Here is a 144179-nt window from a genome sequence, read left to right as displayed (position 1 = left end):
TCTGTCCCTGAAAGCTTTCTAAACAAGTTAATGGTTCAGTGCTATAGTTCTCTTTGTATATGAGTTTATTTAATTATGCTAATTATTCATAGTTTTCTTGCCCCAGTTATTACAAAACATGAGCTAATGGATGTTCCAACAGTCAGGGCATTCATGCACAGGCATCTATTTACTTCATTTGTAAGACATGTTAACATGAGGATACATCTGTTCCTGTTATTTTACTGTTTCAAAAGATACCGATTTTGAAATCGATCCGATGATTTCATCCGGAGATGATTTATTATATAATCATATTTCAGAGCAGATTTTCCTACCCTTAGTCAGACTGGGTTGTGTGCAGGCTCTCAAGGACACCCACTGAAACCAAAGAGACTGCTCCGGGAGTAACACATTGGTGCATGCGAAAAAGAGGAGCAGACTCCAGCCCACAACTGTTATTACCATTACTATTGCAGAACCTATTGTACTGAGTGACAGATGATAAAAGGGCCAGAGTTCATAGCTATGAATGGTCTTGAGAGTGAAGGCAAGTAGCTTGTGCTTAGCGTGATAAAGATACAAAAGCAAGTGAGACTGCGCAGATGAGTCAGAATGGATATAACAAAATCATTTGGGATAGAACAGTTCAAAACATCAAGACAGAGGAAAGAATACTATAGCAGCAGTGACTCAAGTCCCAGGACGGACATTTAGCCCTGTGGTTGTCATTATCACAGAGAAAGAATCTACAGGCTTTAGAGACACACATATTAATAGCATAGAAAAGAGGCAAGTCGCACATCACATGTAAAGTCCAAGTCTGAAAAACAGACCTGAGAAACACACTGAATGATTATGTTTTTCTTGGAGACTGGTAAAGACAAAAAAATAGACTTAGGGTGAAAAGAAGGAAGGCGGCGTTCAGGGAAGATAATGAAATTCAGCTGGGTGAGAGGCCTTAATGAAAAAAGGTAGATCTAGGAGATACGAGTACAGTGATTTCAATGGAAATTGTAGGGGTAAATGATGTTACTCAGAGATGATGTAAGATGAGAGGGAAGGAGATATTTACTTCCACAAATATGCTTTAAAGATATATACTGTTACTATTTTTTTCACTTATTTTACAAGGTCAGTTCTACCTGCAAGCACAATTTCCTTTGAAGCAATGGGGAGTCAGAAACATCAGGGGATCACTCGTCTCTACAGAGAGATGGGGATCTCCAGAAGAAATCTGCAATCACCTGTTAGAATAGGGTCCTTGGATTCATTCTGAATCCTCAAGTTTGTTCTTCCTTTTCTATTCAAGCTGTATGTTTAGCACCTGATTTTCTGCAATGCTCATTGTCTTGTGGTACAAACTTTATTTACACTCCACGAATCCTTTATCACACACAGGTCTTATATAGGATGCAAAGGGATGCCAGTTCTGCATTCCTGGATGTCTGATATCAGTGCTTTCAATTACAACAAATGTGCACCTAAACCACAAGTATTACGCCTACAGCATTAATTTATGTGTGTTTGCAGTGGAATGCACTGCAATGGCATTAGCATTCTGAACATCTTAACCTTGAGATAAATGTTCTAACAAACATCAGAATTCAGTATATGGTGTACGTTTCAGGACACGGGTCACAGATTTTTGTTTCGTCAGTCAAGAAAACAAAATATAACCACTCAAAAAAGGAAAGGTTGTAGCTATTCTTGCAAGAAGTTTGGCATGATGTCAAAAAAAAATTGTGTTAGGGCAGGGCCAGCTAGCAAACCCTAGGATTTATAATCTTCTTTTTTAGGCAGGTACCTAAAAGAGGAGTATGGGATGAAGGAAGCTCAGGGAAGAGGGGTAATGATGATCTGCAGCCAGGGTGCTATGCAGCAGCACCAGTTCACGGAGAGAAAGCTGCAGCGGTATCACACCCTCTGCCTTTCCCTCCTCTCCCTCACTAAATGTGTTGAGGTTCTGGTTCCCGGGAGCCCAGTGTCTGCCCATGAAGCCTGGTTTGTCTCCTCTTGCTTCAGCAAAGTGGTCTGTGTGACTCGCAGTAGCTAGGCTTCACCGCAGAGAAAGAGGTAAAGAAAGAAGCAGCGGGCTGGGACTTCTTGCAGAGTGCAGCAGTCTGATGAAGTTCAGATCAGCCTCAGAGGATTGTTGATTCCACACTGCCTCTGTCTGTATCTCAGACTTCCTTGCTCCCTTTGCTTAGGGACTGCCTCCCAGATCTGTTTTACCAATCAAAACACAGTCCAATTAGGTTTCCAGCAGTTTGCTGAAAAGTCGGTCAATGAAGCGCTTGGAAGGACCAGAGACTGTGTTTTCCAAGAGATTTAATTCCTTTAAGGCAGAGCCTTTCTTTGCTGCCTCACACCTCCCTCTTGGAAACACTGGAATATTTAGGGAACTGTCACGTTGGATTTTGTTACCATGCTCTGATGCAAGGAGACTGGAAAGTGACCCAATTCATACAAAAAAAAAAACCCAGACCAGCAACAACAAAAAGAATGTGCAGACACCAATGCAAAGACAGGAAAGCAAAAGGGACTGTGTTTACTCAGCAAGCTGATATTTTCTTTAAGGAATTAGACAATGCAAAATACTAGACAATACAAAATCCCTACAGACAAACTCACTCCATTAAGAACTAAATTTCGTCCACCCTCTCTTGGAGGAAATCTGGCTCTCAAATACAAGACATTGATCACTGAAGACAATCAAAAACCTTTCTGCTTTATTCAGTCATTCTAAGGTAAAACTGTCACTGAAACCCATGACTTACAGTCAGAACCTCTTCAAATCGACACCTTATCAGCAGTTGCTAGAACATATTTCTATTACCATATGTAATACACATAGGAACGTCCCATCTCTGGAAAAGAAACGGCTCTTGCTGTGATGTGCACAGAAGGAGAGGTGAAAACAGAGGCAATGTTACTGCCCACAGCTGACACTGCACTGAGAATAAACAGCCAGCCAGGTTTACTACTCTTCCACTAACAGGGTCAGGGAGGATGACTAGTTTCTAGCTGTCCAGGACTTAAGGCTCGAAAGTATGTCAGACTGCAACTCGCATTACTAAATCTCCTTTACCTTTTGTGCATCACTCTCTCAGCAAAAGCTTTCTGCTCAACGTGACTTAGTTCCTCAGAAACTGAAACCTGGCACAAGAAACAGTTTATGGAAACAGGAGATGACCAGTCCTTGATGCTTACACTGGAAATCTGTAATTTGTTTTTTCTTCACATTGTAAATTATTCCAATTCTAAACACGTGCTGGAAAAGCTGCTTTTCAAAATCTAAAACTGCTGCAGAGGATCATGTGACAATATTTAGACCACCCGGCTATGAAGCTGAATTTCCCATTTTCTTTTCTACTGTTTTGATGGAGCACCTTTTATACTGAAAAGTGACTCTTCTCATGGAGGGTCTCTTTTAATGAAAATGCATGGAGACTCTACTAGGAACTAAAGAATCTGACCTCAACAAAACATCAGCCTGAAGTATCTCCTTAAAACTGATTCTTCAGAATTTCAGCAACAATTTTCACTGAGGACATCAGAGAGGGCTTTCATTACCTTCATCTCCTGTTATTAAGGCTCAGAACGAGCAGAATATTGGAGCATGATGCTTCAAAATACTTGTACTTCAATGCTAAAACATGTAATGTATGCTTAAATACTCTGCTGGATCAGGATCTGAACACACTTGTACGTACTTAGTTCAGTAGTGCAAAAGAGCCAGACAAACCTCTCTGCTTTCTGTGCACCCTCATAATATCCCTGTTTATAATGGCAGTCCAGACAGGACCACTGCCCTCCTTTCTTTTATTTACTACTGAGCTACCAGGCCAAATTCTAGTTCTCTCCTTTCCAAGATTGTGTTCAGATGGACAAGAACTGGACCTGTGTTTGTGTGTCGCACTAGACTGGTGAATGCCGTGCTGGCCAACACTCATGTATTTTTACCACCACCTTGCTTAGTGGTAAAATTTCTACGACATTGCTTTTACTGCTCAACTGCCAGTTACAGTCTTGCACCAAGATGCTACGACTGTGATATACTGTAGTATCCAGCAACAGCACTCAAATTTGAAATATTCCGGTCATTTCATGGTGACTGTAGCACTTCAAACAACAAAGTGCTAAATCTCTGCCCGTAATCAACATACGAACGAGGACTCGTAAATAAGAGCTACTGACTGCACTTCACAGAATGTGATGGTGCATTGCAAAGGCCACCCTCTTAGCTCCTGACCTCAGGAGTTTTGGGATCAGTGGGTAATTGTTTTCATGCAGAATTAGATGTGGGCTAGGTGTCATGACAGAAATGCTGTGCATGGCTTGCCTCCATTAGGCAGCATCAAGACCTGTAGCTGTCTGGATCAGATGCAAACACAGCTCAATACAGCTGCATAAACCTGTTGTTCTCTCCCCGATGAGTCCAGAAGGCACTGACTCCTGTGCAGTGCAAAACCCAATTCACCGACACTAGTCAAATATCATACGATGAGCACATTTAGGGGTTCCTTACCCTTAGTAGCTCTGAGACTACTCTTGAGGACCAAGACACCACAGGGAAAATTGCACTCAGTATTTTCAGTGCATCCACCTCTGCAAGAAAACCTTTCCCACCATGGTTTGAGGAATCCGAAGTGGAAGAGACACTGGCATTTCCAAGCCATCAAAATTCAGGAATCTCTTGTCAAGAGCCCAGGATTCCAAGTACCACCTCATAAATTAACTCAAATGTTACAGTTCTCAAAGGATATGTATTCTTGTCAGGGAAAACTCATAGAACTGAAGATTTCCTTAGGAAATCAAATTCCATGGTAGAAGTGGTTTGTACTGTCGTCAACAACTCTCCAGACACAGTGATCAACCTGAAATTCACTGAAATCAGGATGATCTTTTCGGTTTTGGGTGGTTTTTTGTTCTATGTCTGATTGAGAAATCCTGAGACCTAGATGATGATTACCTTGCACACAGAATCTGTTGCTACCTCATACCATGCTTCTGCTCATGTAAATAACACATCGCTAAACACAGGTGGCCCAACCAGTCAAACAATCGTCTCATTATAAGTCAGGAATATTTCTCTTTATATGAAACACCCATTGCTGGTACAATGTCAAATGTGAATGAAGTACTTGCAATGGAAACTCACAATAGCAGGGTGAGCGCACAGCATGTTGTTACATGAGATATTTATGGAACTGATTCAGTAGACACTTGAACATGTGCTCAGGACCTAGTAAAACCTAGAAGACGTGAATACATGTTCTTGCTGTGCAGAAATAGTAATACCACTGCAAGCTGGGCTTTCATGGCCAGCAACTGACACAACAATTTAACAAACTTACATGGCAGAAGTCAAGCATCTCATCCAGAGGTAGCTGAAAGTATTGTTTCATGATGTATCATACTCAGTCCTCCTCCCACTGACTTCCATGGGAGCCAGAGCATGCAGAGCACTGGCGTTTATCCTCCAGCATAGCTCCTCTGTGTAAGGTTAATACTGTCAATTCGATTCATAAGGGCTTACGAGCCAGGCAGGCAAACTGAAGAAGAATAAACCTCTCTCACAAGGAGACAAGAACACAAAAGAGGTTGCCCAGCAAAGTCATCAGAGCAAACAGCATGAATGAGACAGTGTTGATGAAGACAGAAGTGGCATTGAAGGCCGCAATAACAAAGCGGGGCAGTGACATGAAGATAAGTGGCAAAGTAATTGTCTGGTTGAGCCAAGTGTATCCATATAGTCCGCCTGCCAGCGGCTCATGCAAATGGATACTAGGCGCTGTGGATCTAACTGTCTATTTATGCAAATATATTCGAGCTGGTGACATAAAAATGCACAGGAACAAACACTAAATACTACTAGAGGGTTCTGGGGGTATCTGAGGTAATTATTACAAACCATTTTCGCGTCCACTGCCAATGAATGAAGGGTTTTCTTCTTGAGTTTTCCGACCAATTATTCTCAAAAGCCAGAGTTGTTCCCGCTACATTTGATCCTGTGAGAGTTTTTGGTATCAAAATGACTCTTGCAGTTACACAGTTGCCATGTTTCCAGGTCTTTTTCTAGCTCCCCACACCAGCAAAAAGTAGGGTAAAGCCAACTTAAGCAGCCTGACAGATTGTCACTACATAAAGAGAATACCTAAGAAGCATAAAATCAATAAATATTACAGTGGAGTAAATAACATATCTAGAGACTGGAACTATTGTGCCTTAATTCCATCATCAGTGAACTGTACACAGTGTGGTCAGGCAGAGAATGTGCCACAGCAGGTGGAGGAAACTCCTTTCCTCATCCTTGTCTCCCAGTTCTGCAACCAATTCAAACACTGGTCTGCAAAGATCAGGAAAATAAAAGATGCTCTCTCTTGTTTTCTTTACCACCATAACTTCACATGCCCCTGATGTGAGTAGAACTCGCATTCTGGGTCACAGAAGTGCATGAGATCCCTGATGCCTGCATACTCTTGCTTTGTGAGAACAGCATCTCAGTTTATATCGGAAATGAATGCAGACATCCATTAGCATTTGAGAATTAATTGCACAGCCTTGGGGTCATGTTTGGCATAGAAAAGCTTATCAATACGCTTGTGTTACAGCAGTTTCTTCTGTAGCATCAGGTATGGATACCAACATAAAAAGTACCCACACAGGCTTAAAATAGTGGCTTAGATTACATGGCCATTATTTAGTTGCTTACAACAGCCAATTATTAACTGACAGCCAAAAGTGTTTTCCTAGAGCTTAAGTACTTCAGTTTTGGTACATAAGGTCACAGATTAGGACCTTACTGGCTGTCATGTATATCTGAAGCCACAGTAGTAGAGAGATATACATCAATTTTAGTAAAACACATGAAATTCATCATACTGAAGAGTAAAGTTTTACTGCTAGATTTGATGTATGGGTTGAAACTTTGTGCTTTCTGAAAAAAAGGTTCCAACCACATGCATGATGTTTTAAAGGGCCTTATTTCAATCCAGACAAATGAGCACCAGATGTTTCTTTTACCGTACTTGCATTTTATATAGTCATTCAGTGTTTCAGGCTCAAGTTAAAGTCTTAGAAACTCTCTCTGACCCACCTCTCAGCCCATAACAAAAACTGCAAGGGGGAACAAAATCAAGAATAAAAAATAATAATTTTGCTTAAATATAGCAAATAAATGAAGGAAGAACTGAAGTCTTTCCACAAGGAGGTAAAGAATAACAGCTGGCTTCAGTTACGTTCAAGCACAGGCCAACTGTTAGAAAATCTCTCACAGAGTACAATGCTTTTTGCTTTTTTCCCCTTATTTTATTATTCCTTTCAAACCAATTGTGATCTGAAAGGCTCCCTTTTGACCTATAAATGCCACCACCAGGAGATTAAAATGCCTGTAATTACATCTAACTATTCTGGCTTCTCTGCAGGTGACAGCAAGGATGAAGTTGCTTCCATGGAGTAGGGAGTCTAGCTCTTAGGATTTATTTGTTTAATTAACTGTTTTATTTTCTACTTTTCTTCCTAAAAGCAACTGTTCATTCACTCCAATCTCACTGCCCACCTCATCCATTCTGAAGGCAAGTGCTTTACAGGCCAAGCTTTCCTCTGATCGATACCCCACCAGGACACCGCGGGGTGGAACTGCACACTGCCAGCCAGAGAAAGATTTGTCCCTGCAAGTGCTAAGAGTTATTTTCATTCCTGTTAGGCTCAGTCTCTGGCAGTTTTGATTTTCTTTTCCATTTTTATCTACCCCAAGAACTCTTCACTGCTCACTGAACATATCGAAAGGCTTGCTTTCTTGCTAGAGAAGCAATTTAGTATTGAAGTGTAAGCTTAAAGCAATGTCAGCATGCGGGTACACACTGAGTTAGAGCACATAGCAAGAGCTTGAGAAAAGGGTTCCATTCCTCAATCCACCACCGACTAAATTTGTCACCTTGCTTCAGATTTCGCCCATCCGTGAAATGGGATAACAGTCCTTCCTTAACTCACAGGGCAAGAATATAATTGATATTTGGACTTGGTTTCAGGTTCTTGAAGAAGAACTTTTCCATTATATCATCTCCCTGTTTTGGCCAGCACTTGGACTAAAGATGTGAGTGCAGTTTCTATATCTCATGAAGTCTGATGGCTGGGTGTGCTGCCTGGAGCATGTAAATACCTCCACAATGGATGTTGTGAAAAATAAGAGATCAGTTTAATGCAAAGCCTTGATTTGAACCTCTGTGAACTTCATGAAAGTTCACACTTGACTCCACATCCCAGTTTAGCTGATTGGGATCATCAAAGACAAACCTACCAGTGAAAAACACATGAAGTTGCAAGAAAAGGGAAGAAATTGGACTGCAACTGAAAAAGACAAAGAAGTGAGCAAAGGAGAACAAAGAAAAGCTGAAAGTTTATCAAATCTGCAAGCAAACAACTGGACTAATTTCAAAAGTGGAACTGTAAGAATTTATTAAGATCTAAGGTATCTATATAAACAATACAATTCCACATTACACTCTGCCACTATCCAAAACAACAGGTGTAATGTATCCAAAGCACAGTGTAATGCTTCATGTCATTTTACACCACTTGTAACCTCACCAGCATGGTCCCTTTTTTGAGAATCTTAAATCACACCAGTAATCCAGAGATACTGGTCTACATCAACAGAGTACAAATTAAAACACCAGCTCATGAAAAATATATCATCATAGGAGTAACAATGTTTTTGACTTAGAATATGCTTTACGGCTACATTGTAAGATTACCAATTCTAGTAGGATGGAAGAATTAAGTCATATGCATCGACAGGACAATTTATCACAGGATAAATTTACCACTACACTACAATACCACACTACAGGTTTATAATTGTTCCAATTATGTTCTTTGTTCAGTCCAACCAAATGTTTCGAAATAGCCTGAAAATTTCAATGTACATTACATAATGTCGAAACGGAAGTACTGCATGATGTAAAATCTAACTGTGTGCTTTCATGTGGGGGTTTTCCAAGCTGGATGCCTGAATGAGAGTATCTAAATTCCCTGTCTTAGTTTCAGATGTGCCAAAATCTAGGAACAACAAGTACAGAGGAAAGCATACAACCATAACTATGTAACACACAACTTTCAGCTTTGATGGAGACCAGAAAGATAAGAAGTTAACAGGTGCTGACTAAATGGAACTGCTGAGGGCAGCATTTGAAAACCCATTGTCTAGATTCAGTAGAAATTTCCAGACAAATATTTAATTTAGTTATGAGAAACTTCAAATCCAGTACCAAAAGCATGTTTTAATATTACACAAAGCAAAAATGATGACTTTGTATCAAAATGATATAAAATATATCTAAATCAGAGTTGTTATACTACTATACTTTCTAAAAATAGTAATTCATGTATCCAGTCTTTTACCAGTTCCGTAGATGTTCTAAGTGAAACAGCAAAATCTCTAGTTAACAACATACTGACAAGAACTAAGATCCCTTCTGATGCCCTGAAAAGGCATTCCTCTCAAAAACCGTGTGTGTGTGTGTGTGTGTGTGTGTGTGTTAAGAATCTTGTGTTGTTCCTTGAATCAGGTGTCGGATCTTCTCAGCATCTTCCTCTATAATTTTATTATTAGGATCAATCTTGAGAGCTGCTTCATAATCCTGGAGACCTAGTACAGATATATTAATAAGAATGTCCATCAGTAAGTCAAGAGCACCCTCTTCAGCAGCTAACTGGAAATAACCCTAGTCACACGCATAAGGTATACATCTTGAGTTTTGCTATTGAGCAAGGTGGAATCAGAATGACAACAGGTATAATTTCTGTCAGTAAACAAAATTTGTTTACATTATTTTATAAAACATTTTAGTGGAAACACTACTGCATAAATGTTTTCAGGTATTGAAACATGAAAACAGCCTCTTCATTCACACACACACATATATGTGCATGCACATGCATGAGGGGAGTGTTCAAAAGTGTTCTGCAGAAGAGAAAAATGGAATGACAGAATGAAAAGTGCACCATACCAAGAAAAAAAATACATGAACTCTGAATACTAGCGCTTGGGAGGGAGGAAGTAAACCCCCAGTACAGGAAGTAAAATAAAATCTTGTTTAGTTGTCTTTTTTTGTAAGGTTTTCAAGTGCAAATGAAGCTGTAAGGGAATGACAAAGGGATTCATAGGTAGAAAAAGCTAAACAATGTGAAAAGCTTAGTATTTCAACAGTGACATTTGGAATGTTCTTTACTTTCTATTAGCAACTATCACTTGCAAATTTGCCTTAAAAAACTAAACTGATACTGTAGAGCACTCAGTAGAGGCACTGGTAATTCAGGTATTTTCACACAAATGCTACATACTTGATGAAACACTTTGCTCGTCAATATGACTTTCATACATTTTACAAAGACGTGTAACTAAGAACTTCACAAGCAAAGATTTTAGAAAAATTTCAGGTTATTTTAAGTTAATTTGTTCTATAGTTGGAAATACTGTAAATATAATCTCAAAACCAGTAAAATATTGCTTCAGGAAAAAGCAAAACCAGTGCAAACTGGTTTCATAGCAGTTTGCATCCTACATTTGAATGCATCCCAAGGCAAATACCTCATCTCTGACCACTCATTCGTTCTTTAGTATTGTCTTATACTGCCACCCAGCTGCTATGGCCAATAGTTGGCCATTATGCACAGAAAATCTGCTTACCCAATAGACCAAACAGAGGATACATAACTCACTAAAGCCTTTTCCTCATTGCAGAAACTAATTCGTAGTCCTTAAATTAGGAGTAAAATCAATTTTCTCAAAACTTGTAAAAATGTTTTGAGTGGAATTGAAATTAGCCAGGAAATTGAAAGAATAGTTATTAAGGAATGCGGCATAAAGGTTCAACACAGAGAGACATAAATTGTATAGGCCTCCTCTAATATCGCTGATGATAAAAGAAAGGTGCGAGCAGTTTCATTGAGCTAAGCAGAATTACTTGCATGTCACTATAAATCCATCAGCACATTTTCACAAAATCAAGATCTCACCTTCAATATATAATTCCAGCTGACAAAATGCTGTTCCACGTCTCACATAGGCTTTTACGCGAGCATTCTCATTATCAGGAACAGGCGGTCTCAGCAATTCTAGTGCCTTTACAAATGAAAATACCCAAAATATTTAGAGGTAGATTTTCCACAATTTGTTTTTTGTTTGTTTGGGGTTTCTTTCTTGTTTAAAGATGCCTCTCACCTAATTACTATTATTATACAGTAACAAATTAACCGTTCAAATAGAAATGGAAATAACTATTCAAATTTAATATATGAATCTAGTGATTAAGATTTGATCTCGTGAATCTAGTCATTAAGATTTGTGTCTGTCACCCCAGTTTGCTAAGCAGAGTTTCATTGCCATGGCTAATAAGAGTTAAGTACTGTATTAAATGGTTATTATATTCAAATAATGTATTCTGTTTTCATACATGATATTACATACCACACCACAAAAAAAAAATACAAAAAGCAGCCCCAGAAAAGCAGATATGCTGTGGCAGTAGTTACTAGGGAAAAAAACACCAAGCTTCAAATGCTTATTAGTTCAAAACATAATAATTCTGGGACAACTTTCTCCAATTTACTTAGGTGACATTTGAGATCATTCCCCTCTCATTGCACCAATAATTTCTGCTAAAACACTGAGATGCTACAGGCCTTCTTTAAAATTCTTGGGTTGATTTTTTTTAGGGTATTCTCATTACCACCACTTTTTTATTCCCATCACCATTTTTTTATTCCCAAAATTAAGAACACCACAACATATACCAAAGGTATATTTTCATTTTTCTCTGCTCCAAATTCTCTTTTTCTTTTTCAAGTATATATACAGGCAAGATATTGTAGCAATAAAGAAACATGTCTTGAGTCAACATATGGTCATTCAGCCCAAACGTGTCGAAGTTTTTTTGCTGTTGTTTTGTTTTATATTTCTTAAAGTTCATTAATCACAATAAAATTTTAGTATTTTACCATGGTTTCATTATATCAATTTTGAATTTAAAAATTTTGAATCACACTCATAAGTACTTATAGATCGGCTTGAAACAGAAGCAGCACAGTAAGAAATCACAATCATATATAAGATGACAGCCTGAGAACCTACAGATTTATACCTTAGAGGAATCTTCAATAGCTTTATGTAGATTTCTCAGTTTAAGGTGGCAAGCGGCACGATTCAGATACAGCAAGGGAAGCTTGTTGTTTAGCCGCACTGCGAGGTTATACGCATTTACAGCTCCAAGATAGTCTCCTGTTGCAAACATTTTGCTAAGTACAAAACAAAAAGTGAAACGTGCACTTTAAACAAAGCAATCCATCACAAAGTAAATACCTACTTATTGTTAACAATTCATTTGCAAAAATTTGCGGGTTTAGCAGCTTTTCCTTGGGAATGTCCATTTATAGCCTTTTCTGAGTACAACGTAGCTGAAGCTCAGTCAAACTGGATGCTGATGATACAGCATAAAGACACATAACAAAATTAGTCACTGCTTAAAAGCATTGAAGGACAGTAAGAGGTAGGCAAATCTATGCAGACACAAGGCTAATTTTGAAAGCTGTGAATACGACTATGATTGCCTAATCAAACCTTCCTGTATAACACAGTTACATAAACATACCAAGATTTTTAACAAATTCCTAACATTTTTTTTAGACCAATGTTTAACCTGTCAATAAAAGGTACAAATGAAAGGAATTTCACCTAGGTTCAATATTGCACTGACCTAGCTGCCCTCATAAAAGAATATGCATTACGTGGTCACAAAGATTTTGCTCATCATGAGCCTCAGCAATTGCATCTCATGACTTTATCGTATTCAAACCCCATAAACTGTCAGTAAATTCTTTACTACCCAGCCATTCACCATCTCTATCTAGGATAAAAACAAAATATCAAAACTAAGCAGATACGCTATATAACTAGTATTTCATTTGAAATAAATCTTCAAATGGAATCTTACTTTCCTTTGTCCTTTAACCAGTCTGGATTCTTCTCCTCTTCTTTCAAATCTTCCAGCTCAGACAAATCAGCACTTATTGTTCTTCGAGCTTCTGCTTGTTTACGTAGCCACTGTAAACATAAAACATGCAAGTATTTCCGAGGGGAAATTAAAATCCAAAACTGGATTTTGCTTTCATCTATTCATTCACTCCCATCAAAAGTTGGACAGAGACTCCCGCATATTTTGGGCAGAGAGAAATATTTAATAATGTTAAATATGAAAAACTTCCAAGTTTCCCCAAATATTTTATTACTATGTGAGAAACAAGGTTATTGCAACACTAATACATTTTTGTTTGCTTGTTTCTTTTGAACTTCCAAAATCACCCTTTGTATTCATTTGAAAGAGCTCAAAAGAGGTAACTGTGAGCTTCCTTTGAAGAAAGCAGAAATTAAATCCTAAGTATAGAATGCAAGTCTTAAATATAAAGGTAAAGATATTTCAAATTTTTTTACTTCAAGGAATTCAATTAATATTGCTGCTCTTTCTCCTTACCTCCCATAAAAAGAACATGCTATTGACTTATGTGCACAACCACACAATTAGTGATAAAAATTTTTATATAATAGTGCTTCTTTAAATCTTAATTTAAATAAGACTGTCTTCCTTAGAAGATAAGGATATTGCACAGGTAACATTTCTTAGCATAGGTAACATTTTTGTCAACCTACTGAATAAACAGTAAATAATTCAGTACTTGGAAGCATCATTCTAAAACAGAAATCAATCCTTACCTCCTCCTCTTCTGCAACACGAGATTCTCGTAGAGCTGTAGGAAATACTCGTGAGGTAAAGTTGATTTTAATTGTAGCAGCAGATCGAGGAGCTGGTAACTGTTCTTCCTTTAAATTTTCTGAAAACACAGTATGAGAGCCATGACCTATGAAGACAATTGGAGTACTGGAAATGAAAAATTAAGCAAAGGCGATTTTTCTGGGTTTTTTTTTTGTTATCAAAGTCCAATGTACAACTAATTTAGAAATTCTGCATATTAGAACTAAACCTCTAATAGCTTGAGAAAGGCTCAGACTTGTTCCTTTGAAGGGAAGGTTCAAAAAATGTTTTGTTCCTGCTGTATCACGCCATCTATTTACTGGCTACATGATCTGTCACATGTGAACTTAACCTCCTCTTACACTACTGTCTCCATCACTTATGCAGTTGCCACGTCAGGAAATCATAACTGCTAAAATTAACCTCACCAAAACAAACCAACCAACCAAAAATGAAATGTTTTATGTTGTTTTAGTTCCTTAAACTGGCTCTGTGGGGCCAACACATGGGACAGAGAGAGTGAAAGGAGATTGCCTGTTTCTATGAACACCAGCAGTTAGGTGACTCAGGATAACATGAACTCCACCCTCAGAAAGGCTGCATTATCCTGTCAGAAAGGCTTTCTGATTTACTTTTCTAAAGTTTAGAACAAAAAATGCCGTTGTATTTCCAAAGACTTAAACCAGACCCAAGAACTCACATGCTTTAGCTCAAAAAACTACCTGAACCTAAAGACACTAAAATAACTGCAAGCTAGAAGAATTAATCGAGGATGGTAGAAACAAAGAGAAATGATCAATTAGAAACATATAGGAATAAAATTATTTATATCCACATTTTAAAGAATGATGAAATACACTTCAATAATACAACCTCTAGCAGTTTTGAGTCTGGTCTTAGAAGTTACTTCACTAGGAATCCTAGCTTTGTCTATTTTTTCCTTTTTCTTCTCCTTTAACTGCTCTACTTGCTGATGTAGTTCCACTTCTTTTTGTGCCCTCCTTTGTTTCTCAGCATCTTGTTGCTGTTTTTTCCATAATTCCAATTCCTTAGTGACCTTCTGCCGCTCTTTCTCTTTCAGATCTTCAATTCTTTTTCTTTCTGCTTCTTCTAGCTGTTTGAATGACAAACCTTTCAGATACCTAACATCTGATAAAAGTAAGATAACCAACTAAAAATTACCATTATTTCCCCAGTTTCATATCCCATCAACATCATCGTGCAAGCAGAGACATGAAAGATGCTTAAAACTTATTGGGAGATTATTTTAGATTAGAGTCGTACCTCTTAACTATTTTACTACTACAACTTAGGTATGATCCACAAACATTCAGACTAAGTTTTACTTGTAAACAATGAAAATCCTAGCCATATTCCAATGCAGATGGAAAGTGTACAGAAATGCAAAATATATGCCTTCATTTTACCACAATATTTCTTATTTCTCCTTTTCTCTATGAGTCTACTGGTCTAAATTGCATATACAATCGTAACATTTCCTTGTATACTTTAAAACAATTCCTTTAAGCACAAATGAAGCGACCAGACTTTCGTATACATAAAATTTTTGAAGAATATATCTTAAAATATGTATAAAATGCAGAACAACAAAGACACACATACAAAAGGCAATGAACACCTAATTGGATAGAAAATATAACAATAAAAAAATAAGATTTTTTTTTCAAATCAGTATTTTTTACTGGGCTAAATGACTCTCAAGGGCCACAGAAAATTACAGTTTTTCTACATTACCACAGTCTCCTTTCAACTAACAGAAATCTGAGTTCCTCATCAAGAATTTTCATTAGTATTACTAACTATAATGGGAAATGGCAACTTATGTATTTTTTCTTATCTAGTAATAGGTATGTTTTACATGCAAAGAAATAACAAGGTTCTCCACCACTGTAATAAAAATTAGTGCTTTTCATAATTTTTTTACAGCGCATTTAACCAAGCAGCTCCCAAATTTGTTGTTAATTGTTTACATGTATATGTCTGAGAAAGTTCCTTCTAAGCTCACCTTCATCGTGGCCTCCAACGCATACTTTTTGTGTTCCTGTTTCGTAACTTTTTTTGCTTCCGTCTCTTCTTTTGCCCTTTCATGGGCTTTTAGAACAGCATTCTCTCTTAGGCATTGCAGTTTCTCCTTCGTAGCTTAAAAGAACAAATAAAAGCTATTTTAGTAATTTAGACCTGAAATTCCACTGTTACATACCATAAAAACAGCATTTTTTTGCTACTTTGACCAGAAAAATACAATCTGGTCCAAATTCCACAAAGCAGTCTCTATCAAGCCCATCTCTAAAAAAGTGAAAACTGAGGTCTGCTTATACACAAAACTTAAGTTTTACAAAAACACATATGTTAGGTTTGTGCACGCTACTGCCTGCAGATGTTCTTTGTCTGTTTTCACATACTTTCTGGTTTTAACGTTGAACAAGGTTTTACTTCGCAGCTACCTAGCAGAATAAGTTTCACATTGCTTATTATAGTTTGTAAAGTTTTGGCACAGTTTAGGTTTTGTACAGACAAATTAGAATAATTTTCATAGTTGAGAACTTACCATTTTCTAGAGTTAGGGAATCCCACATGGCTGCTTCTTTTTTATACAACGTGAAGAAAATGTTTCCATTTCCAATCTTTGCTGTGCTATTTGTGTCATCAATAGGAGCATACAAAATGGCTTCAAATAAAAAGGGAGGGATGCTTACCTATAACAATATAAATAATTTGTACTAAGAGTTAGAAATTTTAATTAAATCTCACTTATTGAAAATACTCAGCACAAGCATATAGTAAATTTCAAGAAACGCTGTTGAAAACGTTGGGTTGCATCAAAAGAAGCGTGCCCAGGAGGGCAAGGGAGGGGATTCTGCCCCTCTACCCCTCTCTTGTGAGACCTCATCTGGAATATTGTGTCCAGTTCTAGAATCCTCAAATTAAGAAGGAGCTGGAACTGTTGGAACGGGTCCAGAGGAGGCTACAAAGATGATCTGAGGGCTGGAGCACCTCCCATATGAGGACAGGCTGAGAAAGTTGGGGTTGTTCAGCCTGAAGAAGAGAAGGCTCCAAGGAGACCTTAGAGTGACCTCCCAGTAGCTGAAGGGGCTCCAGGAAAGCTGGAGAGGGAGTGTTTACAAAGGAATGGAGTGATAGGACAAGGGGCAATGGGTATAAACTGGAGAGGGGCAGATTTAGACTAGGCATAAGGAGAAAATTCTTCACAATGAGGGTGGTGAGGCCCTGGCGCAGGTTTCTCAGAGAGCTGTGGCTGCCCCATCCCTTGGGGTGTTCCAGGCCAGGCTGGATGGGGCTTTGAGCCCCTGATCCAGTGCCCATGGCAGGGGGTGGAACTGGATGATATTTGAGATCCCTTCCAACCTGAACGATTCTATGAATCTATTATTCTAATTTATTAGTATCTATTCGGGAAGTTATATGTTTTTTTAGACCATATAAAAAAGACTGAAAAAGTCGGTTCTTCTGTACTGAAACAGAAGCCATGGACCTCAAATTTAGAGTTATTATTCACTCTACAAGCAGCTGTGTATAATTCAGGCCACTGATGAGAGAAATGGCAGGCGGCACCTAGCGAGCGCAGAGGAGAAGCCGTCCCCTCTCTCGGGTATCTGAGAGCCCGCAGCACACGCAGGGAGGCTCTGAGTCACCGCTATCACCGATTATAACCGCGGCACCGCGCGGCCGCCGCACCTTTAGGTACTGTTCTGTGCAGAAGATGCTGTCGGGGGTGACCCGCAGGCCGCGCACGGGCAGCGAGAGGTACACGGCCGAGGGGCTCTGCCGCCAGCTGTACTCCCGCAGCCACACCGGCATGGCCGCCGTCGCTACGGACGCCGCTGTTGCTAGGGGCGCGGAGCTTCCGGCGCCTCCCCAAGGGAGTTTCCGGGTCCGCCCTCCCCCGCGCTGGAAGTTACTGGCGGGAGCGGCCGGGCTGGGCTCTACCCCTCCCGGAGCCCGAGAGAGTCTTATAAGTTACTGACCTGTTGTATGTTTGAATATCATGTATAGTTTTTGTGATTTTAGAACTAAAATATAGGATTAGCTTGAATAATACCTTTTAGCTAGTCTGCACCTGGATAAGGAACATGAGGAACGTCCCCCAGGGCTCAGTGCTGGGTCCTGCCCTGTTCAGCGTCTTTATCATAGAATCACCAGGTTGGAGAAGTCCAACCATCGAGTCCAACCATTCCCATCAATCACTAAACCATCTCCCTCAGCACCTCATTCACCTGTCCCTTAAACACCTGCAGGGAAGGTGACTCAACCACCTCTCTGGGCAGCCTGTTCCAGTGCCCAGTGACCCCTTCTGTGAAAAATTTTTTATCAATGACCTGGATGAGGGGACCGAATGAACCCTAAGTAAGTTTGCAGATGACGCTAAGCTGGGTGGAAGCGTGGATCTGCTGAAGGGCAGGGAGGCTCCAAAGGGATCAGAACAGGCTGGACCACTGGGCTGAGTCCAATGGCAGGAGGTTTAACAAGGCCAAATGCCAGGTCCTGCACTTGGGGCACAACAACCCTGGGCAGCTACAGACTAGGAGAAGTCTGGCTGGAAAGCTGCCTGGAGGAGAGGGACCTGGAGATGTTGGCTGACAGCAACTGAACACGAGCCAGCAGTGGCCCAGGTGGCCAAGAAGGCCAATGGCATCTGGGCTTGGATCAGAAACAGTGTGGCCAGCAGGTCCAGGGAGGTTATTCTCCCTCTGTACTCGGCACTGGTGAGAACACTCCTTGAATTCTGTGTTCAGTTCTGGGCCCCTCACCACAAGAAGGATGTTGAGGCTCTGGAGTGAGTCCAGAGAAGAGCAACAAAGCTGGTGAAGGGGCTGGAGAACAGGCCTTATGAGGAACAGCTGAGAGAGCTGGGGGTGTTTATCCTGGAGAAGAGGAAGCTGAGGGGAGACCTCATTGCTCTCTACAACTACCTGAGAGGAGGTTGTGGAGTGGAGGGAGCTGGGCTCTTCTCCCAAGTGACAGGACAAGGGGCAACAGCCTCAAGCTGCACCAGAGGAGGTTCAGACTGGAGATGAGAAAGAAATTTTTCACAGAAGGGGTCATCAGGCCCTGGCAGAGGCTGCCCAAGGAGGTGGTTGAATCTCCATCCCTCGAGGTGTTTAAAAGACGGGTAGATAAGGTGCTCAGGGACAAGGTTTAGTGGCAGATAGGAATGGTTGGACTAGATGATCCAAGAGATTTTTTCCAACCTGGCAATTCTATGATTCTATGAATTTTAATAAGGCTGCAATTAGAAAGAATGGGAAAGAATGTAACTGTATCTAATGAAGCCAGATAACAACGACTAGTGCAATGATAAGAAGAACCAGCTAGAACCAGATGCAACATTGAAGAGGTGCCCAGGGACTCTAAGAGCACACGCAAGACAGAGTTGAGTTCATTGTGAAGAAGACTGGAAGCCTTCCTCAAAAACCTGCAGCCCAAGACCCCCAGAGGGCAGAGCACGTGCGCTAAGGGGAGAAAACTTACCTAAATCAGTTCCAGGAACGGATTATAATAGACACACCTGTTCCAGGAAAAGCGATGAATACGTATGATTTGACTGCATATCACCTTTGTGAATCGTGCTAGAAGTCGCATGCACATCAGGTGGAGTGACCTCCTGCATGCCCAACTCACAATAAAAGATAATTTACTTAATAATCAAATTGGCATTGATTATTGAGTCTGGCTTTTCATGGCATCCTAAGGAAGGAACGCAGCTCCTGTTATCCAAACAACGTTTCCATAAAGAGACATGTTGCTGTTAGTGTGAGAATTTCTGGTAAAAACTTAAAAGCTGAGCGCTGATTTAGCCATACACTGAGCTTTCCCCGTGTCCTCTAACTAATGAGGGCAGCTCTGTGGAGTTGCCTCACGCTTCTGTCTGTTTTGCTCTCTTGCCAAAAGCTCTGGAGGTAATTTGTGTGGTGTTGCTCAACCTTCCACACACAAACAGGAATGCTGTACCTGCCAAAGTAAAGTCTAGTGTATGGAAAGCTGCTGGGGAGTAGGGCTGAAAGGCAAGCCAAATAGATTTGGGTAAACATTTGGGTATGCTCAAGTTCCTCAACGCTGTACAGTTACTTAGAACTATATGGAAAAAGTCCAGAATGAAAAAGTCGAGTTTTCCCTCTTTTGTTTCTTTTAAAACACACCCAGGAAAATCTGAGTTTAACTTTGCACACATTAGCTAAGATAGGAATGATTTGACTCGATGATCTAAGAGATCTTTTCTAACCTAGTGATTCTATGATTTCTGATGTGTGTCATCAAAGATTTACTTTTTATGTTCCACTACCTCAATTCCAAAGCAATGTTCAAATGGCAGTGGCTACTGTTAAGTAGTGTCAATATAAATATACACATACACACACACATAGGAAGTAGATATAGAGGTTTAAACATTTTTCCAAGTAGGAAATCCATCATAATTGATACAATGTCCAAGTTCTTCTCCACCCTCAGCTCTACCAATATCATCTAAACAAATGCTTGCACAGGCTGGAATCCGAGAACTGAATTAAATTCCTCATTCAAAAGTACAAGAGGAAAGAGATTTAACTGGAAGTCAAAATGCTTTAGGTATTTCTGGCAAGTGACGTTTGTTTTTTAAACCTTGCATGATACATACTTTCAGAGTTACAGCAGGATCTACACCGTGGCGTAAGGAGCCTTGGGTCAGCTGCAATGGGAAATGATGAGCCTTCTGTGGTTTATAGTTCTGAACCTAGACTTAGACCACGATGTCTCCATAAACTGCTGTCAGCATAAGAAACTGTAAAAGAAAATACAGAAGTAAATAAAAGCTGAGGGAAGATTCTTCCTGTGAGGACAAAGTTCCTGTTTGTTTGAAACCTGTCTTATGCTACCTTTAATATCTCTTAGTTGCCTGTATCGCAAGACAAACTTCAGGCAAGTGCAGACAAGCATGAAACAAGGAAGTTCTAAACATCCCTTCTGTACCGTTCAGACTTTTCCATACCTGCCTCCAGCTCTTAAGAGATGTTTGTTTTTCCTGACTTTTAGCTTATTTACGTTCCTTTTACATAGCTTTACCTTCCTTCTGCCCTCTGAAGCTTTCCCAGTTCTATGATATTGGAAATGGAGATGCCAAAGCTGCACGCAGTGGTCAAAAATCCTATATGACCGCTTCCTAGAGGAAGAGTTGAGGGTTTGAGGGGGTAGTTTTCTGTTTTGTTTTAAATCAAGGTGTTCCAGTAGCAGCACTGGGTGCAGTGATTATAAGGGAATAGTAACTAAAATCTCCTACTGCTGCAGACTGCAGCTGTAGTCATCCAGACTGCATCCTTCAATGTTGGAGCATTTATTAATGGACAATAAAAGTCTTGTATTTCTTGAGTGCTGGTCTTCTGCCTCGGTCATCCAGGTGTCATTTTTAGTTTAATCACAGAGAATATACTGAAATGAAGCAGCTTATTATTTCTTCCTGCCAGAAAGAAGAGAGTTGAACTATGAGTTATGCACACTTTACAAGACATAGTTATGGTTACCTGTATTTGGTGTTCTCAAGTTACACAAACATGCTCCAATACATTAACGAGAAAGTCTGTTTACTTAAAAGCTAGAACTCCAATGCAAAGCTATGTAATTCACTCACAGAAGACACAGTAAATGTCACTAACACATTTCTAAGTCAAGGTAGCAGATTTAGCTGATAAAAGACACAAAATGGACTGAGAGAGGTCTTGGATCAGACTTAAAAGTCTTGTCTTGATGTGCACTTGCAGAAACACCACTTGCACGCTTTCCACACTACTAGCTTTACTGATCATTCAAAAGTGCAAGACATTTGTAGTGAAGAGGTAAAATTTTCCCCAGAAAACTTTATTCTTAAATTCCCATCTCCTGTGTTACCAAGGATTTATATTCCAGTCAAATCTTAATAATATTACCAATACTCTGATACTCTGGAGCTTCCAGTTGCCAATATGCACACATATTTCTTCCAAAGTGGAAGCCACTTCTAGTGGCTCCAGAGGCACTCGTATATGGAATGAGAGGGGGGGAATCCGTTTATAGTTTACATTTTCTTATCTTTAATTTAATAGATAATTTTTTTCTCACATCCTTTCTAAATTCTAATTTTTCTTATCCTTGCATATTTTTATTTTTAAGAGCAGTGACATTTTATGAGATGCTGTTTATTCCAATGAACTGTTTTCCACACGTGGCTTAGAACCACACATATCAGTTGCTTTTCAAGATTATTGCTAAGGTACTAATATGGTACATGTGAGTGCTAGCATTTCAACAACCAGGAATATCCTAGTACTAATGTAATAATTTTATGAATTATGATAAATAATTCTTTGCATAATCTCTTCCCGAGTGCAGAAAGCTCTAAAAAAAGAAAAAATCTATTCAACTACACAGTGCACAAACCTTCCCTCCCATCCTGTAAAACAGAAATGGGGCCTACAGTGCTTTCTAATCTACTTTGAACTTATTTCATATTAATGCCTTTAGCAAGCAGTAGACCTCTCCAGGGGAGGCAGTAGCTGTCACTTCTGATCAATACAACCTCATACTGTTTCTCAAAGGACTATTCCTAATCCAAATGCACTCTCACAGGCAAAACATTAGGAGAGTTAAGCTAAGTATTACATCAACTTCATAAAACCAACAGGCAACTTCCCCGCAAAAACTATCTTTATTTTAAAATAAACTAAAACCAGACAATGGAAAGCAACAAAGTTACACACAATGCTGGACAAAATCTACCACATACATTTTCTAAGAACACTTGAATCAGATTCTGATGTATGTTCTTCTAAAAGTTAAAATATTACACCATTATCAACAACAACAACAACAAAAAAATGTCAACAATCTTTATCAGCTTATATTTTGCACTGTTTGGATGGCAGTAGATCAGTACCTTGCCTTTTTTAACTCATCTTTAACACTGAAAGGAAAACATGAACAAAAAAATTCCAGATGAGAAGGCCGTAAAGAACACAGTGTCTACTCTAAAGGCCATATATAAAAGCTTGGAGGAAAGACTGTCTTTCAAGTAAAAATCCCAACAACTACATATTATTTCACATTTCATAAAAAAAAAAAATTATCAAGAAAGTAGGGAAAAAAATACATTAAAAGCTTGCCCTACTTAAGGTACATGGAAGTTCAGATTTAGACCATCCTTTAGAAGATGAGTGCCTAGGAATAGACACAGTATCTCTGATGACTCCAGTCCCAAACTGTCTCCAGTACAGCAATTCCTGAATTACAGTGCACAAGCCTCCAAGTAAAAAGGTGGGGGTGGATCAAAAGTTAGTTTGAGACTGACAGTTTGTTTGAACAAGAAAAGGAAAATTAATCATGTATGGCAAACAATACAAAAATAGGTATTCCCAATGGTGTTGGAATAAGCCAATTCTGAAACTAAGGGTGACATTGAATACTTCAAGCTATAGGCAGCCCCTCGAACAGGCCGAACATCATTTGGAATTACTAACCTCAGAACTGATGACACACAACACAAGGGCACTAAAGGGCCCTTTATTTCCATATAAAGCATAAGCCAACAAGAAATCAGAGGAGTTCCATACAAATAAGTGAATGTGTATAACTCAAGATGTAGTGCAGGACAGTTATATTGCCTTTAGAGTTCTGCTAAGTACACTTAATTTTCCAATTTTAAGGAAAAGTCTATTCTAATATAGAAACCTTCAGACAAAACTTAGTAATTGCAGAATAACTTTAAAATACATCCAGTTCTACATCCTCCCGTATCTATCTAATCACATCCAATAGATAAAAAAATTACATGTTCTGTAAACCAAGAGTGCTAGAATAGAATTTTCATACCCATGAGCTTATTAACAAATGTTCTCAAATTTGTCCGTGGATAGTATTAAGAAATTCATACTAACAGTTATGACAACAAGATGACGAGGCACGTAAGTGCTGTGTGTTCTGAAAGGTAGTCAGTTTTAATTACCATGAATTGCTACCATCTATCATACCTCATTCTATGCAAGATACCATGCCAGCTACCAATCCGTGAACAATAATGTTTCACATACCTCATAGAGTAGCTTAAAACACATCGTGATATGAAATAATTTGTATTACATAGTAATTTCATCCCTGGCCACAGGGTTAATGTTGGACAAAGTCTGGAAACTTTTTTCCAATTTGAATTACATACATTAACTTTGCCACACACCACAGCACTAATGCATGTATTAATTCAGACATGCTCTAATTTAAAACCAAACCAAAAAAGTTGTTGCAAAAATACATGTCACCAATGTGGAACACATTCAAGATCGTATAAAAAGTACTGAACTGATATCCCAAAACAGGTATATTTAAGCAGTACATAAGGAAAGAGTAGTTTTAATATGAAACAGTCATTTAAGTCACATACAACATGATAAGAAGCATGACTTCCTTTTTTAAAAATGTTACACCAATACTTCTACTGCCAGGCAATGTTTATTTATAAAATGAAAGGGACATATTTAATGCAGATGTGTTATCATATTAAGTTGGAATAAAGACAAATGTTAAAAAGGTGCTATATTTGAACACCATTGATTTTGTAAAAATCTCAAACCATAAAAAGCATTTCACCTGCAACTATCAGAGGCTCTGACCTGCAAGCACTTTAAGATGTTCTCGACTGTGTGCATGCAGTTCCACCAGCTTGGTTAATGCTCATATGCTTACAGTTAAGCCCAAAATATGCGATTACAAAACTGGTTCACAGACAAAAAAATCAGAGGTCACAAAGTATATTCTTCTTCCAGCAGCCCCAAAAATTATATTTTTAAGTAGAGTAAACTTTATTACTTCTTCACTAGTCTCTTTTCACCTGAAGACCTTGAATAACAACTAGGCCTCTAAACACCCTCTGGAAGTAAAGCATTAGTCCGATCTTCTGAAAGAAGAGATTGAGGCACAAACAGTTAACCTACTCGTCTCAAGTTGTAGCAGGGATCAGTAAAATAGCCAGAAATAGGACTTTTTGATACCTACCCTCTAGCCTATACGCAGCAGCCACTTACCCTGACAGCAATAAAAAGTATTTTAAGTAGCAAATTACATATTTTCTCATTTAAAACTGGTCTCTGGAAAAAAGCCCCTAAGTATTAAGGACAGTTCAATCCAGTTTATACCTATTTATTGTAGCCGGGGTGGGGGGGGGTTGAGAACATTTTGGGCAGTATAGGCTGCATTTCTGATCATGACAAGGAGCTATTTCAAAGGGACACCAGCATTTCCCACAAAAACATTAAGGTTTGTAAGATTTACAAAATCTTAGCAATATTTTTGGTGTGCAGCACCAGTACAGTCTAAATCACTAGCAATGATAGAAGCACATGATAATTCAATACAAATTGCTTCAATGTAGAGTATTACAAAACCCCTCACCTATTCTAATCAGCCCCTTCCCACCCACCCTTCTATAACTAATTCCTAATTCTAACCAGCTGACATTTTCCTAGTACTTTACTAACAAAACATGATTTTTGTTTTTTTCCCGTGCATACTTGAACTACTACTAGTCAATACATGCAGAGAAAACCAAAGTATAACCCTCTCTCTAGATAAAGAGTCCAGGTATGCCAAGAGTGTATCAGTAGGGGAAAGATTTCATTTGGATGACTTTTGGAGATCCTAATCAGTCATATCTCTATGATGAGTGTGATGACAACCTTGGTTTTGTTGTTCACTTGTTTTTATTTGATATTTTGTTAATGGCATTTACTAATGCCTTGAAGTTGTAGGTTAATAAACACAGAAAATGTACTGGCTTACAAACCCAACATAAAACCAGTTTTTCTAACTTGAAATAATTTGTCAGAATAAGTTTCACAAATACAGAATTTAAGGCCTTATAAAGTGATACTCCAGTTGACTATAAGTTTGTAAGAACACTACGTTTAAATTCTAATGTCTTGCTAGCTAATATAGAAAAAACTTGCCTAACTTCATGTAGGGTTGAAGGAAAGATTAAGAAATGCATGGCTATTTTAAATAGAATGTATGCTGCAAAGTGTTCAAACATTAATTGGACTGCTGAGAACAAATACCCTAAACACCTTCTCCCAACAGGAATGGGGTGTGGAAGAGGGAAAGGTGAACAGCACACTTGTGTAACAACATCATCAGAGCGGTTGTTGAATTTTCACAAAGCAAAATTTTTTTATGCCACTGACATTGTGGTAGGCCTGAACCAGCTCCACTAACTTCACAGTGCAAATCGTTGCAGAAATTACATTGATTCCCAGAGGAACAGATCTATCTAAACATGCTTGGGTTTAATTTCTACTTCAGATACCAAAAGCAAATCCTAACAGTCAGTCAGTGGTTAGGAAAACTAGTAAAGAACAAGTCTCCTTAACTGAGGTTGCTGCTTGGTTGTTTTTCTGTTGTTTTTAAATGTCACACCTCTAACAAAACAAGATTAAGTTTAGTCTCTGTACTAAATAAAGCAAATAGTGATAAAAACAGAAGTCCTGTTTATCTGCCTTACGCTTTCTTTACATCTCCATACAGGAAATCCTCAAGATATTAGTAGTGTCATTTACACTTTAGACATGACTTCCTTTTTCCTGATGAAAGGTAAGACAATAAAGGAAAGCAATGCTGCAGTTCTCCAGTAAAAGAGTATATAAAAATTATCACATTAAGGATAAAATAATGACCGTTAAGTAGAACTGCACAGTATCTTCCAAGAAAGTACCACATCAGAGCCCCTTTAAAATCCAACACAACGATGAACTAGCAAACAGCCCTTACTTTTAACTCATTAGCACAGCTAACCATAAAAACTACCTGTTTATATAAATGACTGTATTCTGTATAGGCTCCTACATCACTGATCACCACAGACCTGAACACTTTATCACATTAAGAAATGTGACTGGTACTTGTAATGCTTGACATACGATTTAATTGCTGATTGTTTAATAACTAGAAGTTTCCAGCTTAGGACTGAGTACTGAGTACTACAAGCAAAGTCTGCAATTACAGTGCCACCTTTTATTCAGTTACACAACACCTCTCTACAGAAACATGAATTTTCAGTGGCATATGCAACTTACCATACTGCTAAGGCTGAAGTTTTCAAGGCTAGATGTTTCCCCGTGTTAAAAAAAAAAAAAAAAAATAAATCAGGGGAGGGAGGGATTAGCTCCAAGATCAAGAACAAGATCAAATTACCCATATTAAAATAGAATTCTTAGCATCACACATGAAGCTCTACTGCTATTCATAGTTGTCAATAGGATATCAAGTTTAGCAAAGAAGCTAAAATTCTGATTACTCGCTCCTGATGCAAGCTAAACTCACCTGAACTGAAAGCTGTATTTTTTTCTCCACCCTAGACTTCCCATTCCCTCACTGCAAGACCATCTGGGGCAGTGGTGGGAACACACTTTTAGGACTTCGCTGGCCAAATGATCCTGCAGTTCAGAGGCGGTGCTGAGCACACTCCATTGCCTTGCACCCTCCTTCATACCAAGTGGAGTGTGTAAGTTCAGGACAACCGAGCAGGCCCTTGTTGAAAGCCCTAAAAAGATGGGCCAAACTTTCCCTACACTAGTTCATTCACAATTCTCAGGGAGCAACTGAGGCACAAGATGAGAACCATCAATGAAAAAGGTTGAGAGCTGCATAACTGCACAACCATGACAGATGCAGAGAACGTATCCTAATGTATGTGCTTAGGATAAATGAATTAAGGTTACACATGCAACCTTAGTTTTGGTATTCTTTAGATTTAAAGCACTGGACTTCATGAACTTGACATATTCTTTTTCCAATGTAATCGTATTTTGTAACAATTTCCAAATATTGCAAAACATAGCAAGAGTCCTCAGTAAGTATTATTTGCCAAGAAGTCAAGAGACACCATCCCCTTTTCAGGGAAATATAAATGTGTAAGAGTTACAATGTTTCACTACGTTACTAGGCATGAAGTCATCCATTTTTTAATAGTGTGTTAAAGCTTTACTTCAAAAATAGGAAAAAGCACATACAAAAGCCTCTGCATTTACCCTAAAATAAAAACTATTAGTACTGCACATTCTTCCATGTAATCTCCACTATATTTAAAGAAAGGGTAGCAAGACTATCAGTAATAGACATTCACCTTCAAGAAGAGGAAAAAACCATAATGAGTACTTGCAAATATAGTACCATTGAAACAGAGCACTAGATGCTAGTGTTAGTTAACACCTTAACACTAGCAAGTTAGGGGTTATTCATACAGGCACATTTTTGCCTTCAATAAAATCGTCAATGCACATCTTACTTCTGAGCAGTTGTCAGTAACATTTTACAGTTTAATCAGAAACAAAAAGTATTCCATCCTGTAAAACATTTGCACATATGAAACTAAGAGTACAAAAGTTGAGATGGAAGTTCATGAATTAAAACAGATGGGGAAAAAATATGACAGCAATCAAACAACCGATTGTCTGCAGAAAGCGAAGTACCCAATTTGTACTCAAATCTTCATAGCAAGTGTTTCAACCACTACCACCAGTTCTGGTTGTTAGCCATCCACATTCAGTGCAGGTGGTCCTGCAGTCTCTCTTGTACGCATCAACTGGACATCTTTGTCAGCCATACAAGTATCACAACCCCATACTGCTGATGCTTCTGCTGTAAGAAGGCCATAAGCTGACTCAGTCATACCTGTACAGATCCGATGAAACCATTTTTGACAAGAGGCTTCGCACAGGATGGCATCCTGGTCATCATTAACTTCATGTGTACAAATTCCACATGGGTAGACGGGCTCAGAGGACGAGTGACCGTGACGATTGGGATGAAGGGGTGTTTTGCTGCTCTTTTCAGTATTGCATCCTTCAGCAGTACCTCGAGGCTGGCGGGACTTACTCTGAGTTCCATTTGAATGACCAGCATTAGTGTTATCAGCACTATTAGAATGGCTGTTATCCTGGTTTACCACATTGTTTCGAGTAACATTTTTTAGGTCACTGTTACCTTGACTCACAACGTCCTCTGTCCTGTGATGATGCTGATGAGCAGCTGCGTTCTGGCTGGATGCTTTGCTTGCACCTTGACTAAAGTCTTGCTTTTGTGCTGATGATTTTGTCTGGTTGTACGTGTTTGGTGGAGGAACAAAAGAATGGTTTGACTCTAGCTGAGAATTTGGGAAATTTGGATTATTTCCAGGACCAAAGTTAGATGGCACGTCAGGGTGTGGTATCTGACCAGAATGGCCAAAGTTCTCACCAGGATTTGGTCTGAAATGTTGACCAGGCATATTGACATTTTGATTTATCTGACCACTACTATAAGGTGGTTGATTCCCAAAGCCTGGGTTATCGTGTGGTCCGAAGCTGAAAGAGTGGGGCCGACTAAATCCCATTCCCACAGGATTTTGAGGAAGGGGATGTGGTTGGTTTCTGAGGGAGTAAGAACCACCATATGGTGAGGACACCCTGGGCAGCATGTGAGGTGGCATTCTGAAAGTGTTGTAGCCTCCAAAGCCAGGATAACCAGGATTACTAAAATATGGATTTCCTGAAGGAAGCGGCTTATAAGACACAGTATTATAGTTGTCATCAAATGGATTTGCAGCTACAAGGTGGTCAGAGCTTGGATTCGGCGGTGGAGCATATTCAGAAGGAGGAGGAAACGATGACCCCTAAAAATATTTTAAATACAACATTTAAAGTCTTTTAGTATTTCTGCAAGACAGACCAACCATAAAGGTCCTGGATTAGCGGCATTACTGACAAAAATGCTGTTCAGCTGTTGTGTAAAGCTCACCCCCTGTACCTTGCCAATGGCCTGAAATTTCAGTACAGAGGCAAGAGAGGAGTTTGGGCTCCAGATATTAAAGTGATTTATAGTTTTAAAAATTGTGCACGACCTTGATTCTGAAAAACACTACTTGACACGTGACTTGTATTTCTTAATCTTAAATACTTCAGAAAAACAACAATAAAGACAGACATGTGTCACTAACATATGCACAAAATACTTCCAAATGTTAAAAAGCAGATTTGAAATGAGATATTCTCATTCAAAGCTGAATGAACACACAAAGGAAAATTCTGCACTACAGATATCTAATTGCCTTAGATGTTTTGTATTCAAGCTTCCTTTTTTTGGAAACAGAAACTGCACAGAAATGCCAAATTGCACGGATTCACTGGAAAGGAGCTGAACCTGCCTCATGGCTTTTGCTTGAAAATCACTTGGGGAAGATGCCAGGAGTTCAGTCAGAGCATTAACAAACTGCACTGATCCATTAGCCCACAAACCCACACATATATGAATAAAAGTATGAAGAAAAGTAGCCTCATGGCACCTACTCATGCTGTACAGCTTTCCACCGATGGCTACAAAGTCATGAAAAGAAAGCCTGCTTCAAAATCAAATCTATCTGGTAAAATACGAGTTGTTGCAGTCTCTTTGTACTCCCCTCTTTATAGGTCTTTGGCAACTCACAGAAATTAAAATAGCTTCAGTGAGAATAACTGGTATTACAAAGATTTCAGCTTCACTGTACAACTGAAATATTTTGCATGAAACTGCTATTTGTGATGTTCTGAGCAATGCAAGATACATCCAAGTGCATTATTCATTACGAAATCAAAAGAACCAAAGGGAATTTACCTGTGTATTTGCTTTGCGCTTTTTCTTATCAGGGCTTCCAAGCTGTACTCCTGGTCCTCCTAACCCATCCAATCCACTGTCACCACCTACAAAATTTCAATCAGGGCAATACTGCATTAGTTTTCTTACAGATTATAGTTTGAGTTTGCCTCTGTCTGTCACAGCAACATATCTCTTACAAATACTGAACCTGCATTAATTCTGGTGCCTTACATTTCAAGCACTTAAGGAACAAACACCTGGAGGTAAAAGTCATCATACCTCATATACAACCATCTTACTCTATTACCACTTTAACATCCTATTCATGCTCATTACACTAGGAATAAACATGTCCATTTATTTTATTTTTACCTGTCCCTTGGTTCTTAACATCTCCACTTCAGCAGTTAAATATATTTCTTGTTTGCATAATGCATAAAACTTCCAAAAGCACTGCTTAAAACCATACACAAGATTCACCTTCTATTTAACTTACACAGACACAGCATTTTATCAAACTCACTGTACCATTACATAATAGTACATTACAATACGCTATAAAGGGAAAAGCAAAGAAAAGTGAATTAATGAATGAAAACCTGTCATGATTTTTAGATGGAGCCCCAGTTTATCATATACATATCTTGCTAAATGCAAGGCTTGATCAAATGAAAGGACTCCTGCCAAAAATGAGAGGGGCTCTAAGTGAACCTGCCCTGCTCTGCAGAAAACTCATGTAATAATTGAGTGTGGCTGCTGTGATACAAAAAGAAGTAAAGAATGTTCATTTTATTGATCACTTAATCAGACTTGACTGAGCAATACAAAGATATCCATACTTCACCTAGGATTCTTCCTCACCTTTCATAACAGTGGGACAAGCTCTCAAAGTTGTCTAAATTGTGGCTTTCCTTTTTACAACTCTAGTTAGACCACCAACAAAAACAAAAAAAAAAGTAAGGAGGTGTTGTTCTATTACATTCCTTATTATCCCAGCTGGCCTGCCTTGATGTGGCACAAGTGGATTTGCCATCATATGGAAATGCAAAGAAAACTCCTAGCTGAAGCATGAAAATTACTTTTGGCTAAGAAGAGAGCAACACATGCTAACATACTAACATCATTACATTAAGGAACTGTACATTACTTCATTTTTTCCTAGGTCCATTAAAATAATAGCTTATTTGTTCTTTAAAATACATACCTATAACAGTAAGAAGAGGGCAAGCCAACCTAATAAATTTACTGTTCTGTGTTTAAAACTAATATTCAGAACACAAGTCAAACTTTATCCAGATACAAGCATACAGCTGAACACGTGGGTTTCTCCTTATTATCAAAGATGACCTGAAAATAACTGTGAATTCTGAATAGTATTATACAAAGCAGCATAGCGTATGACATTAGCCCACTCTGTGTTAGACAAGTATTCCCAACAGACAGCTAAACCAGCTTTAGGACTATTCAGTAAAGTAACACAAAATCACTTCTCGCAGGGAAGAAATGGACCTACTGTATACAAACTAAACTATGCAACAATCAATTCAAACACTCCTGATCAAAGAAGGCTTGACAAATTTTCCACTCCAGGCATTACCTTCCTCCTGCCCTCCTGTTTGAGGTTTCAGGGAATTCACCAGTCTTGCCTCAAATAAGAATCCAGTTCTGCCTCTGCTTTACTAAGCTCCTTTTGGCTTTGGCTGTTACTGTTAAAATTTAATTGCGTTTTTCATTGTACATAAGGAACATAAATGGATATCCCAAATCAAGATCTATCAACTTTTAAGTCTGAATTGCAAAGACTAGGGCATGATGTCACAATTCTGTATTCAATGTAAACTCATGCTTGAGCACAGCACATCACGGTATAACCTACCAGTAGAGTAACCAGGATTTACTCTATAGCGGGAGGAGAAAAAAAAAAAAAGTCCTTTTTGCCTTGATTTGGACTGTAAAATCCAGCATTTACATAGTGTGCTCTGAAGCACTGCCACTGCATTAACTGTAGATACTAAATAATCACAGCATAAAGCTTTATATAAAGAATGATGTAAAATCTCCCTTAAATTCCAATTCTATAAATCATATTCTTCATAAACTATTTGCTGAAAACTGTCTCCGCGCTTTCCATTAGCTTCTTCTCCAGCATTCCTCCACGTTTAACAAATTCAGTGGGAGATTGTACTGTGAACACTATTCCTCACAACTGCATAAAATACACTCCTGTTCATGGTCCTGTACTCTAAATACATAAGCAACGTTAACCACTACTAGCAAAATATCAAAAATATCAAGATTTCTTTTCACAAATTCAACAACTAGCAGCACAAACATTAACAGATCTGTGATCAAGTAGAATACTGAAGATCATATGCAAGTGCTGTTTTACAGCAGTGAAATTTAAGCTTTATAAAATTACAAATCAATTCCCTCTCCAGGATCTCATTCTTCAAGAATATAAGCTTATGAATATTAGAATTTCAGTGAAAAGTTTCACCGAATTCTGCATAAATTACTTACATAGGCCATTCACATGCCTAGGTTTGTAGGATGGAGCTCTATGTCAAAGGTACAAAGCTTTTGTATTTTCAGTTGTCACTGTGTGAGGCCAATGATTTAATTTAGCCTTATGAATTTATATTTTCCCTGTGGATTTTATAATGATTTAATTTATACATGAAAGGAAACAGAATGCTAGTGCTAGCATACCTCCAGAAAAGAATGAATGGGGTCATTTTCATGCAGCCAAAATAAACTTTCCAGAAAGTCACTTTTGGTACCTACCACACAGGCTTTCATTAAAAGGCGTACCGAGCACTTTAAAACTAAGGATGCAAAAAACTTAATCGTCTGAGATCTATTTTACATGGCAAAACACAATCCTTCTGACCGACACATCATATACGTAAGGGACCTAGAGATATAAATACATATCTGATAACCATTCCCTTACTAAATAACAGATAAAATGTATTTCAGCCATTTAGAAAATGGAAGAATGGAAAAGAAGTAAGTCCCATATTCTTTTTCACTTCACACACACACACAGCATAGGCATTTTCAGTGTTAGCCAGAACTTCAATTTGTAGTTTTGTTTACACCTTAAAAGATTATGAATTTGCATGTAATTTATGCCATAGTGCATATAATTTAACATTTTTACACTCACCAACAAACCTTTGTCTAGGTTTTTACAGGACAGATGCCAGAGCCTTTTTAAACAGTGCTTTAGCTCTGTAAGAACACTTTCCCAAGAAACATAAATGGCTGAATAAAGTTTTCATTAGACAGAAAATGAAAGAGTCTGATTTCAACCAGATTTGGTGATCCTGTTACGTGGCCCTGATACTGTAAAACAGTTCTGATGTTAAGTGGTAATTGCGTGGAACTCGGTGGGCAACTCAGGCATGTGAAACCATACATGCTCAAATATCTGTAGAACGTGGGTTTGAGGGTGAAGGAGTCTAATGAATCCCAGTCTCCTTTGTAACACTGCTGCACATTTTCATTCTCTCATTTTCAATGTTGCAATCCAGCTGTTACCAGAACAGTTTCAGGAAACCAAACGGTAAATAAACGACAAGACATCTAGCAGAAAGCACACCTTTCCCCACTTAGCCAACCATAAAAAAAAAAAAAGCCTAAAACATCAAGAACAATAGAATTCCAGGGGCAAAACAGGAGACTGGGAAAGGAGAAGCAATACATTTCAGATCTTATCATTTTTATAACGATTTTCACCCAATTCACTCAGCCTATTGCCTTCCATTATTTCATTCAGAAATGCATTTCAGTTTCTTAAGGACTATAAGGACACAAGTAGGCTGATGTGCTACTACCACTGAAGTCAGTTGCACAGCCCAAGCCCACGCAGTGCATATAAACTGGAGAGGGGCAGTTTTAGACCAGACCTTAGGAGGAATTTCTTCCCGGTGAGGGTAGCGAGGTGCCGGCCCAGGCTGCCCAGGGAAGCTGTGGCTGCCCCATCCCTAGAGGTGTTCAAGGCCAGGTTGGATGGGGCTTGGAGCAAGCGGGAGGAGGTGGGCACATCCCACCAAGGCGAGAGGTGGGATTGGATGGGCTTCAAGGTCCCTTGCAACCCAAACCGTTCCATGACCGTATCGTTACACATTTCACAGAATCGCGTACTTCAAGCCTCACAGGAGCCACGCAACAGCGCTAACAATAAAGAACACCATTCCGACAATTCTTCCATTTCCCGAAAGAGAAAAACAACCCCTCCAGCCCCAAGCAAGCACGAGCTTGACGATCTTTAAGGCCCCTTCCAACCCACACTACTCTACGCTTCCACGATTTACAGGCTGCTCGCTCGGATCCCAGAAGGGTTTGGGGTGGAAGGGACCTCAACGCTCACCCTGTCCCCACCCCGGGGTGCCGGGCAGGGCCACCTCCCGCTGGAGCCGGGGGCTCGGCGGCCCCATCCAGCCCGTCCTTGGAGCCCTCGGGGCTGGGGCAGGCGGCGCCGTCTCCAGCGGGACGCCGGCTGCATACTAATGGCAGGGACCCGGCCGGGCTCTGCCCCTCGCCAGGCCCGGGGGCTGCGGGCCTCAACGGGGGCCGCCTCGGGGGCCGGGGAAGGGGTTGGGGGGGTGGGGGTCAGGCCGTACCTCGGGCTCTCTTCAGCGCGATGGGGTCCTTCTCCTGTTCCGCTGACATTACAGACGGCGGCGCATGGCTCTGCCGGCGCGGCAGGAACCGGGGCTCTTTGATGCCGCCGGACCGCCCCCTCCGCCCACGCCTCCCCCTCCTCCTCCTCCTCCCCTTCCCGCTTTGCAAAGTTTGGAGGCGGGGGGAAGGCTCTGAGGCGGCGGGGAGCGGGCTGGGACGCCGCCATCACACCCCCACGGGGCCCGGGCGAAGCTGAGGGAGGGGAGGTGGGGGGTGTCAGTTCCCGCCGTGCGAAGCTGAGCCGGGAAATAGGGCGGGGTGGGGGGGCTCTTCCCGCCTTGCGAGGCTGAGGCGAAGGGGGTGGGGGGTGGAAGTTAGACGGGATTTTCCTTGACGATGAGAACGCAGTTTCCGAGCAGGTGTCTCCTCTGGAATCCTCTCTTGTTTCACAGAATAGAAACACTAGGTTGGGAAGGACCCACTGGATCATCGAGTCCAACCATTCCTGCTAATCACTAACCCATGCCCCTCAGCACCTCACCCACCCGTCCCTTAAACACCTCCAGGGAAGGTGACTCACCCACCTCCCAGTGCCCAATGACCATTTCCGTGAAATATATTTTCCTGATGTCAAGCCTGAACCTCCCCTGGGGGAGATTGAGCCTCTCGTCCTGTCCCTCGTCACTTGGGAGAAGAGCCCAGCTCCCTCCTCTCCACAACCTCCTTTCAGGTAGTTGGAGAGAGCAAGGAGGTCTCCCCTCAGCCTCCTCTTCTCCAGGCTAAACACCCCCAGCTCTCTCAGCCGTTCCTCATAAGGCCTGTTCTCCAGCCCCCTCACCAGCTTTGTTGCTCTTCTCTGGACTCGCTCCAGAGCCTCAACATCCTTCTTGTGGTGAGGGGCCCAGAACTGAACACAGGATTCGAGGAGCGGTCTCACCAGTGCCAAGTACAGAGGGAGAATAACCTCCCTGGACCTGCTGGTCACGCCATTTCTGATCCAAGCCAAGATGCCTCTTTGCAGCCTTAAAGCCAAGGTCAAGCAGAGCTGGAGCCAGAGCTCCAAACTAGCAAGAGTTGTGGCTGTTGCAAAGCTTCGTAACGTTAAAATTAGACCTTGGAAAGTAATAGAGTATGCATAAGATTTCTGAGAAAATTTCTACATACCCATGTAAACGGGAAAAATCTTCTGTAACAGCCTTTGTCTCATTGCACACAATTAATGGAGATCATTCCCTCCTCTTGCCCAGTGCTGGTAAAGGATGCTTGCTTTCTAAAACTCCTAAATGAGTCTTGAAGAGTTTTATTTGCCAACATTTTTGGTATCGGTACTAGTGTAGTCATAGAAATCCATGCCTGATCTAGTCAGAGAAATCCATGAACAGAAAAGTTCTAGTTTTGTCATATTTAAGTAATGAAACAATGAAGGCTGCTGAAGACTGGCATCTGGCCAGCACTTCAGGAGCCAAAAAAAGATGACAGGTCAAGATAACCCTTATTTCACACCTTCTATGTGTGAGAAACACTTACTCACTGGTAACGTGTTGAAAAGGACAAAGTCTTTCAAGCAATGATAATAAAATTTATTTCACAATTGAGCACTGAATCAGATGCCCTTCTAAAAAAGGCATCCCATCTTACAAAAGCAGTAGGTGTATATATACTGGTTTTAGACAAAGAATCATGTAAATCTTAAAAGAATGTTCATTTTTTTTTAGGTTATCCAACCATGTCTGGAGACTCCCTTCAGGTAATCTCTCAGAATCATAGAATGGTTTGGGTTGGAAGGGACCTTAAAGCCCATCCAGTTCCAACCCCCCTGCCATGGGCAGGGACACCTCCCACTGGATCAGGTTGCTCCAAGGCCCCATCCAACCTGGCTTTGAACACCTCCAGGGATGGGGCAGCCACAGCGTCCCTGGGAAACCTGTGCCAAGTGCCTCACCACTCTCACTGTGAAGAAATTCCTCCTTACGTCTAGCCTAAATCTGCCCCTCTCCAGTTTATACCCATTGCCCCATGTCCTATCACACCATTCCTTTGTAAACAGTCCCTCCCCAGCTTTCTTGTAGCCCCTTTCAGGTACTGGAAGGTCACTCTAAGGTCTCCCTGGAGCCTTCTCGTCTCCAGGCTGAACAGCCCCAACTCTCTCAGCCTGTCCTTGTATGAGAGGTGCTCCAGCCCTCAGATCATCTTTGTAGACCTCCTCTGGACCTTTTCTTGACCTAAGACAACTACAACCTACAAGACAATTAAGCATAGCAATACGTTCTTGCACCTCTAAGACAGTGTTTATTCTTTCAGGTTATTTATCCATGTCTGGAGATTGTCTGCATATTATCTCTTGATACAAGACAGATTTATATTACAAGATGATTAAACATACAAACCAGCTGCAGCAAAACTTATCAATTAATCCTCACATATGGAACCTTCCAAGCGGGCCAGGTGCCGACAAAATAGAGCAGGGGCTGCTCTGCAGCCCTCAGGCTCTATAAAGGACTGTGGGAACATGCACAAAGTGGGGGGGCACCTATTGTAATTAGTATTGGGAAATGTCATTAATATGCATGATTTTTATGAGAACTATAATAAATATGCATACAATCAATGTATAAAAGCCCCTGCTACTTGTAGTCACCAGCATATACAGTAGGAGAATCGATCCCCCCATATATCTGGTATCAAATAAAAAAGAATGCCTGCTTCTTAAGACTCCTAATTGTGTTAAGAAGTTTCTTTTCCCAATTTTAGTGACATTTTCAGGGAGGGGCTACCTCCACACTGGTGTCATGTCCAGGCTGGTCCCTGGCCTGAGGGATTCACCTCCCATACGAAGACAGGCTGAGAAAGTTGGGGTTGTTCAGTCTGGAGAAGGCTCCAGGGAGACCTTAGAGCAGGTTCCAGTACGTGAAGGGGCTACAAGAAAGCTGGGGAGGGACTTTTCACAAAGGCTTGCAGCGATAGGACGAGGGGCAATGGGTATAAACTGGAGTGGGGCAGATTTAGACCAGACATAAGGAGGAATTTCTTCACCATGAGGGTGGCAAGGCACTGGCCCAGGTTTCCCAGGGAAGCTGTGGCTGCCCTATCCCTGGAGGTGTTCAAGGCCAGGTTGGATGGGGCCTTGGGCAGCCTGATCCAGTGGGAGGTGTCCCTGCCACCATTCTTGTTAGATGGATAGTTGGTACCTTGCCAGTATTTGGAACACTTTTTCTGAGGGGGCAAAAAAAGTGATCTTTGTGTAAAGGTGAAGGTACTGGTCTTACTATATTTTTGCTTTACTTTTTGCACGTCTAACTGAATAAAATGGAGAAGGTAATTAATCTCTTTGTTGATTTTTGTCCTTCCCTAGACATCATTTTTAGTTGTCCACAGTCTCTCACTTTGCAGTAGTCCCAGAATCCATGCACCTCCAAGTATAATGTATTGCCAATATTCTCGTGGGATCTGCTAGTTAATTTTGTGTAATCTTGCTGAAGAGAAGTATAGCCTGCTATTAGCAAGGTGGGTGTGAGCTAGTCTATATTTGGAGGAATGTGTGTCTTATCTGGGAAAAGATTTGCATTTTCTGTGATGGAGCTCGCTGTAGGCCTAGATTATTCTCCCAGGACTGCACGAGCTTCTGTGCAAGGCTCCCTCGTAATAGCATGTAGACTGTAATTATGGATGCGTAGATTGATGTCACTGAGTCTATAAAGGTTCCTAGGGAGAGATTATCTGCATCAGAAATGAGCAGGGAATTCAAATTTAACCCAGTGCTCCAGTTGCAAAAATTTACGTCTGTTTTACTGTTCATCCAAATTCAGCTTTAACTTGTACTCAGGTCTTCAGTGAGCAGTCTGTGAGAATCCTGTTGGTCTGGTTTCACACTTCTAACCCTGCACTGGAAATGGCTGGTGCAGTGTCTGAAGGGAAATAATTCACTTGCCCAGGTGCCTACACCAGCATCTCAAATATTCCCCAAAAGTCTAGGAAAGTTATCGCCCACCATTCACCTCGTGATAGCCTTGCTGCTCATTGGTTGTCCTTAAAATTACTCCCAATGTTTACTCCTCTCCAAATCTGGCATTAAATAAGAAAGCTTAGGGGTATCTAGTCAACCTTCCAGCGCCTAAGGGGAGGTTACCAAGAAGAGACATGTTCTTCACTGAAGAGGAAAATGAGACTCAGTGGTCATAATTTGAAATTAGGTTCCCGCTGGCTGAAGGGATGAGATGAGATTGTTCTGAGGCCAAACAAGCATTCAAACAAGAAGGCAATGAAACTGTAGAATCTCCATTGTGGGAAATTTTCAAGCCCCAGTTGGGCAAAGCCCAGAATAGCCTGGCGCAAGTTCAGCATTAACCTTGCTTTGTGCAAGAGGCTGGACTCAAAGTCAAGACCTCCTGAGCTCCCTTCAAACTGTAATGGTTCTGTGATTCTGAAGTAATTTTCTTCTTTTTAACAATAACTCCCTGCCAGAGTACTCAATAGTGAACAAATACATTTCAGTTTAATGCTTTGTAATTCAAGCTTAGGTTTGAAAAGGGTGGCTTTGGTGAGATTACAATAACTTCAATCACGGGTGACACATCAGGCCAGAAAATGTTACTAAGGGTAGAAGATCTGGTTTTGCTAACTTCTAGGTTGCTCTTCTTCTGAATTCAGGTTAAAAAGAAGGCTACTAAAAGAGCCTTTCTGTATGAATTCTGGTAAGGAAGTTTTTACTAATTGTCGTCATAGCATCTAAACAGTCAGTGTTGCATTACATCATCAGGACAGAAATATCAATGAGACACGGATTCACAAAAGAGCATTAACATTTAAAGGGTTTTTACTGCATATGTTAGGAGCAGAGAGCAGCACTGAAGCCCATGTTGATAACATACGAACGTATACAAATATGCTAATGGAAAAAATACAGACATCTAAAAGAAATACAGTGACATTTAAGGGATTCAAAAAAAAGGAAAAAAGTGAAAGATTTGTTGATTAGAGGGGGCAAGATTTCATCCCAGAGGAATAAAATTAGGAAAGAAAAAAGAAAACATGACATCAGAAGGAAAAAAGCTGGAAGTTGACTGAACTGTCCAGCTGCCATTTCCAATCCCAAGGGAAAATACAAAAGTTTTCTTTTCATGGAAGCCGTATGTGTTCTAACATAAAGTACACACAGCTTTAACCTGTCAAGTTGCTGTGATTTATCAAGTCACCACAGAAGGTTTCTTACACAGCCAGATGGAAATGGGCCCCTGTGTGATGGACACGGGCCTGGGAGTGCAGCAGGCTCGTGCAGAAGGGCTGCGTGTCCAGCCTGTGTGGGCAGTGTCACAGCATGGCACGTGCACGGTGAGAGCTGGCAGCACCCACACAGGTCGTCTAGCACGTGGACATGTCAGCCAGGCAGCCAGCAGTCTCCATTCCACCTGGCCAGAAAGTGGTGAGCTGGAAAAAAGGGACATATTTAAGGAAATTTGAATTGTAATAGCCTTAGCTCGTACCAGTCTTCCAGCATCGGTAGATTTTATTCCCCGACCTGCTGTGAGGGAAAAAAATAAAACCAATAATTAATTTTTCTAAAAGGCCCTTTTGTGTGTCATACAAATTAAAGTGCTAGTTCTACAAATTCGTACATGTTGTACAGTATTACTGTGATTAATAAGACTGTTTATCAAGGCTGGAGGGAGTTTCTGTCAGGCCTGAGACAACATTAAAGATGTGGTTTTGTTGTTACAGTAGAGTTAGACCTCCTACTCCAGACTCATTTGTTCTCCTCCTCCGCATCTCCTTTTTTCAGGGTAGTAAAACTAACCATGTGGATGTTTATAAGTTACACAGAGATGTGGTTTTATGCCTTCTTAGTGTAGTTGATTGTACAACTGGCATTGCTCCGGAAAAATGTGTTAATCGGTTCCCTTCTGGTTCTATCAGATGTAGAGCATCTCTCTGCATCTCTCTGGGATTGTAACTGAAATGGTCTGAGCACAATTCCTTGAAGCTATTTTGGTGCAAATTGCTCACCTACTGGTGAATGCTGTGTCTGTTATGGTGAGGTAAACCAGGTCTCACTTTGCTTCTGCTTTACATCAACAAAAATAAAGACTCTCTAAACTTCTGCACTAACTATTCATCCACATAATATAAAGTAAAACCCAAAATCTAACTGTCTATGTTTCAACTCTAATCTGAAATGAATACATAATTATTTGTAGGGAAAAAGCACAGAACAGATTGCTGTACAAGTTAGTCCATGAAAGAACGTAAGATTTTTTTTCTGTGGCCCACTGCCAGTTTTCTGCTAGATGATGCGTGATATATCTCAAAATCAGGTAAAAAAGCCTGAGAATGATCATGGCTTTATGTAATCACATGGCAAATCATTGGCTGATGAAACACATTTTTCTAAACTTTGCAAGACAAGTTATTAGTGGACTGATCAACAAATGTCTCAGGAATGTGTACAAAGGGCACTTTAGTGTCATGACTATACTGGAACAAGTTTTTTAAAAGTTCAAAGCAAGCTCTCAGACAGTTCTGAAACTCAGCGAGACCAATCGATTATTTTTTTTTGAGCACACATTTAGCTTTTCAACTTCCAGTAAAAATATAGCCATGCTCAAGTATTTCAGGAAAAAAAAACTTCAACACACTCAGATACTCTTGCCAACAACACCTAGGATGTATAAAGTTAAAACCTACAATTTACCAACAGTTTTAAACTATAAGAAATTATAGCAGATATGTAAAGTTAATAAGTACGGTACCTAAACATTTGAAAGTACCAAAGTAGAGAAGTTATGACAAGAAACCCAGTGGGATATGCATTGAACCCCCTCATGTGATTTTCAAATCAACGAGGAATATAAGATTTCTTTCCCCTTTACCTCTTAGGATAATTAAAAGGAAATTTTCAGTTTGTCATGTTAACATTATTGATATAATAAACTTTAAAAAGGAGCAAATACATGTTTAACAAACCTTTGTGGGCTTCTACTATCTACTCAAAGAACTGGTCACCTGTTGAGCAATGAACAGTGAAATGGGGACACTCTGTGGGGAAAGGAAAGAAATGCAGTTTCTTGTGCTTTCTGGGTTATGCTTTAATCCTTTACATTCTCCTGTTTATCATGATTTGAGAAAAAGAGAAGCAAGCATTTAATTCCTGCACTTACTCACTTTTCTCAGGAGTCCTTTCTAAGTTTTCTGCACAGGCCATGCTAATCTTTGCAATAATTGGTTATGAATCTGGTCTTGGATCCTGACACTGTTGATGAGTTTTCTGAGAGTCAAAACTATAAAGGTTGTAATTGTAAAAACCTGAGGAATCCTTGTCCCAGGCTGTCCTATGCATCAGTGCACTTGTAAGCAAGTAATTAAATTTAGGCCAAGACTCTTCCAGGATTTGCACTGCAGAATTGCTGAAGTGAACTATTTGCCATAAAACCAAAGGAGTGGTAATGCTAACTCTTGCAGGAAAAACTCTTCAGGTTTAGCAGAGTTGTGCGAATGTTCTCACATCTCAGCCCTGTGAGTCGGTAAAAGCCTTGGACAGACACTGAGCTTCCCGACCCACATGTATCTATCTGCTTGCACTAGAGGGAACCTTCCTGGAAGTGCTGCCTCTTTTCTCTTATACACCAACTTCTTTACAAAGTTTTGCAAGTTATAGTCATTTGACAGGATCTAGATATTACAAACTTCCACACACAAAAACGCATTTGTTTTGTTTTATGGTCTACTTTATATGGTTGTGTAGAGTGCAGTTCACAGGGCAGTGCCTCAAGGATGGATCAGACCCATAGAATGGGGCTGACTGAAGTCTTTGAATTTCAAGTACTAGGACTGCTTGTCCAGTCAGAGTTAAGTACGTATGGAAACTGCAGCGCAGAGTAGGATGCAGAGTCACTGAGAGAACAGCAGAGCCTCCCTCGGTACCTCTGTAGACTATTCTGGATTATCATAGAATAGTTTGGGTTGGAAGGGACCTTAAAGCCCACCCAGTTCCACCCTCTGCCATGCGCAGGGACACCTCCCACTGGATCAGGTTGCTCCAAGCCCCATCCAACCTAGCCTTGAACACCTCCAGGGATGGGGCAGCCACAACCTCCCTGGGAAACCTGGGCCAGGGCCTCACTACTCTCATTGTGAAGAAATTGTGTGATACATGCAACTTCTAGCCATGCCACAATTGCTCTAACCCTTGTTACCGCCGGGTCAGTGACAACTTTCTGCACTAAGGAAGAGAATCAGCATCTCATTGCTATGGTCAAAGAGCACAGGACAGGATACATTTAATCCATGCATTTGTGATTCACTATCTTCAATTAAAACCAATATGTATTAGTGAGACAAAATATTGATACTCAGCTCATGGCTACGAAACCTGTCAGGTTTAGAGGCCAGCTGTTTTTGACGTTACTGTACAAGTTTCTCATTGGGGAACTCTACTGGGGCTTATGGGGTATATCTGTACTCTCTAGGAAGGATATAGATAGCAAAGAATGGGGACAGTTTCTTAGCAAGAACACATCTGTCAAGGAACAATTAATCTTACATCCACCTCAGTCAAATTACATCACTTGCACTTCCCTCCATCCATATCACTAAAGCTTTTCAACTACAATTACGGTTGTTTGAAGAGCAGGACACTCAGAAGACAGGATCTCTATTAAACAACAAACAGGTCCCAGATCTTGCTACAAAAACATCATTGGCTTTTGTATCGGGTGTAGGTGGCCAGATTTTGGCAGCAGGTGGGGCGCGGGGCTAATCTCTGGGAGTACAGACTACGGGAAAGTCTGTACATGTCCCCAGGCCCAGTCTGTTCTGCCTGGAGAGTAACTGCTAAGTGATCTCCCTGTCTTTTATCTTGACTCGTGAGCATTTTCATTTTATTTTCTTCCAGTTTTGTTGGGGAGGGGGAGTGAGAGAAAGTAGGCATCTGGCAGTCAGCCAGAGTTAACCCACCATAATATTATAGATCTTCTTACAGTAAAACCTCATGTATTCGCAGTAATTACCAGGCATTTCCACAATTAGTAACCAGGAAATGCAGTTAGTAGACAATCAAGGGGACTGCTACATGTATGTGCTATGTTGTTTGGTTTTTTTCTGGCAACTATAGCTTTGTCTTAATTATTAGGGAAAATATTTACTGGAATGCAGTAAAAAAAACTTCTGGTTTGAACACGTAACTATGTCTGAGTAATAGGAGATCTGCTGGGAAGCAGAAACCAACTAGTGTCTGGATGTGGGGTTTGTAGACTACGAAAGGAAGCTAAAGCTGCAAAAATAAAAATGAATTTTAAAAAAGAAATCCAAATTAAAGAAAAGATGTTACAAACATAGCATTGTTAGAAAATGCAGTAAAAATACCCCACTATGAAGCCTCAGAATTCTGCCATCCTTTAAGAGGAGATAATGAATCAAACTTAGATATCTCTTTTGTTTATTGTGCAACAAATGTAGGGAAGAACACAAGAATAGATAACTAAATATGCTTAAGTACATTGTGACCTACTTACATAGATGCTGCACTCACCCCTTACATCTGAGAGCCGCTTTTCTAATCCCCAGGCTAAAATTCACAGGAAATCCAGGATTTCAAGAAAAGAATGTGGAACTAATTATTTAAAATATATGCACTATCTGTCTGCAAACACCAAACTGGATTAAATTGCTTGACACGTATTATGCCTAGTGGGTACGATTCAGAATCTCAAATTTGCAGGCAGATTTTTCGGGGTGCTGTATGGCTGTTCCTACTGGAATCCTGTCATTTAGTTATCTGCAGCTGCAGGGCTGGGCGGTAACATTTTCCAGAAGAGAAACATCATCACAAACTCTTAAAACCCTTGTTGAACGCTAAGGCAAGTTGTAGAGCGCTCTTACTAAAAGACTCTTTCCAGTGAACCCAACTACAAATGGTGACCTCATCTCTCAGGGCTGAGACTTCTGCTGGGCGCCAGGGTGCTTATCCCATCTCTGGTCAGTGCTCAAAAGCTAATCACAGAGGTAGTTCAGGCTCACGTAAAACTCTGAGCCTTTACGGTGGCAGAAGTGGACTTACGGGTATTGACTGTGATTCTAGGCTGTGCTACAAATAGCTTCTAATATGCAGTCCTTCTCCACTGATTTTATCTTACCCATACATAGATCACAAAGCTAGAGATGCACTATATAAAATATAAGAGGGTGCTCTCCTCTTTAAAATAGTAATTTGCCTGTAAAGCGTTGTAAAAGCCAGGATCAGAATTCTTTCCTATTATGAACTAGAGGTTGTCTTCCTTTTGATTTTGCAGTATTTTGATTGAAATGCTTGAAACTCAAGCTTGAAGTTAACGTATCCTTTGAAGCTGAAAACCTTGATCTCAAGGGATTCATTCTGCCTTGACTGTGGGTTTTGTATAAAGTAAAGCCAGATTGGTTTATTTGGTAGAGACTGAGCAAGCTGTTACTGACTTTTAAATATTCAGGATCTATTCCAAAGCATGACGGTTGCTAACATGAAGGGTATAACTTTTAATGGAAATTAATTTTTTTTTAATTGTACAGTCTGTGCCGTAAACTGTTTTACTTCCAACTTCCACTGCACGACCTAACACGGGGAAGGCTATGAGCAAGTAGTTCAGTGGGATTGTTTCAAGCTAATATGACTATAAACCGCATATATTAAGCTCTGCCACCCTGGTGATAGCTCTCAGCAAACCAGAGGGGTTCATTTCCTAGACCAGCACACCAAAATGCAAATTGTTAAAGGCAGTAGTGAGCTGTAGTGGGAGCAACACTTTTTTCCTGCTTCTATGTGATGCAACTGCCTGGCAGACTAGCATCTGCTCCTTTACTCATGAAAATCTTTTTTCCCAGTGTACTGCCATGCAGATAAAAGGAAATTCAAACCCATTCTATTAACATGATCTCTGGGGAGTCCTCAGTCTATTTCCAGCTAAAGCAGAATCCAGTGTTTTGGGCACCAATTTAAAACTTCCCATGGAGCAGTATAATAGGAAACATATCTTCAGTCACCAACAGAAATTCACTTTCATCCTTCAAGACTGCAAATAATTACAGCATATGGCATCCCCTGGACCTACCTGGAATTTTGCTCCATTTCCAGTGATGCTTGAGCCATCTCTCCAGAGAAACCTTGAAGAACTTGGATGACTTTGCAGCACTGTCAGAAAACCCTCTCAGATGGTTCTCGCAGACCAAAGGGGGATTCATGCCTCACAGTATGGGCAGAAGCCTCTTGGAGAGCTGCTGGCACCGTGGCCAGCCAAGGGAAATCCTATGGACTAGGACACGGTGTATCTTTCAGTGAACCACAGCTAGATTCTGAGTTATTTGCATTTTCCATATACCTCAACGGCACATTCCTGTGTAAACAGGATTTAGATTATGGGTTTTAAATAAAGCTTACACTCCAGTTTGTTAAAAACAACATGGTAACTCTTTGTTAAATCCCATCTGGTTTTCCTGGGGCTCCAGCATACAAATATGCGCAGAAAGGAGGGTTCAAATCCCATCCTCTTCACTTTGTGGGGAGGAAAAGGTGAGGCCAAGCCTTAATACGTTTATTATATAAAGAGTAGGATGCTGCAATGCGGACAACAGCAGCATTAGCACCTACAGCTTCTCTCTTACTGACAGAGGAAACGCTCTGCTGTCTAGCACCTATTCCAAGGCCATGAGAGCAGAGGAAGGAAAAGGGGAGGCAGGCTGGGCCGCACAGTGCCAACATGTATTGGAAATAAGATATGCACTAATCTTAGTGCTAAGAAATGCTTATGCATCCCCAAACAGAAAACCCAACTGGATTTACTTGTAAATATTCGGAGAAATAACTTAAGGAATAAAACAAAGGAAAGTCTTTTTTTCATATATAACAAAACGCAAAATCTGGCTTTAGGTGCAAAGAAGATTCTAAATCTGCAGTCAACGGAGCTTCAGATTTGGTGGAGAACTGGGCTGGTTTTTGAGATACACTTTCTCAGTTTAAACCTTGGGCCAGCCAGTTCCTTTAACCCGTGGTGCTCTGCACAGTGTTGGCAGCCAAATACAGGCACAGACTCTGCTGCTTAACAGAGATGCCAGTTTTACCTGAAAAAGTCAGGACCACGAGAGGAATTAATCCAAAAAGAACTGCTGCTCACCTGTGGTACTGCAAGGGATGTTTCACATACCGCAGCTGCAGGTAGAGTCCTTTCCCTCCCTTGCTGTGGGCCAGGCAACTTGCAAAGCATGGCAGAAAGCTGGCTTTCACGTTCCAAGGTATTGGTCCTTTTATCCAAAACACAGATAAGCAAAGACAGTAGATTGAGGTCACCGATAAACTAAACAAACAGCAATGCTGTCATTTCAATTAATGTGGCCCCCAGAGCTCACCTGGCTGAAGCTCAGACCTGAGCATCAGGTCTCAAACCAGGGCTGTTTTAAAGCTTTCCTTTGCAATAATAATTCCTTGAAAGATGAGGCTTTACTATTTATTTATTGCTACTGAGAACGAGGATTCTCGACTATAAAATTTACCTGTACTACCCGTTGGCAACATAATTGGGAACTGCAGCTGGTTCCTTTTCTTACCTATAAAAAGAACAGCATCTGTGGTGGACTACGCTGGTAGAGCAGAGCTTTCATAACACTGGAGAGTCCAAGACTGACTGCCCCCTAGCCACTCAAAATTCTTTATCTTTTAAAATGTAATTTATTGACGAAATACAAGATTTATTACTTTTTACAAATACTCTGTTAAAATACTCCACAATTTTTCAGCATTTGTCAGAATTTCCTGAGTTGTCTCTGAATAACAATATTTCAGTGTCCCTATATTTGAACATGCGGAATAAAGAATTATGGATGAGAGTTTGTTTTATAAATAGTCAGCACAGCTGGTGCTCTAATACTCCCAGGGATAAATGTTGTGTAAGCTGCCCAACTAGGCAGAACTGTTCTATTGTATAAACAGACTCCACAGGTAAGAACAGCTGTGATTCATAAAGCAGCATGATGAGCCTTTTTGGATTTTCCTCTGTCTTCTGAAAATTCAAGAGGAAAGAAAGACACTATGGTTTTACCATAGAATCCAGGCAGCCTGACTCATCAGCTCGAGATGCTGCCAGAGCCAAGAGGCTTCTGTCTCCTAGGGGTGCCCCCTCTCTCTTAGGGGTGCCAGGGTGCATGCCTCTTAGAGAGGGTCAAAACAAGAAGTAAAAACCTTATTCAATGGTTTCCTGGACAAAGAAGGAGGTTAGTGAACATTTATTTCAAGTCTTCAATTCGCAGTACTGTGATTTCAAGCTCTGAAATACCTGTGAAGTACCTTTTCTTTCCCATTAAGTGTATTTGGTTCCAGTGAAGAGCTCCAGTCTTTTAGGGAACAACAGAGACGAAAAACCAAAGTCAAACTATGCAAGTATTGCAAGAGTTCAGAATCCATTGCTGTTCTGTTTTCATTCCCTCTAGAGACCCTGTAAACAACAGCAGTAATTACTGTGGTTTCATTTCCAGTAGTGCAAGATTTGCACGGGGACCACTGCTCTAAATCCAACTTTGTACTCAAACTTTTCAAACCACCTGGCCAAGTTTTCAGTTCCTTTCAAGTGGTAATCAGTAATCAACTTGCTAGCAACAGAAACCGTGTAATCCCCACAGAACATAACTTCCTTGCTAATTTAAGTTGACTGACTTTCATCTAGAAGGTACTCCTTCATAAAAATAGCAATTTGCCTTTGGACCAACAGCAACTACGTTTTCATGGTCTTGTCAGATGTTGAAATACCAGGTTCATCAGTTAGAGAGTGTAGAAATGCTGGGAAAAACTCAGTAATGCACCTTTGTCAGCAGCTTTCCAGACTTTTGAGAACAACTGTGCCAAGAACCACATTTTCCACCGTTCGATAAACCAAACCAGCGATCTTGCATGTGTGCTTGACAGTAGTGGGACACAGACAGGGGGTCTGTGCCAGGTGGGAAACAATTCCAGGTATATAAGTCATACATCACTACATGTTTGTGAAAGTTCTATGAATTTTGGTAATAAAGGCATGTGCAGACTTTAAGTGCCAACATCTCCCTAGCTGCTCAGTCTAAACTGAGGCACTGTATTTCTATCTTCTTTGTTTTGAGACACTCTTCAGAGACACTGAAAATAAAGTATTTATCAAGTAGCACTTTTACTAAGGAAAACTTTTATTTCAACTGTGCAATCAATCAGTATTTAGACAGCAGTTTCATAAACATTTGGCATTTAAACTTCTATTACTTTTTGGCATGACCTTGGGCTAGTATATAAACAACCCTGGAGGGCAAAAATGAACCAACACACTAGGTAACATTTACTAGAATGCTAGAAGAAGAAAAACATTATTAAACAAAATAGTTTTTAAAAGACATTAAGAAGTTACATTCAAATCAGGGCGAACATTAGCTTCCCTCACGCAATGGAATTCACAGAGCTGATCCCCTGAGACACATATAAAATGAATACAATTCAGCTCCATCCTCCACCAGCCCAGTCGGCCACTGTTGCCCTTAGAAGAAAATGGCACACAGAGTGAAAGGATCCAGACCACCACAATATGAGATACATACCTGGCTCCTACACTGGCAAATCATTCACAACTTAAAAGAAAACAAAAACAACAAAAAAAACCAACCCAAAACAATCAAACAATCAAAAAGCAACATTTGTATAAGTCAGTTTTTCATATACAGTCAGTCTTTACTGAAAACACACCAGGCAGATGCAAGGTGAGTATATGCAACCATGAAAAGCTTGGAACTTCCAGAAGGAGCACAGCTCACGATGGAACCAGAGGACCCAACGCAGCAAAACCTCTAGCATGTGTTTCCATTCCTTTTGAGTCAATTAGGACCAGTCTTGGTGTAAATCTAGAGGAATTCCAAAGAAATAAACTCGATCGCATTTGAGCCAAGTGGAATCTGGGTTCTTTTCATCCGGTCCTCTATTAACAGAAAGTGATCTGGGTTTGACTTGTGTTTTTTTGAAACACGCTGCCAAATATACAGTTAGCTCAATGTTTCCTACAGACGGTTAAATTCCCGTGCTTTAAAAATCGCTTGCTGTTAGCAAAGCTGCAGTTGCAGCAATTATTAAGCGTGTAACAATTGTTCAAGCCAAGAACCACCACTTTACCAATTCCTAGGTGTAATTCTGCTTCCAGTTTTACCAGTAAATGGATTGCGGTGAAACACGACCAGTTACACTTGTGCAGCTCCTGTCAGTTGGTGCGAGTGAGGTTTTTTGCTAAACATGGGATGCTTTACAAAACCTAACGATGTTCCCCGTGTCAGGAGATGGACTTTTTGTGTAACAAATAAAATGAGCAAGAGTTCCTGTTCTAGGGGCTTACAAGCTTGCCCAGAGTAACACATCACTGAGACTCCGCAGCCCATTGTAACTATTCTTGTGTACGCTCAGGTTGCAGCAAACACTAAAAGAGTCAAGTTAATTTAGTTTGCAATGAAAAAGAGGTAAACTGACTTGAAATATTCGGTTATTTACTGCAGGTAAAGAGTGGATGCATGGGGAGTTACAGGAGACTTCTGATGTGTGGCAACTTGCTATCTTACAAAAATCCATTTGGCAAGAGGGGTTTCAACCACGTAAAAATTCTGCTTTTATAATAATAATGTGAAGACTTAAAAACCAAACAACCGAAGGCTATTTTTGCCTGTCCAGACCATGCAAATTGAAATAAAAATTAATTCTCCCATTGACTTAAAAGGCAACAGGATGAGGACCCTGATTTGCATAAGGCAAACGAAAGCTAGCCTAAATTATTATCTAAAGCAAGGGAATAAAACCAAAGGGGCAATGTACTAAGAAGAATAATTAAAACCAGGTACAGATATCTCTCGATACTCTTTTCTGTTAAAATCTCTTAAGCCATACAGGAAATGCACAGCTAATACTGGAATTTATGAAGTGATATGCAGATTTTTCAAGTTTCTCTTACAAAAGCAGAGCTATTAAAAAAAAGAGTCAGCTGGCAGGCCCTGTTCTATGCAGTGTACACATTCCAAGTTCTCTTAGATAACTCCTGGAAGATAAGAATACTTTTTATTTGTTAAATATGAAGAAAGTACAGGAGTGTAAGTGTGGGCAGATTAAGCATCTGATTTTGGATCTGGGTCTTGCAGAACAGACACTGCTGTTGTAATTCAAGGTCAGAGTCCTCACTCGGAAACACAACTAGTACGGTAAACCAGTTTCAAGATTTCCTCTATCAGTTTTGATGCTTTTCAAGTCACATCAGCTGTAACGTTTCTGCTTTCTTTTTAAAATACAAGGGTTGCATATATGCATATTGCACCAGCCTTGGCTTCTTAGTTCTTAATACACTTAAAATCAGTTCACATAGTGTAACACTAAATTCCACATTTATGTTCATCTTCCAGAACATATTTAGTAAAATTCATAATTGAAAAAATGATAATTTTTTTTTCTCCAGGACCCAGTTTTCACAGTCATAACCAAGAAAAAAAAAAATACTGGAAAACCTGAAACCATTCTGCCTGCTGCGTACCTGCCAGCTCTTTCTAGGCAAACGGAATGAACATTTACATATGAAAAACTGATTTCCTTAGACAGCCACAGGTATGGCTTCTAAGAAAATCAATATCTGTAATATCATGTCGATAATTACATGTGTTGCCTTCAAGGATAGGAAGCATTTAAACTTCGAGCCCAGTTTCGCACTGATACAGTCATGAAGGATTGTACGGGTGGACGAGGTGCTGAGGGATATGGTTTAGTGTTTGATAGGAACGGTTGGACTCGATGATCCGGTGGGTCTCTTCCAACCTGGTTATTCTGTGATTCTGTGATTGATTCTGCCATTGAGTTTACTACAGAAAATATCAATTTCTACACACTTTTTGTGGAGACTCCTTTGCTTACATTGTTGGAGTTTCCAATCATAAGACACATTTTCTCTCAAAAATCTTGTGATAGGTTAGTGATAGGCCATGAATTTTGAGGAGAAAGTATTTTTTGTTCTGTAGTAATCATGGCTATGTGACAAGGCAAAAGGAAGCACATGAATGTACACTGGGTTCTGGAGAAACATATTTGGTTAACATAAAAATAAAGAAAAAGACAGAATAATTAATACCTAACTAAGCTTGCCTTTATGCTGAGGTAACCTTAAATATCTTTGGTTTTCTTTATTTGCTGATAAAAAGTACCTTAAAAAAAACATTAAGTGATGAGGAGAGTTCTGGATGCGCTGCTCTCTAGCACACTGAACATTTTCATTTCTTTGGCTATTGAAATTAGAGCATCTATATTAGACTGACAAATTGTATACGAAGTCTCTTTCTGTCAAATTATCCATGGGTTAAACTACAGAGTGGGTCTCTGGAAGAAAAAGTTTAGGATTTAAAGTACCGACCTGTAATGAAGATCATAAAATTATACCTGATTATCAGTACTTACAGCAAACAAGTCTTTGGAGAAGCAGTTACCGTCTGCATATCAGCTCTTTTGGAATGAAACTAACAGAATAGGCTACTCTGAAAGATGAAGTGTGAAACTTCATGCTACAGTTACACATTCTTAATCTAGTTTTGATTATTTCACACTTTACCTAACTAGAAACAGTACTCTGCTGTACACTAAACATTCTGCCTGATGAGACCAAAAATAAATCTTTGGTGAAAAAGTTTGCTTTTTCTTCAGCAAGTAGCTAAAAAACTATTTAAAAATATTTTGCTTAATACTGTATTGTCGATCAACTACGTGCTGGAGAAAAAATTACACTTGGAAGTCTTTGGAGATATCTGCTGGTATTATAATAATTTTCTTTAAAGGCTCTTGTAACAACAAGGTAGTTAAAATTGTAGAAGCATACGACTCATCTATGCAACCAACTACTACAATCAAGAAGCCCTATTATTTTTTTTGTTAGTAACTACGTATACAATAAAATGTATTCAGCTCTTCAAACCTATAGCTTTTAATAGTTCAAATATTTCTGGACAATATGCAGCTTCCTTCTCTTCTACAGAAAAGTCTTTGGTACAAGATTATTTTTAAAGCGTTTGAATCAACACTGTTATGAAAAGGTGAATGTGCACTGTTTGGCTCGGAACTAGCCAACAGGTACAAGGTAAAGTACTACAGTAAGTAGAGGCTGATTCATCAACACAAAACAGACAGAATGAGTGGACTTATTGACAACGTCTGACCAGCTTTTGATACATAAGGAATAAAAGTGAGCCTGGCCTATCTTAATATTGATCTCTTGGCTCCAGAAAAGTCAATGGGAGTTCTGACAGACTTCAATAGAGTCAGGAGTCCCTCTGGCTGCTTGCTCACGAGGTTACACTCGAAACAGTTTATAAAGTTAAAACATATGCCTAATCTGTTTTTCTTTTTTTTTTTTTTTTTAAAGTAAAAGGAGAGGAGGAGTGGAGATGAGGACTGGATATAGATACAGGCAAGTTTATAACCTTGGATGATTCCAACCTCCTCCCTTCTCTCTTCCTCTCTCCTACTAAAAAAACAAAACGTGATACCCTGTCGGTTTGCTCCACGTTTCCGTGAGGCAGCTCAAAAGTAAAACTGTTCCCTGAGTACAGGAAGAAACAACAACAACAAAAAAAAAAACAAACCAAAAAGACCACTAGAATAACATTTAAAGGAGGTAGTATAAAACAGGAATTGCACGGGTTCAAGGCAGTAGCAGTACTCGCCTCTTTCAACAGACTCTTCAACTAAAGCTCTGGCTTTTCTGTTTCTCATGGTAGCCTAATCGGAGTTTTAGATTGGCATGTGGGTAACATCACTCCCTGAGCTAAAATTCCTGGCTAACAGCACACTAGGCGAAGGATGCAATCCTGCTCCTTGCCTAATAGCAGCTCTGAGATAATGCTAGCAGTGCTTATCAGCACTCAAAGCTGGGTAAAAGTGAACTATAAACTCATGATACAGTTTACTTATAACATTTAAGAAGCATTTAAGGCATCTTTCTGTATTCCAAAGCAACTTTATGAATACTAAAAACGCATAAGGCAAATCAGTGATTTCCTAATATATAATGCAAGGCACCATTGCAAAGAAGTACTGTGACACTGAAATACTCGACATTATTGCCTATTCCGTGACTCTCTGGCAGAGCCAGACTGTTTGGAAATGCTGAATATTTCTTCATTTTGCCATGCTTTTTAGCATTAACTGTCGATAAAGGGGCAACTTTTGTCACTGTGGGGAATCCAACACATCCCAGAGCCCTAAGGATATAGCATACGTCCTGCCAGCAGTTGCTGGCATGAGTTTCTGGGGGAAAGGCACTGTCCTAGGCTTACTGGGGTTATGAGAAATCAAGAGGTACAAAAGATTTCATGATTTCATGTGGCTGCATGTGTGGAAGCACGTTTTCCCAGTTTTTAACATCCTCAGTGTCAACCACATTAAATCATTACACTTTATACTCTTGAGGTTTTCTTCTTTTTAAAGACAGAGCTTCAGCTAAACAATCTTGTTCCCCTACCTATACAACTCCCTAATGACTGAGCGCACACATGTGCACGCAACCACATGCAAACACACATATATTCTACACACAACTGAAAACAAACAAAAAAGAAACTCAAAATAAAACAACACTACTAGGAAGTATCATCAGTTCCATAGCTGAGACCAACTAGAACACAAATGAGGTAAAGCAGTCGTCATTCAGAGTTCACCTCTCGGCAAACTGAGGTAGATAGTCAGCAAAAGGGCCAACAGCCTTCCCTTCGCTCCAGTGACAGATTTTTAACTTTAGTCAGAAATTTTCACTGTCCTTTCACATTTGTTGACCACCGAACATTCAAAATGAGTGAGTTTATAAAAAAAACCAAACCAAACAAAACAAAAAAAACATTCAACAGAAATATGGGATTGCCTGCTAGGTTAGTCAGGCTTTCCACAATAAAACTTCGGCTCCCTGTTCATTGTCCTTCGAACAGACATACACTGCAAGAATGTCTGGCGTGGCCGTAAGGATGTCAGTTTTGCACTGCAGAGTGTATTTGACAAGGCAAGGTAGGAGTCTGGTCAGTAGTAAATGGCAGAGGAGACTCTGTGCAGTTACTTATTCCAGGGCTCATCACGTTTGCACCCAAGTCACTGCTTACAAAAGGACTGGTAGTGGAAGGTGCGGCACTTGTCACAGAGGAGAGGTGTATCTCATCATTGGACTCGTGAGAAAATCTTCCGGAGTCACCAGTCTCGTGGCTTCCTTCGCTGTTGGCCGAATGCTCCGTATCGGCGACAATACTGAATGGCATCTGGAAATTAGACTGCTGGCCAGGAGAGCTCGGGGAGTCATCCTCGCTGATCAGCACAGTGGTGCCCGGCTGATACAGACACACCGCCTGGACAAACCTTCTCCTAGGCTACACAAAAAGCAGAGAGAGAAAGGTTGTTCAGCCTCTGAAAAGCTGAGCCATAACTTGAATTTTTACTGCATTTCCTATCTCCCATTCCACCAGAGTGCCTCTAATGGCATCAGCTCGGAACAATGTGGGCTTTCCTACAGGAGCTTAAAAAGAATCAATCAATCTCAAGTCTTGCTGATACTTTTCCTTAATAGACGATATCATACCTTCTAGCTAAGCATGGCTATTCAAGAATCATTTCACTGGAAAAACCTGCACAGCGCTTTAAAAATATACTTGGTAGAGCTGTCTCCCATCCCTTCATGCATATTCTTTAAGCATTACTCCTTGTACGGTAGCAAATATTTTGCTTATAGAGGTATCAGAAATATGCAGCTGCTTCTGGAAATATTTTGGAACGTGAATTTACAATGCAGATTTCGAGACTTCCTATTCTTTAAACATACAAGAGCACAATACAAGTTACAATTCAATAGCTCATAGGTGTGAATTTACATGAGAGCAGATCCACAGCCACAATTTCAGAAGCCAGACAGTTCCCAGTTTCTTCAGTACTTTGGGTAAATCATTTAATTACCCTCTTTTGGTTTCTTTTCAGCAAATAAAGTTTTAGCTGCCAGGGTAGGAGGGGATTTTTTATATTTTTATATTATTTTCATTTATAAATACATATTTAATTTGTATTTATATTTATGCAAGATCTCTGTAGATGTCGTACTGTGGATGCCATGCATACACACAGTACACAAGAAATCCTTTTGCTCACAGATAAAAGGGCATAAGCAAGAAAGCAATCAGTTAACTGTAAGAGTTACAACAGCTGACAACGGGACAGAACATGAAACTTCCATCAGACTTGACTACAAGGTAGAACACCATCAACCATAACACAAGTGAAATAATCCAATTAAAACTTAGACCACTAATTACGCTTTTCCACAGTGAAAAGTATCCTCCTTTGCAAATACAGGGTATTACAGTAAAGACTGCATCTCTGCTCGTTAGACCAATTACCTCCTCAGTCTTCACCTTCTTAGTATCTTGGAAGAACAGCCACCTTTTCTTGCAGTTGGCCTTTGTGACAGGCCCGTAGCTGTTAATAATCAGATCAGATCCCCCCTGCAGCAGAGGGAGACACACAGAGAGACATTTATTTCAACAAATTAAATTTCTAAGATAGTTGAAAATATTTTTCTATTCCTACCTACTGGCTCCATACTGAAAAGGTAGACAAATGAAGTCTTGGTGCTCAGTCGTCTTTTTTGTGATCTGGTATTCATCTACTGCTTGAGACAAGGCAAGACCAGATCTGGGGTCCATTTCCGTTCCCCAGCTCTTGCGCCTATCCTCAGGTAGCAGCTCCATTCAAGTTTGCAAGCCCTAAATCAGTATTGTCTGCATATGAAAGTAAGGTCAATGCTGTTTTGTCACACTGGACTTAGGGGCTGTAAGATTCTACACACCCACTCACACATCTCGCCATCTAAGTGAATTTATAATTTGACCAAATATGAATTTATAAAATATAACACCATCTTCCCAGTAAATATACAAAAAAATAATGGTTTTTTTTAATACCAGTTTTGTGTCATACTTAACTTGATTGTACAGAAGTGCTCACTGAACTAACGTGCTGACAAAGACTCTCTCACCTATCTCCTTGGACTAGCAGAGGTCACCTGGTAGTCCCAAGTCTGTGAAGCTTTTATCTTTTGATGCTGTGCCCGAGCCGAATTCTGCCATCTGCACAGTACTGTGTAGGACAAGTGTATCGAATCGGATTCTCTAGCTGAACTTTAAGATGACTCTTGACTCTGTGGATTGCCAAACTTGTGCTTGTCCCATTAAACTAAGGGGCTGTGCATTTGTAGTGTTCATATTTTACTTTCAATGAGGACTCAGATGCTAGAGAAATGAGTTCTAAAGAAAGATTCCCATTTGGGGAGTGAGTAAAGCTCGCAGTACCTTAGCATCGATGAAGCTGTTTCCCACTATCATTGGCAACAAGGATTCTTCATTCTCTGCAATTCCTTCAATACTCTTCTCCACCTCATTAGCACTGGCTAATGAGATACTGGTATGTGACAGCTGGTCAGTGCTTTGCTGCACAGGTTTAGGAGCAGATGTTTTCCTATACAATGTTAAGCAGGAATAAAAATGAACCACATGAAGAAAATTAAAAAAAAAAATCAAGGATAAACTTTAAAGCTATTCTAATCAAGTAATATTGGTATATTATTGGCATTTTCATTTTGCTATATGATACTCCTAACTCTCAAGGAATTTTAATGTTATTCATTGTGATAAAAATAACATCTGCTCCGAGTTAATCATACACAGTAGGCTATAAGCTTACAAGCAGACAAGAATTTTCACGATTAGTAATACTACTTGGAGGAAGTAACCATTAATGATATTAAGACCTTTTCACAATGCTACACAGAGACTGTTTCCCAATCCATATGTTTTCCTGCATGTATGCTAAAACACTCTGTTACTAAAATATGCTTTGAGACAGTTTTTTGATTTATTATTTCAAGTAACTTATATTTGTTCTGATCCCAAAGTTATGAGCAGAGTCAGTGGGCCAGTTTATGCCCCATCACTGCTTTATGTCTGAGTTCCTCGTGTTCAGCATCACCAGAGGGTTAAAGCCTTGCAACCAGGTCTGGGCGGGCTGGAGGGTTGAGCAGGAAGAGCAGATGATGTAGAGCAGCATGCTTATCTGACTCAAAAGGGTTTTTTTTCATTTGAAAACATGCCTCATACTTAGCTGTCAAAGCACCACTGACTCATTCTGAAAGTTCTTCCTTCTTTTCATTGGAGAACAGACTTGGGTAAAGTAGGAAAAGCCAACAAAGTGCTTGGTGTCCACTGTAGGTAGGAGCAGGTGAAGAGACAGAGAACTCAAGAGAACTTAAAACTCTTGGAGAAGAAAGCGTGTCCCGAGAATTAGTGCACAGAGAAAGCTCAGTCTCCAGGAGCTTAAACATACCTGGCTTTACTGCGATAAATTAAGATCAGGATACAGATAAGGATGCAGGTCAAGGCTATGCAAACCCCAACAACAATGCCAGTCATTGATTTCTGGTCCAGATGGTAATAGTCAGAATAAGCTAAAGCAAAAAAGAATATAGAAAGCCTCAGTAAATAAGAAGAGTTATCACCTGCTCCCTGTCTGAAAATTAACAGGGTTACAGTCACAACCAGAGAGACAAACGCTTCCTTTTAATGAGTTTTCCAGACCTTCTGTGTCACACATTTTGACACTTTTGAAAACAGAATTTGTAGACCAAACAGTCTGGTGTATGCAGTCCTGGTGTGGGAGGGGAAGAAAGGACCGACCCACAATCCCAGCCTCTTCAGTGACCCAACAACATGGAACTGAGCAGCTCTCTCCAACCCCTTCCTGACAGGGAACAAAAGGAAAAGGCTTGGGAGGTCCAGCCACTGTCACCTAGAATGGTTAGATACATCCTCTTCTATGTCAAAGACAATGTGTTCTTCCATTCTTATGGGGAAACCCCTAATGATACCTTAATTTCCACAAGGTAACACATAGTTTTTCCCTGCAGGTGGGATAGCTGCAGGTGGGGTTGACTTCTTTGGTGAAAATAGATGCTGGTATTATCGCTGCCTGGCAGGTTGATTTGGGATGCTGGAATACCAGGAACCAGCAAATTTCAGATGCATTTGAGATACCACCTCATCTCTGCTGGGCTGTCTGGCTCTAACTGACCCAAGTGCTACTGGTCTCTCAAGCCAAATAAAGGACTTAAAAGAAGTGCCTTAGAAGTGTGGCTGCAAAGTTGGTGTTATATATAAAAAAAAAAAGTTATGTATTCTCATTTGAAAGGCAAACTTCCAAAAGAATTAAACCAGTTCTGAGTTGAACTGAGGTAAAAATCCGAAAATGGTTTCATTCAGAAGAAAACATGACACTGTTAGGACAGCCTCACCTAAAACAGAATGGTTTACCCAGAAAGTTAAACAAGCTAAATCAAACAGGGATCTTTTTTTCCTGGTACTTGTGACAGCAGTAGTCATAACATTGCTACTTACTTGTGGAATCTCCTGAATCCAAGCGTTTAGGTCTCTGATTAGACTCCGATGTCTCCTTTGGCAGGACAGCAAGTTCTACTGCATTTGAGAAGGGTCCTTCTCCCACTTCATTGGAGGCTGCTATTTTGACCAAGTAGACATTTCCTGCTACAAGGTTTTCCAGCAAGGCCATGGTCATTGCTCCTATGAAAAGATTTAAAAAACAGTTCCAATTAGGCAGGATCTGTGGGAACAGACTGAGATTTAGATGTTGGGGCCCACACTTTCTTTCCAATACCACCTGCAATCACATCTGTATGTTCTAACCCGCACATACAGGGTACAGAATGAAAACTGGGATTGCCTGCTTGTCCCTTCTGTCCTTTCTCTCCGTACTGCTTGAGCACAGCACACTCTGAAGTGCCAGTACAGTTCAAAACAAAGAGTCAAGTATTGACTGTGATACGCAGCACACTAATCCTAAATCTAGCACTCCCTGCATTTCAATGGGATGGCATTTATGTTGTGATCGTATCTGTGAGGAGATGCTCCAAGCATTAACCAGACTTCCAGGCAGAGAAAGCAGAATGTTAGAGCCCCCCTCACATACTAATCCATGCGTTTCTCTTCCATGAATCCACTGCACCAGGAATGTGAATGAAAATTGTCATAACAAAATAATCCAGGTTCAGTTAATCACATTTCAGGTCTAGTTGGTAAAGTGAACAGACAGATAAGAGTACATTATACCATGCTTTTAAAATAAAATTAAACCCTATTTAGACCTGTGTAGGCTTCCTTGATTACTATGCATCTAAGCTCTATTACTAAAAATATTATAGAAAATGTCTCTCACATGCTAAGGATTCATTTCCTAAAGTCCCTGAAGGCAGCAAAAACAGATTAAGAACATAAATAGAATTCACTTGCATTGTCCTTAGACAGGGAAAACTCATATCAAAGTCAATAAGAGCTTTTGCCTATCCAGAGACTGCAGACTGCTGCTTAAAATTCAACTCTTTTCTAAAATGCCTGTGTTTCTTCCTAACATAGAAATACATTGTTTTTCTTTCCCTAAACAGTGGCAGCTACAGGACCAAATCTATCCCTTGTTCTCTCACACACTCTGTTGACTTTTTCAGACTCAGGTCTAAATTTCAACCTTTCAAATCAGTTCCAGAAGTCAGGATTTATAGTATCATGGGAGCGTACAAAATATAAGGTTGTTGTGTTGACAGAAAAGATTATACATTTGGCAAAAGGGAAGCTACTTCAAAAGCTGTTTCTGCTCTTGCATAAAAAACACCCATTAGCTGAAAGCATTTGAAGTAAAATGTGAGGTATCTGTAACCAAAGGAGCTGTACTATTTAGCACCAGCAAGGGCGAAAGGTCACGTTTCAATATTACAGGCTCTTTCTCACCAGCTCCTTTCAAATCTGCTGCATCGCTAAAGCCAGTAAGCACTTTGTACTGATTTACTGCACACCAAGTGTGTAAAGGCTGTAACTTCTGATCTGCTTGAAGAGAACTGGAGAAAGGGGGAGGCGGCTGAAAGGTAACTCACATCGCAAATGAGCAAACTGCAGTTTTATTTTCTAATTCTGCCATAGCTAACACAAGTTATATTACAAGGTTTTTGTTTTTAACTCGGTGGATTGGTAGAAATTTGCAAGAATGAACCAAATCCCACGCTATGACTTTTAGAACTGAGAGGGTTGGTTTGTGGTTGTTTGGTTTGGGGCGTTATATTTTTATTTGGAGGAGTGTCTTTGGAGGTATGGGAGAGGAATGGGGTTAAGAATCCACAATCTTCTGCAGAAAAAGTTTAGTGTCAGGACAAAACAAAGCTATTTATTGCAAAGGGATACCTGATCTTAGAGTAAGTGCGTTAAAAACCCCAGACCCTACTTCTACCTCAAATTGCCTATGAAAGGACTGTCACAGGATTATCATTTGTCCATTTTACTTCTACACACTTACTTTCTTTCACAGGCCTTTTCATCTGGACTTTAATGAAGAGCAGTACAGATTGTCTTAATGTGCCAAGATGCCCAGATTCCATGACTCTAAAACATAGTAATATACTGAGATGTGCAGGTCTTCATTTGCTTATACCCTCCAACACTTTCAGTATAGAAACACATGAAAATGTTTACTGTTATTACCATCCCCTCATCCAAAATATCTATTTGAGATGCTGCTCAAGTTTCAGTCATCGCTGAGCTGAAGAAAATACCTGAAAGCAATTCAGCCACTTTGCTGCATACAATAAATACAGCATGTCATCACCAGAATGACAGGATTTATTCTTCAAATATAAGCTCTCTGTGAATTTAAATCTGGTGTGTTTCTAGTGAGTAAAAATTAACATTAAATTTGTCCTATAATATTCCAGCTTCACATCACTGTTTCTTTCAAAAATTTAATGGGACAACTTTATATCATTGTTTCTTTGAACAGTTTTAGTAATTTAAAACCACAGTTAAACCTCATTGATATTTAAGATATTGGTTATTTTTTAAAAATTTTGCTTAAAATTAATAGTCATTTAACTGTTATTCTCCACAGCTGCCCATTCTGTTTGAGGCCAGCCCAACAAATACCATCCCGCTCCAGCACAGTCAAAGCGCCACTGCCACCTCTCCAAACAGCTGCTGGTCCTTCGCTGTCTCCTCAGGAGCAGCACAAAGGACAAGAACCATCTTTGAACTAAAACAGTTCACTGATGGCAAAACAAATTGTCCTCTGTGAGTGCAGCCATCAAGTTTTATGGATTTTCTCTGCAGAAAACTCAAAGCCTTGCTCTCTGCTGACAACTAAGCTGTCAGCCACGAAACAACACAGAAAAACAAAACTCTCCCTGGGCAATCCTAATAAATAAGTTACTCAAACACATGAGTTGTCTCTGTAACACTGAGCTTCCCCCTCTCTGGTTTAATACATTATTAGAATGTTATCTATTCTGAACTGTCTTTGTCTATTTTGAATACCAACTGAACAGTAAATGCTTTTTTCTTTTTTCTAGCTATAGCAGAAATCTGTTCTTGACATAGCTCTTGAAATCATAGTAGTGTTCTGGAAGTGTCTATAGACATTTAGACTATATTTACATCTAATCTCAAAGATGTGACTGCAGTTCATATTACCATACCTGAGTTACTGTTAGATTGGCTAGCTGGGGCTCAGCGGTGGAATAGAGCCAGAGTGTTAAATTGAATTTGCAGAGCAATTTACTGGGAGTAGGGGAAAGTTCATTAAGCAAACTGAGCTAACTGGATTGGCAGTGATCAAAAGAAACACATAAACCTACACAGACACATTTATTTACTTCTAGAGAGCAAGACAATTCAGAGACGTCAGATCTGAAAGAGTGCATTTACAAAATGAAACCATCACAATCATGCTTACAACAGAAATAAGATGGATATAATTAGATTTATGAGATGTTTTGGTTCGCATGCGTGCACTGAGCCCCAAGACCACGCAGAGGCCCTCTCCCCCTCACTTTCTGAGTATTAATTGGTTTTTTATTACATTTTCATTACAACTATGGGAATAATTCTAAATTAATTATAACTTTTATGAGAACATTTATATGAATTCCTTTCTTACTGTCACCCGACGGAGCTGAAAGTAACAAAGCATAAGCATAAGTAGCATAAGTAGCATCACTGTTTGCCCCCAGTGCATAGGTTTATGATTTTAGTTTACCTTCTCTGTGCAACACTTGCCATTCCCCAGCAATCCAAGACTTTCTAGATGCATAGAGGATAGTATATCGTGTAACAACAGTTTCAGGACCGTCAGGTGGCTTCCAGGAAACCAAAGCAGTATCATCCTCTATCAAAGTCACCTTCACTCCTACTGGAGGGCCAGATGGTGCTGTGAGAACAGTAGCACAATGCTATTAGGCTAACCTAATTTACATGCAATTAAATTGCTCAGAAAGAAACTGATGTGCAGACCTAATGGCTACTGCTACATCCCAGATAAACAACTTATAAAAAAACCACATCCTTATAGCTGCTCAAGAGAAATTTTCCTGTTAACTCTGACCTGGTCAATAGCTTAGATCTTGTAAAAGCTAATTTCATACTTTCCCATCAAGTCCAGAAGGAAACAGTTACTGACAAAAAAGATCACATCACTACCCTGTGAACAGGTACATCCCAAGCATTGCAATGCTGAGAATATGAATATGAGATTTTCACTGACCAAGCTGACAAAAAAGTAAACCAGTGGCTAGGGTGGTAGATGTGCAATATTCTTCCAGTTTATAAAACTGGGTTTAAAAATACGTTTTAACAATGTCTATGAATCAGCCCTACCTCTTCAATACATATTTTAAATTTTTTATTGAAGTTATCTCATTCAGCGGTTGCTAGTGGTGTAAGTATACTACATTCTATAGAAAAATCATTACTAGATTTAGGTAGATTTTGAAAAAAAGAATTTCACAGTTCCAAAACATGCATTTTCCTGACAGCATTTTTCTGTTCTCACTGAGAACAGTACCTGTATCTCAGAGGAAAGTATTTCTCTTCTATAGACTGCTTAAAATTAAGAAGCAATTTTTCAGGCCGTTTGGTTTACAAAACTTCCTTCTTAGAACCACATGGTCCTTTCCTAGTGGTTCCTTACCTTCTGGAAGGGTAGTATGATAGACCACTGGACTCCAAGGACTGGAGAGCTGGTCCACATGCAGCCGAACCGCAAACTCATACATGGTTTTTGGCTCAAGACCTTGAACTAACATGTGAGTCTCTGACCTATACAGACGAAGGAATAAAATAAATTTAACAGCAGCAATCAACTTCAATATCCAAACTCAAATGCTCTTAGTCACTATGAACAGATTCTCACTGTCAGTTCAACACAAGACAAACCAGTTCAAGTCCAAACACATGGTCCACCTGCTTTGTCTATGCGAAAAAGCAATTGTACTAACCATGGAGCTCTCTGGAGGATGTGACGGCTGCTGTCAGTTGACTTGAACTCCAGTTTCAATAAAGCTTGTCTGGACAGCTGATGTACAAGCAAGTCCAAGAATATTATCACCCAGATCACCAGTAGGTACCCCAAACTCCAGCCTTTCTGCATTCGTCCATGGGACACTATGCTTCAAGCTGGAGTAACACCTAAAACCCCAGCCAGCACCACAACTGAAAGGGACATGCTGTTGGCTCCATCACGTTTTCCTGGATCTGCTTCTCATTTCACAGAACAGAGAGTCTACATCTGCAACTTCCCTTTCTAATTATGGCCTCTCTCGCCTCAGTGTTTAGAGAATCTCTGAAGAATATGAGTGTTCCCTACTTATCTCATAGTCATGTTCTGTAATTTATTAACTGTGAAATTTATTATATTAGTTCTAATATTGAAATTTACTATTTGATCACAATGTCAATTGTAGGCATTCTGCTTTATTTTGATTCTGGGGGCAGGGGGAAATCTTTCGTAAACACCAAGGTTAATTCCAGGTGAAAATACCCAAGTTGAGATTAAATCTCATTTGAAAATGGTGTTACTGTGTAGATATCGCCTTATTAAATCTCATTGAGTATTTTCATCCTCCGTACTGCAAAGGCAGTCATCTCCCTGCCCAGAGAAGCGATAGAGTCACCATCCACAGAGGTGTTTAAAAGGTGGGTAGGTGACATGCTTGAGGACATGATTTAGTAGTAGACAGATACGGTTGGCGTTGATGATCTCAAAGGTCTTTTCCAACCTAATGATTCCATGATTCAAAGAATATTTGCAATAGTTTCATCCAATCACAAAAATGAGCATCATTGCTACGCTTGACATTGCACACTAAGAATCTCACATATACTGAGTCTAATCAATAAGTCAGGAGTTACACAGCAGAGTTCTTTGAAGAGAAAACCATCAATATTAGGATGGAAACTATCTTTTAAGACAGCATTTTTCTCATTCAGAGGGCCTAAGTAAACCCAAATACTGAGTAAGCTACACATACAGGTATTCCCTCAACAGCATCACGGCTCCCAGCACAGGCTCCCATACCACCTGGGCAGAGATGAACACCAACCCCAGGCAGAATTTCTTCCCTGTTCTGCCATTCTGTGGCTCATGCACTGCTTCACTTAAAAGCAAGCTGTAGTTCCTACTCAGCTTCCTGTTCCTAGCAGGGTACCACACACACTCAGGAACATGACATTCCCCCAAAAACACTCTCAGCCCCTCAAAATTCAAAAATTCTTGTTTCCAGTCTTAAAATCAGACACTGGACTAAGTCCCATCTTTGCTCAGACAAGTTACCTGTAAAATAGGTAACCTCTTTCATTTGGTTGAAGAAGACCTTAAAATTAAATACAACTTAGACAGGTGAAAAGCCATGGAAAACTCAAGAGCTTGTCCAAGGATCCAACATAAGGATCACAGGTAGAGAATTAAACTGTTGTACAAATACATATTAAATAACCCCAGAAACAGAACTAGCAGCCGCTAGGCAAAAGACAGTCCTCTAAGGGAGATAAAAGTTGTTACAGTAAAATGTAGTTAAGAGCGGGCAGAAAGAGTAGAAATTGAGTGGGAAGGATCTGGAAACGGCAAACCCAAGACTCATTAGTAGCGCTGCACTTACGTTTGAAGGTAGAGAACCAGAGAAGCATTCTGCAGCCCCACTGGGTTGCAGCGGACTGTGTAGTTAATGATTTGTGCAGATGTAAAGGCAGGCTTTCCCCAGTGAAGGTAGATAGAAGTTGAAGTGTTAGCTTTGGCATAGAGGTGGTGAGGGGGTGGTGGTGGTGGCACCATGCGATCACGGACAGCTGTTTAAAACAAAAAAGGAGCATGAATTATTTAGTGAACTAGTATACCAGTATACAGACAGTATACGGTATACTTACTAGTATACAGATGCTGGTAAGATTAAGAGACAGGTCTGAACCCACAGGCTTAGATTCAAATCTGACCCTACCCAGCAATACCTGGTATTCAGACCTAGGAATCTGGTTCTAGCTATTAAAGATTCCTCCCAACTCAACACACATCACATATCACTTCTGTTGTCCCATTTATTTAGTCAAAACTGTAAAACAGGGACAAGGGAGAGAGATGAATCTCTCATAAGATACATGATATGTCACTGGTTAGATGATGCAGACAATCCGGTACGGCAAGAAATTTGCTTGGTGGCTATCTTGTTTCCTCAGCTGCAGTACACGAACACAGAGGAGACTGTCTCAGTTGCAGGATGACTAGGATAGTATTTGTCACAGATATGACCTTTCTGATTCTCTGTTTTTACACTGAATTACTTGATTATTTATAGGTGAAAACCACAGAGCTGCTGAGACCTTGAAACAACTCGGTTCTTAATAAATTCTTCATGCACCTACAACACTTACAGACACATCCTGGAGTGCTGACTGTTTGGTCTGCCTGATAACCTTCTTCCATACTGTTATATGCCAGCAGCCTCACATGATACTTTCTTCTAGGATCTGCACAAAGAGAAGAGGAATAATTAGACTAAAATAAAAAAAAAAGGACTTTCAGACTCCCACAGATAGTGAGATAACTTGATTCTCCTGCAAGTTTAGTTCAAAACCTGTCTGCTACAATCAGCAGACCGATAAATTTGCTGGATGCCTAGAAGCCTGTCTTTTCTCCAGCTCTGCAAATTTCCCTGAATCTTTCCCCAGACTGCACGAGGATCAGTCACATAATCTCCCAGTCTTGCTTCTGAAAGCCTGAAACCAAAATTTGTAACAGAAATCAATGGGAGTATGATAAATATCACAGTTCTATCTGTAACAAAATCACACCTTCACAGCTACGGAGCTAGATTTCATAGTAGCATTCAACATATTGAAAGTGCTTTCAGTCGATAATAAAGATTTGTTAACACAAACAGCATGAAGTTCACAGAAACCAACATTTCTTTCTGGATAAGCAGGCTGTAATGAAGCAGGGCAATCAAAGCAAAGGCAGGAAGATAGGAGTCAGCAAAGAAATAGGAAGCGTTTTGGTTCTGGGTTCTGAGAGGAGATACACTGTGAAACAACAGTGATTGCTAATAATGCCTTTGACTCACAACTTCCACATGTTTTCGTGAAAGCTGGTTCTGGCATTCTTAGAAGGTCACAGTTCCTAGCCTGGAGGGTCTCCCTATTTCCCTGTCTTTGGTCATGTCTTTGGGTACCCATATTGCAGTTTGCTGCTTGTCTCAGTTCTGTTAGTGATACACTGGCCTTGATTCAAGTGAAAAATAGTATGGAGAAACGAGTTAGAAAGGGGCCTTGAGCTTTCTGTAAGTGGAGATGGCATAGGGTACCCATAGGTGGTTCTGAGGGCAAACCACCAGGGTGGCTGCACTGCTTCTCTGCAGCCTGCTCCCTTGCAATGGTATTTGCAACAAATCCCTTCCACACAATGAACGTTTGGGTTGAAAGGAACCCTAAAGCCCATCCAGTCCCACTCCTTGCCATGAGCAGGGACACCTCCCACTGGATCAGGCTGCCCAAAGCCCCATCCAACCTGGCCTTGGACACCTCCAGGGACAACGATTTGCAAGTTTGCAGCACTTGTTACTAGTACGTATGAGCTCTTCTGGGTTCAGCTAAACTTTACCCCAATACTGCTGTAGATATCGGAGCATTTTACTCTTCTATTTTCTTTAACCTATTTCTTTCTAATAAGATTTTCAGAAGGACTAGACAGATGTTACATACCTGTACTGATCTTGTTTGTTTCCTTTCTACTTGCCCTAAAATACCATAGTATTATCCCTTCTCAAAATAAGCTCTCCTCTTTTGCATTTTGAAAAGAGATTTTTGAAAAAAAGATTTGACGTGACCTCTCTCATGAAACAAGTAGGAACATAAATCCCTGTCTGTCTTCCCCATAAATAGGACTTCTGTTTACATCAGTTCGTTAGCTCCCTCTGCAGTCTCTGCATTAGCAATGCAAAATTAACAACTGGTTTCTTCACGATGAAGGTGGTGAGGCCCTGGTCCAGGCTGCCGAGGGAAGCTGTGGCTGCCCCATCCCTGAAGGTGTTCAAGGCTAGGTTGGATGGGGCTTTGTGCAGCCTGATCCAGTGGGAGGTGTCCCTGCCCATGGAGGGGGGGTTGGAACTGGATGGGCTTTAGGGCTCCTTCCAACCCAAACTATTCTATGATTTGACGTTTCTATCAAGACTGCAGAGTAATGTCATAATAAAGCACTTTGTGCATTTTTTCATATTTTGAAACAGGCAATCTTTTTGTGCTGTAGTTACCAACACTACCTTTACAAGAGAGATTGCTAGGTAGACTTTACACTCCCCTAGGCATATTTACTTCTAAAAGACTATTTTACTAAAACGTAAGCATAAGTATAAAGAAAAAGGGGCTCTTAAATTTGGATTAAAATACTTCTTTGATATCTTTAACATGCAGAACAGGCAAGAGGAGCTCATTCCCATTTTTCAAATAGATTTAATATGACAAGTACACCATACAAACAACAAAATGTCAAAAATTACTATTTTTTTTTTTACACTAGGGCAAAATTCTCATTTGCTTCATAGTTTTTTTTTCACCTTATGGAATGACTTTAAGAGATGACATCAGTTGTTCCTAGCCAACAAACTACTATCAAAGAAAAGCAGGAGATAGACAAAAACACAGGGGATAAGGTTATTCCTTAAGCATGTGATAAAAGAAAATACAGAATTTTAATATTGAAAATTCAGAAAGATACTAAGATAGTCTATGGAAATATTTAAAATATCTTAAAGATTTGTAAAAAAAAATGTGAAGGGAAGGTGCATTTAGAAACACTGAGCCCAACCAAAAGATAACTGAGCTTCAAAACTGCAAGCGATTCGAACACAACAAAATAGTTACGGTGACTTAGGAGGTTGTTACAATCATCAATTCTCCCATCCATTCTTCCAACCAACTTAATTTCAGTTACTACTGAGCAGACCCTCGAACAGATTCCAAACAAACAGGCAGCATCCAGCCTGCCAAGTGTCACAGTCTTTTTCTTTACAAGTTCCTGCAGAAGAGACCCCTGCTGCACTTCCGCAAGAAATGGGATGACAGACACGACAATTTATCATCCTGCCGAGCACCTTCAAAAACTCTGTGCCCTTTGAAAGTGGTCACCCAGAACTGATCGTCTTCACTGTGAAATGAAGAATAGCTAAGCTCTAGTGCCCTGCTGAGCTGAATGAGGAGCCTGTGAGGTCTGTTTATCCTCATTGCTTTTTTTTTCCTTTTTTTAAAAAAAACAAACCTAAACCTGAATTCCTCATTAACACTTGATTGGGGAGAAGAGGAAGAGTAACGGGATGTGGAAGAAAGGCAAAAATGTAACTCCCACAAAAAGAATTCTAATGTCTTTGAGAAAACCACTGTTTTTCAATCTTATTTCTAAAAATACTTAATGCTCTACATTTAGAAGAAGCACAACGTTGAGTACCACTCATCTTACTCTAGTGTAATGCAAGAAACTTCAAAAAAAATTATCTTTACACAGAAGAACCTGTTTAAAAATAAGGTCTCTCAACTAGTCTTTACCACCTAAAAACCACGGTTATTTCCCCTTCAGGACATCATGGCCCAATTGTTAGCAAGACTAGTTCAATCCAAACATGATGTCAAAATTTTTAAGCTGTCACACATTACTGCTTCGATGACTGAAAAACCATCTGCCCGTATCTGTAACTCAAACAGCAGCCAAGGAAAGCTGCATTATGTACCTGCCTAGGAAAGCCTAAATATTAGAATAATCTAAAACAGAGAATATAAAAAGTACCTGCTGAGAATATAAAAAATACCAAAGTACCTGCTGAGACGCTGCTGGGGTTGTTTAGCCTGGAGAAGAGGAGGCTGAGGGGAGACCTCATTGCTCTCTACAACTACCTGAAAGGAGGTTGTGGAGAGGAGGGTGCTGGCCTCTTCTCCCAAGTGACGGGGGACAGGACGAGAGGGAACGGCCTCAAGCTCCACCAGGGGAGGTTTAGGCTGGACATTAGTAAAAAATTTTTCACAGAAAGGGTCATTGGGCACTGGCAGAGGCTGCCCAGGGAGGTGGTTGAGTCACCTTCCCTGGAGGTGTTTAAGGCACGGGTGGACGAGGTGCTAAGGGACATGGTTTAGTGTTTGATAGGAATGGTTGGACTCAATGATCCAGTGGGTCTCTTCCAACCTGGTTATTCTATGACTCCATGTTGGTTACGGCTTCACCATATGCAAAACAAGATCACCATTAGCCAAAGATCTGCCTCCAGTCCCAACAGATACTTGCTCACTATTGGTTTTATGAAGTGGTAGAAACTACTTTTTTTTGTCTGAAGCAGCCTCTGTTCAGAATATTTTTAACAACTGTTAGTTTTGTTTACAGGCTCAGGATATGATTTACTCCTCAATGGCACCCCAGTACAAACTTGGCACAAACGCTTTCATCTAGCAGTTCATCAGCTGGATCAAACATTCAAAGCCAGACATGCCCTCAGAGAGAAAACAAACTTTAGGAGCTTTCTTATCTTTAACCAGCATAGATATCCTGAATAGTTTACACATAAATCATGGATAAAAGATTGGGGATAGCACAGCCGCCTGGGGGGCCGACAGTCTCAGATTTAGTGTATGCCATCCATGCATATTATACAACAACGGGAGGCTTGAGAGGCTCAGAAATCAGGGAAACAAGTTTTGAGGTCATTGGTCGTGCTCGTAACAGACGCAAGAGCAACACATCTTTCCCCAGATCACTGCTATTCAGAAACACATTACAGTGATTTTACTCAACCCATTCAACACATACAATCGATTTAAGTAAAAAAACTCACATCAAGATTTCCCCTCTGCATTTTCAAAATCTCTCTGAACAGCCAGGTAACAGAATCATTTCAGTTAATTCCCTTGCAATTGCTAGCATTTCTGTAGTGGTTGAAGGCTTGTTCCCATTCCTGAGGCAAAGAGGAACAATTTTGTAGTCTATTTACCAACTGGCTGAATTTTTTTTAAGTTAATTTGCTTTTGTTGAATGTGTTTTGTTTGTTTTTTTCAGTGCTGCTGGTATCAGGTCATCGCAAAATGAAGGGTCCCAGCACCTACAGCTTTTTAGTAGGTATTTTATTGTTATTACTTGAATCAACTGTACAAATCAAGAATCTAGCACTGATATTGATATAAATGTGCTAGAGCTAATTCATAAATTTTACCACAGGAGTGCCTCTGGAGGACACAGAGACTGTCTTTTAAAGGACATTATAGGCTGGATGCAGTAAGATGGCACGGGTTGCCAGAGTACAATAGATCTGCTTCATACACCCTTCTTACATAACCAAAACCTTTCAGTATTAAAACACATCAATAATAGTTCAACCAGAGGCACAAGGTTCACCTCTGGTGATAACACGCCTATAAATAGGAAAGAAACTAGATGTGCCTTATATTGATTGATTTCAAATTACCAAAATAGATACTGTTCCAAAAATCACTGTTTCACAATTTATGTAGGATCAGCCTCATTTTCCTCTAGCAGTTTTTGTAGTAGGTCACTGCTCCCTGGTGATGCTCCTCTGGAAACGCATATCCTGCCATTCACTCTCCCATAAAATTCTGCAGTGAGCCCTGTAGATTCAACTCTGGGGGATCTTTCAGCAGCAAGACACACGAGGGAGCCTTCTCTTTGTTTTGTGACTCTATGAATAGGTTCCAAACCTTACAGTAAAACTACAGTAAAGATAAATACTGCAAGTATAACCAACAAAATTACATTGAACTATTATTTAAAACCTAGATTGTAACTTGGAAAAAAATTTAAATGTTACAGTAGCTGAGTCTTGGTAAGAGTTCGAATGACAATGATTTACTTGTGTATTTCACTGTCTTATTACATCCCTGACATGTAAGATTCTTCATTACATTCAGCTTCTCAGAAATTATGTAGGGAGCTTGTAGCAGTTACTAGTGTTAATGCTGTACAAACAGATTCTTCAAGAAAAATATTACTGTGCATTCAGATGTTCCGCCCCTGGTTTTATGAGAAGCCATTTCATCTCCCAGCATGAACCAAATCTGCTTACCTGTCTGGTGCAAGAACCTGAGAGAAACTGCCAAAATATCATGGAGAACTGAGACTTGATTTATTAGCAGGTCTATTGCTCTACAGTTCATTGGAACATCCAGGCTTTATTGCACCAGCTCAAAGTTATTTAGTATTCTTTACTACTGCTATCAGCCTTGCTTCTATGTAAATATTCAATTTCTCATTCAGGAAGGAGAGAAGTTGCTACTACAAAGCAGCTCTCAGTCAGATTTTTTTCATATTCCTTTCCAAAACTTAAGATTTCAATATGTTCGAATTAAATCTATTTATTAATTAAACATAGAGAGCCCTGTTTTCAAAGCTCAGGAAAATATAAATGATCTAGTGAATATATACACAACGGTAAGCAAAAGCAACTACAGAGCAGGTATCCTCTCTTGGCATAACTAACTTTAGTATATGTTGGTGTATTCCATGGAATTCCATCGAGTTATTGTTTAAAATTTAGCACACTTCAGTCTTCTTCAGAAGAGCTTCAGTTCTTCTAAAACATCGAGACAAATACACAAAAAGAATATGCTATTTTTCCACAACAGAATAAACGGTGTTTGACCCTTACTGGCCTCCAAAACATATTCACTGCAAACCTAGGTTTTGCTGTAGCAGCCACCATTATTTGGAGGAGGGGGGGAAGAACCCAAAAAAACCCAACAAAGGAAGTCCTCTGTTTTGAAGACATTTCCCTAATGATAAAAGTAACACGGGGAGAGGAAGGAACATCTCTCCAGCCAACGTGGGTTCCGTCCATCTGCTAGAGTTATACCTCATTACAGCCAGATGGTGTCCTCATGCACTTCCAAGGAACACAGCTGGAAAAACTAACAGCATCAAAGATTAAATGCCTGTATTAGCAGTTAAACAACTAAACCAAAAATGTGCTTCTAATCAGTTTGCAGATGGTGAAGTACTTTTTAGTGCAACTACCTCATTCTTAAATGACCAAGATCGCAGTGTAACTTTTCCAAAAAGTTCCCAAGAACAATAATGTCACTTTCATATTCACAATGGAATAAAAATTCCTGTATTCATCCTAGTACATAATTAAAACCCTCTAAACTTAAAGCAGCATGATACTAACAACACAGCCAATGAAAAATCCTATTTCATATACAATTCCATCCTCTTTTCTCAAAAGAAAAGATAGAAATACATACGTCCTAATTACATTTTAACACTACCTTCAAGTTAGTTTTCTGCAAAAGACCAAACTGCATTTATACCATCCAAGTTTTGATAATTTGTCTTCATATGATTCTTCTAAGTATAAAACCAACGGTTCCATGACCACATTGCATACACGAGGCAAACTCTAGCTGTTCATTCAACTGAAGCCTATACTGAATACAAAATGAAGAGCCTTAAATCAGGAGAGTTACATGGCTGTGTGACAGTATCACCACAGCCAAAATTTTGGCTTTCTGGCCAGTGCTTTGTAGAAAGCATCTGTTTACAGGCTACTTAGCCAAGGTTACAAGAGAGTGTAATATTGCAACTCCCTAAAAGCCCTGTCATTGTTCCCTTCAGCTGCTGCATGTTTGTGAAGCTCTGAAGGCCTTGAAAGGAGCCAGAGCAGAGCCAACAGGTCAGGGTGAGATAAAATTAAGAAAGAATCCGAGGTCAGACCATGAAAGAACTTTTTTTTTTTTTCTCCCACTCCTCCAGAACAGTGAATCCACCTCCAGGAGCCTTTCGTTCAGTCCTGATAAGAAGAGACAGCACTCTACAACATGGATTTCAGACTTTTAAAGTCCTCTTTGGGGAGAGGAAAAGATAAGGAAGCCCAAAGAAAATGGATGTTTTACTATCATTTACTGTTGACTCATTAAGTCTGACCACTCATTACTGACCACGCTTTCACACCGGTTTTGAAAATGCCTGTTCTCAGCACTTCAAAAGGAAAATACTGACAGAAATAAGAAGTATTGGGGCTTTGTTCTTATTTCTAAAAGAACTAGTATTACACAGAATTTCTAGTGAAAAACCAAAACACGTTCAGTGGCTTGATGTGCTGAGTTGAGTTCAGTGACTAGAAACAACTTCTTAAGCTACATCCAGTATGGTGGTTCTAGCATCTGGGCAAGAGGATAAGAAAAATATTTCCGTTTTATTCTAGGTTACATACAACATTTTAAGTAATAAATTTTTCCTATAAATTAAAGGTATGAGAACCGCTACACTGAAAAGGTTGGAAAAAAAGAACTTCTGTGGCCAAATGTCCAGTTTTAATTTAATCTTTTGTGCTGCTGGATTTTTTTGTGTAACTTACAGGTCCATTGTTGGGCAGTGGTCCGGCTGGAGAGCTCATTGGTCTGGTTTGCCAGGGTGACTGCGCTGCCCCCCCAAGCCCGTCCCTTCAACACAATAAACTCCAGATAATTATTCAAAGAAGAGGCCAGCAGCATGGGCTGCTCTGACATCGGGTCACGGCCTTTGACATCAAATCTGGGGCTAGCCAAAGTCTGCTCCAAGCAACAGAGGTCCAGGGAAATTATTAAGGGGGAAGGGTGGGAAAGGAAGAGCACTGAGAAATACTATCCTTAAAAATGTACTTTTGAAGCAAAGTAATGTAAATACAGCAGAAACTTATTAGGAAAATAAGCAAATACATTTCAAATACACCAGTCGACAAGGGATAGAGAAAAGCACATCAAGCCAAACAGTAACACAAAGCCGGGAACTAGAAGGATGATACAGATTTGGGTCTGTTCCTTTCAAAAGCAAGTATTCCCTCTTTGATTTCCAGTACTGGATCTTATTTCTCTTTTCTAAAAAATGTCTTTTACCCTTCTCAAATCCATATCATTAAGCAAATATATACAGTTTAGCAATCTTGTTCTATTCTAGTTTTTAAAACCTTGTTCAGTCTCTGGGTAAATAACTTCTAATCATTATTTCTACCTTCAGGTAATAATATTTATTACTTCTATTTTTAAAGGAGGTGGAATTTCAATTGATCGACTGATTTGAAGTAACAACTTGTTAAAATAGTTTGAGAGGTTACAAACCAACAACATTTTACATCTCATGGTTTCTTTTTCAGCTTAAAGGTAACTTTAAACAGTTAGGTGGAACAAAGACTGTCTGTGATACTCGTGTTTTCCTTTGCAAACCAAATAACTGAAGTAGAAACTAAGCAATTTGTTCTTTGTACAACATCACAGAAGTTTATTTTGGTAGCAACTAGAACGTATGACATATGTGAATTGATCCAGCTAAACGGTCTGTCTGGCTTTCCACAGCTTTGGATGGCTCTCGCTTATTTGTCTAAATCTGAAAGGGTCTGTATCCCTTTTGTAGCTTTGTGCTATCCCCTTCGAGGGCCCCAGGACAAACACCACCTCACACCCCCTTGCAGTAAAAACATCACCTCTTCTACTGCCAACCGCCAGCAAGAGCAGCTTGACACAAAAAAAGGGGCAGGATGAATTCCCAGCATACAGCATTTTGGCCTTTTGGAGACTACGGGAACGAGAACTACCTAAATGTCTCTAATAGTTTTTAAAGAAGTGAAGCAAATCTCGAGGATTTTAAGTTTGCTCGATTTCCTTACAGGTGCAGAACATCACCGCTCTGTATGTTTTCGCTCAGTCCCTGTGTTTCTCTCATGGCTTAGAGAACTGGTAAATAGCACAAGCAAAAACCTCTGTGCCAATATTATTCTAACAACACACTCTAAAACTAGCAGACACCCTCATGTTAACTAGCCTGGCTCACCGTTTTCAAAGTGAGCCCTCAAAAGCTAACTTGAAAGCAATACCAGAGGCCTGGACAAACACCTAATTTTGATCTTTTGTGTTCGTCTTTTCTTCTGAGAGACCTTTTCTTTTGTTGCTGCCCAGTGGAAAGCACATAGCTCATTGGTCCTGCTTTGAAAGATGAGAGCACTGCCCCTCAGTCCACCCCTCGGAGCACAATCACTTTAATGGAATTATGTAGAGAGGCCATCTCTGGAAGAAGAAAGGGAGGGCGAGGGGGAAGGGAATGAGCATCCGAAGGAGCCAGCAGAGTCTTAACTACCCCCAGTTACTAACACAGTTATGTCCACTGAGAATGCACACAGTGGTCCAAATAGGATGTGCCACACCACGCACCAGCTTCCCTTACAGACAGCAACTGACCCACGCGGGAATGACAGAAAACACTTAAGGAATCAAACACTACAGTAAAGAGTCAGAAAATAAAAAAGAAGGAAAAAAAAATCCACAAGTGCTGCAACAGGCACGCCTCAAAACAGCACTGTGCAATAAAAGATTCTTTTCGATAAGATGGAAGAGATTGAAAAGATGAACTCCTCGTTGAAGAACAGCAGTTGTGGGTTGTAGATAGTAAGTTTAGAAAATTTGCTTGGTCTTCATGCTAAGAGGAATGCTTCCAGTAAATGCATCTAAACACAGTGCAATAAGAACTCTACCAAGTTTGGTTTAACATCTGGGTACCAAGCTCTATCATACAGAAGCCCTGACTGCCACACATCCAGCATCACCTGACAAGCAACACATTTTTACACAATGACAAAGGCAATCTGTTCACAATGCCCAAACTTCCCCCCGAAGCTATGAGATAAATTTTCTTTCAGAACCAACATTTTCTGCTGCTCTGTCATGGACTCCCCATGCCATTTTGACCCTTTTGTGCAGCAAAATGAAAACACTATCTATCATTACTTGCACTGCAGTGACTTTCTAGGAAGTGCACGGTTTCATTGCAAAAACATCTGTGGTGTGGTGACTCTTCTCAGATCTCCAGCTTTAGGAGTTGTGCTGTTGCAGGCATGACTGCACGATGCAAAAATTTCAGGCAGGGCAACTAATAAACAGTCTATTTCTTTCCTCCTTGAGAGGGTAACAAGGAACTGCACTAAGACACATTCAAACTGCTAGATGTAAAACAAGTCAGTCATGACAGGAAAGCAAACAAAGCATATGCAAGTAGAAACCACCACTATATTTTCCTTAAGGCAGCTATTGGCTGCATAGCCTATAGGAGATGGATATATCCAGTTGCATCTATAATTAGGGCCCAGACTCCAGTGGGATGCTCTGTTATTGCAGGTGTCAAGCTCCATGCATGCTCCTGCTGACACAGCACTCCCTTTTGGTGTGTCAGACACCAAGTTGTGGTGGTGCACCTACTAGGCACATACCTAATCTACTATTTCAGTCCATGGGCTTGCTGGCGTGCACTGTGTGAGCACTGAACTATCATCACACAAACACTTAGCAGATGTAAATTAAGCAACTGCTTATTGAAGCTCAAAATATGGCACTCTTGTTGAACACAGGGTGCAGGAGCAAGTTAGCCTAGAAGGCTGACAAGTTTTATAGTGAATTTGCTAAACTGCCACATTTGTCATAGGCTGCCAGTTAGTCTGATACGCATTTTATGTTTCTCATACTTCATGTTCTAAATTCAGATGCATTAAAAAGGCTGGCATCAAGTTTCCTTTGAACGCTTCTTCTAATGCAAAGCATTCATTGAAAACTCAGCATATAATACTAAAGATTTTCCAGTTATCCAAGTTAATAGACTAGGAAGCAGGAAAGGCCACTAACAGAGCTTGTAAACAGTTCAACTCAACTGCCACAGCTCAGCAAGTTATTTCACCTGACATACGGTTGCACGAGGACACAGTCTCTGGTTCCTCAGCCATGGAATGCAGTGCAGCATCTCTCTCCAGACAGGAACACGTCTGTTACTTTTCCTTCACCATCTTCTCAGGTGCCTCATCCTCTACAGCCTCTCTGACTGGATGTGTATCTTTGACATTCATTTTAACTACATTTAGATTATGCTGAACAACCTCCCTAGTGGTTTGGCACAACAGTGTTATTTTTAGCCTTTACATTTTCATACAGCACATCTCAGGCTTCTAAAACATGCCCTGAAGAAAATTTCCATTTGTAATAATAATAAAAGTGTTGAGGAACCTACAATGTCCTTGGCTCTAACACGCACTGCTGTTATATTCAATGGCACACTGACATGAGCTACTCATAATGTGTTTTGTGGTAGGAATCAGCACAAAAAGGTTTATTAAAAGAACACAGTAAGTGACAGCTTGTCATCAGGCAATGAAGTCTGACTTACTACATACTTCTCTTTCTTCTTGAATGCTTCCAGTGAACTTAACTTTGACATAAATACCCATCTAGAAGGCCAAGAGAATTTGTTTTTCTGTAAGAATTATACTAACTTTTCATCTCCACAGCAATTCCACCTAAAACCGTATTTCAAGGCAGCTTGCATTCACCTCTTTCCAGGCCAGGATACTTCTCTTCTAAGCTAATTCAACAGAAGGATTACTCAGTCTGTATTAGTGGCAGCAGCTGTGCAAGTTAATGCTGTTGTTGCTTTTAGTTAAATTGATGCTAATGATTTATTTGAAGACTATTTAATTAACACCAAATTTCTGGAACAGTATTGCTGAAAGTGCCACAGACAGATCTTGCCCATGCTGTAAAAAGGGTCAACACATGCATTCTGAATTTGGATCTAATATTCTCAGAAGCCCAAATCCTTTACTCAGAGTAATCCTCTGAACTGGGTTCTGAGTACTAATACTCTTCTACACAAACGTTCTTTCATGTTCATACAAAGAAGTACCTAAACAAGAAGAGTAGCCTGAAAGACTTCAGGCTTCCTGAAACTTCTGAAAAGCTTTTGTTCTTCTGGCTGACAGCACAGGATCTACTATTTCTTCTACACTTTGTGGTGTTTTGTAAAGATAAAAGTGTATTTTTCTGCCACTTGGAAATGGATTACAACATGTTTCTCATGTAAATACTACTTACTACAGGTAAATACTACTGTACTTTAAAGAATGCTCAGAATAACAATAGCAACATGGAAAAGTAAATTAAAACTTTGCAGAATCTGGAACAGAACTTCACAGGTAAAAATCATTCCTGGAAAAGGGCACACTGTGTGTTTTCCATAATTACATACGTGGGAATTTGGTCTGGCTTCAATTTTTCCTTCAAAATGTTTTTAGCCTCTTTTTTCTTAGTAAACAAAACCACTTCTTATGGGAAGAAAGCAGCACTGTTGTCAAAATGCTTGACCACAGATCAGGTGTAATTTAATTCTTTTGCCATACCTGCTGTATTATTTAATTAGTTTGATTTCTGAAGAACAAGAAGTGAAAACATGCCAAACACTGTATTAACACACTGAAATGTAGTGAGTAAACAGGAAACTACTCACAATCAAGGTTATTTTTATTATCTTTCCTAGTGAATTTAAGATTTAAATCCAAGGTCTACTTCTATCTTGACTGAAAAAGGGGGAACAAAATTACCTTGGTGTAATTCCTCCGCATATGAAGTTTATACAACGCTTAGAAAATGGAAAGCAGTCTGACTGATTGATTATTTAAGTAAAATAAACACAGAGCTACTTAACTCTTAGCTATCTTCCTCTGTACAATTAAAAGGGTTTCCTATCATTAATTCAGTTTTACAAGTGCTAAGTTCAGCCTGCAGCTTGATGAGAATTTTCAACCAGCATTAGCTAATGCTGCTGAAAGAAGCCAGTCCACCTCAACCTTCAGCCACTCACTCCTGCCACAATCCTCCTCTGCCAAGTTATTTTTCATTCAGGCCAACTTCCCGCCCTGTCCATGTGCAATCACACAAGCGTTAATGCAAGAACAGAGAGGAGCAGCACAAATCAGCACAGACAGGTACATGAAGAATGTGGGGTATTTTCTTCCAGAAGTGCCAGCTTCTGCTGCTTTACTGTGCTCCAAGCTGCACTTTGATGAACTCTCAGAACTAAGCAACATCCCAAGGTGACAGCGAGCTGCTGGCAGAACCACCTTGCTGTTTCCAGCTGTGGCCAGCTGGTTAGGACACATCACAGCCACCATGAGTCTGTTTCACAGAATCATAGGAGGATTTGGGTTGGAAGGGACCTTAAAGCCCATCAAGCTCCACCCCCTCCCATGGGCAGGGACACCTCCCACTGGATCAGGCTGCCCAAAGCCCCATCCAACCTGGCCTTGAACCCCTCCAGGGATGGGGCAGCCACAGCTCCCCTGGGCAAGCTGGGCCAGGGCCTCACCACCCTCACGGTGAAGAAATTCCTCCTTACGCCTAGTCTTAAATCTGCCCCTCTCCAGTTTATACCCATTGCCCCCCATCCTATCACCACAAGCCCTTGTAAACAGCCCCTCCCAGCTTTCTTGGAGCCCCTTCAGGTACTGGAAGGTCCCTCTAAGGTCTCCTCGCAGCCTTCTCTTCTCCAGGCTCAACAACCCCAACTCTCTCAGCCTGTCCTCGTACGGGAGGTGCTCCAGCCCCCTGATCATCCTTGTAGCCTCCTTTGGACCTGCTCCAAAAGCTTCATCTCCTTCTTATGCTGAAGATTCCAGAACGGGACACAATACTCCAGATGAGGTCTCACAAGAGAAGAAAAGAGGGGCAGAATCCCCTCCCTCACCCTGCTGTCCACGCTGCTTTTTATGCAGCCCAGGATACGGTTAGACTTCTGGGCCATCTTGTCTGCATCTCATGCAGCCTAGTGAAGTCACAAACCTCAAAGCTACCCACACAAAAACTCCAATCATAAAATAGCCATGTAATGAAATTATTAATAAAAGAAGTTTCCCTCAAGGGGGAGCTGTTATCTAATAGACTGAATGTAAAGCTGGTAATCTGGAAATTTACAGCTCAGTTCTGTCACTGGTTTTGGGGACAGCGTATCACACTCAGTTTTAAACTATCGGTACCTGAGCAGCTTCGTGAAAATGGCTCATCTCTTTCCTACCTTTCAAGCACTTGGTTTGTAAGACGAGGCAGCGACCACTCATCCACCTGTGATACTCACTGGACTAGTTAAAAAGTGTTGGGAGAATGCAGCATGTGTTACTAGGAGAAATAAAAAAGAAAAGTGGAAATATGAATAACTGCCTGAAGTGGATTTTTGTCACACTGCTCCATGCCGCATGCTTCAAATGCCTTGCACTGGGGCACAGGGGACAATATAGCTTCTACAAGGGGGAACACCACCCATCAGAGGCAGATCTCAGAACAGGGAGGCTCAACAAAAAGTGGGAGGTATACGCACTAGCTGGGGCAGCCAGAGCGCCCTGGACTTGTGTCTGCACCCTCAATCATGCTAAGCAATTCGCTGTTCTGTCCTCCAACTTTGCCTCTGCTGTGGTGCTTTTCTTCAGGTATTTGATTGGGTTGATTGGAAGCAAGATCTGGCTGTCATTTCTGAAGGAGAGAGATGATTAGCATTGACTATATGACAGGACTCTCAATAACAGCCCACCTGTCTACTCTGCTTGGATAACTTGCAAAGACAGTAGATCCAAAAAACCCCTGAGCAGAGGTTTCCAGCACAAATAACTGGTAGAGAGTGCTACAGCTATGGGTTTTCCAAGAAGGACTAAGAAACTAAGAGAAATTAGGTAAAGATAGGTGAGAAGCAGTAAGAAAGAGCCAAAAGACATAAAATGAACAGAAAAGAAATGCTAGATTAGGCCAACACTAAAAATTACCATGAAAATAAAAATTACAACAAAGGACTAATATAGTAAGAGGTATGGTTCTAAGTGCTGAACTAGCTAAAACAGAGGATCAAGAAGCCAAAAGACATCCTATTTTTCTTCCAATAGTTTCTATATAGACATGCAAATACAGACACACAGATACAGAGCCAGGCAATAGCCTGCAAGCACATTCCTCCCTGAGTCTTAAATATACAAAGAAGAAAAAGGAGAATTGATGGGTAAATGGACACAAGGCACAGTAGTGCAACACCTACCCACTTGCCTCCACTCTTCTCCTACATACACTGCCCTACCCTACTGCTTCTGAACATCTCCAGTTCAAATGCCTTAAAAAACCCCTGGAATATGAAAAGCAGACCACATTTTCAAGATGTATTTGCATACAATATTTTATGTCTCCTCCTCTGTCTGAACATACAAATGTGTCAGTTGTACAACGAGCCACAATATGCACAACGAGCCACAATATGCACAACTGGATGCATAAGATGCAGAAAACTCAAGTCTGTAACTGATCTACCAAATAGGATCAAGAATGTATTTCCCTCTCGCAGATTCTATAAACACGGGCAGTAAAAGCATTTTTATTTTGTAACGATAACCACCTTGAGTTGGGGCACAATATTCAGCTGTGACAACGGTAAAAACACTGTGGAAGTGGGTATAAATGTTTAAATACGCTTTTTACGCAAAATCTGTTTCTGCTAAACCTTTTTTCCCCAGATGCAAAAAGTAACAGGTTTGGAAGAGAAGTTTCACAGCAAGAGCTGCTTCTTCCAACACAAGACTGGTTTCCACCCCCACCCCACTTCCCACATACCCTCCCTTGCCAAAAAGTGTGACTCCAAGCAGCCTGAAAAAAAAAAAACCAAACAACTCAACAACACTGGCTCTTCCACATTTGCACCTTTTCCCAAAATAGCAAAAACTTGCTTGTGTTAGCAATAATGACTTCATGGCGAATATATCATCAAGGTGTTACTCAAGGCAGAAAAGCTACCAGAAAACATATTAACTTAGCTTTAGAAGTGCATTTACTTATCACCAACACAGAATTTGCAAAGAGCCCTATTAACAACTTTCCCATACAACTATCACAAGTGGTAACATGATCCCAAAAAATTAATGGAAAAAAACCTTAGGAGAAAATAAGTTAACATTTTGATCACAACATCTGGATTGTTGTTAAACAAAGGAAAAAATAATTTAAAAAACAACAACTGGAAAAAAAAATAAGAAACGTAACTAACCATGTACAGCAAATGTTTTCTTCTGTCCACTCTGAAGTCTTTTTCATGTGCTAATGGTGGCATTTTTTTAAACTCTTCCCCTTTGACTTACTCAGACCTTTAAGGACCTCACACATCTAATGGTTCCTCACATTCACCAAGAACAATCAAGAAAGGTCTGGAGGTTGACATGCAGTATGATTAATGGACAATGTTGATTTAATTTCCTATAACAGAAGTTTTCTCTAAGCTTTCTCCAAGGAGCAGTTTCTTTGCCATCCAGGACTAAAGTATTTTACTAATGAAGTCCAATAAATAGCAAATTAAATAACACTGTCTCCCAGAGACAAATCCTCCCATCTCAGGGAGAAAAAAAAACCCTACCGTATTTAAAGTCCTGCTTAAATCTAAAAATACGTTTTGTAGCAGGAATGTACATAGTTGTTGGGGGCATTTTTATTTGGTTTGGCTTATTTGGTTGTTTTGTTTAAGAAACTCAGCAACTGTCTGGTCATTCCTGCCATTTCTCTTTAAAAGGGGGTACATATTTAATGTAATTTCCACTTCCAGGAAATTAGTCTCTTTATTGTTCACTTTTAAGTTGTATCTATTAAAATGTATATTTACTGTAATACTTTGAAACATTTAAAAATCAAAGGGGTTTTATTTAAAATAATTTACAACTTTCTTGATGTAAGGAGTGATCAATGTGTCCTTTTCATGAAGCAAATTTTAACCTTCAGCTCCAGCAGATGAACAATGAAACACTATTTGCATACATCCGAACAGTTACTCAATCAACATGACACAATTTCCCAGCTGAATTCCCACACAGGTTTAGCTTTAAATGGTGGAATTTCTACCCTGAGAATGTAGAGCAGCAGAGAGCATTTCCTGCAAGATTCTAATCGCTTTCCCACCACTGAAAATTTTACCTTTAAATACTTGGAAGATGACATATTTTGCTTTATTATAGGCTGGTAAATTATCTTGCCAGGGTGCAAAAATTCTCTCCCTCCTATTCCAAGGCTTTGTACCCTTGATTCCAGTTCTTTGACTTGTGACACAATGAGAGAAACAACTGCATGGGGACAGCTGACAAACAAAGTCTTTCAAAAACAAACAACTCTCCATGCCCTGGAGTGGGCCCATGGAACATAATCTCTGCTCTCGCCTTAGCAAAGCCTGTATCTTTACATTTTTACCTTTAAAATTGCTACAAGGCATTGTGTCTCATGAAATAATGAAACCTCCCGCATCCTGACAGCTCCCACTATCTCTTTAGAGAGCCAGCCTTAACCGGTCTTAGCACTCCCTTTTGGTTTTTTTGAAGTACAGTACATTCAATCTTTACTCCGCACTTGGGTATCTCCTCCTTCACCAGTCCTTCCCCTTTAAAGATCCACTAGCTTGGGAAGGTAAAATGAATTACTGCAAAAGTCAAGGCATGTTTAAATAAGGATGTCAGGACTATTTTCTGAGATAAATGGGTTCAAACTAGAACAGTTCAGAGAGCATGTTCATGAAGGTTACATAAAAATATATTAGGCAATCCTTCCAATGCATGTTCTAGCCATTTCTGAAAGATCTTGACTGTCTAAGAGAGCAAGAATGCATCTATCTGACCCAAGATTAAGTGCTTAGCATATAGGAAAAAATTAATAATTTTCCACGAGTTTTAGAGCAATTTCATGAGCCCACAATTCATTCAAAGAGATTCCACTTACCGTCTGTCATATGCAACACTTTAATCGACACTAAACCCAGTTATGATTCTAATGCAGATGTTACAGAATTCAGTATTTCAGCATCTACTGAAGCTGATTACTGGCTAAATCAGTAACCTGTTGAGAGGCTTGATGGCAACATTTAAAAATGACAAAACATTAAAGTTTTCTATTACAATTGAACTGTATGAAAATAACATTTACTTTCAAAAAAACAAAAACCTGTGTAGAAGTAACTGTGATGTGATTTAAAAACAAAGAATTGATAAATCCAATAAAAGCAATCTTAAATGCTGTCAGAAAGTATACATGACATAGTCATCTTTTATTTTTAAGAACAAAAATTAAAGTGAAAAGATGTAATTACGATACAAATCTGCAACAGTGCGCAGTGGAAGAGAAAGAATGGCAGAACTACACAGGAAGGCACTACATTTTTACACGTGTGGCACTTGAACCACATAATAAGCATGCAGCATTAGCAGCTGATAGTTAACTGCTCTCTCCCCAGCAAATCAGTTCAGAACAAGCTGATATTTATCTAGGATTCCCACTCAGTCGTGTGTAACAGTGCTTAAATAAAGCTGAGCCAAAGCCATAGTTGTAACAGAAGTCATGCCACAAGATCCAATAAAGAGCTATATAGTTAAACCTGAGCTTCGTTTTTGCTCATAAGAATTCAATTTACAACTTGAGCGAATCAATTTTTCAACTGAACAGAGAAGTTTAGTACTTTTCTTCCACAAGGGAGGAATGAACCAAGTGGGTGAGTCTGTGAATCAGTTTGCCTGATCACCTTATTTTCATTGTGCAACCTCCTGATATTCCCCATTCACTTGTCCTGGTACGTGTCAAGCTGCACATGGACCAAGTACATGATCACAAATGCTGCACGGGATAGAGGTTTGATTCCTTTCCTGCCTCTGTCACCCAACCTAGCTCCTGCACAAGCAAGAACAGCAAATCTGAAAAGGAGCTCTCTGCTACAAACACATCTAGAAAAATTACTACCACTGACGTACATTAGAAACAAAACATGATGCGACAGTTTATAAATTCCAACAACAAAACAGAACAAAAAGCAGTCTGATCTCTACACTTATAGCCTGTAAAAATGTAATATATTCCCTTATACAAAAGACATAAAAGCTTATCAAAGCAGCATTCACTTTGATATTTTGCAGGTAAAAAAAGTTACAGGGTAATAAAGCCCTCTGCCTTCTCTCCTTTAATCTGCCAAAGGTTCTCCCCCACCCTTTTTAAGCCCTGAAAGAAAAAAACAAATTGTATGCAGATATGCCACGTCTGCATTTGGAAGACAGGCTCATTTAGAGTGGTGACAGGTCTGCCTTTCATGATTATGAAGTAAGGAATGTGTGTCTCTTGTTTACTGAAGTGCAGGGGAAGTGCGCTATCATACCAGGACTAGGCAAGAGCTGGGGTTTGTTAAGTACAAACCTACATAAACTGCCATGTCTGCGAAAGAGAGAGAGGTCACAGTTAGCTGAGGAAGGTTGCTTTTAAACATGCCTAGTCTACTGCCTGGGCTTTTGGTTTTATTACTGTGCAATATGAACAATTTCTCCTCCCTGCTCTCAGCAAATCCCGTATGTTTTAGCTGATAAGTTGTAGTAGCAAGCCTGTTACACACAATCAGGAGAATTGACAGATAAGAGGTTTAGTTTAAGGATGTAATCAGCATAAGCAAACACTAGACTGACCCAGCTGTAAACAGTGGAAATAAATGATAATATTTGTCCTGGTCACCTACACTTTTCACTATGTAACAATGTAAATATAACGGCAGCAGTATATACAGCATGCAGTGCTATCATCAGGTTTTCCAGGCAAGAAAACTGAGCTTTTAGTTCATATTTATTAAGAACTGAAGTAACTTCTGGTTTATTTTTTTTTTAAACAGAGCCGTAGTTTATTCATATCAACATTTCAGTAACGGTGAATTTCTGAGCTGATGTAAAATACCTCAAGCAGAAATAAAGTAAGCCTGTAATACCAGATTATATTTTATTGAATGGCATTGGAGAACAGGTATCTATGAAGTAATGAAAAGAATCCATCACTGAGTGAAAACACCCATGTTTTTTTCACATCACTTCATGAAACTATAGGAATGCCTGGCTCCTAGAATTTGTACAGGAATCCCAAGCCAGATTTCCACAGTAGCTTATAACCAAAAAGCAGTATCAGTTCTCACATACACAATTTTGGATATTCAGATACAAATACGTGAGACTACATTTCAACATCAACAAAACCTGGGTATAAAACTGAAATATAGCTCTAGCTATCAGAAATAACTGCATTAAAACATGTAATGCTCTTAGAGTATTCCTTTTCAGTACTACAGCAGTTGCAATTCTTAATGTCAAAGATGTCTTTAAGTTTTTAAAATTTACATTATCCTATCACATCCACTTGCAATATGGTGCAAACAAAACCACCGTGTCATATCTGACCATCACCTCAACTGCTTTATGAAACTTCATAAGCACTCCTACAAATTCTGACAAGAGACACTTGGGAGACGTGCATCAGGGAGTTTAACTGGAGAAACTCCTTGAATTGACTCTTCTTACACAACTTTATTCAATTTCTATGGACTGTAGGACCACCTTGTCATCTTAGCTGCCCTAGACTGAGGCTAAACTATAATCATGGTTGTAACGTGACATAAATAGATCCAAAGGAAATTAAATAACTGAAGGCTAAGTCTCTGGGGGAATGCTAAGTGTAGTAGGTAGTTGGCTAATTCTTCAGCACAAGCCCCCTTTTCAGAAAGGGGTGCGGTGAAGGGTCACAAAACGTGTCTTTGCGTCATTCAGACTTACACAAATTCTTCACTTGGAAATTTAGTCCAAGCCAGGAGGCGGAATGCACTTTCCTTTATTTCTCCTCTCTGCAACAGGAAAGAGTTAGGACATAGAAGAGCGTTCAGATAGGGAAGTTTCCCTGATTAAGGCCAAACATTTCAGAGTAAATAGCACAAATGAGTGTTTCAGAATCTAATTTCTTTTCCAAAAGAACTAGATTGGGGCAGGGGAAAATGCCACCAGCTACCATAAAACTGCAGCACCAAGAGAAATAGCAAGGGGTTGTGATGCCCCTCACATTAAACAGCTTAGATAACACCAGTCAGCATAGAAGAAGTTTTCCCAGAGAGAGGGAGAGGAGGAATCAATAACCATTTTTTTTTTTTAAGCAGATGCACTCCATTTCATGGTCATCAAATTGCTTGGCAGCTTCTGCCCAGTCCCCTGCAGCCTGCAAATTCTCCAAGCCCTGAGGAGCCAGAAGTGCTCCCAGGAGCAGCTCCTAGTGCAGGACACTCCGCTGGCCAGCTCTCCTGGGGAGCGACCTTCACTAGGGAAAGGCCAAGGTATGTGGGCTCCCATGCCCAAGGCATTTTCACCAAAGCTAACAGACCAGTTTTTCCATCCCCTAAGGTGTCTTCCTGAAAACGATTATTTACCACGATATCATCTTGTATGCAACAGGAACAAACGAGAACCTAAGGTGCTCATATCCCTGCCACAACCTGCTTGTGTCGGGGTTTCGCCTGTATTTAGCGAGACCCTACGTTAGTCTCGTCACCAAAGTGCAACTTTCTGAAATCCTTACTGTAACTGCCATCACTCAAGGTGGTAAAGCTCCCAAACAGCAACTAGGGAAAGATGAATTAGCAGAGAGAATTCTGGCTTTCCTCCCTCCCTCCAAGTGCAGGAGGCATTAATGGCGTAAGAACATGATGCATTTCCTCACAACTAGTGGCATTCATTTAATTAGTAAAACTATTGCTGTTACCAGCACGATAAGAACTGAAAAGTATTTTAAAAGTTCAGAGAGGGAGACTTGCAGGCAGCTTGAAGAACAGCGTTCTTGTGTTACAGCATCAGAAATGACCATGCTTTCTTGACCTATTTAACCAAGAAGCTACGTTTGATTTTATTCTCCCTAAATACAGGCCCCAGGATGAGATTCCTATCAGCCTTGCAACCTTGTTATGAAGAATTCCTGGCTCAAATAAAGCAGATAAACTTAACATGGGTTCATGAGTCACTGCCCTTGTATAGGTTCTATCGTCCTACCAGTCATAGAGCCGCAAACACAGCAAGCTGTGACAGGCAAGCATCTAGCACAGTAGTGGGCACCAACAATATTGAGGCAGAAATGCATATGCACACGCTTAAAATATTCTTTGAAAGCAGTAATTTAAAGACATGTATAGAAGGACATGAGCTCTGAATACTTTGCTTTAAACTTCAAGCTTTGCCAAGCCCTCTCCTGTTGCACAGCAAAAAGCTTCCCAAACAAACTCTTCCACCAACAAAACTCACTTCAGCTTCTGAATACATATATTCTGAAACATTACAGAAACAGAACCTGTACCAGCGGGCTCATCAAATCTCACAATGAAAGACTTTCTTTTAGAGAAAACTTTTCAGAGCAGGAGAAAGCAAAGGAGGAATTAAAAATAGAGGCAAAAATGCGTGGTATGCACCCAAGGGTCTGCTCCTGTGGCAAAAAGAAGTGATAATGGAATTTTACACTAGATGAGGAAATGGTCTGCTATTGAAAAATAAATGCCAAGGCCCTTAACACAAACAAATGTCTATGTGAAACTGAGGGTATTTATTTTCAGAACGGCAGCCCTGACTCTGATCACATAATTCAATTCTATTTACATGCTGACTATCATGCTAAAAGATCCAGTTTAAAAATACACAGAAGTAACTGGGTAGACCTACCCTTACTTATTCTTACTGCAGTAAGAGAGGTCAGTTCTCAAAAAAACAAAGTAGGAACCAACAAGAGGTTAAAACATAGATCATAATGCTCATATTGCTATATTTCTGGTTCAATCACGGTAGCGTAATTTACACTAGCATCACTGATTTTGCTTTTCCTAACACACTTGTCCCTCCATCATGAGTCCTGTAGACATTTGCAAATCTTTTACAGTTATATCAATGCTATTAGCAATCAATGCAATCAGCAGTGGTTATAATATCAATGCTAATGTTCTCTTTGATTAGACAATATTATGAATTCTGATTTTGTGACGACATCAATTGCCACAGAGTAAGTGAACCGTCTTCTTTAAATACACAGATTTGACACAATGGGCAGTTGTACCAACATCTGCAGAAAGTTCCATGGAGAAACATACTGACATGCTCCAAATGCCACTAGAAGTCTATCTGCGTCTCGTTAACTATGCAAGAGAAAAGAAAATGGTAGAGCAGCCTTAGGTCATGACAAACAGACACAAAGAGGGAGTGTTTGGAAGCCACATAACTTCATGTGCAACAGATAATGTGAAAGAAACTACTCCAATTTTGGCACCGGGAAGCATCTAATACTATTACCATATTCTTCCAAACTAGGAATAACCTTTTCTTTTGATCATGTTATCCAACGTATATGAAACCAAAAATCTGAAACCACACCTTTCTCCTTTGGACTTCCCACTTGCAGTATTCTACTAATTCCTGTAGCTCATAATAAAGACATTCATTTTAAGGAGGCTGTCAATAAATCAGTAGTTTAGTGTCCTCAGGAGAGGCAAATAGATGACAGAACATTAGTCCTCAAAGCCTCTGTCCAGTTCAAAGATTCAGTCTACTGTAGTCACAAAACCTACAGCGGTGGCTTGCCTTGTTTCATCTCCAATTCTGCCAAGTAGGACCACTTCTTAAAAAGTACTATTTTAAATCTGAAATGCATAAATAAAATAACCTAGTCCAAGTGATTTAGATTATTCACAAGAAAGAAAAAGAAAAGCAAATCAGGCCCTTCTTGTATGGATGTTGCTACAGTCTTGTTGGGTTTTTATATTGCATATAATTTTACTTGCTATATTCTCTACACGTGCAGCTGCCACAGGCAGAAAAAGGTTGGCTGAGGACTGTTTTCTAAGAAATACTTTAGCGTGCACAAGTATTTCAAACTGGCAGCTTCTCAAGGGGCAACTACAGTAGTCAGACAGGCATTGTCACTATGAGAAGCTTACATGAACTTCCCAGGCTTCAGCATATGTTAGCATCTTAGCAGTGGAAAATCATGACCTAATCAAATTTCCTGTGCCAAGTGAATTGTAGCTGTACCAATTAATGCCTTTTTTAGTAAATGGTACAAAGCAAACAAAAAGAAGAAAACAGCAAAGAAAGTCACACAGGAAAACTTCCTATATTTGATACATGCTTCAAATAACTCAATATAACCCATTAAAAAATAAAAAAAAAAAAAGATCACTTCTACTGAATTTATTTGAAAAAATCCTCAGTGAATCTGAGGAAATGGCAGCAGAAATTACGCAGATGTGAAAAACAGAAATTATGGCAATCAGATTACATGGAATGCATCATGCATTGGACAACGTATCTGGATACTTAGAATTATGATAAGGAATAAACAACACATCATGTGCACCATGACTGAATGGTTAACTCAAGCGCATGAATTCTTCCATGCCCACATTTGTAATTCACTAAACAATATGACCAGATGAAAGCTGTAATTTCCCAAATCCACTTTGCTTTTGTTTTTCCTCTGTCTACGTGCTTACTGGAAAGAAAAACCAATAAAAACACACAGTTACTACACATTCTAACATAATTCTGTAAAATAATATTTTAATCTGAGAAGGATTAGTGTACTGAGAGAATCCATACGATGTGGATCACCCAGTTAATAAATTCACCTGCATCCAAGATTACTGCTTTGTAATGCAGTAATGAGAAGATCAAAAGAAAAAAATGCATTTATGTCCTAGGACACACAGACACCACATCCTTCCAACCCACTGCTCTTTTGTCTCAGAGCTCTGTTAAACAGTCAGCCGCTGCCAGATGCTCTAGCTAGAAGTGGTCACAGATGGTCAGTTGTCCAGTTAACAGATCAGAATGCTCTCCTCAAATCTCCCCTAAAATAGTACCTCAACTGTAAGCAGCAGATGAGAATAACTGAGCATGGTCAAGAGGCCATTTGACCTAATTAAGACTGCAGATCAAATCTGATAATTTAGCCAAGATTAATTCTCCCCACTACTTCTAAGTAAACTACCTCAACACACTCCAAATGCTAAATGTCAACCCATATATAACTTTGCTGATTACATTACAGATCCCATCTTTTCCTGAAATAAATTCTTGGCTATATATGTAAACAGAAGCACCTTCTACCTAGGGATAATACCAACACATACTACTACACATCACAAAGACTACAGAAGGAAACGGAGTCAAATGATCAGTGGAAAAAACTCCAGTGGAACTCAGCAAGCTTTATGCCCTAATCTTTGTGCTCAGTCCTGCAAATATTTACTAGTACCCTTTAAAAATATTAAGAGGATAATAACATGCGTAAAGGCTACTGGCTACTACAGTGAGCAATAGGTGCTTATTGTGCAGTACAGCTGTGACAAAGGCTACAGGTAACAGAGAAAATAGGCTACAAATACCAGAGAAAAATCTTTGGTATTTTGTATTAATCTTTTGCTGTTTCTAGAGCAGGTGTAAATACATAAAAGCTGAAAAGAAAGAATAAATTGAATAAATTTTCTGAAAAGAAAAATAAATTGAATATTAAAAAGACATGTCATTTACTAGCAGTATTTACTAACTGTATATTGTGACAGGTAGTTGGGTGTCCTTCCAGCTTACACAAGATTTACAGGATCTGCTTATCTAAGCATTGTGCAACGCATATTTTGGAAGAGGATTATTCCATCAGCAGCATAACTCAAACTTGCAAAGCTTACTGCTGGGAAAATAGATGGCCAAAGCTAACACTGCCGCCTTACAGGTCTAATGATTTAAGCCCTCAAAGACGTCCTTTGACTTTGCTGTCTTCCAGAACAGTTAAATATTTTGTATACTCACCTAAACCACTGACAGTGTACTCAAGATCACCAGCACCCAACAGAATTGGTCCGTTCTCTTGTTGGCCTTCTTCCTTGTAGTACAGCTTGTATCCTTGAATAGCTGCGGTGTCCTCGGCATCCTGCTGCCACTGTACTGTAATGGTTGTACAGTTCATCGGTTCCAAACGCAGTTCAGGAGACTTTGGTGCTGATTTTGGAGAAATACATATGTATAATATTCTTATATTCTAAAAACAACTAATTTTCACACAAAGATCTGGATACCCACATTGCCAAGGTTCACTCAAGCCTTTGATTCTAGCTCATCTCAGTACTCACATAATTATTTCTTTATTATCATGTCTAACTCCCTATAAGCTAATCTAACAACTTAATTTAGGATAAATCAGAATAGTTTTTTCCCAATTCTGCATCTTAATAAAATAATTAATTAAATTTACAAGATAGTTATTTTCAAAGAGAAACAAAAAGATTCCAAAAATAGTTCTAAATTACCTCCTGTTTTAAAGTGTGCCAGAGCAAATGTGATTAACAATAACATCACAGTTCATCAAGTGCTAATAATATACTATACAATAATCGAAGCTCAATGAAATCCAAAGCGGATGGATGTGGATTACAACTAAGAAAAAGTTACATATTCAAATCTAGACCATTTTCAAGCCATTCATGCAATGTTGAAAGCTTGAATGACATTACTAAATAATAATGTAATCCAAAGCTCAATTAAAACTTCAAATTTTACCTCAAATATCAAGTCAATTTGCATATCCAAAACATACGTGTACTTTGTTTGTAACATAGACGTACATGTTTTAACTCAGTTCTTTTAAGTACCTGGACACGCCGCTAATGTGTAATGTCCCAATTTGCAGAAAGGTATTTTACACTAAACAATGGGATGTTGTGGTTTTTTTTATTCAAACTATATAGAACAGAAGAAAACTGTTATCGCTGGAAACAAGTCTACAAGCTAAAACATTTGAGCAGTTCAAAAGTATAATTAACGTTTCCTGCCACCATGTCAAATATGTGAACATCAACATGTGGAAACAATCAAAGATCTACACCAAAATAATATATCAGCTTTTCCTTCTCCTGTCACATAAGCCCTTTCATAAGACAAATTAGTTCCTCTTCAACTTTTGATCCTGAAACTTTGTATTAACTGCATTTAATTTATCAAAGGAATTGGAAGGTTTTGCAGATACTGCACAGAATCATGGTTAGAACACTCTTCTAGATCACCAGAACAAGAACACGTAATGTGAAAACCTATTTCACATCCTTGCGCTACTGGTCAGAAAAATACGTAGCCTTCAGATGAAGCCTGCAATTGACCCCATCTCTAGGCTGCTGTTAATGTTAACAATTACCTTTCACACTTGTAGCTTTGGGAGTCCTGTGGGAAGTCCACAAAGACGCCTCTCCCCAGCCGATCCTTGTTGCAGCAGTGATACGAACCAAGTAGACACTATCAGGCCTCAGGCCTTCGAGGAGATACTCATCTGAAGTCCCTGGAAGCTCCAAGACTTGGATTTTTGTCTCTGTGCTGAGGCGGAAAGACAGACGGTACAGGACCACCTGACCTCTCCTATATTTTGCGGGAATTGGCAGCCATGAGATGAGAATATCCGTAGGACTCCTGCTTGTCAAACTAATTTCAGGAGCTCTCAAGGGAACTAAAAAAGAAAAGACAAAGCTTTTGAGCTAAGGGAAAAGAGAGATGGAAAATTCTCATCTGACACCTTAGCCTATGATGAGGTGCCAGTAATGTAAGAGTAAACAATACAAGATGTTTTGTAGACTCTTTATTATTTGAAGGATAGCTTCAAATAAAACTGCTCATACTTCTCACCTTTTGCATGTAGTATAGCCTTGGCAAGCTCCTCTCCATAAGGCTCTCAACATTTTCTTTCTCTTATTACTGCCAGCAGTAATCAAAGGCAATCAGCACCTTACTGTTCTGGCAAACCAACTGTCAAGGTTAGGTGCAGCAGCTGAAACTGAGAGTCTAGACAACAACCTGTGCTGTTGCACAGACTCAGTGCATGTTCTCTTCCACCAACTACGTAATGAGGGTAGTAACTCCCAGCAAAGAGACAGGCAGACAACTGGAACAGGCAACGTTCCATGCTGTCAAAGCTTAACCCTGTCAGAACTTATTAACCAGTCCTAATGAACTATACTAGACAGTTTGTTGTTGGCATGATGTTCAGATTAGTTAAGTCACTGCACAGAAATAAGTCCATAGTGTCTTCTATGAAATTCTAATTACACTAACAAGCACACAGTCCAAAAATAAAAAGAAAAAACAACTAACCAACAAACAATCACATTTTTTTTTGGTACAGCAAATTTTTATTCTAAAATTTCCTTCAAATTTTGCAAAAAATGCAGTGGGTGTCCAGTTTGATTCGCATTTTAGATGCTTAGAAGAGACTAAATTCTAGACTATCATCAAATTCTCAACACTAAGGGAGTTCTTAAAGACCTAGAATAGGTATTTACATGATTTAACAAGATATCTTTCAACACAGAAAATTACACCATGGAATAGACAACGTTACCCTGTCAGAATGTTATTTTTTCTCATTCCTTTCATTGGCTGGCTCAGTCCTACATCACATCTATCCAGAAGTCTCACTGACATCAATGTAAATTTGGGATCCTCAAGAGCCGTTAGCACTGGATTGCACATTTCTATCCAATACAAATAAAACTGTTCACCTAAATCAGGTGTATTTGTCTTACCATCTTCAAGGGTGTGCTGAGTCACGTGGTCTGACATCTGACTGGCTCCCAGAGGCATATAAGCTACAATATAGAAGGTGTAGTTGCTGGCTGGTTCCAAGTCATCAATAATGTAATGGGTTGTATCATTTCCAATGACCACTTGATATTCTTCATTATTTAAACCTGGCATAAAACAAGCGTTAGACAAACAAAAGTTCCTGGGAATCTCTAAACATCTATCTTGGCTCTAAGATGTTACATAGTTATTTCACGTTCTTCCGCAGATTACCTCAACTTTTCCAACTGCACTAAAAAGCTCTTTTATGCACAGGAGTAACTGTGTCTTGCTGTGCTGTAGGTTATGGCATTTCAGGATTTTCCTGAAAAAGGGATGCTGAATGCAATTCTAAACCCTATTTAGAATTAGTCACAACAAACTGTGTCCAATGTACAGTAACACAACAGACGAGCTCTAATAGCCTTATCATTCATACCAAGCTTCTAATTCTATTTGTTTAGAGTCAGGGAGGGTTTTTTTTCCAAACCTACTTACTGAGCCTTTCTATAACAGACTGCAGGAATGCAAGGGCTCCACTCCATCAAAAACAAAACAAACACCCCCTCCCTCAAAGAAACAAACCGAAAGAATTTATTCAGCAAAAGGATCTCATTTTATCCCTGCGAATTCTATTATATTTGATTGACGCCTTTTTTTTCTTTCATTTGAAGAAAGGCCAATAAGAACAGACCAGAATGAGCTTCAAAAATGTTTCGCTCCTTAGTGAGTTGTTAGGAAAAAAAAAATTCTCAGCAATTCATGTTAAAATATGCATAGCAATGCATGCAGTAGTCCTTGTCTTTGTTGGGCTTTATTCCTATAGAGGAAGGCTATTAAGTGGAATAAGTGTGGTGAAAGCTGCTGTGTTAACGAACAATTCACACCAAGAGCACGTCAACTTAATCAAAACTCTCTAAGAGCCAGCTCCTCCTCTTCACAACTGAATTTATAAACAAAACGAAAGGCAAATTCCACCATTAAGTTTTCCCACATTTATGAATTAACTTGATAGCATTTTAATTAGACAAGATTACGAGCATCTCACAACAGACTAGTTAATGGCTTGTTAATTAGGAATCGCAAGGCACGATTTCTGACCTGCTAAACAAGATCCTTGAGCTCAAATTAAAAGGACTTGTTCTCTCCTTGAATGGATTGCTAGGCCTCATGCAGAGGCCCTAATGAAACAGCCATAATAGAGAACAAGGCTTGCCTTCCACCACAATCAGTGTTCCCTTTGTGCCTTTTCTAAATCACTAACAAGGAATTAACACACTCCAACATGCATGCTCATCAGACCCTTTTTCTTCTTGCTACTATGACCCCGATTTGAATGTAAAATATTCTGCTTAAAGAAACAAAAAACAAAACCACAAAAAACACCTGTTGGTTTCTTCAGCTAACTTGATTACAACACTAACCTTTTTTTTCTTTAAACAGAGAAGAGGACCTGAACCTGTTTTTACTGTGAAACATCAGAATAGTTGAGTTGTGAAATTAAAGGATGAATGACGGTGTCTTTTATATACAAAGCACCTACCACATTGTGAAGTCTATAGAAAAAACTCTACTGAACTGCATAATCTTAGAGTATTTTCAAGTTCTGCTTTCTGTTTAAAGTTTACGGAATCATAAGCATCGGTACAAATTAGGAGATTCGGCAAGCACTGTTGTCTTTTGCAGTAACATGTTCTTTGCTCACACTGACAAATAGAGTTCCTCTTGTGCAAGAGTATTTTCTGCACAAACACACACTTCCATAAGGACAGTTTTCTTTGAAGTTACCCTGTCTCTACTCTCTGTGCTGGCACTGGACATACAATTACTCAGATAACTTATCTTCTGTGACTCTATTCATATTAGCTTTAAGAAGCGATTGTGAGCACAATACCTCAGTGACTGAAAGTGTAGGGGGTAATTTCCCGCACCTCTTGTCCTCATTATCTTTTAAAACTCTTTCCTTCCTTCCTTCAGACAGAATTCTCTTGTGTCCTGAATTATTCCACTTGCAAGAGGAAAGGATTCCTGCATCAGTATTAGAGTAATTAAGCTGTCCTTCCTGTCCTCTGCTTAGCAGATGGCAGACTGGTCTTCCACACAGCTGAGCATCTGCGGTCCTGTCCTTGAATAAACCATTTACTTAACAGAAATGGAAAAGAAATCACTCCTAGAAAACAGAGCTGCATTGCAGCTCAGTTTAAGCCACGCACCTAACAAATTTTCAAGTCATGTGGAATTTGCTTATCCTGCTTATGAAAAATTCTGGTTTTCTATCACCTTAAAGATTACCTTAAATTAAAGCAATTATTACGCGTAATACTACAGGGTTTTAAAACATCTAGTAACTCATCTTTATTCTAACTATCCATTCCCTCCTATATGGGTAGCTATATATAATTTCAGAGACTAGGATGAACTATTTATGGCTATTTCAGCATATTTCAGAGTTTGAGTGTATTTTTTCTCATTATAGAGACCAAAGGGAGAAAGGAGAGTGGATTTTATCATTCAGCCAAGATTCCTTCTAAGAGAAGATTGTTAAGCCAATGAAGTATTAACTATCCTACTCCAAAATATACGAAAGCCAGTAAAGTCACTAGAATTTGCAGACCTAGACAAAAAACCCCAAAAAACAACAAAACCCAAAAAACTGTCTCTGGTGGAAAATTCAACTCTGTAAGCCCCTCAGCATCCTCTGTCCTCTCCTGCCAAGCACACACATGGAAAAGAGTAAGCAGAAGCTCCTGCTGAGGACAGAGGGAAACCCAGATAGTATTAAGGACACATCAGGTTTTAAAGCCCACTCCTAACTTCAAAATCTGCCCATTGGAATGAACAGACAAAGGTGAGTTGGAAGAACATTCAGGCCCACAAATTAGATAATGAGGCAAAAGCATTTTCCCCAAAAACTACGTCTTGATTACAACATGCGTTTACACGCCAGTAGGCTCTGACTCAGTGCTGGCGATGAACCACTGACATTTGACAAGTTTTGCAAGCACGTTCAAGTTCTTACCACACACAAGTAGTTAAATAATATTTCCACCAAACTGCTTACCTTCTGCTTTCATGTAATGCACAGAGTACGCAATCACTTTGTCTGAATTATACAGTGGCCTCTCCCATGCTAGCAGGATCGCCGAGCTTGACACCGTTTCAGCATGGACATTGTAAGGTGCACTGGGTCGGTCTTCTGACATGACTACAGTGAGCCTTGCCCTGGAGAGAACAGACCCTTGGCTATTCTCAGCCATGCACTGATAAATGGCATCATCTTCAGGAATGATCTGGTTAATCACCAATTTACTGAATCCAAAAGGAAGAAAAAACAGGGAAAAAAGCTCACATCATGGACAAATTTAGCTCTACATAATACATCAACTTATGTTTGTCTCTGCTTCATCAGTGTAGTATAACTGACTTGTGCACCACAAACTCTATTAGCAATGGATACGCAGTTGTGAAATTTAGCAGCTTGAAGTGTTCCTCAAAACCTGACATGTTTATGTTTATGCCTGAAAAGCCAGGCACAGTGAAAACAAACCTGTGGATCTATATCACACCTGCAAAAATCACAACATTAGGGTTGTCATTTCTTAACCAACTCTTTGATATGAGCTGCTCATTATATAGAAGAAGCAAAGCAACGCCTCAAACAACTAGCAAGATTGTGGTCTCTGCTACAATACCATAAACCTAGAGCAACTCTGTGGTGAAATAACTTTGGCTTCCCACCCCCACGCTCCCCCACTCCAGATAAGGCAGCTATCTTAACTCCTCTGATTTTAGGTATTGACTAACCTGCATTCCTTCTGCCAATGTCCCTTCTGAAATGTCCATAGCTATATTTAATGTCCAATTTCACATTTACTTGAGCTACATCTTGCTTTGCTCTGTTTATTTATGGGAATTTCATTCTTTGGTAGCACATCATTAACACAGCTCTCATAAAACAATTGTAATCTTACCTGTTGTACATTTTTATTCTACCATTGGAGTGTATTCTCCTTCCGTTTTTTAACCATGAAATTTTGGGGGCAGGATTTCCTTCTGCCTGACAAGCAAAACGAGCAGTACCGGCTCTAGGCCTTGTTAAACTTTCCGGCCATTCCACAAATGAAGGTGGAGCTACAGACAAGTAACAAGAGAGAAAAAAAAAAAAAAATCAAGCCCCCACAAATGCAAGGACAGTCAGAATAACAACAACTTTTCCACACACGAACCTCTCTCCTCAAGCCACTGAAATACATATATATACATATTTATACATTTCTACTTCGCTACGGTATTCTTTTCTATGTTGAAAGCCTGTCTTCCCAGAGCACACATTGCACCTGGGTATCTCCAAGTGCAAATGAACTGCTACTTTATTACTCAAAGGCTGAGTATCTGACACTTCTCATCTAAGTAACAGACAGGAGAAGGTAGCCACAGTTCTGTGATGTGTTTCATCTCTGCAGTCTCCCTACAGCCCTCGGTGCACCATATTTGAGATAAAAATTCAGCTGAGCACATAGCACAGCACAAGACGGACACAAGTTATTAAACACATTGTGGAAATCAAAGCAGGCTCACCCAGCACAGTAAGCATTGCCATCGCTACCGTGAAGTTCCGTGTGCCTGGAATAGTAGCTCGACAGACATACACGCCTGCATGCTGCACCTTTACATCAGAAATCATGAGGTTCCCATTTCCAAGGACGCGGGTGTTGAAGACATCGATGGACTTGTGGTCTAAGAGAGAGAGAGGGGGAGAAGTGTAGTTACATGGCTGTTCACAGTATCTAGATGACTTAGCAAACTAGGGTTGCCTAGATAGTAATGGCATAAATTAGAGTTTAAAATTCAAAAGACGCAAAGGGAAATCACAGATGAGCTTTCTGAGGTTTCCGCTTCGCATTTGCTTTGCTTTACTCTTCAGTCTAGTTAACTGACCATTCAGATGGTTGGGTCTCACCACTTGGTAAGCAGTTTATATCTGAAACTTATCATTACAGCTAAAAACCTAGCGCCATTTTCCCAGTTAGCCTCCCCAACTGCCTTGCACTATGATTCAGTTCATCTGTATCTTCTTTACAAACAGGGATCATTATCTCTTTTTGAATTATGCGGAGGATAAAATGAGAATACCCAATTACCATTTATTTTCTTCCATTTTCACAGCAAATGCTCTTTGACTGTTGGGTAACTTTTTTCTTATTTGTTGGTCTATAAGAGCCACTGAATCAACTATGAAATACGTGTTTATATCTCCCACTTTTAGAAATAAATATGTAGGAAAAAACTTTTTGTGCTTCTAAAGGTACAGCCCTCAATTTCACTTAGGTACATGTCAGAATAAAAACGGAGGTAGTTTTCATGGAAAAATATGATGCGTTGATGCATATTATTGTGCTTACTGCGTTCCCTCTCTTCTCTCCTAGGCAGACTACTCGGGGTTTGACTATACCTACCCATAGTCCAAATGGCCCATTAACACAAGGTCCAAAACACATTCAAAGACTGCTTCTAAGAAGAAGAGGGGGAGAAACATCTACAAGGTTATTTCATAGGATGCAACCACTCCAACCTGCCCTAAACTCACCACTGATTCTACTCCAAGTCACAGATCCCCGGAGGTCACTGCCCTACTCATCACTTTGGCCACACTATGGTGGGGGCAGGCGGGATTGACAGCAGAAGCAGGGAGTCCAAAGCCTCAGAAAACCCCAGGGCTTCTTAACAGGAGTATGCAACTAAAAGGTGTTTTGCTTATCCTACCCTTACCTACTAATCGTTACCTACTACATGAAGCCTCACAACAGTAATTGCCAAAATCCTTTCTTTCCAATTTCACTTCCTCTCCACAGCCTGAAGGCTGTATGCTGTAATTTTAAGACCTACCTAACCGGCTCCATGAGATGATTGGCTTTGGATTCCCTGTGGCTACGCACTCCAGTATGACAGTTTGATGAAGAGATGCCGTAATGTTTTGAGGACCAGCTATGATAGATGGCTTGTGAAAAGGCTTCAAGTCTGAGGCTTTGGAGGAAGAAAAGAAAAAAAAAAGTTAGAACAATTAAATAAAAACTCAATTAAATATGAAATAAACCACGATTTTTTTTAAGGGTGCTTAAAACTAAATTTACACCAAAGCCTTATTTCAGTAGTTGTTGAGACTTACACTGAACAATATTTTAGCCACAAAATACAAGCAAGCAAAATTATCATTTGGGTGAACGGTTCAGAAGACAATTACAGCTTTTCAATGCATAGAAGCATTTTTGCTAGAATGTTAAAAAGAATGTAGCATCACTGAAAAAAACCTCACATGGTGAGTACCTGGGATAACACTCAGCACTGCCTCAGTGCTTTTACGTCTATTGGCTATTGTTGTGGCAACACATCGATAATTCCCAGCATCCTTTGGTTCAACACCATAGATCTGCAGAACTCCTGTAGGTAGAGCAGTTATCCTGTCACAGAAATATAAAAAAAATGAAATGTAGATAAATGTTCAGCCAGTGAACACCATCATGGAATTAACTACTTGATTTACAAACAGCCATTGCTACATTGACCTGGGAACAGCAGGCTGGAGACTCAAAAATATTCTATGTACATGACACACTTCCCTGCATTTCTGAACTACGGGAGAGATTCCCCTTAGCACCACAATGAGAGCAGAAGAATTTATTTTCAACGAGCAGATCTTTCTCACCCTCAGAGGCAGCCATCCCAACTTGCTTTAGTCAGCTACTATAGTCATACTATTCTGGGGTTTTGGTAGCAAGTTCTGATATACAACCAGGATACAGCTCCCTGAACCCACCTATGCTTTCAATTTGTATGTTTCTTTCTACCTTCCTTTGCATCCTAGGTACCTCAGACACGTTCAACAGAAGTTATGTGTCAAGAAGGATGGGAGTAGGTTTAACAAATGAAATCTGGACAGAGAAAGAAGCTAGCAAGGAGTAGACTGCATGCTTCGAGTTAATCAATTCACGAAAAGTCTCCCAGCACAGAATTTCCCTAGCATGAAGTGTTTTAACTCAATTTTCTGTACATATAATTCTTTATTGACCCTTTAAGGGAAATTTGTTCAACACCAATTTTTCAGTGAAAGCAACCCCACTAGTTCAAATCACTCCCACAGCCAAAGTCCATCTATGCCGTAACCCACAGCAATTTCCATTCCTGAACATGACTTGTATATAAAACTCTCTGATGACAACTCATCGGTCAATGATTGCTGTGTAGAAAATAGTGGATGATTCTGATCATGACATCTATTTAAAATCCATTGATAACTTTATTATTACTAGCTATATTAATAGCTGACCTAGTACAAAAATAGAACTTTATGCAATCGCATTGCAACTATTCAGATTTCCTTCTTGTAGCAGGCATGAAATTGTCACAGAAAATAAACGACATTGTAAAACATGTAACTCTCCATACCTGTCCATGACTAAAGGTAAAGTTGTTCGATTCACTTCCCAGGTCACAGTGGCAGGAGGGTTTGCTGTTATCTTACAAGCAAATCGAGCTACTCCACCTTCTTGGACCTCAGTTGAAAGTGGCTGGACTTCAAATGCAGAAATAGCTAAAAATAAGAGAACATTGAGTTCAAAAAACTGAAGCGAGGAAAGATTGGTAGCTATACCAAACTCAAGATCAACTAGTAAAAATACCCAGAAATAGTCCTCTCATCTACAGACAAAGAAAGACAGGTCTAATTACCTTGTCAACTTTGCTCATCAGCATGGTTTCATTGGCTGAGGGTTTATATAAGATAACTTTGCTTTACCCTAATTTGGTAAAAAAAAAATGTTTCAATGAAAATGAAAATGACACTCTCAAATAGAATTAAGCAGACAACTTGACTGGCATGTAGCTGGAAAGCATATCAATTATGAAACTACTGAACTTCATGTCAATTCAACTAGTTTGGGACTGACACCATAATACTTCAAAAAAACCCAATGTTTGGTTCTCGACAGTCATATTTTAGTCCTTTAATTATACTCACTTTAGTAAAAGCATTTGGAGAGTGTACAAGTTCATGTTTGATAAGAAATCAAAACAAAGAAGATCTCAAAATAACTTTAATCATGTAAGGACACATTCATCCCAACAGTCCAAGCAGTCACTGAGTGAACGTCTGAAGCACAGCGCATGAATATCATTTCAAGCATCTAATATTTACAGAGTTCACAAAATCGAGCCAATTGAAGTGGCAGATCAATAACTACCTTCCAGCTAACAGACACCTAAAAGATTCATCAGTAGTTGGATTTCTTTGCTCAGAAAATAAAAGCCAAATGGAAAGGGAAATACAAACCCCTCTAATTAATTGCTCCATTTACTTCTACTTACGACACAATTAACAGAAAGAACAGCTCTTCAGAGGCAACTCCTTCTGGATAACTCACAACACATAACTCCACACACACTTCCACCCCCTGTAGCTGCACAGGGAACAATCTCTGCAGAATCTCAATAGTACTGATCTGTTTCTTTAAACAACAAAGATTTCAAATTTCTACTCTCGTATTATTATACAGAAAAATTATATTAATAGATAAATCACCATTAGTACCTCAGCCATCTCTTAGCATTCAAGTTTTGTGTTGAAAAAACTCCTCTCTTTTACTTGTTTATTAATTGAAATGGGTTTTCATGCTATTTTCTCTAACATGTTTTCAACAATACCCTTCTGCATAGAGGACAAATACAGTACTGATGCACACCAGGCATTATAATGAGTGTTACCCACTGCTCATCATTTTACTACTGCATAACATCAATAGATAAATATTGGAGTGTGAAGGAAAAGTGACACGACTTGGTTGCTTTCCCCTCCATGCACAAATTAACTCCCAGTATGGGCCTAACCATATAACATTACAGATTCCTATTACTAGAATACCTATTTCACTTCCCGCATCAGAATAAATCCTTTCTTCGCACTGCTTTCCTGTAGTTGCACCAGTACTACAGGAGTGACCATTCCTAGTCATACCAGCAGAGTTAAAGCATTGCAGTTTTGTGAACAGACCTCCCAAAGATTGTGATTAACAAGACAACTGAACCACCCTATGCAGCCAAATCACCTGAGAGCAGTTGTAGCCACTCAATCCAAGCGTCACGGCTGTTGGAAACCAGGTCTGGCACCTGAAATGTGAGTTTGCGTCCCAGGACACAAGCTGAGATGCTCCTGGTATCCACTTTTACGGCCAGTCCCATGCTTTTGGCAGTGGGTCCCACAGCCCCAGAACACTCTGCAGTCTGTTCTCTGCCCACTTTCACTGCAGACAGAACTAGCCTCTCTCACCAGCAGAATTTAACCCAGTTCCCTGTGATCCACTTCTTGTTCTCTCACTTTTGAGCAGCACCAGCTTCAAGAATAAACAAACAAAAAAACCCACAAGTAGCATAAAGACATTACAACAGAAGTCTTACATTTAAAGCCTGGGGGGGGGGAGACAGGAAAACAGTCCCCTCCTTAAGCAGATTTTCTTCCGATTACTAAGGAATCATCAGAGAAAAAACAAGAGAATTAATAGTTCTTTGCCTACCTACAGAAGTTCAGCTTCAGAGAACAGAAAGACTCAGTGCAAGTCAAATAACTTGCACAGACACCAGGTGGTCCCCATGACTCTGGATTTGCTTTCCACTGAATTTGATGCAGCCCACCTCTCCTGTCTTTTTCCACCACAGAGGCAGGGGGGAACAATAAATAAAAGCATCCAGGCTTGTCTTACTTCCTCCCTTCCCTCCTTCTTCATTTTAACTCCTCCCCATACATAAAACGTGTCTCCACCTGGAGTCAGAATAGTATTTCCCTAATACTGTTCTTAACAGATTTTCTAACAGAAAACATGGTGCTTCGCATTCTTCATTTATTTACTGAAAGCAAACAGGACAGTCTACTCAGCTTTCAAAATAAAATCTCTAGGAATGTAATAACAGCATAGATAATAAGAACACCGCAAATCAACGTAACACAAGTTTCAGATCCATCACAGAGCAGAGCTGCATAAGAAAGCAGCATAAGGAAGGACCATTTTAACAAGGCAGGAAGGTAACCGCCTTGTTGAAACAAAACTCTTATTCACCTCCGAAAGTTTCATCTCCTTAGGAGCTATAAAATCACACCCGGAATTTTCTGTTGGTAAGATTCTTTAAAGGGACAGAGTGAGACAACCAAAACACAATATATGGTTTTCATTTATGTAAATAAAAACAATGATTTAGTTCCATGCATTCAGTACATTACAGCTGAGGATTAAAGACAGAAGCAAGACTCAAGAACTACAAAATAAACGGAGGAAAACTAGTATTTCACAGAACACAAAAAGTCATCATGATAGCAAGCAAAGAGTCAGCTATTTCATTTAGAAAATCCAATGCAAATTGTTAATTGAAGTTGATAAAGGAACATTTTCCACCTGAACAGGAACAACGCATTTCCTCAGAAAATTAATCTTCAAAGATAGCAAAAGTCAGAACTATGAAGAACTGCACAAAACCTTCAGAAAAACTCCTTTAATGTTGCTAAATGTGGTTTTAAAAACAAAAAAAATCCCTACTCATCTCTCATCTAAATTTATACATTATTTATCAGCTTAGCTCAATACTTGCTCCTTCTGCATCTTGTTTCTTTATGCACATCCTTGGTTTCTTCTTAATTCTGACTTTATTTGTTCCAGTAAAATCTGTTTTTACAAGTCTGTTCCTGTCTCGTGAAACCTGACCTCTTTGTAACAGGCTTGTTTTCATGGCAAGTGCCAATACCAACTCAGAACCCCAAGAAAAAGTCGTTAAAGCACCGCTGTTAAGAGCCTAGAGCTCTATAAATTGGATAAGAAACAAAGTCTCAAGAGACATACGTTATTCGTGAAAACAACCCGGCAAAACACAATAAATGTAAGTGCCTTTTTATTTGAGTGTTCCCCTCTCTTCTCCAGTCTATTTAATCATTTTGTTCCCAGATTTATAGCCAAAAGAAAACAATTAATGTTACTCCAGGAAACTGATGCTTCCACCATTTTTACACAAGACACTAAACACTGCTTACAGAAGAGGAAAACAACAGCTAGAAACTCTATTTAATTTCATAATTTTCTGCAATTTATGTGACTGGAACGTGTACGTACACCTACTTCTGAGTATGAGTATCTTCAATGGCACAAAAAACACAGTTCTGTCCAATAAAGGGAGAAATCAGAGTTCTGTTCTGGTATGAGTTCCCTCATTTACCACTGCGGCAAATACCCACAGGCTCAAAAACTTGCTGTCATACGTTTATTAAATATTAGAGAAACACTGCTGGTGTCTCCTGCACCATACATGGGTTAAATACTATCCTGCAAGCATGCAAAAAAAATTATTATGCACCTAAACAGGTTTACATAAAACCATAGAATGGTTTGGGTTGGAAAAGACCTTAAAGATCCCCCAGTTCCAGTACCCCTGCTACGTGCAGAGACACCTCCCACTGCATCAGAAGCTCAAAGCCCCATCCAACCTGGCCCTGAACACCTCCAGGAATGGGGCAGCCACAGCTTCCCTGGGCAACCTGGGCCAGGGCCTCACCACTCTCATGGTGAAGAAATTCCTCCTTATGCCTAGTCTAAATCTGCCCCTCTCCAGTTTATACCCATTGACCCTCATCCTATCGCTCCAGCTTTCTTGTAGCCCCTTCAGGTACTGGGAGGTCGCTCTAAGGTCTCCTCGCAGCCTTCTCTTCTCCAGACTGAACAACCCCAACTCTCTCAGCCTGTCCTCGTATGGGAGGTGCTCCTGCCTTCAGATTATCTTTGTAGCCTCCCCTGGACCTGTTCCAACAGCTCCAATATCCTTCTCATGTTGAGGATTCCAGAACTGGACACGATACTCCAGATGAGGTCTCACAAGAGAGGAATAGAGGGGCAGAATCACTCCCCTTGACCTGCTGGCCACATAGATTTAAGTAAGGCAAGAAAAAGTAAAACTTAAGAAGTTGACCCTTCACATCTTTTGTTTGTTGAAATACAGTAGCACTCTTTAAATTTAATTAAAAAAAAAAAGAGAGAAACAAACAAACCAAAAAGAAACACAATGCACACCCACTTCATTCACCCTTGAAACGAAGTCCTGAAGCTCCTTCAAACACAAGTCCAGGTGATTTGTTCCCTTACTTGCTGCGCTTTCTATTCACACACATTGTACCACTAAGTGACTTTATGAATGAACTTGCTCTAAGAGGCAAAAAAATCCCAACAATCTACATGTTTCTTAATGTTAAAGCTTGCTGGTTTCACCAGAGCTGACACTAGCCCAAGACTGAACTGCACCTGAAAGAATGGAAGATAAAACCCCTAAACTGAAATTACTCCCTGAACTGAAACAATAGCACAGAATTGGGTTTCCTGCAACTAGAATGCAGGAAACATTGAGAAACTCTCCAGCACACAATACTGACCACTTCATTGTTTCTCAGGAGATAGATGAGGTGCTCAGGTGGGAAGAAGGAAGAACCCAAGTGCATATTGCCATTTGTTGAACTTGTGTTTAAAAATGCAATAAATAGACATGTGTATCAGATTTTGGTAGCAAAGCCAACTTGCACATACTGTCCTGGAGTGTAACACAAACTTCTCAGCCCTTGCAGGAGCAAGGCTTGAAACATAATGAAAGTTCTGTCATGCCTTTTGGCATATGCATACATATTTTTTAATTATTTGCTATTCAAATGGCACACTCTGGTCTGGGTCTGGATTGGAAATAACCTTTATATGAGTATTGACAGCTCCAGACATGCAGCAAGACTACAGACACAGCTATTCTCCCCATTTCTGATGAAACAGCTGGAGTACACAGAGATGGAGCTGTCATCAAGTGATCTCATGGGTGGATCTTTGCTGAGTTTCCCAGGAGATGCTGGCAAAAATCAAATAAAGTACTTGGGAGCTCAAGTTCTGCTTTGTACATACACTTCAGAGGCGAATGTCACACAAACTGAGTGATATGGGTAAAGCTTTTCACATCTGCAAGTGAAAAGGGTTTACCCCAGGAATGGGAACTCCGTGCTACCACACACACAATGATTTCTTATATTAATCCTTAAAAGTTTAAACAAATGTTGTTTGGCCTAGAATTATTATTTTTAAAATGTGAGTCATAAAAATGCAAGATTTTAGGAGAAAACAGAGCCTGACCTGTAAGGGAATATTAAAAGACCTGGGACTTGATTAGTCCTGGGAAAGAAAACCAAAGAGAAGTAACTGTGTTACAAATATTCCAAGGAGATCTTAGAAAGGACAGGGAGCCATGACTCTCACGAAACTATAACAAGAGAAAAAGCAGGAATAGGTTTTAGTTCAAGCAGGGGAAGTTCAGGTGAGGTTGGTAAAGGAAAACAGATTAGATAGCAAAAGGGGTACCTGGGCTGTTACCTACCTGCCTGAGGGCAGCACCACTGCTCCTGCCACCTTCCTCAAACCAAATGTTACAGTCAAGATTTTTTTCACAACAAAAACAATATTGTCCTTCAGAAACACCTAGAATCTATTAGTGTTTTTCTTTGGGTTTGTTTTTTTCCCGAGGCAATAAGCCAATTCAGAGTAGATTTGAATGAAGAGGCTCTTCAGTTTTCCAGCCCTCCCCCTCCCACCTCAACTTCTCTTTAAATCTTCTTTGCTTTTCAGGGTTTTACCAGTGTAGCACGTTTTACAACCACAGCCCCTAACATCTCTGGAGATAAGATAATGAAGCTAGAACATAACCAGAAGGAGCATCCATGGCAGAACACGATGTCAGTCAGCCAACCATCCCCTAAGGCATGTTAGACACCTGAGGATGCCACCTCAACCTCCCCTGCAAACACTTCTGCTTGACAACAGTTTGTACACCTGTGATTCAGCAGCTGATGCATTTCAATAGCTCTATCACCATCCTTACACACCTCCACTCTTCTCAAGTGACTCAATAAACTTATTTCAGAGAAAAAAAGTGACAAGATGAAGAGCAGGTACAAGACAGAGCCTCTGAGCCTCACTAGCCGTTTAACCACATCGCAAAGAGGAGAACAGCCCTATGGATTTTAAAAACAAAACATCAACCTGCTCATTTAAAATTATACATTCAGGATTTGAAAGCAGGTTGAATTGGAGGTAAGTTTTACGGCAAAGCAAACCTAAACTGTTCAGTCCAAAACCACCCTGACTGTCTTTAATCAGGATAGGCTGCAGACTGCAAATGCCCACTGCTTTTTTTTGAAAGGCATCATGCAAAGAGAACAAACGCAAAGTGCACAGGGGAATTCAAATCTTTCAAAGCAAAGTATTACTGGATTATTTTTTTTTTAATTATGAAGTAGGTTATAATCTGCTGTGTTTCAATTTAAAATTATTAGTTTTAATGAAAAAAATCCTAAAGCAAATTTTGGCAGACAACATACAATGATCATAGTTCCATACTACAGTATGGAATACTAACCACACAAGGAAAATCTCTCCAGACAACTACAGATTCTCATAAAACATGACTTCTAGGATGCAGAGATGACAGCTCTCGAGGCATTTAAAATGCTGTGGTTTTCGTAAGCAGCTAAGGAAGCAGCTTATACATCAGTTCACGCAGAAGCACAAAGTCTGTAAATGTCATCTAAGAGGACACGCATTTTACAAAAGGGGTTGGGAACCTGCTGCACCTGGTTCACTAGGAAATGTGGCTACAGGTCTGATTTAAAGTATAACTTCCATTCTACTTATGAGACAAACATCTCCTCTGCCTTATCATATAAATCAATACAATATCCTCTCAATGAAGTCACCAAAGTACCAAGAATCTCCCAACTGGTTCTGAATATCTTCAGTTACCACTAAATAGGAATATAAAATAGTGGACATGCTCTTATAAAGTACGAGCATAAGAGAACTCTTAAATTCTAGCAGGGATCGCTTTAAGGTTCTTGCTCTAACCTGTCCTTACAATTCCCTGTATCATGATGCACTTACAAAAAAAAAAAACAGTAACCACTAGGCTGCTAGACCAACACTAAATACATGGCCTGGTATAATTTCCTTGTAGCCTCCTGTCTGAATATCTCTCTTTTCCTCTTCATTAATTCAGGTATCGTTCAGCAGGACTACCATCCTGAACATAGTTATATCCGACGAACAGGGTTATAATGCTCAGCTTTTCCTTATAGATTCCAGTTGACTTTTTTTTGTTCAAATTATATCTCTTCTCAGCAAACCACCACGGACAATTTGGGTAACTCTAGATCACTGGCACTGTCTGCTCTGCAAAAACTCAGAATGTGCAGTGTTGTGGGTCACTGGGGACATTAGTAGGACCGGGATTGTGAGAGAAAATTTGCCGAGTGTCATCCTGACTTCACCCAATGAATCAATTTCCTCTGTTTAAAGAAAATAAAATTAAAAAAAAATAGCACAGAAGAAGAGAGAAAACTGAAGAAGTATTATAACTATGTTGAAGTCCCTGTTAGGATTATTGTAGTTGATTGGACTGCTTACATAAAAAAAAAAAAATTTACTTGTACTTATGTACAAGCAGATGTGAAATTTTAAGTCATTCTGGAAAGCAATCAGACAACAATCCACTGTCATCACAGTGGAAGCATTGCTAAAGCTGCAGCAGCAGGAGACAAGATCAAGAGAAAAGTGAGTTTTACTGATAAGCTGTGATCAGACGAAGACCGCAGCACCATACTAAATAACTCGTCTTCATAGAATTATGAGCTAAACATTTGAGGAACAAATCATCTGACATCCTCTTCATCAAGCTGGATAAAATCCAACATAATTGGAAGAAAACAAAAAGACAGTATTAAAAAAACCACACACACACAACGGAGGAAGAGACTACTTGTTGGATTTTGCTTCTTGCAAAGTCTTCTCCTTTACAGGGCCCTAAGTCCAAGGATCTGCCTTGATTTTATCTTATCTTGCTCTTTTTTGAAATGCAACAGTGTATGTTAACTCAGGACCAAAGCATCAGTCCTCCAGCCTTCCTGACCACTCCCAGCATCAGAAATATTTACTTCTGAACTACAGACCTCTGATAGATTAGCTCATAAACACAAGCATCTGCAAAGACTTTCTCTTCTCTTGCTCTCACTCATGGTCTGCACAGATATCTTCCTCCTCTTAACTGCTATTATTTAGGCAAACAACAGAGTTTGAGACAGAACGAGTCTGCCTATAAGAGTAAGTGAGATCATTCAGAACACTTTTGGCTCTTTCAAGCACAAAGGAGAAGTGTCAGTTGATTCTGACCACTATACGAGGGAAAAAAAAGGTAATTCAACCAACATACTGGCATTCTTGGAAATTACCAGAGATGTAACTCTTCTGATAAATCGTAAATGTGACTAAAGCTAGCTATTGTTTTTAATTTCTGAGAGGGTAGTTGGGAAAATAAGCTTAGCTAAAATACACTTTTTCTACATCCTTGCATTTGAAACAAATATTCTGAAATTGCATATTGTTATATGACTACTGCTTAAAATTTTAGCTTAAAATACTTATTCCTAATTAATAATCAAAGATGTATACAGTGCCAGAAAGACAATATTTAAACTCAGTAGGAAAAAAAACTACTCTCTTTTTCGGAAAAAATCAGAAGCCTCACAAAATAAGTAAAATCAAATAAATCATACCAGCTGTTGATATAACCGCAAGATGTTAGGAACTCATAATGAAAATTCTGGATAACACTATATCAGGTGCTTAACTTTTTAAATGGGAATTTTTAAATTGTATTTCCCCCCCCCCCCCCGTATCAATCCCTGGCAGTAAATGCTATCACACGCAACGCAGTATCAATGAGTTGAGACAGTCTAAGAAGCAGCAACTGGGAGCAATAAAATAACCAACCAATCGTCCTCTTCTCCCCCAAATCTAAAACTAGGGAGGAGACTGCAGTGTTCATAAACTCATCCTATGCCGCTCCTCAGATTAATTTATACACAAATTAGGGCTTTGAAGATGCCTGTTCTCACTTGCATGCTTAGAAACACTGGTAGTACAAAAGAGAAGAGAATAATGACTGATCCTGTTAAGCTGCACACACACACACACCTGCAGGAGAGAAGAGCAGACTACTGCCCGTTATCTTTATCTAATACACAAGGAAGACTTCTTTACAAGTTTTATCTCCAACACCAGTATCCACAGATCCACAGTATTGAGCCCAACCACACTTGAACTCCCAGAAAGGCAGTGTGGACCTATGACTTCAAATACCTTTATTAACATTTCAAACAAGCTTTTCCAGACAATTTACCTTCCAAAAATAACATACATTATAAAGGATTAATGAACCAGTTCACCGCAATTTTAAAACCCATACAGGTACGTATATATAGTATAACTGGCACAGTTGGAGAAACCAGTCTTTAAGCCATCACCTCACTGATGGCTTGGGAACACTTTTCCTAGAACAGCACCTTGTACCGTCTAACCCCAAATAAAGCCAAAACCTTTTAACGTGCAACAAGGAGATCGCTGCTATTAATCCCCAATTGGGAGATGGAGCACCTCCCATAGGAGGACAGGCTGAGAGAGTTGGGCTTGTTCAGCCTGGAGAAGAAAAGGCTCCGAGGAGAACTTAGAGTGACCTCCCAGTACCTGAAGGGGCTGCAAGAAAGCTGGGGAGGGACTGTTTACAAAGGCTTGGAGTGATAGGACATGGGGCAATGGGTATAAACTGGAGAGGGGCAGATTTAGACTAGACACAAGGAGGAATTTCTTCACCATGAGAGTGGTGAAACACTGGAACAGGTTTCCCAGGGAAGCTGTGGCTGCCCCATCCCTGGAGGTGTTCAAGGCCAGGCTGGATGGGGCTCTGAGCCCCTGATCCAGTGGGAGGTGTCCTTGCCCATGGCAGGGAGTTGGAACTGGATGATCTTTAAGGTCCCTTCCAACCCAAATTATCCTATGATTCTATGATTTTAATGAGGTACTAACACTAAACTGTTAGACATGACTGTAAAATCAGTATTCACTTGAATTGTCTGGAACTGTGCTCATCCCTGTTAAAGGGCATTCATTTCACCTTTCTGTTTTGTTTTCCTCCTTCATATCTGAGCACTAATTTTTACCCCTCCCTTTGTTGTGCCAAGCTGGTTACTAAGATCTCACTCTTAGAAAGAGGATAGGATACAGACTCAAGATTGCAAGACAGAAACATGCTAGTCTGCCATCAGTGAGTATGACATTTCATTTCCCAATATGATTTTCTGGGGAAACCTAGAGGTTGAACATAAAAAATTACATATGTGCACATCCTCCACCCCTCAAAAAAAAGGACCTAATTCAGATTATTACACAACAAAAAATACGTATGTTAAGGAAGGAAGAAGAAAAACCAAGGGAGATGGAATCAAGCAAACCCTAGTGTTAGACAAATAAAAAGACTCCTTAAACCACAGTATCCTGACAGTTTAAAAAGCCCTTTTAACCAGCTGTACAGTTTTTACAATTAACACTACTGCAAAGCAAGGCTTGGTTGGCACCTAAGTTCATGTTTCTACATACAGAAACATTCAGCACTTTTCAGATTCTTTGTTAATCCCTTTCTCCACAAACATTGGAACGTGCAGATCCAGAGCTAGCAGAGAGTCTTTTCACAAGACAGAAAGCCCAAGTATCTACAGAAGACCTACTGTGCTGGCAGTATGAAAACTCGACAGAAAAATTAACTGTGTGTTTAGCCCTAAATCTGTACTGCCAATACCTCAGAAAAATCAGGAGGTTTTCCTCACAAATAGTCTTGAAAAACATCTCTCTAATAACTCCACGAGGCAAGGAAACTTCCTTAAAGAAATGCTTATATCTTGGCTTACTGAAATTAAATCTGAGGAAGAAAAACATTCTCTGCAGTCAATAAGCAAAAAGTTTAAGTTTAAACTCATCAAAACTTTTTTCCATGAAAAATACTAGTCTGAGATAAAAACGTAATTCTAGTTATGGTGATGCATCATGTTTCCTTGAAATGAAAAGTAGTCACAGAAGTGCAAATAATGCTCCCTTTTTTAATAAACCCTCCCGACACTGTTCAGGAACACACAGAACAAAAACCCCACAGCCTGCTGTGTGTACTGGAAATATCAGCAAGCAGGATAACATTTAGCCTATCACAGTGTAATTTGTGAAACTGATTACGTTGTGTATTTTCACAGATAATTCTCAGTTAAATGTATTTCCAGGATAAACCTAACACATCGTTTTTCTCTCCTAAAATTAAAACAAAAAGATAAAGAAATGTTCCCCTTTAGCTTTACCAATATTAAGAAATTCTTAGATTGTAACAGTACAAATACCACAGCAGCAGTTTCGAAGACAACAGCTCTAGCTCGTACTGAAAAAACAAGTCCAGCCTCAGGCAATTAACTTAGAGCATTCCAATTAAATAATAGGGAGGTTAAATGAGACTGAAACTGCTGCATTGATTTGACACTATCAGTAATTGACATGGGACACCTAGCAATCCGTCCATCCCAAAGATTCTTCTCAACTACTTGCCATTCAGAATCTTCTAGAAGGCATTTTAACATCTCAAAGAAGGTGGATTGGAATTACAGCTTGTACAGAACACAATCATATTCTACAGCAATTGTAATTATCCTGATGCTTCAGAAAACCCTGCACACGAGGAAATTACAGAGCTAGATTTTTAGGAGCCACTAGCTTAGCGTTACAACTTGAGTTGCTCATCCCTTCCTACCACTCTTTTTTTCCAAAGCCAAAGAATTAATTTGATCAAAATTGGATGACTGATGTAGTTTATCGTTATCCATGTGCTTTATGTTAACAAATCAAGAGAGTTTGAGAACCAGAAGTTTAAGACTGCTGATACATATTTCTTCATTTTTTCCAAAACCTGTTGATACCTGTTGAGCAGTAGGAGTCTCATCCTTGATTTCAACAGGCTTTGAGGCAGAGCCTTACCTTAGAGACCCTTTCTTGGGAAAACACTGTGTCTCTTTAAATCTCTAGATGACGTGTATTACTGCAGAACTCTGGCATATGTTGCTTTCTTGAGATTAGAAGGAGGAAAGGAGGAACAGTGGAAGGGAGTTTTTCTAGTTTGTTTTCCCAACCTTTAAAGAGTTGCTTTGTTTTTTAAAATGAGTGTGAAATATGTCAATACTTAACTGAATACATAAACCTAAGAAATTAAAACTAAAGATTTAAAAAAAGGTTCAAATATTGGGAAAAACTAACAAGATTAGAAACCCCATTACTGCAGTGTGAGAGACAAGTGAGCACACAGAATGAGTCAGGTTTGGCCATGAAATCTGACATTCCCTATAGACAAAGCTGATCCTTCACACCATGTGCTCCTCACGTTTCAGTTCACAGAATAGTAATGGCAGGTTATAGGCAAGGAGCAAATCTTTCTGAGCATTAGTCTGAGAGACCCTTTCAGAATCACATCATGAGTTTTGGAGGGACCAGAAACTGTGCTGCACATAGGGGTAATTACAGAAAGCTTTCACTGATAAATACCAAGGAGACCCCAGATGAGGTAATGAGCGAGGATTTGGGCCATCTGCCCTTTCTGCTATTCTCAATTCATTACCTCTGCTCTGCGCAAATCTTCTCCAGGGCCCTGATTGACAGGCTAAAGGGTGAGCTCCTTTGCAGAGCTTAACTGCAGTTTTGCTTCCAACAAACTGCCAGTCAATTACATGGGGGAAACAGTCCGCTCTGCTAAAACTCAGGATCACCTTATGGCAAACAACCATTTACTTCCAGCCTACCATATACGTAGTTCCATCACTAAAACTAAACAAAGAGAGGAAGGTGCAGTAGAGAAAGAAATGGAAAAAGGACAGAACAAGTTATGTTTTATATTTTTCTTTCCTCTCACGTACTGTTGCCAACCTGTTGACAGATATCCAAGGAGTAATTTTTAGACAATGATTTCCAAACTCAGATGCAGATCACTAGAAATTAATCTCCAATCTCTGATAAGCAAGGAGAAAAGAAATTAAATCATTAGTTCCATATATGAATATCACATTATTTAAATACAATGCCATATTAGGTTTTCATGCATTAAAATGCATTAAAATGCATTGCACTGCAATGCCGATCATTGCCATCTCAACCAAGGAAAAAAAAAAAAAGAAGGTAGCATTTGCCCAGTCACAAACTAGCCAATACTTCTCTGGTACTAAAGAATGCTATAATCTAAAGGCAATGTAATGGAGAAGCAAAGAGGTCAACAGCCTGAGCACCCTTGAACAAAAGTTCCCTTGGAGACGTCAGCTGCAATCTCATTTGTTTCCTCTAACACTTTCAGGTCCCCCTGCTCCTTTCTTTAAAGCTCCTAATTCAGTGGCTGACAAATGATCGCTTTAAAAATCTCTGTACAAGAATAACCAGGTCTGAATATGTCCACTGAAGATCACTAAGGCTTTCCACTGTTTGGTCTGGGACTGGGTTCTGTAAAAGTGCTTCTGGCCACACACAGAAACACGGTTTTCACCATCAGCTGCTTAAAAGTTAAGACCAGTCGGAATTTTCATATGTAGTATTTTCTCTTCCGGAAAACTTGGAAGTCAAGCAGAATATTCTGGACTAGATTTTTGGGGAAATGCACTCATTTATTCTTTCTTTCCTATGGTATCCTCTTACAGTACCCTCAGAAAGTTGGGAAGTATATTGTCTTCAGAACGGAAACTATTGTGAGCAAGTTTTACATGCCAGTGCAGGAAGTCAAGAGAAAAGGAGGACTCAAATGGATGCATGTTGAAGACAGTTGACAGGAATGGAGAAGAAACTTTGTAAGTTAAGGAAAAAAAGAAAATCACACACACGCGCTTCCAGAAAGAACTGTGAACAGCCTTTTCCTTGTGTGTCCTGGCTTTCCCAAATTTGTTTTTGTTTTCAAAAAAACCCAAAAAGAACCCAAAAAAAAACGCCCAAACCCCAAAACCTTCTTCTGTTTTTGCAAAAGCTCTTTAAAAGTACAAGGTCTGGAGTCAGAGTCTCAAAGACAAAGTATCATCTTTGGCTACTCCAGAAAAAAAAAAATAGGAAAAAAAAAGAACAGCCTCCTTTTGGTAAGGCAGTTTGGAAATGCAACCCCTTCCTACACACGTGGATATCACTGAATGCAGAAGCAAGCCCTACCATCACCATTTCACTGTTGTCTCAGAAGCTTCCATCCTTGAAAACATTTGTTTTCTGGGCACAATACACATTAAATGGCACACCAGGCTCTCAACATTTAAACACCTGGGAGGTTGTCTAAAATACCCTTCTTGGGTGAAACTGTGAATTCAAAATTACAACACAATAAACCAGAACTCATATGACACTGATCCATTTCTTCAAGGATAAAAGCAATCTTTTCATCTCAGGGTATATTGTGCTTTATGGAAGATGCTCTCCCCTTTCACTAAATAGGCAGCATATGCCCACTGTAAATTTTGTAACACAGTAACCTTAGGATCAGAAAGAGTTCATAATTAGCATGTCTGCTGCACATTAAGAAAAAACATCAAAGCAATAAAGAAAATTGGCCCCCCAGAAATAGATAATCACCTTTCAAAAAGAAACATGCATGCAGGAACAGAAAAGCACAATGTGATGGGGTGACTGTTGCTCTGTGCTGTCTCCTCCCCACTTCTTCAGACCACTGGAAGACGCATGCAGCTTATTATTTGTGACATATTAACATAACTGTGACAATAAATGGAATCCTAGGCAGCACCAATGTGGTAGAGAAAATAACAGGAGGATGTTAACTCACATACTACCAACCCATGACAGCCTTATTTTACTGTTTGTTCTCCACTGCATCAGGTGCTCTTAAGAGTCACACTGAGAAGAGAATCCACGAGAACTGCAGTGCAAGGTTGCCCATCTAAATTCCCAATCTGTGAAGGAAGAAAATACATTGTAACGCAGCCAGGTCTTTCTATTTTACCCTGGTCAAAGCAGCTAATGATAATACAAAAACAGCTCTTTCCACTGCCTGCAGCTATGGGTAAGCTATTCACATAACCCCACATATTGCCTTACTACTCCTCAGTCGTTTAAAAACCAGCAAAATTTACACCATTGTAACCCTTCCCAATGAAAGCAGGCACACATAACACCTCCAGAGTTATCACCCGCACTTATTTAAAGGAAATAAAGGATTGAAGCTTAGAAATATGTGGTTCTATATATCCAACAATTTATTGATAGTGTAAGAGACATACCCTACTGAATCATGTAAACAGGCACGAGAGATTTGATCTTTTCACTTTTGAAGGCATCCCAGCTGGGGTTTTCCCTTCTCAGTCTATCCATCATCCAGGCAACAGTGTGTGGCCACAGAAGCGCACAATAAATGCTAATGCACTTATCAAGGAATTCCCCTCTGCTCTTCTGCAGACAAGAAATGTAGGAAATAGTACGGAAAAGGCACACAGTAAGCCACATTAACCAGCTTCAAAGCTGTTCTACTTGTGTGGCTGTGTCCATTCAGGAGAAAGAAACACACCACTTTCTTCCTTGCAAGGACTGCTTTCCTTCAGCAGTTTGCCAAGTAATTGCCTTCTAGTATCCATGCTTAATCCTACAGATGCCTTTCTTTGGAGTTGTCGCTATTCTGTGAAGAATTAGTTATGCTTAATAGCCCAACTGTTGCATGGGGAACATCCAGCACAGTTTTGTACTTAACAACGTAAAAGGAAGGATCAGAACACAAGCAGGATCGTGCAACAAAAGGCATGTTTCTCACATCTACCCTAATTCGTCATACAAAAGAAAAAAATCAAAGAAAAATAGAAAAAGAAAATTAAAGATTGACTGCCATGCTTCTAAGGTTCCTCAAAGAACAACACAAATGTAATAATCATTCAGTGCAACATAGAAAAGACAATTTCAGCACTGTGCAACAAGAGCCTCTGGCACTGTAAGTGCTGAAGCTGCCCCACTCCGATCAATGAATTTCACCACAGATGCCAGCTGAAGGCTAAGACGTCAATTTATCAACCACGTACCTTTAAAAATAAATAAATGCTATTCCTGGCTAAAATAAAACAAGACCCTAAGCAGAATGCAATACCCACTCTTCATCTCCCCCTGCCCAGCTCATCAATCAGAGGAAGCACCACAGAGCACATCCCAGGACAGGAGCGGGGCCCCACACATTCCTCTGCCGTGCCGCCCACCCCTGCGCCTTCCTTCACATCTGGGGGGAGGCGAAGGAAGAGGTTTCATTTCATACAGTGGCAAATTGACACCATCCACACATGAATGAGCGAAAGCCGATACGGTGGTGCTATAAGTCTTCAGACGGTCAGAAATGCTATCCCCGAGAGATATGAGCACTATCCATTTTTTGCTTACAGCGTTTCAGGATCAGCATCTTAGGATGAAAAACACAATTTCACTGCAAAACACCGAGGAGGGACGCTGGGAATTCAAGCCCTTTCGCCCCCTCTCCAAATGTCAACATTGTGGCGTTCCCATGGGGAAAGGAAAGAAGAGATGCCTCTACTCTCAAGGGCCAAACGCCTGCAGCTCATTTTCCTGTCACCAAATGCCCCCCTACTGCATTACACAGCTCAGAGATCTCTCCTCAGTAACAGATTTTCTACACAGTATAGGAACAAACAGCTAAGTTCTGAATGTCTTAGAAGTTTGAGAGAGAAAACCAGAAACAAACTTTATGCAAAAAAGCAAAAGGCATTGTCAGCGCTGCTTATTCATTGAAGTGATTTAAATCCTCTAATTAGATATTTATCTGAAAATTTCTGGAGGGGGAAGAGTTCACAACTCCTGTGATTTTCACATAAAACAAATCGGAAGCGTGGCTTCCAGATAAAAATCATATTGCTTTTAATATCACAGAAACCCTTAATTTCTTCCCCAAGTATTTTTCTCTCACTTCTTTATGCGCTTGGAAAGTATCCTGTAGATTTATTTTGAATGCATTTTAAAAGCCCTCCAATCAAAGACAAACAGAAGAAACAAAAAAATTCTGTCTTTAGAGGAAGTCACTTCGCTATGGTTGTTGACTGCTTGGGCAGGAGGAAACAGTTGGATTTCCAGTTTGCTCTGTCACAGTGCAAGCAAATAACCACGTTCTACTAAGTAGGTAGAATCATGGAATAATTTGAGTTGGAATGGACCTTAGAGATCATCCAGTTCCATGGGGAGGGACACCTCCCACTGGATCAGGCTGCCCAAAGCCCCATCCACCCTGGCCTTGAACACCTCCAGGGATGGGGCAGCCGCAGCTTCCCTGGGAAACCTGAGCCAGTGCCTCATCACACTCATCATGAAGAAATTCCTCCTTATATCTAGTCTAAATCTGCCCCTCTCCAGTTTATACCCATTGCCCCTCATCCTATCACTCCAAGCCTTTGTAAACAGTCCCTCCCCAGCTTTCTTGTAGCACCTTCAGGTTCTGGAAGGTTGCTATAATGTCTCCTCGTAGCCTTCTCCTCTACAGGCTGAACAAGCCCAACTCTCTCAGCTCGTCACCTCTCAGACTCTGTTTATTAGATTATTCATATACTCTAATACACAATGACCACCCGTTTTGCTTTCTCATTAATTCCAAAAGATCATTATTTATCTCCAGCTCAAGGCCACAAATCAAAACCACAAGGAAGGCGCCAAGGAAAGTGTTACCTGCAGCACAGAGAAGCCAGTACCCTCCACCACAAACGTCATGCTCCACCCTGAAACAAGCAAGCTTCAAGAAGGGGGATAGATCCCCAAGAAACACAACTGCAAACATGAAAAGAATACTGCCAGTCCTACATGAAAGAAGGAGACCTATTCAACAAATGTGGCACTTATCACAGATTTCTGACACATACGTAGAGGCGTATAAAAGAGAAGAGTTAGGCAAGGTTAGACTATCTCAGACTTCCTTCCTCTCTTGTGCTCTTAAGATAGTTAACCCACTCATTTATCTCAACAAAAAAAAAAATTCTCCCTTTTCCCTCAAAAAGAGGGAGAGAAAAAGAATACAACAGGTCAGGCCTCACTGTATTTTCTTCTAAATTATGCACTTGTACTTCCATCAGCAGAAGTGTAACACCCTGGCCTGAAGCCAATCAGAAATCCCTCGTAATGCGTTCAATAAGCCAAATCAAAACAATACATAGCTTATGAGAGTGGGATAAAGAAACTTGAAGGTCATATTTCATCTGCTGCAGCTCATCATGTTCATTCAAACAGAGGCAGAAGGTTAACTGGCAGGATCCGCTCTTTAATGCCTGTTATTTCCAGTGGAAGGAGCTAAGCAACAATGTTCTTTTCTCAGTACTTTATGAAGTGGATCAGCAAAAAAATCCCATTGCTAAGGGAACACAGCTCAGCTGACAGGAAGATGGACAGAAGAGCCTAGCAACACAATGAAGAAGAAACACACCTCCCTAGCACAACTCCAAGTTAGGCTTTGGACATGTTAATTATAAAATTGAAAACATTAACATAAAGCATGGAAGCATCTTCCTCTTGCTTAAAAATAAAAAAAGGGATTGTAAACCAGGAGACAAATTGATAGACAGCACTCCAGTGCACTTGGAAAATGCTGTCTCAGTACAAACTTGTTCATCAGGTGAAAATGGGGACTGGATAGAAGACACTAGGTTTTACCTTCAGCTTTACAGTGGCCTGTGTTGTCTGCAGGAAAGTAATTTATTAGTTTGGTCCTGTAGAATTTATTCTCTTCTCAGTTTTTTTCCCCACTCCTAACACCGAAGTAACACACTAATCTTTTACTCTAGGCTCTTCTGGATTGTTTAACAACATATACGAGAGGTGGCAGGAACATTACTCTCATACACATTAAAACTAAAGAGTAAGATTCACAGAAATCAATATTCTTAACCCTCTGCCATATCAACTAAGCAAAAAATGTACGGATTTTCTGGTAAAACAATGGGGGGGCACAAATCATAGAAAAGTGAAGGTGAAACAACAAAAACCCCACAAAATAGAACAGTCCTATCACACTGATGGAATTGAAACGATCTGTCCCTCTTCATGAGCACCACATTGCACTGATAAACTAAATATCTCTTTGATTGAATGCCGAATTAAAACGGAGCAATGCAGGAACTCCTCTGACCCAAAAGTAATCCACTCAATCATATAATGCATCCCTTTCCTTTTAGTAAAATGAATAGCCCTCCATAGAACCTTTTTCTTCCCTGACAAGTCCTTGACAGAAGAATGTGAATCTGGACAGTTAAATGAATCAATCACCAGCTGCTAGTCTAGGGCCAAGATGGTGAGCCGAGGGGCCTGCCAGAGTTCACTGACCACTGGTCAAAGCAGGACAAAGGCTTCGCCTCTATGAATAGCCCGCTTCTGGGATCCAAAGGTCACTTAGCTGCCGTGGAAACGGTCCCCTTTGGTTATTTAAAGTTCTCAGGCTATTCTGCTGCAGATATTATTGTTTCAGGTGGTCACCATCTTTCCTCTTCACAAGTTCGTGAAAGGCCAGGCAACCATTCTTTAGGTAAACGCAAGACAATAGCAAACACGGCAGCAACTAAACAGCGAGGAAAAGAACAATTAAAATAAGTTCAAATAATGCTTTGCATTTCCTCATAATTCCAGCTTCTGAACATGCCTGTGAAAAACATCCTGCAAGGAAGAAGGTCTCATCACACAAAGGGCCAGATCCCTGACAGCAGTCCAGGTGCGTACCTTGCACTGAAGGCGCAAGGTATTGAGTACTTCCCTGCCTTTAAGACTGTACATAAACGCGTCAGTAAAAACAACAGGGTGGGGAATAAAAAAAGAGTATCAGGGCTTTTCTTTAGTTGCAACTGCTGGGCTCTATTTCCAGCAAGCTGCCCTACTGGCTCAAGGTAAGACTTGTAGCCTAACAAGTAGATGTGCTACACTCCAGGCTATGTACTTGTGAAAAGAGACAGACCAGGTGAAGGAGGAGGAGGTGAAACTCACAGGTGCTAACTCCTCCGCAGTACTGGAGCCCACAACTCCTTCCTGGCACCTACCTAATACTGCGTGCTGCCAAAAAGCTCTTGTCCCATACATCAGCTATAAACCCCATCTACTCTCCATCAGGTCACAGAGAGACTGAAGGTTGTGCTGGCAAATGACAGAGCGTAGAGGTGAGCACTTACCTGAGCGCTGTCCACACACAAGCTTAAACTGTAGTCAAAAGTATAAATTAAATGTGGGTTTTGTTAGTACTGCGCTAAAATGGTTTCCTAAGCCAGATTATGCTCCGATACGCAATACAACCAATAGGTTTATAAATGCAGCTGCAGATTTCTACAGTATCTTCACTAGTCAGGAAACTTCTACATTAAAAAAAAAATTATCTGAGGGTTATTATTATTAAGTTAAAGTTACCAACAAATGCATGATTGGACACCAGCTTGTGTTTTGGTCAAAACAAAAGCTTTGATAAATCCACTTCCTTTGTCACAGAAGTTTCCACAGCGCCCATGTTACGAGTCTTTCTTTATTACACCCTGCCTATACAAAACTGTAATACTTTTGGGCATATTTATTTCATTTTTGCTGCATTACACAGCTCATTGGTTACATGAAGCTAGCCCCTAAACCTTCCCAATGACACAGCATTCAGTCTCTGCCTCCTACATGTGTGTATACACACACACAAGACAAGAATTTCCGAACCCAAAGAAGTTAAGAAACTGAAGAAATGAAGCTTCTGATGTAATTGGTTTGCTCTGTTTATATACATGATTGAGGAAACAATCCAACTGCACAATCACACTTCCTCCACTATTCACAGCACCAAATGAATGGTGCGCACATAATGAGCATCTATTCAATATTTTGTTTTCTCTTCTCTGTTCAGTGTGTGGCCTCATTTGTTATTTATCACACTCTATTAAGCACTGCTCTGAAGACAGAGTTATTAACTTCCCCGTGGCCTTTCCTGCAGTTCTCTGCACTACAGTTCTTCACAAACATTAATGCATTTACTCTCACAACACCTCAAGATGACATCCTATTATTATTACTTAAATTTTACTGTGGCAATTGAATGGCGGGCCAAAATATTCACTCAATTCGAGTGTCCAAGACAAAACATTGATCCTTCACGGCATTCCACATGTTGAAACCACAGCTCCCCCAACTTGTTGCAGCTCCAATGAATCAAATCTCAGAACCTAATATCAAACATCAAGCCCATAAGAAATACATAATCATAGACTTCCCGTGAAAAGCAGTGACAAGCTGACTGATGTCACATATTGCAGAAGCTTCTAGCTTAAGCAGTGATGCAATTTAAATCATCCAAAGCTCCCGTGACTGGGAGGTTATTCTTTGTTTTGCTGAAGCTCCCAAGGGAAGTCCAGGACTCCTGGGTCCATATTCCACATCCTGAAAGAACAGCTGTTCTGATGGACATGCTCTCGAGTCAGCCTTTGCTAGCCCCTCAGTCCTACACCACTCACAACTTTTACCCACTGCAGTCTCCAAACTGAACCAGCCCCAGGTCTCACTCCACAAGCTTTTCCCTAGTACTAGCCACTTCTCACCAATGCGTTTCGCTTCGCCTTCCTGACCTCTAGATACATGAGACCAATCACACCTCCACCTCACCCATTTCCCTTCCCAAATTTCACCTCCAGGCAATCAGACCATTGTTCTCACTCATTGCAGCTTTCAGCACAAATAGCATCTTCCGTGTCTTTAGCTGGTCAAGCTGAGTCTGTGCTGAACATGTGCCAAAATAAGGATTGAGATTTTTCCTCAAAACTTATAGGACAACCAAATCTGCAAATATATTCATAGCAACAACAAAAGCTACTTCCAGACAGAAAGACCACTTCCCCAACAAATCCCCTGTCTCTATTCCTGAAATATACATTCCCATGCTATCCTAGTCAAAAACAAAAATACAGAAAAAGCAGTTTCATCTTGGATTTGTGCTAAGGAACAGGATAAACAGCCTGCAGAAGCATCATGTGTATGTTAAAAAAAAAAAAAAAAAGAGATGGATGCTGGCATGAGAAACTTCTATCCAAAAGGCTAAAATGGCAGAAACGTAGCAAATACAGTCCTGCAAAATAAATGTTTGATAAATTTAATGGCAGAGTGCCACCAGCTCCCCTTAGAATAAAATCAATTGCACAACACAAGACAGCAGAATAAAAGTCTACCACTGGTATTTTTCACAAAGTCATGATTAAAAGCACCAAGTGGCTTCATCCCTACTGTGTAAAAATGAAGTCTGGCAGCCAATTCTTTTTCTTGGGGTGAGTGACGAGAAGACTTTTTACATCTTCTTAGAAAATTGGGGCTGGGTGTGAATGTCCCATTGATCCAACCCTAGGCTCTGCTCTTCCTTCAGTGACAGTTCTGCTAGGAGGACTATAGCTAAGCCCAGCTAACAAGACAAACCTATTTCACCCTGCCTAGCACAAACATTTTGATAATTGTAAATCAAATGTTGCACCTGAATGAAATTACCTTCACACTGCTGTTCTGTGAGATGGCCAAAGCTAATCTACTAGTTGACAGCTGCTAAAAAGTGAAGACAAACTCTTCCCAGATAGTCGCAAATCCCCACTATTCTAGCCTACTTGCCGCAAGCCAGCTGTAGCACTTGTCGGATAACACAGAAAGCCAGTTCAAATCATCACAGTTAACGACATTCGTTAGATAACTATCTAGCAGAAGAAAAGAACTAAAAAAAAAAAAGTATTTTTTCTGCCAGGTTACCAATCCTATGAACACCATGAACTGCACAATGGATACAGCACTAACTGCATCCTATTCTACATTTCCAAAGTTTCAGAACTAGTGTCAGCCACTTCATGTCTACAGCATGACTTACCATTCTCTTTTTTGCAAACTAGTGGACTGCTTAGACTTCCTCCATTGCAGTTTCTTTTTTAACAGCTTCAGGTTTATGGTGTCGGTGGACTTTCACATCTAGTACACATCAAAAATCCCATAGATTTCATAGATTCCAAAACCCCACTAAGAAAATGTCAACATTATAAACAGTCGTCTAAACACAAGGTCCAGATTTGGAACGTGCTTCATTCTCTCAGTAGGATCTACTTCCAGTGTTACCTCTGCTGCACAAAGTGTAACAGGCCTTTAACACAGCTCTAAAAGGAAAGAAATACTGTTTCGAAACTGAAGGGTAATAAAATTGTTCATGAGAAATGTTTATTATATTCTTAAAATTGACCATTTTCAACAAAATCTCTAACCATATAACACCGTAATATACTACCATGTATCTCATGATACCTCTTAGCAGATTAGATATGTCACTCTTCGTGTGGAGAAATTGTTTCCTGCAGTTATTTTATGATAGATAAGTGCAGGGGAGGGGCCTAGTGTCCATATTTTAATTACTATTGTTTATTTATCTTAAATAAAGTAATGCAAAACCAGTAATTCTTTGCAGGGGAGGGGTGAAAAAAAGCACTGTGTGGATTTCAGGGACTCACCATCTGAAAGCTTTTATTCTTCCACAGTGAAGGAAAGTTATGACCTTTGACATGTGGCCATGGTGCCAAAGAAACTGCTCATAAATGTGTGTCAGTAAAGAAGCAGAAATCAATAAATTCATTTAATCCAGTGAACTATTATGTAGTGAGACACAATATATTTTAAAGAGCCAACTGCTCTACTCTTTCTCTCAAAAGATAAAAATTTTATGTAATGGATTTTTGGAAGGTTTTACAATCTGCACATTATCTGTGACCTGTTAATAAATATTTTAGTCAGTTATGCCCTTTTATTTGTTAGTGCATTCATTCCTGTTTGAAAGATCCCTGATACAGTTGGATTCAGGTAGCACAATAGGAACACTAGCAGGTGGGCAGATATCCTATTAATGACCTCTACCTTTTTAGAGATAGCTACCCACAGGAATCAAACACAGGCAGGTGCGTATCTTTTTCCCCACTGGGTGCTCAAGAGCAGAACAAATGCAATATTGTCCATCACTCCAAACATAGTAAGCTCAAAGAGCAAACAAAGCACTACTCCACAACTTATATTATAAAAGCCTCCACAAAGCATTTGGTCATCTACCACGTATTTCATATGAATCAGCAATAAGCAAAATCAGGTAAAGATGATGATCATTAAAAATAAGTACCAAATGCCATGTGCTGGGAATGTCACAAAACTCCCATCCATGCTACCAAGAATTCCATAATTAATTTCTTGTACGTTGTATCAATACTTACGTCTTCTCTTGTTTAGCATATCCAAGAATTCCAAACACTAGAAAACATTATAGCTAGAAATAAAGTTCACACCCAGGAGCAGGGAAAAAGAAGGAGCGGGGAAAAAGAACGAAAAAATTTACTAACTGGAATAAACAAGCAAACAAAAACTACTAAAAAGAAGGAAAAAAAAAAACCACAACAAAAAAATCCCTATACCCATTTATGTTTCCACCTCTTAAATGAAACACTAATTTTGAGAGCCTAGTCTAATACCTCTGAATACAAACTCACATGTACCAGTTCCACGAGGCACTGTGCATTTATATTATGATCACTTTTACGACAGTTTGGTCGTGTGATAAAATTGAGCTGCCTTCCTGGCACAGACTGCCTGAACAAATAAAAGCAGTATCCATTTTCAACTTCTACTGAAGATCAATGATAAACCTGCTCACAAACTGTGGGCCACAGGATTGTTTGCATAAATAAGCATTAAAAGCAAGATGAAAAAAGAGCTGGTCCTATGCTCACTTATGCTTTTGGGAAGGGGGCGAGAGAAGGAAGTTTCACCCTTGTAATTTGGGACACGTTATGTACAAAGTCTCTCTCTCCTCAGGCAAAATGACAGAGTCGCGCCAGAACTCCCAGAGAATATTTCCAGTTAACATCAATTTGGCGGATGTCACAGACAAGTTTAATGAACAAAATGATAAATGTCTGTCAATGGCTTCATAAAGTCAATGAATTCTCGTTACCAAGAACATACATAATGCACCACTCTGCCTGAGGCATGTTACAGTTATTAGAGGTTTACTAGAGATCTTGATGTGGACAGTGAAATGGTAATTTAACACTTTACACTAGTTAATTTGCTGATAAACTACCTAACCAATTATTAACATGCTGAAGATTGCACAAGGAGAAATAAGAGAAAAAAAATATGTAAAACCCTTCCACATGTCCAAAGACCTTCACTTTAAAGTTTCATTGAAAAAGGTAATGGCTTATTTTATAATTTCCAGTTGTTACAAATTGTAAAACAAAAAAAACAATACTGTGTAACACTGAGCCATTTTGACTGTACATTGCGATGGCTATCAAAATAGCTTTTTCTTAATCATTATTATTATTATCTGAATTTGAAGCGACGGCCAGACCACTAGAGATAAGATATTACACTTCAGTCAACTCATTTCTACCTCATCTAAATTTGGGGTCAAAACTGACCTCAAAGTATCTTATGACGCTTTTCTCCTCTGCCACAGCTGTGAAAAAAAGCTCCAATGGAAAACAGTACCTCCTTCCAGTCAGGGAGGAGTAAGAACCAGGGGGTCACCAAAGGCAGTTCTGCAAATCCAGACCAATGATATAACGTATATGTGACAATTTATAAAGAGGAAAAGGGAAAAAAAACTGATTATACGTAGCAAAATCAGGCTGCACATGAGAATAAGAAAAGGGCAAAAAACACGGGATCAGATAGGATAAGAATTCCGAATTTTGAACAGATCAGGAAATAAGTGAAAAGCTTTTCTATTTGATACTTTTTCTTTTCCATTTTAAGGTGTAGAGGAAGTGAGTGTCTCCCAATACAGTTTATAAGTATTGACAATCCCACTTTGTAAACAGGCTGATAGATTGGAACTAGATGATCTTTAAGATCCCTTCCAACTCAAACTATTCTATGATTCTATGACTTTTATGGTTTTAGTGGGAGAAAAGAAGACTGACCATTGGTACTACATATGTGAAACTCAAGCTGCAAAGGTTGAGGAGCTATAGAAAAGTAAGCAATTTTTATAATACTATTTTATCTTGTTTTGTCTTTAATCTGAAATGGCTCAAGGGAGAGCCAAAAATAAAACAAACGCCAAAACCTCCCTGACTGGAAGATTCAGAAAGATCTTGGGCACAATGCAAGGCTTTAGAAGCGAGTCCCATGTACCTGTGAGGATGTTCACAGATAAACTAGTACACATTCAGTAAAATTACATTGATCAATTAAAAATCCCACAACCTTTCTACTTTTATAATTCTCTCCATTTGCCATTAAGACAAAGGTTTTGCACAAGAAATTCCAATCTACTGAAATGAGAACAAACAATGTCATTAACATGAACGGGATTATTACCTGAAGATGTTAAAACTCTAATCTGAAGATACAGAGTTGCTTCTGCTCACAGAATCTCCTCCAGTTTCCAGCACTCATGCATCACTACACACAAGATATCCATCACAAGCTGCGAAGGCTTACTTTAACTGCCCCCAGCTATGTATTAAAAGAACACCAGATGACATGTTTAATGCTTGTAATAACTTTTACGCACCCCTTACCTCTGGTCAGTCAGGTGATTACTTCTTTCAAAACCGTCTCTCATACGCAAATCATTTCAATATGGAATTACTGCAGCTCAGAGCTAAAGAGCAAATTTCCATTACACATACTTCTAAGACAAGGCAAATCATTTATATTATTAAACTCAAATCATAAATTTAGCGTGTTCTGGGGCTACAGGACTAGGTAAGATTTGCCATCAAGATACCAGTCGGCATCACCTGTAGCTAGAGACAAACTCTTAACTCCTTTCTAAAATACTGTATTTGTCCCACCTAAAGCTATGATTCAGGAAGATCTGCCAATTTTGGACAGAACTGCACAAGATGGAATCTGTTGCTCACTCCAACATCTACTTAAATACGGGTTTGGCAAAGATATTCCATATCCGAATACAGATTAAGTGAATTGCAATGTTTTGAGACAGAACCCACCATCCTACCACCACAGTCTGCCTATATCAGCCAGAACACAGCAAGTTTTCTACCTAGGATTCTGTGGATATCAAAGATCCACTCTGCAGTTAGGTAAATGCTTTTCACAACAGATTTCTTTCATAATTTGGAAAGAACAACAATCTCATTCCTTGCTCTTCAGGATAATTTTACCAGGGCTGTTATGGCAGGTGCCACTTTCAAACACAGGTTTTTGTCAAAGTGTAACTAAGATCTTGCAAGGAAAAGTGTTGATCACTATTGTCCATGCAAGGGATTGTTGAGGTTTTTATTCTTTTAAAACCTGACTTAATTGAGCAGATGGCTCAGCTGTATTTTCTCATGTGGCAACGGCCCTTAAAAATGGCCTTTGAGAGAACAGTTTCGTGTCTACTGAGGTATCCAAAGGACTTCCATGCTTTCAAATTATTAAACGCTCTTGAATTTTTTTTGTAAAAAAAGAAGCCCTACTCTTTGGATTTTCAGTTTTCCAAGGTTTTTGGTTGGTTAGTTAGGGTTTTTTACTAGAAAAACAATTCCTTGGTTTATGTTATACAAATTGCATGTCCTGGCTGTTGCTTGTGCACGCATTAGTTTAAACCAATGCCCAGAAAGAAGAAAAATCTCACATGAAAACATTGAAGTTGCATTTGTTTTCTACTTTCATTTCTCAAGATCACCTGAGATATTTTTGCCAAACAAATCCCTTGCATCCATAGAGATGCAGGACATGGTGGCACCCTTGCACCCTCATGCTCTTTTCCTGTATTAACGTGCCTAGACAGTAAGGACAGAAAGAGCACACACACAGCACAGCACATCACATGTTACGTGAGCCTCGCAAGCCTCCATGCCCATGACTGCAGGAAACTCTACTTAATTCTGTTTCTACCCATTTTCTCAATTTATAACAAAAGTCCTTGTCTATTCTCAACTTTGCTACAACTTTGGAAAGGCACGACTGCATTTATTTCATATTCCAGAAGTATTTCCTTTCCTCAAAACTTTGCCTACATGCAGAAACAACTCCGTAAGATCATTTCCTAACCATTCATAAGTGTGTACTCTTACTACTTCAGTCAGAAGAAATCAGTTTATACAGGTATAAACCCAGAATCACGACTACAGAATATTAAATAACGGCAGTCCTCACTGACTATCTCTCTCTCCAGTGATGGTGAAACAGTATCTTGGTACATTGCCTCAGACTAATGATTAAATTGTGATAACGGCTTAGGACATAAGCTTGTTGTCAGCATTCCCATGTCTTTTATAACACGTTCATTTTCAGTATTTCATGTCTCACATTGCATTCTATTGCTCTGACACCCAGTATGTGAGTAGGTACTCACTGAATACCATCACAACTGCTGCAATTAATTATTAAGTGTTCAGGCTGGAAGCAAACATAACTTCCTCAGGCTTAACTACCGAAAAATTTCCAGAGTTTTCCCATCAGCCAAACTCAGGCAATACCCTGACCACAGCTGGAGTTATAAAAGCTTTTTAGTGTAACAATGGCACAGAAAGACTCAGTAACCCTGGAATCTTTACCCCATGAAATACAAAGATTGCACATTCTGTCATTTTTGCTGTTTGATAATGAGTCTAAGTGAACTTGATGAGCATACAGGAGACCTATGTGCACCTAGGGGAAATGATGCTGCCGAGATCCTACACCCCTAACCTGCAGATGCACTGATGTGTCAGAAACCTCCTACCCAACAGAGATAAGTAATTGAGAAGTAAGAACTTTGCAACAGGGCCTCAAAATCATAACTGTATTACCCAAACACTGCTGAGTTTATTTTGCCTTTGTGAATATTCATGCTGTTAAAACTAAAAAAAAAAAAACTTCCACTCACCTAAGAAGATCAAATTCAGTTTCACTAAAAAAAACCTGACCAGAATTACTGTAGAGTTATTAAACAAAGCAAAGGCAGTAAAGAAAATACCTAGTAGTGCTTATTTACATTTTCCTGTAATATATAGAGACCATCTCCCTCCAAAACTTTTACATACAGAAAAAAACAACATAGAAGGGGAGGTCACAATAATTTCACTAAGTCACAGACAAACCCTCCACACTCTGGTGGTTTCACAACCATCTCCATCCTATGTCTGCTCTTTACCTCCGTCTATTAAAAAAGTAACAATTTCATCCATACAAATAAAAAAAAAGTTTCCGCTGTTTAAGTACTTTTTGCAAGGCTGCCAGATGGATTTCTAACTCCCAACACAGATCCATCTAATGCGACAGCTTTTTTCTCCTCTAACTCAATTGCTGAGATAATCAACTTAAAAATGTAGATACTGCTTAAAATACTGCTGCTTAAAAGCTATGTAGAGGTTGACCCTAGTAACTAATGTTGACCATACAACCCACACTAACTCAACAAAATGTGGAGACTTGACGTTGTTGATTACTTTTTCACTTAGGTGGTGATTACCAGTTATAAAGACTGGAAGTAATCAATCCCAATTTAACAGCTGTGCCTATTGATGAAACAAAAAAAAACGAGTGCAAAACTAAACAAAAGATTATGTCCACAATTTTGAAGGTAAGACTGGAAAGATACAAAATCCTGAGGAAGGCACACAAAAACTAAGCACAAATTTGTCCAACAATGGAAATGACCATATTTCTACAGGGAAACGTTTAGTAACTTACACATTCTTCCTCTAAGATTCTCTTTTGTCATCGTCTTAAATTGTTCTGCACACCATCAATAGCCACAGCTGTTAAATTGTGAAGACGTGACAACAAGTCTCTAGGCAAACAACTGCTCAGAGTGAGATCCTTTTCTTTAGGATAATAAGAGCTGGCTGACAAAAGGAGGCCTTACTGAATGCCCTTTCAACAATTTCTACACCAAGAAATGCAAAGGGAGGGAGGGAGGGAGAAGAAAGGGAGCAGCAGGGGGGAGCACCACGTTTCAAGAAGAGAACACCATCCTTGGCTGCCATACATTGCTTTGCAAGTAGAAAAGAAATCTCGATAGTTTAGGGCACATATCACACGTAAAACTTGCAGCAGGTAAGAAGCAAGAGCCTCTAGTCACAGCTCTGAAGAGCTTTTAGCACGGTACCGTTTTCCTTCAAAATTTCTCAGGTAGGTGAAGGTTCTATTAGCTACAGGGTACACTGCCAATAAGACTGAGCATTGCCTTAAAAAAGAAGCCACTAAAAACTTCATACATTATACAGTGAAAAAAACTAGAAAGAACCATAACAGCTTTGGCCATACTAGCTAGGAAGAAAAGCAAGGGCATGAAATGCCTCAGTTTGGCAGTACGCTTGACAGAAATTTGAATCAGAGGTGTTGAGGAAACCCATAAAAATCTCACTTCTATAGTAATGTGGTAGTGGAAACAAACACTGTTCATGTGCAATAAGTTTTATACATTTTTTTGTCCTGGCAACCATGTAAAAGCCCATCATTTAGTCTGCGGAAAAGCTCTTAGAAGTGCAGGCCAGTCAAAAGAATAGCAAATGCCCTAGTGCCAAAAAAAAAAACCACAACCATTCCTCATGTCTTAATAGGATGTTGACAATTTCTTCTGTAAAGGTGATGTAGAAGTTCAGCTCAAAAGACATCTAGGGGAGTTCTAGAGGAAAATCCTACAAGAAAAAGAATTAAGAAGGAAAATATTTCCCAGTTCCCTTATTTCTTCATCATATCCCAGTTAAAGAACAAAAAAATCTTACTGCTCTATTTAACCATTGCAAACTGAAACATAAAATTCCCTCCTCCTGCCTTAAATACAGGAATTTAAATGCATCAAGGATCAGCCATGCGCACACTCAGCTTAGAAACAGACTCTCATCTCAGAAGATTCACATCAACTAATCAAAGCAGCAGCAATAAGGCAGCACTTGTGAAAACCTAAACCAACAGCTTCTGTGTCTGTAACCACATCAGTTCTACAGCGTTAAGACTCCTCTCAATATTAATATTTAAAGTGATTAGACATCCCTTTGAACTACATAGAGCTTTGGAAGATACCTGATATGACAGATTCCATACAAGATGAAAACTATATTATTAAGACCACAGCTATTAATCCTGACCACAGCAATTAATTCCTTTGTTTAAAGCAAGAAATTAAAATCAATTTATAAAAAAATACTAGCACAAGAGCAAATTTTTGGCCTTCACACATGCTCTATAAAGGCTGTAGTTTTGACGACCACTTATTTTTGCAACAGTAGGTTTCAGTAGCCTTCCTCTGTCCCCACCAAGTCTTCCTACATCCACATCATTCCTCTCAGTTACGCCAGTGCAATCACCATGAGTGGCTCCGTGACAAACCGCATCAGGGAACTCACTTGGGTTAAACAGCATCTTTTGTTTTAATTCTATTATTTTAACCCAGATCAGTTCCCTGTTCAGTTAGCCACACGTGCAGCTGTGCCCACACAAGGAAGGGCACAACGCAAATGTGGGAACAAACAGCTGGAGCTGCTAAGAAAACATGATTGTCACAGTAGAGAATGAGGCTCAGCTGGATCTGCTCTAAAGTGCAAATATTTAAAAGCAGAGCAAAAGATGTTATTAGGATTTCAAAAACATAAATATTGCCAATTATTAGCATGACAGCGGGACCAGAAGTCACACCACTGCCACAGCAGGTAAGCAAAACTACAAACTCTCCACAAAGCACAGCCTGATACGTGTAAAGGGCCCAGCATTTCACTAAGTGCAGCATGCACACAGTTTCCCTCCAGGAGCCCGTTCCCAGAAACCTTCTGCTTGCATAACCTTTCACTCTTGTGAAATGTAGAAACCTGTACGCGAAGAACCAGGCTTAGATTTCCCATCATTCACAAACATTAAAATCAGTTCAGCCAAATTACAAGAGGAGAAAGGATTACATAGGGTGCTCCTACCTGGCTGTATAGATCCTGATGCCGTGAAAAGCCAACTCAATAATCAATACTGATTGGATTATAAAGCAGGTATTCTTTTAATAAATGGCACTGCACATGGGGTTAACACACCTGGTGTGTCCAACTTTTGAGACTGGTTACATGACTTTTATACTGGTAGCTCAGGTCTGTCCTTGGTTCCTGCTGCAGGACTGTCCTTTCAGTACTTGAGTTGTTCCTGGTAAACAAGCTGAACTCCTGTTACAATCACATTCTTTCTAACCATAAGCTAGCCAAGATTTGATTCTTATTATTCTTGTTATTGCTCAAGCTAATTCATTCCCTTAACATAATGATTTATTCCTTTCTTCAATCCCATCCCACCATCCCAAGACCTCAATTTCCACTTTTTGAGAAACGGAAATAAACAGTGAGCATCTTGTCCAATCACTGCCCAAAGCCCATGGCACAAGCTTCAGAGCGTGATCTACCTTCTCAATTTTTTCTTGACACTATCTTACTGGAAGCGTAGCTTTATTTTTAAACAGAATCTGAATTAACTGTGGTCAAACAGTAATTTAAAAATGTAGGAATACAAAAATCTCAGCTTGTTTATTTTTGGCTGATTCAAAGTTGTTCCAAATGTGCTTAGACCTTCTCCACAACCTACATTCCTTTTATATTCAATTAAATGAGTCCTCTCCCAATAGCAGCAAATTGAATTTTGACTAAGTATACCCTTCACTATTAGCGTTTTACCCCCACATGTTGCCTCACAAAGAACCACATAGGAGCCTCCTCCTCTCCTCTCCTCCTCCCTCCCATCAATTACCCCACTTCGGAAGCAACTACAAGCATGTACTGAAACTAATATTTATTTTCACCTAAGCAATACCTCAGCCCCACAGTTTCCTTTAAAAAAGTAGGGGGATCTCACAAAAAAAAAAAAAAAAAAGCCCTAAATTAGTCAAATTCTTTTGTGCATGGATGAACAACAGGAAAGCAAAGCCTTGGGGCCTCTGGGGAGGAACCCTGTCCCTGCAGACCTACTCTGATGTGCTCGGGAGATAAGGCTCCATAGTGACACTTAAGGAAAGGCCTGCTCACATTTGAATTTCTGCATTCCTCAAGAACAATTCATGGCAATCACTAACTTTGCAGAGGAGCTACATGAAAGCTTTGGCCAATGAATGAGGGTCATCTGCTCTTTATCACAAGGGTAAACCTCATCCTGGCCAGTTTCTAACCTTTTAACCCTGTGAATTCTTAATTTGCACATGAATAATGGAATTCTTGCCAAGAGTGCAACCTTCAGCTTCCAGTTCCTAACTTTAGAAACCAAGACCTGATCTCCTTGTGTGTTCATATCTTAAACTCTTGGACAGATTAAAGTTTTTGATTTCCAAATGCAACACTAAACATTACAATTCCACAGCAAAAGATAAGCTTACTAGCAAAAGCTCTGACCAGGCAAAGTAAAAGAACATCCTCGCACCCTGCTGCTACCAGAGACTGAAGAAAGCATTTGCTTTTTTCCTCCAAAGAAAGAATGCCCATTTAATGCCTATTCTCCACCTGTTTAATATGTATAGTTCCTTCTGTACCCTGACCACAAGGTAATTTGCCTTCACAGCAACCCACAACTGCTCCTAAAAAAAATTATAAGCCTACAAAAATCCCCCACAAGACTTGGAATTTATTTCACTTAAAACATCTGCAAAGTTCAAAAATCAACTCGGGATAGCAGACAAACACTGTAAAAATAAGATATAAAACTAATTTTGCACGTGTTTTATTGGCTTCAAAAAACAACAATACAAATTACTGCCTTGTTTCACAGCTTTACAGCAAAGATGATATTCTGAAACCACTCAAATTGGAACACAACTAAAAATAAGAGACTGCTACACAGGATAATTTCATGTTTGGCCACTAGTTAACCACTTAATCGCTAAGTCAACACCACCTACTGTGATCATTATGGATCCACTATCTCTTCTAGTTTTCTCCAACAGCCATAGGAAACCTTTCAAGTATTCAAAAAGCAAAAGAAACCTTTTGTCACAGTCTTACAGGGGAGGGGGAGGAAAAAAAAAAGGAAAGAAAAAAAAGGGTTGCAAAATAAGAGCCTCGTTCCTCAGCGTGCAACCAATTGGTTCATAACTCTTCCTTGGTGAAATCTTTCATTATAAAACCAAAACTAAACCTTGTTTCTAGTAAAATAATGTGCATGCGAGAAGCAAACGTTTATAAAACTTCAGTAGTGTCTGAATAAAACCAGATACAAGTTTATTACTGTGCTATACTACTACAGTGCTCCAGAAGTTCTGATAAAAAAAAAAAAGCTCATCCTGCAAGTTGCCAGATTTACAATGGCCCTGAATTTTCAACACTCCTACATGAAGATTACACCAGCCGCTGCTTTGCTTTATATTTATTAACAACAACTTCCCATTCCTTTTAAGAAAGATTTTCTTCAGTGTGTTTATTAATGGTTTTGACACTCTGAAACCTAATGATGTGAATATAAATGTCAACAATACTTCATTTTTCATCATTTTATCACAAGTATCCGAGCACTGCTAGGTCTATTAATCCTGTTTATGAGTAGGATGCCAGGAAACAAAACAATTAGTAGCCAGGTTTTTGAAACTGAGAGTTCACAAATCAGCCTCTTGCAGCATGTGAAAAAACTCATCACTTACTTGGAGCCGCCTACTTCCAGGCTGGTTTTCAACTGCCCAAAGTTCTAGCTCACTGAACGAGTGATTTCACACTTCCCTGGGGTGTCTCACAGATAGTTTTTATAATCAGTTCAGAAACATTCAGAAACAAAATGTGTGCTAATATTCAGACATTTTTTAATGTAAGCTGATGTAACAATTTTATTACCTAGATTCAGACTGAATTTGGTAAAACTTGCAATTTACAACTATCATCAGGCTTCTGTAGAGGTACTGGCACCAGAGTTTTGTGCAACTTGTTACTTAAACCAGGGTTGAAGAGGTCAAAGGAAGCCTTTTCCTATTAGATTAAGTTCATCAGTTAAGTCCTATTATAGAGGGAACATGAGAAGACTACATAAACTGTGTACTCTCTGTGTTATTTCTTTGAAATGACTCCATGTACTTCTGGAAAGCAAAAAAGAGTGTTGTAGAAGCAGCCTACTGGCAAAGCTCTGCACCAGCATGGAAAAAGGTATTCAGTTCCTAACATACATCTCTTGCTCAATACCTTTAAATATCCTAGGAAAATGAAGGACAACACACGCTCAGGGTCAGACTGTTAAAGCCATAAAGGCAATTACACACAACTATTTCCTTCAGCATTCGTCCAGTAGTAGGGGGTCACCCTAGAAACACGTCTCTCACTTCCCAGTGGAAGCACACAGCAGGCACCGAGGGCAGTTCCAGAGGACCCTGAGGCAGTTCCAAAATGGACAGCATCGACACATCTGCTTGGCTCAACACGTCAGAAAAACATGCACTGGGTAATCTAACCCTCACAGTAGCCCAGACAACTTTCCCCCTCTTCCCTTCCCCAAGACAACCAGATTTAGACTAGACATAAGGAGGAATTTCTTCACCATGAGAGTGGTGAGGCCCTAGAAGAGGTTGCCCAGAGCAGTGGTAGCTGCCCCATCCCTGGAGGTGTTCAAGGCCAGGTTAGATGGGCCTTGAGCAGCCTGATCCAGTGGGAGTTGTCCCTGCTCATGGCAAGGGGGGTGGAACTAGGTAATCTTTAAGGTTCCTTCCAACCCAAACTATTCTATGATTCTATGATCTCTACTATCATTGTGCCCTGCCCCAAGATGGCACCACGCAACACAGAATCATTGAATCATGAGGTTGGAAAAGACCTCTTAGATCATTAAGTCCAACCATTCATATCTGCCACCAAGCCATGTCCTTCAGTACCTCATCTACCTCTCTTTTAGACACCTCCAGGGATGGTGACTCAACCACCAAGCTATTGAACAAGGAATAATAATTTTTTAACCAGATTTGCAGGTAATTTGTAAGGCTGCCTGAACAGCACTTGAGAAACAAGACCCGGGACTTTTGCAGCAGGTTGGCAGCACAGCTCTGCATCAGCACCTGCTCTGGAGACCAGAGACCTACATGAGCCACCAACACAAGGCACAACTGCCTAAGAGGTCTCACCAGTGGCTGTGATGCTCCCGACACGTTGAAAAGGGGGCACCATAAGTTTTGCTCATGATCTTTACGCATTTAAAAAGAAACAAAGGTTCTGCAGAATCAACATGATCCTTGCTTTCCTAATTTGTCTTTTCAGGTACACAATTGGACTTGATGATCTTAAAGGTCTTTTTAAACCTAAACAGTTCTGTGACTCTGTGTGATAGGTTGTTGTGCACCGTTCAGGGACTTCTGTCACAAAGTCAGGAGCAGGTTAATAAACAAGAGCTGGGACTTACTTGCTAGCGTGAGGTGGCTTTTTTGACTGAGAATGGCCCCGTATTTGTTCAGAGCTAAACACTGGTAAAATCCTTCATCAGACAGCTCTCCTCTCTTTCCTTCTACCTCACTGATATATAATGAGCCGTTGGATAAAGTGTAGATCCGTTCATTTTCAGGTACTTTGCCACCATTTTTCAGCCATGTAATAGTGATGGGAGCTTCACCATGGGCTTGGCAGTCTAAAACCACCGGATCCTTCCTTGAGACGGTAACGTCCTGAGGCTCTTTCACAAAAAACAGTTCACTAAAGCAGCACACTCCTAAGAAAAAGAAGATTTTGCCTGTGAGTATAGATGTGGAAGTTACCGAGCGCACCGCGAGTGCTATCACTATTCCAGGCTCTCAGAAATCTGAGCCTTCCAAACTCTGAAAACTCTGGGAAAACTGCAGTCTTGACTTCAATGGGGGTAAAGCCATTGGACTGTAAAACACACAGGTGCTTCCCTCCTAGTGTTCAAAGACTGGAGAACCAGCGCTTCAAACACCCGCGCGGCCGTACGCATGGCTCAGGCATGGAGGGAGAAGTGTGGACGTGAGCGGAGGTGAGTGCAGGGAGAGGCATGGAAATGACCAGAGAGAGACTCATGGAGATGAATGGAGGGAGAAACATGGAAGTGAGCAGAGGGGGATGCACGCAGATGCGTGGAGGCAAGTGGAAGCGAGAGGAGGTGAGTAGAGGAAGAAGCGTGGAGGTGAGCAGAAGGAGCAGCATGGAGACACACCAAGAGAGATGCCTGGAGGTGAGAAGAGATGAGCAGAGTTGTGCGGAGATGAGCGTGGGGGGCTGTTGCACAGGTGTGGCTTATTTTACAAGCCTGCCTACAGAGCAGGACGAGTCATAAAAGCCTAATTTTACAAGATATGGTCAGCAAAAGCCCCTCGCACGGCCTGGCGCCCCTCGTGCCCCAGCTCACGGGCGCAGCGCCCATTAGCTCCCACGGAGCGCCGCGGCAGGACTCTCCGCCTGTGCCCCCTGCCTGTGGAGCCCCCACCCCACCGCAGCCCCAGACCCACCGCACGGGCAGGCTGACCCACTGCAGCCCCACCGCGCCGCTCGCCCCGTCGTACCACCAGCCCCACCGCCCCACCAGGCAGCCCCAATGAGCCACTCACCCCTCGCACCCACCAGCCCCACTGCGGTGCTCGTCCCATCGCAGCTCTAGCCCCACGGCACTGCCAAGCAGCCCCATCGCACAGCACCAGCCCCACTGTGCCGCTTGCCCCATCGCACCTCCAGCCTCACCGCAGGGCCACCAAGCCCTGGCGGTCCACTAGCCCCACTGCAGCCCCAGCCCCAGCGCAGCCCCAGTCCCAGCGCAGACCCAGCCCCAGCGCAGACCCAGCCCCAGCCCCAGCCCCAGCACAGCCACCGGCCGCCCCGTCGCGGCCCCAGCGCGGGTCGGCGCCCCACGTGCGGCGGACAATGGGCGCGGGGCTCACCTGGCGGCAGCGGCAGCAGCAGCGGCAGCAGCAGCAGCGGGAGCGGCGGCGCCATTCGGCGGGAGGCGCAGCAGCCCCGCCGGCCGCCGCGGGAGAGAGCGGGCAGCGGGCGGGGGAGGAGACACGGCCCCGGCCCGGCCCCGGGGGAGGGGGGCGAGGGCAGCGCCGGGGGCGGGACCCGGCGGCGGGCGGGGGCGGGGGAGGCACCAGGGGGCGGCGGGACCCGACGGCGGCCCGGGGATACGGCGGTAGCCCCGAGTGCGGGTAGCAGCTCCGGGGACCCGACGGCAGCCCCGGCGGCTCCATCAGCCCCGGGACCTGGAACCCGGTGCCCGACGGTAGCTCCAGCAGCTCTGGTAGCCCTGGGACCCGGTGGCGGGTCCAGCAGCCCCGGGACCCGACGGCAGCTCCGGGATCCGGTGGCAGCCCCGGGACCCGACGGCAGCCCCGGCGGCTCCGTCAGCCCCGGGACCTGGAACCGGGTGCCCGACGGCAGCTCCGGTGTCTCCGGGAGCCCCGGGACCCGACGGCAGCTCCAGCAGCTCCATCAGGCCTGGGACCTGGAGCCCGGTGGCATCCCTGGTACCTAACGGTAGCTCTGGCAGTTCTGGAAGCTCCGGGACCCGCTGGCAGCCCCGGGACCTGGAACCCGCTGGCAGCCTCTGTAGCTCCGGTGCCCAACGGCAGCTCCGGTAGCCCTGGAAGCGGAGAGCAGACCCAGGACCCGACGGCAGCTCCTCGCAGGCCACGAGGGCTCGGGGATGTCAGCCGCTGCGCCCGAGCTCTGTGCCAAACCCAGAGCTGCCGCCCAGGGCATCATCCCCAGCCCCGTGCCCTGCGGTGCAGGTGCAGCGATGTCCAGGTTCCACAGCCCAGGTGGAACTGGCTTTCCCACACACCCAGACTGGTTTTTGAATGCAAGGAAGGGAGCCGATCAGAAATCGAGGGCCGCTGTGTCAGGGGGTTTCGCCGACCCCTTCCTACAGCACTGATAGAACTGGTCCCAGAGGCCCCGGGCAGGTGCTGCTGCCCAGGACAAGCTGCCTGTTGCTTGTCTCCACCCCAAAGCAGCCATCAGTTTACCTCTGCCTCAAATCCAAAATGTAGCTAGCCAAAGTGCAACTTAAATGGCAAACATATGGCTTAAATTCATGCTATTCACACCCTGCCGAGGGGTTGTGGGGGAGTATCATCAAAGCAAATGTTGCTGCTGTCATTTAAGTGCTCATCTTCCCCTCTGATTTTACTCCATGCTTGCAGACAGTGATTTCTAAGCTCTTTTTTTTTGTCTGTTCAGAGTTATGGCTTCTAAAGTTACCATGTAGGAAGGCATCTTCTTACTCAGCAGATTTGCCCCCTGTTTGCATTCATTGTGAGAGCTGCTGACTTCAGTGACAGGCAAGTTTTTACTGCTTTTTGTTCCTGCCAGCACTGCAAAGCTCACAGGGCAAGTAGCTGGCAGCAAAACTTTGTCCCTTCCTGCTGCATCATCACCAGGACCAGCTATAGCCTCAGCCAGTGGCTCCTCCGGAAACCTTCAGAAGAAAATCAGAGCTATCTAAACACAATTTAAGCCATAGTTTGACCTGTATCACCTTCCTCACTTGTCAAAAACACACAAGCAGAAAAATTCAGCTTGCTCTGATCTTGGTGCGAGTGTTCAGGAGAGCTTTTTAGACAAGATTTGCTTTACATTCAAATTAGCTACCAAAAAAGCATCCAGGCAGTTTCACAATCACTTTGTGGAGCAGAATTGCACGTGCACTGCTTTGGTGTCCAAATGGGAGCAAATATAGCAACAGTGTCCACTTGACCCAGTAATTTTTTTTTATTTTCCTCAGTGTTTTACTTTATCCAGTCAAAGAAGTGTGAAATATTTCAGAAAATACCACTTACAAGCACTTTTGTTTCTATTATTTTTAGTATTAATGATTAAACATTCATTCTTTCTTGCGGCAAACTCACCCCTTCCATCTGCAGCTCATGCTGGCACCGCACTGTCTCCTGCTAAACTCAGGTGATCGGTGACCTGAATATAAGATGTCATAGAATCATAGAACTGTAGAATCATTGAATCATTGAATAGTTTGGGTTGGAAGGGACCTTAAAGCCCACCCAGTTCCACCCTCTGCCATGGGCAGGGACACCTCCCACTGGATGAGGGGCTCCAAGGCCCATCCAACTTGGTCTTGAACACCTCCAGGGATGGGGCAGCCACAACTGCTCTGGGCAACCTGTGCCAGGGCCTCACCACTCTTACAGTGAAGAAATTCCTTCTAATGTCCAGTCTAAATCTGCCCCTCTCAATTTTACACCCATTGCCCCTCATCCTATCACTCCATATCTTTGTAAACAGTCCCCCCCCAGCTTTTTGTAGCCCCTTCAAGTAATGGAAGGTTGCTCTAAGGTCTCCTCAGAATCTTCTCTTCTCCAGGCTGAACAACCCCAACTTTCTCAGCCTGTCCTGGTATGGGAGGTGCTCCACCTCCCATTTTGGGAGGTAACCTGGTAACATTTCCATACCATGAGCTTTGGTCTGTTGGTGGAGAGGCTGAGACAGTCTTTTGTTAGATGTAGTGCTCTCTCCCTGCTCCTGCCTACGGGCACGAGAGGGGTGGCTCTGCTGGCTAAACTGCCCAGCACTGGAGACCGTCCCACTCGTCCCAGGAAGGACAACCTCCTTGCCCAATTCACCAGCCTTCTTTGAAGCAGGAGTCAGTCC

The 144179-nt window shown here is 40.3% G+C and overlaps 3 protein-coding genes across 4 annotated transcripts; all 3 read right to left on the bottom strand.

The window, feature by feature from the left end:
• Positions 1-8482: 8482 nt before the first annotated feature.
• Positions 8483-17638, bottom strand: DNAAF4 (dynein axonemal assembly factor 4). Of its 2 annotated transcripts, none has more exons than XM_069866917.1 (9): positions 17511-17638; positions 16363-16510; positions 15820-15953; positions 14667-14907; positions 13754-13872; positions 12978-13087; positions 12129-12282; positions 11005-11110; positions 8483-9634 (listed from the first exon to the last, which is right to left on the bottom strand). In XM_069866917.1, exons 1-9 carry the CDS (start codon positions 17631-17633, stop codon positions 9525-9527), a joined length of 1245 nt encoding a protein of 414 aa, XP_069723018.1. In that variant the 5' UTR covers positions 17634-17638; the 3' UTR covers positions 8483-9524. The 2 variants fall into 2 exon arrangements, with proteins under 2 accessions (XP_069723018.1, XP_069723017.1); XM_069866916.1 differs by having other exon boundaries at positions 8484-9634; positions 13754-13899.
• Positions 17639-27443: 9805 nt separating this feature from the next.
• Positions 27444-35205, bottom strand: PYGO1 (pygopus family PHD finger 1). Its single transcript, XM_069866475.1, has 3 exons — positions 35060-35205; positions 30450-30535; positions 27444-29472 (listed from the first exon to the last, which is right to left on the bottom strand). The coding sequence occupies exons 1-3, from the start codon at positions 35106-35108 to the stop codon at positions 28351-28353; spliced, it is 1257 nt and encodes a 418-aa protein (XP_069722576.1). The 5' UTR covers positions 35109-35205; the 3' UTR covers positions 27444-28350.
• Positions 35206-51891: 16686 nt separating this feature from the next.
• Positions 51892-141512, bottom strand: PRTG (protogenin). The gene is made up of 20 exons (XM_069867040.1): positions 141458-141512; positions 139975-140274; positions 103172-103316; positions 102053-102186; positions 101615-101752; positions 100307-100465; positions 99700-99859; positions 98790-99037; positions 95692-95856; positions 94314-94619; positions 92936-93124; positions 66861-66956; positions 66095-66281; positions 64129-64256; positions 63199-63369; positions 59508-59690; positions 58441-58561; positions 57411-57576; positions 56460-56564; positions 51892-55442 (listed from the first exon to the last, which is right to left on the bottom strand). Exons 1-20 carry the CDS (start codon positions 141510-141512, stop codon positions 55053-55055), a joined length of 3546 nt encoding a protein of 1181 aa, XP_069723141.1. The 3' UTR covers positions 51892-55052.
• Positions 141513-144179: the final 2667 nt, after the last annotated feature.

Source organism: Phaenicophaeus curvirostris, chromosome 12 (genome assembly GCF_032191515.1).
Source record: "Phaenicophaeus curvirostris isolate KB17595 chromosome 12, BPBGC_Pcur_1.0, whole genome shotgun sequence".
NCBI lineage: Eukaryota > Metazoa > Chordata > Aves > Cuculiformes > Cuculidae > Phaenicophaeus > Phaenicophaeus curvirostris.
This window is presented reverse-complemented; position numbering and strand designations above follow the sequence as displayed.

What these genes read in the sequence shown, in the direction of transcription:
- DNAAF4 (XM_069866916.1), bottom strand. Translation starts at nt 17,633, where the DNA reads ATGCCGGTGTGGCTGCGGGAGTACAGCTGGCGGCAGAGCCCCTCGGCC. An exon ending in TTCCCTAACTCTAGAAAATG is followed by an intron (nt 15,954 to 16,362) that starts GTAAGTTCTCAA and finishes TGTTCTTTTAAG; the next exon opens with CTACGAAGGAGAAACTGCAA. An exon ending in TGGTTAAAGGACAAAGGAAA is followed by an intron (nt 12,283 to 12,977) that starts GTAAGATTCCAT and finishes TTTTGTACTTAG; the next exon opens with CAAAATGTTTGCAACAGGAG.
- PYGO1 (XM_069866475.1), bottom strand. Translation starts at nt 35,108, where the DNA reads ATGTCAGCGGAACAGGAGAAGGACCCCATCGCGCTGAAGAGAGCCCGA. An exon ending in CGCGCTGAAGAGAGCCCGAG is followed by an intron (nt 30,536 to 35,059) that starts GTACGGCCTGAC and finishes GAAATTTTGTAG; the next exon opens with GTGGTGACAGTGGATTGGAT. An exon ending in AGCGCAAAGCAAATACACAG is followed by an intron (nt 29,473 to 30,449) that starts GTAAATTCCCTT and finishes AAATATTTTTAG; the next exon opens with GGGTCATCGTTTCCTCCTCC.
- PRTG (XM_069867040.1), bottom strand. Translation starts at nt 141,512, where the DNA reads ATGGCGCCGCCGCTCCCGCTGCTGCTGCTGCCGCTGCTGCTGCCGCTG. An exon ending in GGATTCAGGAGATTCCACAA is followed by an intron (nt 58,562 to 59,507) that starts GTAAGTAGCAAT and finishes TTTTTGCTTTAG; the next exon opens with CTTATTCTGACTATTACCAT. An exon ending in AGAAGGTGAAGACTGAGGAG is followed by an intron (nt 55,443 to 56,459) that starts GTAATTGGTCTA and finishes CTTTTTGTGTAG; the next exon opens with CCTAGGAGAAGGTTTGTCCA.